Consider the following 143661-nt stretch of genomic DNA (forward strand, 5'->3'; position numbering starts at 1 on the left):
TGAGATAGAGGACCTCGAGTTTTTGGAAGCGACCGAAGAAATCGGGAATTGGTCCGGAGAAAGTGTTTCTGATGAGTCGAGGTATTTGAGGTTAGGAAGGGTGGCGGGGAGGGTGTTGGTGAGAAGGTTCTGGGAGAGGTCAAGATGCTCGAGATTTTGACAAGGGAAAAGTAAGGGAGGGAGGGTGGGGACGGGGGATTTGGGGAAGATGATTTGGGTTTTGCTTTTGCTTTATTATTATTATTTTAAAAAAAATTATAACTTTTCTTTAAATAATTATTTTTTTTGAATTTTTAATTTCCACGTGGATCATTTAATGACACATGACGTCTACTTATTGTCCAGCATAGGCGCCACATCATCAGTTAACAACAGAGTTAACAGTTTAACTAATAGATGTGTGAGACTGTCCCAAAATTAACACTTTAGGTATGACTCTAGGACGAAAAAAAACTCCATGTACCAAATGTTGAAAACCACGAAACTTGAGGGTAGTAAACTGATATTTACCCCTATATTTTTGTTCTACACTAGCAATTGGGCCTTTGGTAGCAATTGAACCTCTATTTTAGATTGAAGTAATTTGGTGAAAGGTATGCATGCATCTTATCTATCTAATGAAGGAGATATGAGCAAGTCAAGTTGGCAGGTCGATGACCCGATCGCCCTAAAAATGGGTCAGCAAGTCCCTTCCAGTTATGGAAAGCCTCTGGAGTCTTTCAGAAGCTGCACCTCCATTTATAGAACTGTGGTCAAATTACTAAAGTGCCCACCAACTTGAAAGGTCTACCAATTTACTTTCCATATTAGAGACACATTTGAATCGCATCAGAGTTTTGGGAGGCAGACATAGTAGAATTTTCATCAACATATCTTGTTCCATTTTGCTGCAACACCACTCACGCTCTCCATCTAACGATTTTTTTTCTTTTTTTGGACAAGAGGTAGCATTTCATTAAGGGTAGAGCCCAGAAGCCAAATAGCAATACAAGGAAGAAAGACAAAACAAGGCAGAATAAAAGTAAAGAAATACAAAACAAAGAAAGCCAAAAGAGGTTTCGCCCAAAGCTGAGCCTGTGATGAAGCCAGAGCACAACACAAAAGCGAGGCTGAGGTCCAATCTGCTATCCTTCCCAAACGCAGTTTCCAAAGTTTTATGGGGGCAAGAGAGACCATCTTTGGATAAAATGTGAACCAGAGAGGATGGGGGCCTTATGACCCAAACATCAGAGTGCATCCCTCTTTTACATTGCGAAGCAACCCAATCGATTGCACAATTCGCTTGACGAGGAAGCACCGCCAATTGATCAAATGAAAACGATTGGAGAGATTCCGAACCCTTGATGTTGCTGATGAGCTCCAGAGAGTCAGAGTTGAAGACCATATCCTGAAAATTGTTGTGGATCGCTAGTGGTGGATTATACATAAAACTGATTAAGCTTTTTAATTAAGATTTCTAAGAAGAAAAAAAAATCATATACAGGATGTTGGAAAAAAGTATGGAAAAACTGTTATATATTTTATTAAAACTATTAAATAACACACAATAGAATCTCTATAAATGCAAGAAAAACAAGGAATAGAAGAACCTTTAGAGATCGAGGCTAGAATTTGATTCTTTAGCCTTAAGACAAGATTTCCCCTCAGCGGTGCCTCAAGGTTTGCATTGGCAAATGTCTCCCAGTATACAACGATCTTTCTCTTTGCGGAAGTAGCACTCCAATCCACAAAGAACAGCGAACCAAAATTGTTTAAAACTCTCTTTCTTGAACACTAAACTACTCTAATTTCTATATGATTTCTGGATGCAAAACTATATCTAAAATGCTTAACTTGGTGGTCTATTTATAGGCATTGATATGCCCCATTTTCAAAGGATGCATCTCCTTGCAAAGGACAAAGGTTGCGTCTGCTTCCAAGTCAAGGGATGCAAACCTTTGTTGAATATTACATCTGTTTCCAAATGACAAAAAGCTGCAACCTTTGTTCAAACATGCATAACCCTTGCCGGTCAAATGTTTCCATGACCATTTTTCATAATAAAATAAAATTAAAAAGGAACAATTGCAGACTGCAATATATAGGCAGTCCAAGACTAACCCACTTTTCCATTTTAATTTTCATTCATTTGAATATTTAATATTTAAATATTAATAATACTAATATTTAAATTATTAAATTTCTAACACAGGAAACTGAGAACTTTGATTAATTTTCGGAAGCAAGGTTCAATTATACATGGTGATGTGTGTGTGTGTGTGTGTGTGTGTGTGTGTGTATCATCATCATCATAGAAACTGATTTAGATTAGTATGTAAAGATTTAATTAATTGTTGCAGAAATTACCAGAGATGAAAGAAACCCCCGCAGGAAGAGGAGTCGATGGAGGCCGTGCCGGCTGGCGTTCTGTTCTGCTTTATGACTGTGAAAGGTGCAATGCAACTGGGAGGGATTTGTTTCAAGTTCAACTCTTTAATTTATGGGAGTTTCTAATGCAAGGTCCCACTCAAAGTCTGCATCTTAGAAAACGTCTTAATTTTATAAAATGATGGACCAAGAGTGAGAGTTGCATTGTTCGGGCCTACAACCTCCAACCGTGATGGAACATCGTCTTAGGTTGGATGGATATGACCAAGTGTGAGATGTGTTATTCGATCCCACAACCTTACAGTTGGGCCGGCTCGATATTCTTCATTATTTGTTTGTGGGTCTCATGTTATTTGATTTTAGCTCAAGTTCATTTTATTTTGTCACATCATGTGCACATGACGAACGTGGATTAGACATGACTTCATTTTAGCCTGAGTCATATTGTGAAGATACGTTACTCGAAAAAGGTGGAATATTTACATTCTTTATGGAATATAACTGAATCATGTCCATTTTAGCGTATCGAGATGTGCATACATTGCATCTCTGTTTCTTTTTCTACATTTGGTGGAAGGTATATATGCATCTTATCAACCAGCTTTGTTTTTTAGTAAGAATTTAAGATTGTCGTATTACACGGTTACACCCATCCTATATCAGTAATATTAACGATATTATTTAAAGGATACTATTGTAAGACTAGCCTAGGCCCTAAGATATGGGAGAGGATCCTCTCCGGAGCTGGTTCCACCGGAGCCTCTGGATCCTCCTCCTTCATCTTATTTCTCTACACTTTTTCGCCCCTCAGAGTGGGAGTCGGCCGAGGTCGGAGTTGGTTGAAGTCAGCGTCATGGCCTCCCTGGAGCTAGTTATCGGTAACGTCGTAGTAATCGTCGCCAACTGTGTGGTTTTGAAGTTTTCCGATAATTAGCTTCAAAGAGGCTATGATGCCGACTTCGAGGGTCGAAAACCTGCAAAGAAAGAAGAGGAAGGAGGAGGATCCGGTTGAACCGGCTCCGAAGAGAATCCTCTTCCCTAAGATATAAATATTTAAATGACTTGCTTTAATCACATATGTTGTTTCCCCTCAATAGAAAGTTAGATAAAAGACCCAAAACCATTGACTAACATTTTCTTTATTCACATGTGTTGTTTCCCCTCAATAGAAAGTTAGATAAAAGATCCAAAACCATAAGCATTTGTTTAATATTTTATTTCTTCAATTTTAAACTCGTTGAGTACAATGCTACCCCGAATTTACTTTCCATTGATGAGTAAGCTAATTTTTAGGTTAGAGTATTTTTTTTCCTCATCTGTTTTTACCATTTGCAAGCAACGCATGGAAACCATGCAATATATATATATATTTTTCATATTTCATTTGTCATTATTGTATATATTATTTTGGTTTTGTATTGTTTGGTTTGAATTTTGAGTTTATTGTTTTTGTTGTTGTACCATATATGGAGGAATCGTATGTATTGAAATTTGGCATGGTGAGAACTTTAACTACTGTTGGAAATATTTGCGATACGTATGCTACTTCTCCTACAACAAACCACAAAATTAATAATAGTATATCATAATTTTATCAACACAATTTATTAAATAAAATAAACCAAATAAGATAACATATTTATCTTTTGTAGGTAGAGAACAACTCTTCGTCAATCCTCGATTTGAATAAGATTTTAGGTTGAGGTGTGCAATCATTGTCCTTAGAAATAGATTTTGCCGCTCTAAGACAATGTCTTAGTGTAATGGGTTATGGTGCCCTACCCCCAGGATATAACAACCTATGATCCTTCATTAGGCATATGAGAGGTGAAATTATAATAGCATTTGAGAGAATACAAGAAATCAAAAGAGGAGAGGAAGGTGAGATTCAACTAGGCGAGGTTTGTAGGAAAGAAAAATTTTCAAGTTCAATAGCAAAGGAGTAGTCTAGGTAAAGATCAACCATAATACTCACGGCTTGACGAGTTGTTTTGATATAGAACATGAGAAAAGTAAACATGATTAAGCATGGTCTAGAAACGTTAGACTATATAATTGCCCAATTTTTCTTCAAAAAATATAATTGCCCAATTAATGGGTTAATCAAGATGGCATATTCAAAGAGAAAATGTACTTAATTTATAGCCCCAATATTATAACCGCTTTAATGCTTCAGTTTTTGGTTTGCAAAAAAAAAAAAAAAAAAAAAAAAAAAAAATGAAATTGAGATTAGAAAAAATCATTAAGAATGATATTCACATGATCAATGAGGAGTTGTATTTTGAAATACCCAATAAAAAAATGCCAACAATTCCCCACATATTTCAAAATACAAATTGAATCACAAAAGGAATTTGAGTAAAACAAGTTTAAAGAGGACAACGAAATATGAAAGGAAAATAAGAATCCAACGCATGAACACTAGTGTTTTTTGGACTATGAACCAACCTCATGATGAGTTAGCAGTAACTCATAGAAATTTGGTAAAAATTGAATTTTCAATGAACCAATATTTCTTTGCCTAAATCATAGAACTAACCATCTACATTGAATCCTCGGATCCAGCATGTTCTAGCGGGTTGGCGCAAATAGGCCATGCGCCCACCTGGAAATTCATGAGTGGCGGCCCCACTCCCACACTCAAATAGGTGAATTCATGAAGTGTGCACTGTAGTCAAGCACACCACCCATATATAGGCTTTGGTATTCATTAAGAACATAAGTTCAACCTTAGACGTTGCAGTAGTTGCATTATCTATACCATAGAGATAGACTCTCAACAATAATAACATTAGATATAAATTGATAATGCACGCCCAATCAACAAGTGACTTATTCTTACCCATATGAACCTAGTTCATGGCATCTCCTTTCACATAGGTTGGGTTACCATCACTCTTGATCAATGTTATAGGCATACGTCTCATCCCTTTGATGTCATAAACATCACTAGCATTTAGCTTAGTGGATTTGTTAGATGATTAGCTAAATCCAATTCTGACGTCAAAACAATTATATCAAGTACATATGCATAAGTCATTTAGCTTAATGCCCTCATAGCTATGATATCACACACAATAAACCAACTGGTCTCTTCCCAAATAGTGAGATATCTCAAACCAAACAAAGTGGTCTCTTCCACAAATAATCGGATATCTCAATAATAGATATAGAAAGAAATCGTCTCTTGTCGTTCACATTGTCTTCTTTAAAAGATTACCAGCCGGTTGTTTCATAGCTAGTGAACCTGCTCATATATATTATCTGCAAACTCTTGTGCAATTGATCAAATAAATCAAGCTCTATTCATAATTTGCATATCAAGGATACGCACACTCATTCCATAATTCACATGAGTGTTAGACTCTGTGTATTGTTGGCACCAGATCATGACTGCAAACTAAAATACTTTAGGTATCTGCTCGGTTCTTAGTATAATACTTCTAGTATATATATGTGCATATATATATATATATATATCAATATACCTCCACCAAACAAAAAAAATTTCAATATCAAAAGGGTAATATATACACACTCATTTTCGTATAAAATAAGTGACTAAGAAATTATTTTCAAAATTGCATATATATTCACATAAGATGATCACGTTATAGATGAACTTACAGAAACATAGCAATACCTCCACATTTTCAAGTGTAAATGTCATCTAAACTCCTTGATGTTGGAATTTAAGATTATTTTATTGTTTGAATTTGGACTTAGCCCGTTAGTATTAGGGTTTCATTTTCTTGCTTATTAGGGTTAGGTTAGTTCTCTGTATATGTGATGCTTTATAGCTCGTAGAAGCAAGTCATTCATAATGTAGCCTTTAGGGTTTTGTAGCTGTTCAGCATTCTCGTTTGTTTAATAATATTCTTATTTTGTTAGTCTTGTTCATGGCTTTTTTATATATTTAACTTAGTATCAGAGCAGGTACAATCCTTCGGGATTTAATCTGCTCTTGTTTGATATCATTTTGTTGTCCTGTCTAGTTTAGGTTCGTGAATTTTTTTTTTTTTTTTTTTTTTTTTTGTTTTTTTTTTTGGTTTTCTGGTTTGGTTTTGGGATCTTGTTTTTGCCTTGATTGGTTTAGACTGTTTATTTGTGGGTAGTTTAAAAAAAAAAAAAAAAATGAAAGCAAAACTAGAGTCCCGGCGCCGCATGCTGCGTGGAGACCCATCCATCCATCTCACCGCCTTTGTGGAATCTGCATCAGAACCATAAGTCGCACCACCAGCCACGCCACACCACCCTGCTATCCGAACTCGGACCTGTACGATCCTATTATTGTTCGCATCTGACGCTGCAAATCAGCCCTGAACCTGTAAACCCGTCAGCCCACCACCGCACTGCTCGTTCTCATTCTCACCCAGACCCACGAACCCCATCTGCACGCTGCCGCTGCAACCAGAAACCCAGCACATCTGCCGTTCGAATCCACCCCGCCGCCAAGCCACCCAGTCACGCCTCCACCCCTGAAATATCGCAGCTGCCCATTGCTTCCTCGTCTGAAAAGATGCAACCACACCTCGGAGTCTGGATTCAGAATGTTCGTCTGCACATGTTTTGCGCCCATTTTGCTACCGGAACCGAAGAAAGAAGAAGGAAAAGAAAGGAAAAAAATAGAAAAAGAAAGCAGGAAAAAGGCAAAAAGAAAAAAGGTATGGAGCCCACAATCTGTTGGGCTATTATGATTTGTTTGAAGGCCTTTAGTTGGGCCTTGTTGATTGAAGCCTAGATTGTTCATTTGCTTGCTTGATTGCCCGTCCCCTTGTCTTGTCTTGTCCGCCTAATCAATAGAGGAGCCATGAATTATTTGGTGGGTGAGCTAAACTAAAATTATTACTAGGAGATCAAATGATTAAATTTTTTTTGTTACTTATGTAAAGTGACACAATGACAAACCTGAAAGCAATAATTTAAAGTAAGAAATTAAACTATGAATAAAACCAGTTTCAACTAGATTTAACAAAAAAAAAACATTTGAAGTTGCAACTTATAGTAGAAAGAGACATACATCATCAATCTTGTCATAACAACTTAACAAATAGAAGAAAAAGTACCTATTCAAGTTGTGCCCTTCGATCCTTAATGGAATTAAAATCTTTTGTTATTTCTTCTGAATCAATCTTTTCGGCAAGCTCTTTTTCCATGTACACAACCATTGAATATGCCATAAATTCACTCTCCATCTTGTTGCGACGTCTTGTTTTAGTAAGCCAGAAAAATCTTGCTACGTCTTGTTTTAATAAGCCAGAAAAACCAACAAGTTTTCTCACTTGTATTGTATGCTTGGTTTCTGTGAACTGCAGTGTAGAGACGAGAGGTCGAGATGGGACAAAGGCTTTTTTGAAGGTCAGAAAGCGAAAGAGGGTCACTGTGTTGTACCCCAAAAGTTGAAATAAAATAATAAACTAGTCTACTCCTAGGAAACCTAAATTAATAAAATATTAAATTTACTTTTTAAAACCGGATGAGATGATTACTCTACTCCTAAACTAATCACTATAGTACTCCCTAGAAACTAATCAAATAAAAAGACTTAATGGGACGTGTCTGCCAGTGTGTGTGTACGATTTGAAATATAATAATAATAAAATTTGATATTGATTAAAGTAAATAATTTATTTAATATTTTTTAACTATTACTTTTTCTAAAATTAGTCATATTGTTCAGAACTTTTACTTATTAGGTGGGCTATAACAATTAAAATTAATAAAATAATCTAAATTATTAGTATTTTTAACCTTAAACAACTAAAACTCTCTTTATGCTAGAGCCCACTCTAGCCCTGTTACTAACTTCGCCGTTGCACCTAACTAAGCTTGTCTTGTCTTGTCCGCCTAACGGAACTCGTCTTGTCGTGTCCGCCTAATGGAGCTTGTCTTGTCTTGTCCACCTAACGGAGTTTGCATCCGCATCTGTTTGTTGGCAAACTCACCGCCATGAGTTTGACCTGGGGGGGGGGGTGGTTGGAATTTAGGATTATTTTATTGTTAGAATTTGGGCTTAGCTCGTTAGTATTAGGGTTTCGTTTTCTTGCGTATTAGGGTTAGGTTAGTTCTCTATATATGTGATGCTTTGTAGTTCGTAGAACAAGCAAGTCATTCACAATGTAGCCTTTAGGATTTTGTAGCCGTTTCGGCATTCTCGTTTGTTTAATAATATTCTTATTTTGTTAGTCTTGTTCATGGCGCACTTTGATATTCAACTCTTGTAAATGTCATTAGCACACAGTTCGTGTCCTTTATCTCACTTATCAAAAGGGTCATTAAAAATTCTAACACCTTTTCCTTAATTTATAGTAGCTTTGATTTAAGCATCACAAACATACAAATTTAAAATTAATTTCAAGCATCAAAAGATACATGAAAATAATCTTTTGATTATATAAATACAGTACAGAGACATTCATATATCAATTAGTTGCACGCTTTAAACGAATTGAAAATCTCATTAATAGACAAAATTCGTCTCTCATGTATTTGGATGTAATTGGACGGGTTTTAAGCCACTTAGCCTCTACTCTTCAACATGCATGTCAAATTAGACTCTCTCCGATACATCACATTAAAATGTCATGGCAAATAAAGAGTTGCAATTAATATGCATTGCCATATGTAAAAAGTATAATGTAAAACTCACCAGACGTCAATTTCTAAGTAATAGTACTTCAAATATGTTTAGTATTCAAAATATGCCTCGGCAATGATCTTGTGTAACTTTTCTCTCAAGACATATGCGTCCTTCTCAATGAATTCATCGTTCATGGTGGACCGTCATTTTAATTTTCTATGTTCACTTCCATTGTATCATTCCACCACCAGAGAAGAAACACGTAATCACAATCAACCAGACATTATATTATCTTTTGAAGTAATATTTTGACGTAATATTTCTAACAATTTGTAACTTCACACATACCCCCACATAGGTATTGGAATCTCTTTAAAACATAATATCATGATATAACAATAATTTCTCAAATTAATTTGCATATTAAATGCTCAAGATTAATTCTTATTTAACACAAAATTCATAAGCGCGTTAACTCTCTATTATAAATATCAACATTAATCGGCATAAAACTCCGTAGACAAAAAAAATAATAATAGTAACTCAATCAATGAGAAACAAAAGGAAACCCACATTAAAGCTATTTAACCAGAATATTAATATGTGGAATCATTACTTTAATGCTCTATAAAACTCAATCATAAAATTCCATGATTTTGTTTTTCTCCATGCACTAAGTCTAAGTCGAAACCAAAGAAGAAAGTTGGGATTCCATCATAAAATCAAGGGTTATTTTGGTTCCAATTCCTAATCAACCTAATTGTTAGATTGAAACCTTGCTTGTTTAAATATTTTGATCGAGGTCTTTAGCCTCATTTAAGAGATTTAACTCATGCATTTATGCATTTAATGTCCTCCAAATTATGAAATTTAAATAATATTTTTAAACTATAATAAATACTTAAAAATCAATTTTAGAGTAATATTGTGACATCCCGTCCCGAAATTATCTAAAACGTGCATGTGAAATGACATTTTTACCCCTAGTTTGTTTTCGTCATGTTGTTTGGCTGTTTTAGGTTGTGTTGGCATGTGTTGGGCCACACACACACCCTCTCACTCTCACTGTCTCTCTGTCTTTCTCCCTGTCTCTCTCCCGTGCTCCCTTCCCTTTCCCTTTCCAAACACATACGTACGGACACACACACAACTCACTCAAATCATCACAGATCGAAGGAACCAATTACATTTTTGAACTCGTGAGGCTCGTGCAAGTGCAACCATACCATTTTCAGGTGAGAACCCTAACGTTTTCACATCGATTCGTGGAGCTCCGTTTGGGGTACTATTCATGCAAACGTGTTTTAGTTAGTTTTTTGGGATTTTGAAGCTCACAGCTAGCTTGGTGGAGTCCCCAGGAGCCTCGGAGTGCTTCGTTGGAAGAATTTGGACGTCGGAATCGCCTGGTTCGAAGTTGGTCGGTTTTGGACAGTTTGCACAGGTAAGATCGCGTGATTTTTATGTTGGAAATGTGCCCTAAAACCAATCATATGATGATACTTTACGGACATTTCACAAAGTTAAACTAATGTAGTTTAAATGTAAAGGGCAAAGATTATTGTTTGAGCCGTCTCATATAAATGTTATATGCTTAAACGATAAGTCCAAGGAATATGTGATTGGAAGAATGCGATCTAAAGAAGTTAGATTCATGAGACCATTCTTTCGTTGACACATCCTAAACGTTCCTGATCATAGGATTGTCAATTGGGCATTGACAGTCCGTTAAGATCAGTACGTGCTATGTCTTCTCTCAGGGAGAGTGACTAGTCTCGAGTCATTGGTGTGTGTGACATCAAGACAAGTACGTAGGTGCTCAATAGAGAATGAGTTCACTGAACACGATCAACGAAGAGTTCTCATATTCATGTCACATGAGAACTCATGGTTGGGATAATGCAAATTAGTTTTTTGACCTGAGGCATCACAATTGTCTTGTGGTTAGGTCCTTAATCTTTGATTATGTCAAAGTCACTCCATTAGGAGGGTATCCACGGCATCGTTGGGGTTAAGCCACTTAGCCATGGAGGCAAGTGAATGCGCAACAAGGGATCTCTAACCTTCAAACTGTTTGAGGGAGAATACTCTATGATATGATTAAGAATCTTTGGCCAAAGTATGAATGAGATTTAGGAATGTGTTCCAAATCACATTCAAGGTAATCATATAAGCACAAGACTCACATTGTATAGTAGACATGAAAGTAAGTTTCAATTCACAATCGATTTGAAAGAGTTTGAATCGCCCACTGCCTCGCTAAAAGGAACCTAATGGATCGTACACCGTGTAAGGTAGAGATTGAAGATTCAACGGAGATGAGTAAGAATAATTAAATGGTTTAATTATTTATGGCAAGGATTAATTAATATGATTATTAATCAAACGAATAAGTTCGTTAAAAGACCTCGGGATAGTTTTGGACCTTAAGGCCCAATGGGCTTCGAACGTCAAGTCCATTGACTTAAGTTGTGTGACAACTTAATGAATAATGATTCACAAAGGCCCAAATAGCCCAATAAATCCCATATGGCCGGCCATGTTAGAGAATGAGTGGTTTTGGACTTATTTACAAGTTTGCCACTCAAATGAATTAAGGAATAAGTATGACTTTATAGCCAAAATTCATATAGGGGTTTCTTTTGGAGAAAAAGATGAGAAGACAAACCTCTCTTTGCTCTCAAAGAGGCCGGCCACCCTAGAGGAAAATAGCTAGCAATCTTACTTCATCTAGGTCACTCATTTCTTCTACAATATGCCTTGGTGTGGAGACTTAGAGGTTCTCAATTTTGGGAACTTGGAGAAACCTTTTCATCCATCCAAATCCATGGATCTAAGATGCAAGGAATGAAGGCCCTCTCTTTGGGTGATTAGCCTTTGCTTATGCAAAGAGGAATCTACAAAGGTATTGATTTCTCAACTCACTTTGTTTTGAGTTGAGTCTTGGTTCACCTATCTACTAGGCTTTAAAGTTCATGGGTTAAGTTTTGTTTTTGAGTGCATATAAACATGATTCCGCCTTTTAATTGTTAATTGCATGTTGTTGATGTTGCTCAAATGAACTTGTTTTTTCACAAATCTTCCTTCAAGTGGTATCAAGAGCCTAAGTCTAGTAGTTGGTGAATCCTTTTAGGTTTTGTAGTTCATAGTTTGTGATTTGAATGTTGTAATTGTTACAAGCTTTATTCTTGCTTCTTTGAATGTAAATTTTGTTAGAAAATTTGCCATCTCAAATGTTGTAGATGTAGTTCATATGAGCATGAATTTTGGAGCTAAATTTTGGTGCCATGTTTTTGGGGAAATTCGGCCAAATCCAAAGGGTGGATTTTTGGGTTCTTGTTTGACTTGTTAAAAGTGTTTTAAAGTGACTTATGGAACCCCTATATACCCTAGTATGGTTGTATGTTATTTCCCTTAAGTTTGAGTGGTTTTGGGATGTTTTTGGGTGAAGAATGTTCATGGAGCTCTTATGGGTTTTTCATGAATGTTCTTCATTGTTCTTGATATGTTCTTGCCAAGAACAAAAGGTTTGGTATTTTGATTCAAAGTTTTGATTTATTTCATAAAGTTTTTGTTTTGAAATATTTCTTATGTTTAAATATATTAGATATTTATTTTGAAAAATTAAAGAAATTTTAGTGGGTACGTGTGTAATGATTTATTCCATTTCACACACCCCACTTACAAAAACTTTGAAATTTTTTTTATTACTTTGCTTCAAAACCGGCCACCCTACTCAATTAGGGTCCTTGTGGGGCTTTTATGCAATTACATAAAGTTTTGATACTTTTGTGTATTTGTACTTTGACCCAAAAGTTTACGTTTTTACGTAAAGGTCCAAAATCACTAAAAGGACAAATTGTTTTGCTCCTTTAATGAAGTTTTAGCTTTTGTGGAAATTTTTGGGTTCTAGTTGTAATTACATGAAGTAGTGGACTTTTGTGTTTTTACAAAGTGACCCCAAAAGTTTAAGTTTTTGCAAAATAGCCCAAAAGTTGAGGTTAATTGCACTATGGCCCAAACAAGTTGAGGTCATAGCATTTTGGCCCAAATTAGGTAGAGAACAAAATTGTTTTGTCTCTTTAAATGAGAATTGGATTTTCATTTCATTTAGCTCCATTTAAATCAATTCTATGGATACAAAAACCAAATGAAAATGTTGCATTCAAGTTTAATTAGTTAAAGCGTTAATTAATTAAAGAAAGGGTGATTATGAACCTAAGCCTACTATAATTGAGCTATGTGAAAGGCTGTTTCAAATTTGTTTGAACCATGGGAATGTGTAGATTAAATTTTGGTTGTAATTTGATATGATCAATTGTTGTAAAAGAGCATAAGCTCTTCTTTATTTTAAAGTAATTTGATTTGATCAATTCTTGTAAAAGAGCATAAGCTCTTATTTACTTTGAAGTACTTCTTTCTTGTTTTATTCGATATGCATGAAATTGGAGTAGTTGGGTCCAACGCCCAATAAGACAACACGCCTTAATGTGATTAAACGCGTAACTAAAATCAATCACCATCCCTAGACCGAGATTCAACACTAGGCTCGTGTTGAATCGAATCAAAGGTTCATAGTCATCCTAAGGCCCTAAGGCAACTATATAGTCCATCAATGAATGCAAATCTTATGTTAGTAGTACCATATAGTCTTGCTTTAAAAACCGTTTTAAAGGCATAGTGGGAGTATTATATACTACTAAATCAATCATATGGACCAATAGTTGTAATAGGACCAAAATGTTTTAATTGGATTAAAATGTATATTTATGTGATGAGACCTAAAACCCTCAACCAAACTATTATTAAGTTGATAAGCGAGAGATGCTTTGAACATTTCTTCGTAGGCCTTCCACCGTGGTGGGCTCCAATCGTTTGTGACTTGTACACCGGCTTCACCCTATAATGGGGAAGTTCAAAGTATGTGCTTACATCCAGGAGGAGTCCATAAACATATGATGAGGTGAGTGTAGACAACGAGTATGACCAACATGATATAATTCTGAGGTTATGCTTGAACCTCTACATAAACTAAGCATGGTGGGAATAACTTAACTAAGTGCAATGGTGCCAACATGATATAATTCTGAGGCATTCATTCTCTAGAGGCCAAACTAGATGGGTAATTACAAGAGTTGTAAATGACTAGAGTGTTATTCTCTCATCATTATTTTTGCTAACCAACATGATATAATTCTGAGGTGGGCTTGGTAATGGTGAGTCTCCCATACCCCGCTAAGAGTTCAACAAAACTCTCGAATTCCGATGAGGGATATGGAATTTGCCAAAAATAGTGGGTGGTGCTATTTGATTTAAAGACCCGAATCAAATGGCTTAAAATCAATCAATTTATATTCGTTATGTATTTGTTTACCAATATATTTGCAAACGCTATCAAAAACTTGACAAAGAAAAGCCGAATGCTTTAATTTCCGGACTTAGTTCTACAATCCCATAGATTGTCTTTAATGGCTTGTAGATGTAACTAAGTAGTCTCATCCTCACAATCTTCCTATTGATAATGTATCATTGGAAGAATATGTTAGATAAGTCTAACATGAGAAGGACAACACTTTTAATGTCATAATTCTTCAAATACAAATTGTTGTATGAAGAAATAAGAGTTGCTTTGAACAACCCTTAATCAACACAAACTTTAGTGCTTGCTTCTTTGTTACATAAACAAGGAACTTTTGAAGTAAGCACAAGGGCATGGACGCTTTATGTGCCATGATTCTTCACTTACAAATTGTTGTATGAAGAAATGAGAGTTGCCTTGAACAACTCTTGAAAGTTTGTAATTATGTTTAGAACATAATGGTTGGTTGACAAAAATAGTCCATCAACATGGACTTATGATGATTTTGAATCATTGAGTGTTGAAGTGTTAAACCACTTAACGAGACAAAAATTAGGCAAGGACTTCACCTTTGTGTCCCTATCCTAATGGTTCACTAAGTTTATTGTAAACTATATAGTGAACAATAACCACACACTCTCCAAATTGTTTGATGTGTATAACACAATTGAAATAAGTTTCAAGAGAGATAGTGGGAGTTTAGGGACCATGACTATTGTAGTCAAAGGAGAAGTCAAATGAAGAAGGCAAAATAACTCCAAGGGAACAAACTTTCTTTATGAAATGATGGACATTGGAAGGGGTATTTGCAAGAAATGTCTTGCAAGTGTCAAGAACACACCTTTCGAAGGTGTTGTAATATGTTCTTGAAATAGTTCAAAACAGTTGGTTCTTCTACTTGAATGCTTGATTCCGTATTAGTAACTATGTTTTACAATTGTTGTAAAAGTGTGCTAATAAAAAGTAGAAGATTAATGAGAGAAGAGAAAGTACTTCACATTCGGAAAGTGAATAAAATATAGATCTCTGCGAAAGCGGATTGTACTTACTTCCTCATATGAACTACCAAAGAAATTGGAAAATACTAAAGATTGTCTTTACATTCCAATTTTAAGGAACTTAAATCCGTCACTATAGTAGAGATGGATAAATGTTTTGTTTGACAAAACATTGTTCTTTATTAATCAATAATTAGATTATTGTAATTTAATTGGTTGTCTCTATAGTAGAGATGATGTGGTAGTTTAACTGTTTAGAATACGATGATGCTTAAAACCCAAAAGGTTGCAAGGTAGTGACTAATCCCAACTGAGTTGTGATACCTCTAAAACATAAGTTACGAGTTGGTCATAGATGGATGCTTTGGATCGTTAGATCCGGATCCAATACCTTCTTGTTAAAATTGTATAGAGGCGAAATGTTCGAATCTTTATTCTTTTGGAAAGAAGAAAGAATCACAAAGTTGTTGAGGTTAATTCACTTAGATGTTAGTGGCACTTGTCCACAACATAATACTGCTCATGTTGTATGACATTCACCGAAGATCACTCTCGGTTGGACTATAGTTTATTTTGAATAAACACAAGTCCGAATACTTTGCAAAAGGTTTCAAAGAATTCAATAAATGTAAGTAGATGAGTAAGACGTCTAAAGTATTTACCTCCTTAGATTTGATCCAAGGAAAAAGTAACACTTTAGATTAATTTCCTTGAAAAATATCAAGGAAAGTAGCATCGTAAGATAATGAATTTCTCCATTAGGAGAAGAATGAACATGAATAAGATTTAGTTCGTTGGACATTATCAATTACCCATATATATATGATATATACTTCTAAAGACAACCTAGTTCCTATACCACAAGCTCCAAGGTAGTCCAGAAGGATTTATAAACCGTCTCAGTTGAATGGTTTGAACTTTATGACTATGTCATAGAGTTGCACCTCTTAATTCGAAAGAAATAAGAATGAAAATCCTTATGACTACATTGAGTGTATATACGATATATACTCAAGGAAATGGTAAAGTACCATTTGACCCGAAATAATGAAACCTTCACAGCTAATTGGTAGCTTAAGGTGACTACACTCAAAGAGAATGGTTGACTTTGAAGAAACCATTTTTGACGTAGTTTTGGTTTCAATTAATTCGAAGATTGCTAGCTACAACTAAATGGTGATTTAATGTTTGGACATAATATGGGTTTCCGAAACCATTATTAAGATAGTCTTGATAATATATGTCTAAAACTATAAATCACAAGACAGGTTAGTTGTAGAGATCCATCCATCATGGATCTTAGCAAGCTAGTGGGAGCTATAAGCGTCTTATGAGAAAAGATCAATTGTTTGATTTCTCATAAAGATGTAAATGAATCTTTTGTTTACTAGGTTTACAAAAGATTAGTGGGAGTTAATCGTATTCCTAAATTTAAAATATATATGTGATATATTAATTTTTGGAAATGAAAAGAGTACTTCTTCATTAAAGTTATTCTATAACGATAGAATGTATATGGGAGATATAGTCTATATAATGGAATGGAAATCTATAATGATATATTTCAAGATATAATTGGATTATATCAATCCCTAAAATAGACAAGAGATGCTAGGAAGTTTCTCATTTGATGATAAACTTAAATTAGAATGACAATTCTAGTAAGACTAGGAACTTGTTCTTCTCAAAGGGAATGTACCTTTTGACTCCCAAAGAAATAATGCGTAAATAGAATCCTTTATGCATAAGCAGAAAGGTGATTTATGTATTTCATATTGTATGAAAAACATTGATATAAGACGTACCTAGAAAGGTACAAGACAATATCAGTGCAAGCCCAGGATCAGAACCATGGCAACTGTCAAGTGAGTCCTTAAGTATTTGAGAAATACTAAAGGATATATTACTCAATAATTGAGAAAGAATTAGAGTAACGTAATGGAAGCGTAAATGTATTAGATTATGAATCTAATCCATCATTGGATATTTCTTCATTATGAATGAAGAGATAAACAGATATCTCTTTATTATGACTAAAAGGATATTTGGATGGAAACATTAAAGTAATGACTTTAGTGTGTTCTATTATGATTGCAAAATATATTGCCATATAGAAGTTTACAACAATGTTGTTTGGATAAGAGAGTTCATTTATGAACTCTCTATTCGGTTCCAACCAGAAAGTGTATGACACTAATGGGGCGATAGCTCAAGCCAGGGAATCAAGGTCTCATCAAGGTCCGAACTCAAATGAGAAACTGAACCACATGATTAGGAATCATGAATAATGGTGACGTCGTTATTCTCAAGGTTGCTTCTATGGATAACATATAGATATCCATCTTGTTTAGGCCTACTACTCAGCCATTTATGAAATGAATTACAGAAGAGGTATCATCACTGATAACCAAGCTGATTGGCTCTAGTGCAAGTGGGAGATTGTTGGAAATGTGCCCTAAAACCAATCATATGATGTTACTTTACGGACATTTCACAAAGTTAAACTAATGTAGTTTAAATGTAAGGGGCAAGGATTATTGTTTGAGCCGTCTCATATAAATGTGATATGCTTAAACGATAAGTCCAAGGAATATGTGATTGGAAGAATGCGATCTAAAGAAGTTAGATTCATGAGACCATTCTTTCGTTGACACATCCTAAACGTTCCTGATCATAGGATTGTCAATTGGGCATTGACAGTCCGTTAAGATCAGTACGTGCTATGTCTTCTCTCAGGGAGAGTGACTAGTCTCGAGTCATTGGTGTGTGTGACATCAAGACAAGTACGTAGGTGCTCAATAGAGAATGAGTTCACTGAACACGATCAACGAAGAGTTCTCATATTCATGTCACATGAGAACTCATGGTTGGGATAATGCAAATTAGTCTTTTGACCTGAGGCATCACAGCTGTCTTGTGGTTAGGTCCTTAATCTTTGATTATGTCAAAGTCACTCCATTAGGAGGGTATCCACGGCATCGTTGGGGTTAAGCCACTTAGCCATGGAGGCAAGTGAATGCGCAACAAGGGATCTCTAACCTTCAAACTGTTTGAGGGAGAATACTCTATGATATGATTAAGAATCTTTGGCCAAAGTATGAATGAGATTTAGGAATGTGTTCCAAATCACATTCAAGGTAATCATATAAGCACAAGACTCACATTGGATAGTAGACATGAATAAACTATCAAACCAAACAATGTGGTCAAGAGTATTGTATTAGAGAAAGACCGTATTGCATTTGTAATCCTAAAACCGAATAGGTTCTCCACCTCTTCTGATTAGCTTGGGTAACCATGACATGCTGCTAGGCGTCAACCATGGTTTGTGGAAGCCCTAAAAGTGTATTATCACTAACGGGAGAATTGAAAGTAAGTTTCAATTCACAATCGATTTGAAAGAGTTTGAATCGCCCACTGCCTCGCTAAAAGGAACCTAATGGATCGTACACCGTGTAAGGTAGAGATTGAAGATTCAACGGAGATGAGTAAGAATAATTAAATGGTTTAATTATTTATGGCAAGGATTAATTAATATGATTATTAATCAAACGAATAAGTTCGTTAAAAGACCTCGGGATAGTTTTGGACCTTAAGGCCCAATGGGCTTCGAACGTCAAGTCCATTGACTTAAGTTGTGTGACAACTTAATGAATAATGATTCACAAAGGCCCAAATAGCCCAATAAATCCCATATGGCCGGCCATGTTAGAGAATGAGTGGTTTTGGACTTATTTACAAGTTTGCCACTCAAATGAATTAAGGAATAAGTATGACTTTATAGCCAAAATTCATATAGGGGTTTCTTTTGGAGAAAAAGATGAGAAGACAAACCTCTCTTTGCTCTCAAAGAGGCCGGCCACCCTAGAGGAAAATAGCTAGCAATCTTACTTCATCTAGGTCACTCATTTCTTCTACAATATGCCTTGGTGTGGAGACTTAGAGGTTCTCAATTTTGGGAACTTGGAGAAACCTTTTCATCCATCCAAATCCATGGATCTAAGATGCAAGGAATGAAGGCCCTCTCTTTGGGTGATTAGCCTTTGCTTATGCAAAGAGGAATCTACAAAGGTATTGATTTCTCAACTCACTTTGTTTTGAGTTGAGTCTTGGTTCACCTATCTACTAGGCATTAAAGTTCATGGGTTAAGTTTTGTTTTTGAGTGCATATAAACATGATTCCGCCTTTTAATTGTTAATTGCATGTTGTTGATGTTGCTCAAATGAACTTGTTTTTTCACAAATCTTCCTTCATTTTAGCCCTTGAAACTTGTATATTGTTGTTCTCCTAGTTCTAGGCTTCAATTTGGTGTTAAAATCATGGAAAATGGTTGAAAAATGAGAGAGAAAACGAAGTTTGAAGATTTTTCCAGTTTCCGGTGCCGGCGACGTCGCTGGAGGTTCGCCAGAGAAGGAGACGGAATCTGTCAAAACTGACGGAATATTCCTAACGGCGTCAGTTGACGCCGTCAGCGTGCCAGGCACGTGCCTGCGCGTGGCCGGCGCGTGTGGCCGTGCCTTGGCCGGCGCGTGGGGGCACGTGTGGCGGTGGAAAATTTTTCTAAAAATATGGGGATGTTCCTGAGGTTGAGTAGGTCACGTTGGTATATTCATTTGTCCAATTTGAGCAATGTATGAGAAGTTATTACGAGAAGTTGGTTATGTGCTTTAAAATTAACGTTTTTATAGTTATTTCGCATATAGGTGATACGTATTCCGAGGATGAGCGTGGTCACTCGAGGCAGGGGGGCTACGACCCTTCCACATACCAGTGAGTGGGCTTTTGGTTTTCCGTATATACCTATATACATTTATTTTCCCAGAAATTGTTTGAAAAAGGGTTAATTGTTTAGGCCATGCACCATATTATTATCGTTTATGTTGGAAATGTGCCCTAAAACCAATCATATGATGATACTTTACGGACATTTCAAACTAATGTAGTTTAAATGTAAAGGGCAAAGATTATTGTTTGAGCCGTTTCATATAAATGTTATATGCTTAAACGATAAGTCCAAGGAATATGTGATTGGAAGAATGCGATCTAAAGAAGTTAGATTCATGAGACCATTCTTTCGTTGACACATCCTAAACGTTCCTGATCATAGGATTGTTAATTGGGCATTGACAGTCCGTTAAGATCAGTACGTGCTATGTCTTCTCTCAGGGAGAGTGACTAGTCTCGAGTCATTGGTGTGTGTGACATCAAGACAAGTACGTAGGTGCTCAATAGAGAATGAGTTCACTGAACACGATCAACGAAGAGTTCTCATATTCATGTCACATGAGAACTCATGGTTGGGATAATGCAAATTAGTCTTTTGACCTGAGGCATCACAGTTGTCTTGTGGTTAGGTCCTTAATCTTTGATTATGTCAAAGTCACTCCATCAGGAGGGTGTCCACGGCATCGTTGGGGTTAAGCCACTTAGCCATGGAGGCAAGTGAATGCGCAACAAGGGATCTCTAACCTTCAAACTGTTTGAGGGAGAATACTCTATGATATGATTTAGAATCTCTGGCCAGAGTATGAATGAGATGTTGGAATGCGTTCCAGATCACATTCAAGGTAATCATATAAGCACAAGACTCACATTGGATAGTAGACATGAATAAACTATCAAACCAAACAATGTGGTCAAGAGTATTGTATTAGAGAAAGACCGTATTGCATTTGTAATCCTAAAACTGAATAGGTTCTCCACCTTTTCTGATTAGCTTGGGTAACCATGACATGCTGCTAGGCGTCAACCATGGTTTGTGGAAGCCCTAAAAGTGTATTATCACTAACGGGAGAATTGAAAGTAAGTTCCAATTCACAATCGATTTGAAAGAGTTTGAATCGCCCACTGCCTCGCTAAAAGGAACCTAATGGATCGTACACCGTGTAAGGTAGAGATTGAAGATTCAACGGAGATGAGTAAGAATAATTAAATGGTTTAATTATTTATGGCAAGGATTAATTAATATGATTATTAATCAAACGAATAAGTTCGTTAAAAGACCTCGGGATAGTTTTGGACCTTAAGGCCCAATGGGCTTCGAACGTCAAGTCCATTGACTTAAGTTGTGTGACAACTTAATGAATAATGATTCACAAAGGCCCAAATAGCCCAATAAATCCCATGTTAAAGAAGGAGTGGTTTTGGACTTATTTACAAGTTTGCCACTCAAATGAATTAAGGAATAAGTATGACTTAATAGCCAAAATTCATTAAGGGTAATTTTTGGGGAAAGGATGAGAACACAAGCTCTCCTTTCTCTCTAAAATTTCAGCCACCTTGGAGGGATCATCTAGCAATCAAACTCCTCCAAGGTCACTCATTTCTTCTACAATATGCCTTGGTGTGGAGACTTAGAGGTTTTCAATTTTGGGAACTTGGAGAAACCTTTTCATCCATCCAAATTCATGGATCTAAGATGCAAGGAATGAAGGCCCTCTCTTTGGGTGATTAGCCTTTGCTTATGCAAAGAGGAATCTACAAAGGTATTGATTTCTCAACTCACTTTGTTTTGAGTTGAGTCTTGGTTCACCTATCTACTAGGCTTTGAAGTTCATGAGTTAAGTTTTGTTTTTGAGTGCATAAAAACATGATTCCGCCTTTTAATTGTTAATTGCATGTTGTTGATGTTGCTCAAATGAACTTGTTTTTCACAAATTTTCATTGTGAAGTGGTATCAAGAGCCTAAGTCTAGTAGTTGGTGAATCCTTTTGGGTTTTGTAGTTCATAGTTTGTGATTTGAATGTTGTAATTGTTACAAGCTTTATTCTTGCTTTTTTGAATGTAAATTTTGTTAGAAAATTTGCCATCTCAAATGTTGTAGATGTAGTTCATATGAGCATGAATTTTGGAGCTAAAATTTGGTGCCATGGTTTTGGGGAAATTCGGCCAAATCCAAAGGGTGGATTTTTGGGTTCTTGTTTGACTTGTTAAAAGTGTTTTAAAGTGACTTTTGGAACCCCTATGTACCCTAGTATGGTTGTATGTTATTTCCCTTAAGTTTGAGTGGTTTTGGTATGTTTTTGGGTGAAGAATGTTCATGGAGCTCTTATGGGTTTTCATGGATGTTCTTCATTGTTCTTGATATGTTCTTGCCAAGAACAAAAGGTTTGGTGTTTTGATTCAAAGTTTTGATTTATTTCATAAAGTTTTTGTTTTGAAATATTTCTTATGTTTAAATATATTAGATATTTATTTTGAAAAGTTAAAGAAATTTTAGTGGGTAGGTGTGTAATGATTTATTCCATTTCACCCACCCCACTTACAAAAACTTTGAAATTTTTTTTTATTACTTTGCTTCAAAACCGGCCACCCTACTCAATTAGGGTCCTTGTGGGGCTTTTATGCAATTACATAAAGTTTTGATACTTTTGTGTATTTGTACTTTGACCCAAAAGTTTACGTTTTTACGTAAAGGTCCAAAATCACTAAAAGGACAAATTGTTTTGCTCCTTTAATGAAGTTTTAGCTTTTGTGGAAATTTTTGGGTTCTAGTTGTAATTACATGAAGTAGTGGACTTTTGTGTTTTTACAAAGTGACCCCAAAAGTTTAAGTTTTGCAAAATGGCCCAAAAGTTGAGGTCATAGCATTTTGGCCGAAATTAGGTAGAGAACAAAATTGTTTTGTCTCTTTAAATGAGAATTGGATTTTCATTTCATTTAGCTCCATTTAAATCAATTCTATGGATACAAAAACCAAATGAAAATGTTGCATTCAAGTTTAATTAGTTAAAGTGTTAATTAATTAAGGAAAGGGTGATTATGAACCTAAGCCTACTATAATTGAGCTATGTGAAAAGCCGTTTCAAATTTGTTTGAACCATGGGAATGTGTAGATTAAATTTTGGTTGTAATTTGATATGATCAATTGTTGTAAAAGAGCATAAGCTCTTCTTTACTTTAAAGTAATTTGATTTGATCAATTGTTGTAAAAAAGCATAAGCTCTTATTTACTTTGAAGTACTCCTTTCTTGTTTTATTCGATATGCATGAAATTGGAGTAGTTGTGTCCAACGCCCAATAAGACAACACGCCTTAATGTGATTAAACGCGTAACTAAAATCAATCACCATCCCTAGACCGAGATTCAACACTAGGCTCGTGTTGAATCGAATCAAAGGTTCATAGTCATCCTAAGGCCCTAAGGCAACTATATAGTCCATCAATGAATGCAAATCTTATGTTAGTAGTACCATATAGTCTTGCTTTAAAAACCATTTTAAAAGCATAGTGGGAGTATTATATACTACTAAATCAATCATATGGACCAATAGTTGTAATAGGACCAAAATGTTTTAATTGGATTAAAATGTATGTTTATATGTGATGAGACCTAAAACCCTCAACAAACCATTATTAAGTTGATAAGCGAGAGATGCTTTGAATATCTCTTCGTGGCCTTCCACCGTGGTAGGCTCCAATCGTTTGTGACTCATGCACCGGCTTCACCCTATAATGGGGAAGTACAAAGTATGTGCTTACATCCAGGAGGAGTCCATAAACATATGATGAGGTGAGTGTAGACAACGAGTATGACCAACATGATATAATTCTGAGGTTGTGCTTGAACCTCTACATAAACTAAGCATGGTGGGAATAACTTAACTAAGTGCAATGGTGCCAACATGATATAATTCTGAGGCATTCATTCTCTAGAGGCCAAACTAGATGGGTAATTACAAGAGTTGTAAATGACTAAAGTGTTATTCTCTCATCATTATTTTTGCTAACCAACATGATATAATTCTGAGGTGGGCTTGGTAATGGTGAGTCTCCCATACCCCGCTAAGAGTTCAACAAAACTCTCGAATTCCGATGAGGGATATGGAATATGCCAAAAATAGTGGGTGGTGCTATTTTGATTTAAAGACCCGGATCAAATAGCTTAAAATCAATCAATTTATATTCGTTATGTATTTGTTTACCAATATATTTGCAAACGCTATCCAAAACTTGACAAAGAAAAACCGAACGCTTTAGTTTCCGAACTTGGTACCACAATCCCATAGATTGTCTTGAATGGATTGTAAAAATGCCTAAGTAGTCTCATCCTCACAATCTTCCTATTGATAATGTATCAAAGGAAGGATATGTTAGATAAGTCTACCATGAAGAGGACAATGCAACCTCTAGTGCTTGTCTCTTTGTTACACGAACAAGGAACTTGAGAAGTAAGCACAAGGGCATGGACACTTTATGTGCCATGATTCTTCACTTACAAATTGTTGTATGAAGAAATGAGAGTTGCCTTGAACAACTCTTGAAAGTTTGTAATTATGTTGAGAACATAATGGTTGGTTGACAAAAATAGTCCATCAACATGGACTTATGATGATTTTGAATCATTGAATGTTGAAGTGTCAAAACACTTAACAAGACGGAAACTAGGCAAGGACTTCACCTTTGTGTCCCTATCCTAATGGTTCACTAAGTTTATTGTAAACTATATAGTAAACAATAACCGCACGCTCTCCAAATCGTTTGATGTGTATAACACATTTGAAATAAGTTTCAAGAGAGATAGTGGGAGTTTAGGGACCATGACTATTGTAGTCAAAAGGGAAGTCAAATGAAGAAGGCAAAATAACTCCAAGGGAACAAACTTTCTTTATGAAAAGATGGACATTGGAAGGGGTATTTGCAAGAAATGTCTTGCAAGTGTCAAGAACACACCTTTCGAAGGTGTTGTAAAATGTTCTTGAATAATTCAAAACAGTTGGTTCTTCTACTTGAATACATGATTCTATATTAGCAACTATGTTTTACAATTGTTGTAAAAGTGTGCTAATAAAAAGTAGAAGATTAATGAGAGAAGAGAAAGTACTTCACATTCGGAAAGTGAATAAAATATAGATATCTGCGAAAGCGGATTATGCTTACTTCCTCATATGAACTACCAAAGAAATTGGAAAATACTAAAGATTGTCTTTACATTCCAATTTTAAGGAACTTAAATCCGTCACTATAGTAGAGATGGATAAATGTTTTGTTTGACAAAACATTGTTCTTTATTAATCAATAATTAGATTATTGTAATTTAATTGGTTGTCTCTATAGTAGAGATGATGTGGTAGTTTAACTGTTTAGAATACGATGATGCTTAAAACCCAAAAGGTTGCAAGGTAGTGACTAATCCCAACTGAGTTGTGATACCTCTAAAACATAAATTACGAGTTGGTAATAGATGGATGCATTGGATCGTTAGACCCGGATCCAATACCTTCTTGTTATATTGTATAGAGGCGAAATGTTCGAATCTTTATTCTTTTGGAAAGAAGAAAGAATCACAAAGTTGTTAAGGATAATTCACTTAGATGTTAGTGGCACTTGTCCACAACATAATACTACTCATGTTGTATGACATTCACCGAAGATCACTCTCGGTTGGACTATAGTTTATTTTGAATAAACACAAGTCCGAATACTTTGCAAAAGGTTTCAAAGAATTCAAGAAATATAAGTTGATGAGTAAGACGTCTAAAGTATTTACCTCCTTGGATTTGATCCAAGGAAAGATAACACTTTAGATGAGTTTCCTTGAAAGATATCAAGGAAAATAGCATCATAAGATAATGAATTTCTCCATTAGGAGAAGAACGAACTTGAATAAAATTTAGTTCGTTGGATGTTATCTATTACCCATATATAGGATATATATACTTCTAAAACAATATGATTGTCAATTAGAAGATCTTCCAAAAATTTTCATAACTCCATAAGATGTAGTTGGAAAGAAAGACAAATCTTAAACATGTTAAGATTTGGGGTTGTGTGCTAATAAGCAATATTTGTTTGATATGATCAACAAATATAACAACCTAGTTCCTACACCACAAGCTCCAAGGTAGTCGAGAAAGATTTATAAATCGTCTCAGTTGAATGGTTTGAACTTTATGACTATGTCATAGAGTTACACCTCTTCATTCGAAAGAAATAAGAATGAAAATCCTTATGACTACACTTAGTGGGAGCTATAAGCATCTTATGAGAAAAAGGATCAAATCGTTTGATTTCTCATAAAGATGTAAATGAATCTTTTGTTTACTAGGTTTACAAAAGATTAGTGGGAGTTAATCATATTCCTAAATTTGAATATATATATATATATATATACATGATATATATTAATTTTGAAAATGAAAGGAATTCTTCATCGTTAAAGTTATGACTTTAAACATTCTATAATGATAGAATGTATATGGGAGACATAGTCTACATACATGGGATGGAAATCTATAATGATAGATTTCAAGATATAATTGGATTATATCAATCCCTAAAATAGACAAGAGATGCTAGGAAGTTTCTCGTATGATGATAAACTTCAATTAGAATGACAATTCTAGTAAGACTAGGAAGTTGTTCTTCTCAAAGGGAATGTACCCTTTGACTCCCAAAGAAATAAATAGAATCCCTTATGCATACGCAGAAAGGTGATTTATGTATTTCATATTGTATGAAAACATTGATATAAGTTGTACCTAGAACGGTACAAGATGATATCAGTGTAAGCCCAGGATCAGAACCATGGCACCTGTCAAGTGAATCCTTAGGTATTTAAGAAATACTAAGGATGGATTCCTCAAGAATGAGGAAGAATTAGAGTAACGTAATGGAAGCGTAAATGTATTAGATTATGAATCTAATCCATCATAGAATATCTCTTCATTATGAATGAAGTGATAATGAGATATCTCTTTATTATGACTAAAGAGATATTTGGGTGGAAACGTTAAAAGTAATGACTTTAATGTGTTCCATCATGTATGCAAAATATATTGCCATATAGAAGCTTACAACATTGTTGTTTGGATGGGAAAGTTCATTTATGAACTCTCCATTCGGTTCCAACCAGAAAGTGTATGACACTAATGGGGCGATAGCTCAAGCCAAGGAATCAAGGTCTCATCAAGGTCCGAACTCAAATGAGAGACTGAACCACATGATTGAGAATCATGTATAATGATGACGTCGTTATTCTCAAGGTTGCTTCTATGGATAACATATAGATATCCATTGTTTAGGCCTACTACTCAGCCATTTATGAAATGAATTACAGAAGAGGTATCATCACTGATGACTAAGCTGATTGGCTCTAGTGCAAGTGGGAGATTGTTGGAAATGTGCCCTAAAACCAATCATATGATGATACTTTACGGACATTTCAAACTAATGTAGTTTAAATGTAAAGGGCAAAGATTATTGTTTGAGCCATTTCATATAAATGTTATATGCTTAAACGATAAGTCCAAGGAATATGTGATTGGAAGAATGCGATCTAAAGAAGTTAGATTCATGAGACCATTCTTTCGTTGACACATCCTAAACGTTCCTGATCATAGGATTGTCAATTGGGCATTGACAGTCCGTTAAGATCAGTACGTGCTATGTCTTCTCTCAGGGAGAGTGACTAGTCTCGAGTCATTGGTGTGTGTGACATCAAGACAAGTACGTAGGTGCTCAATAGAGAATGAGTTCACTGAACACGATCAACGAAGAGTTCTCATATTCATGTCACATGAGAACTCATGGTTGGGATAATGCAAATTAGTCTTTTGACCTAAGGCATCACAGTTGTCTTATGGTTAGGTCCTTAATCTTTGATTATGTCAAAGTCACTCCATCAGGAGGGTGTCCACGGCATCGTTGGGGTTAAGCCACTTAGCCATGGAGGCAAGTGAATGCGCAACAAGGGATCTCTAACCTTCAAACTGTTTGAGGGAGAATACTCTATGATATGATTTAGAATCTCTAGCCAGAGTATGAATGAGATGTTGGAATGCGTTCCAGATCACATTCAAGGTAATCATATAAGCACAAGACTCACATTGGATAGTAGACATGAATAAACTATCAAACCAAACAATGTGGTCAAGAGTATTGTATTAGAGAAAGACCGTATTGCATTTGTAATCCTAAAACTGAATAGGTTCTCCACCTTTTCTGATTAGCTTGGGTAACCATGACATGCTGCTAGGCGTCAACCATGGTTTGTGGAAGCCCTAAAAGTGTATTATCACTAACGGGAGAATTGAAAGTAAGTTCCAATTCACAATCGATTTGAAAGAGTTTGAATCGCCCACTGCCTCGCTAAAAGGAACCTAATGGATCGTACACCGTGTAAGGTAGAGATTGAAGATTCAACGGAGATGAGTAAGAATAATTAAATGGTTTAATTATTTATGGCAAGGATTAATTAATATGATTATTAATCAAACGAATAAGTTCGTTAAAAGACCTCGGGATAGTTTTGGACCTTAAGGCCCAATGGGCTTCGAACGTCAAGTCCATTGACTTAAGTTGTGTGACAACTTAATGAATAATGATTCACAAAGGCCCAAATAGCCCAATAAATCCCATGTTAAAGAAGGAGTGGTTTTGGACTTATTTACAAGTTTGCCACTCAAATGAATTAAGGAATAAGTATGACTTAATAGCCAAAATTCATTAAGGGTAATTTTTGGGGAAAGGATGAGAACACAAGCTCTCCTTTCTCTCTAAAATTTCAGCCACCTTGGAGGGATCATCTAGCAATCAAACTCCTCCAAGGTCACTCATTTCTTCTACAATATGCCTTGGTGTGGAGACTTAGAGGTTTTCAATTTTGGGAACTTGGAGAAACCTTTTCATCCATCCAAATCCATGGATCTAAGATGCAAGGAATGAAGGCCCTCTCTTTGGGTGATTAGCCTTTGCTTATGCAAAGAGGAATCTACAAAGGTATTGATTTCTCAACTCACTTTGTTTTGAGTTGAGTCTTGGTTCACCTATCTACTAGGCTTTGAAGTTCATGAATTAAGTTTTGTTTTTGAGTGCATAAAAACATGATTCCGCCTTTTAATTGTTAATTGCATGTTGTTGATGTTGCTCAAATGAACTTGTTTTTCACAAATTTTCCTTCAATTTATGCATCATTGCATACATTAGTAATGGTATACATATTCATATGCATATTTGGTGCTGTGGACGCACAGGTAAGTGCCAAGTAAGTGGTATTCATGTTTATTTTCAGTAGTGGTTTGAGATGCTTAGAGAGCTCATAACCTGTACCCCCGGTGTTAGTGCTCCCGCCCAGAGTAGGGCACAGTCCTTCACGTGATGTTCACCTCCCGCACCACACGCTCAGCTTGGATCCAAGTTAGGTGCACAGTCCTGTCGTACAGACCACTTTAGGTGGTTCCGACTCGTAGGTGACCCGCGATTATTCGCACAGCCTTCACGTGATCGTAGCACTAGAGCGTATATATATATATGTTACACCCAGGCCTGTCGTACAGACCACTTTAGGTGGTTCCGACTCGTGGGCAGGTTCAGTTATTGAGTTTGAGATTTGAGCTCTAGATGCAGCCGTACAGGTCACGTTAAATAACTCCGGCTGCCAGATTACATGATATTGATATGATTATACCTGAGCACTTGCATATCATTATAAGGTTTCGACATGGCATATTATTGAGCATGTTTAGCATATATACTATACGTATATTTATTTTCTGGGAAGTATACAGGTTTTACGGCGAGGGGTTAGAAAGTATTTTTATAAATGGTTTTCGAAAGCTTTGTTTTTGCCCACTCACGCTTTTGTTTTGCGCCCCTCCAGGTTCTAGTGGTCTAGCTAGTTCGGTGGTTTCCCAGGGGGCGTCCCGGCATTTCTGACAGACACTCACCATTGTAGGGTCACCTTCGGGTGTACTGTTGTCGCATCTTTGTCTTTTGGACTGTGGTAGACTTATTGCTCTGAACTTAGCGTCTCACTTACGCTAGCACTGTTCGTAGTACCTTGTATGCTAGCTTTTAATTATTCGTACTTTTATATTACTATTTTATTAGGTTCCGCACGTGCACATGGTTACGTCACCTCTGTGTGATGGCCAGCACGCCCTGATCTCGGTCAGGGTGTGTCAGTTTGGTATCAGAGCCTAGGTTTGGCAGTCCTGTGTCTGTGTGAGTATTCTAATGGTTTTGGTGTCTTCTTTCAGAATTATGCCGCCTCATCGGGAACCACGTCGCTCTTCTGAGTCTAGCTTCCCCGATGTTGCTCAGTTGGGGGAAGTTTTTGCTACAACCCTTCAGTCAGTATTGCGCCCTCCCCAGAGGACTCCTCTGGAGACTATGTATAATCTGAAATTGGATAAGTTTGAAGGTAATGAGGGTCACGAGAGAGCAGAACGATGGTTAGAACACATTGAGAAGACTTTCCGTGTGTTGCACAATCAGGGGAACCTTCCTGTTGAAAGGTGGGTCGAGACGACCTCATGGTTTCTAGGTACGGAGTCTGCAGCCTGGTGGGAATAGGAGCTTCGTCGTTTGACTCTAGCCGAGAAGACTGATTGGGACGTTTTCAAGGATTTGTTCAAGAGAAGATTTGTGCCCCCTGAGTACATTGACCGTAAGAAGCAGGAGTTCACCGAACTCAGACAGCGGAAGATGACAGCTAATGAGTACTATCGCAGGTTTACTGATCTGTCTCGCTACCATCCTGACGTTGCTGGTAATCCGGCGGAGATGCTTCGTCGTTTCCGCCTAGGTACTAAAAAGAAGTGGTGTTCGATGGCGACCACTACCCACTGTGAGACCTACCAGGATTTTTATGAGATATTGTTGAGGATTGAGGATTCTGAGAACATGTCGAGCGAAAATGAGGAAGAAGAAAAAGATGGTGATCAGAGGAAGGATGACAAGGGTAAAGGTCAAGCGTCGCTCGGGCCTTGTAGGACTCAGAACTTCAAGAGGGGTGGAGCTAGTTCGAGTTCTTCTAGTGGTGGTTTCAGTGCCACTAGTCAGGGAAGAGGAGGTAGATTTTCTGGTGGCGCTCGAGGCCAGAGACAGGGTGATGGTGGTCGAGGCAGAGCTCCTGTTTGCCACAGATGTAACAACCGGCATTTCGGCGAGTGCAGGCGTGGCAGCAGTGGTTGCTTCACGTGTGGGCAGATGGGACATCGGGCTGCGAATTGTCCCCAGAGTCAGCAGCAGAAGCCGCAGCAGACTTTCATGCCACCACCTGCACCGATCCAGCAGATTCAGGGTCCGAGTAGTTATGGCCAGGCATGTCGAGGATGTGCCTACCACTACCAGGGTGATGTTGTTCCTTATGCCCCGGGACAGTATCAGTATCCCCAGGACCCGTATTCCCAGGATGGTTATCCTCCATATTCTGGCGGCTATATGCCGTATCCTCCAGCGCCGGTAGGCGGTTCTCAGTGGTATCAGGGAGGACAGTTCCAGCAGGGAGAGATTGCCACTAGTAGTGCAGGGTCTTCGAGGCAGTCGGGTCAGCCCAGTCAGGGGCGTGGTACTCAAGGACGCGGTGTTCAGGCGAGCAGAGGTCGCGGAGGACGACAGCAGGGCCAGGGGCGTCTTCACAATATTTCTCTGCAGGACGCTCAGAACAACTCGGACTTGATTATGGGTACGTTAAATATTCTTGGTTATTTTGCTAGAGTGTTAATTGATTGCGGAGCTACGCATTCTGTGATTTCTCATACATTTGCTCAAGTGACGCAACCTCGCCCCACACCTCTAGGGTACGATTTAGAGTTCGCTATGCCGAGAGGAGAGAGATGTATTGTAGATTGTGTGTACCTAGGATGTCCAGTGATAGTTGAGGGTGTTGTTTTGTCAGCTGATCTTATCCCGTTAGATATTGTTGACTTTGATGTGATTCTGGGCACAGACTGGTTGCATTTCTATCGTGCCAATATTGATTGTTACGGGAAAATAGTTACGTTTCACCGTCCTGGACTACCTGTGGTTACTTTTGTTGGTGAGCAGAGTGGGGTGAGACATGGCGTTATTTCGGCTTTGCGAGCGAAAAAGTTGTTGTCTAAAGGTTGCCAGGGGTATCTAGCTCATGTGATGTTAGATGAGGCAGCTCCTGGTAGAGTTGAGGATGTGAGAGTGGTCAGACACTTTCCTGATATTTTCCCCGAGAATTTACCTAGTTTACCCCCAGATCGAGACGTGGAGTTCACTATTGAGTTGCTTCCAGGTACTAATCCTATTTCTTTGACTCCTTATCGTATGGCTCCCGCGGAGTTAAGGGAATTGAAAGTTCAGTTGCAGGAATTAGTGGATAAGGGGTTCATTCAGCCTAGTACTTCGCCTTGGGGCGCTCCGGTATTGTTTGTGAGAAAGAAAGACAGAACTTTGAGGCTGTGTATCGATTATAAGCAATTGAACCGGGTGACGATTAAAAACCGTTATCCGTTGCCACGTATTGATGACTTGTTTGACCAGCTTCGAGGTGCTTGTGTGTTCTCCAAGATTGACTTGAGGTCTGGGTATTATTAGCTGAAGATTAGTAGGGATGACGTTCCTAAGACGGCGTTCAGGACTCGTTACGGTCATTACGAGTTTCTGGTGATGCCATTTGGGTTGACGAATGCACCAGCTGCTTTTATGGATTTAATGAACCGGGTATTCCAGCCATACTTGGATAGATTTGTTATTGTCTTCATCGACAATATTCTGGTGTATTCTAAGTCGAAGGCGGAGCATGTTCGACATCTTACTTTAGTGTTGAAGAGGTTGAGGGAACACCAATTGTATGCTAAGTTTAGCAAGTGCCAGTTTTGGTTAGACCAAGTGGCGTTTTTGGGGCACATCATTTCAGCTCAAGGTATTTTGGTGGACCCTCAAAAGGTTGCAGCTGTGGAGAGTTGGGAGCAACCGCGAACCGTCACTGAGGTGAGAAGTTTCCTTGGTTTGGCGGAGTATTATCGGAGATTCGTTAAGGATTTTTCGGTGATCGCCTTGCCACTGACGAGGTTAACGAGGAAGGATGTTAAATTTGAGTGGGATGATAAGTGTGAACAGAGTTTCCAGCAGTTGAAGCATTGTCTCACTCATGCACTTATTTTGGCACTCCCGGACGATAGTGGTGATTTCGAGGTTTACATCGATGCTTCCTTGAACGGTCTGGGATGTGTGTTGATGCAGTATGGTAAGGTGATTGCTTATGCTTCACGGCAGTTGAAACCCCGTGAGTTGAATTACCCTACGCATGATTTGGAGTTGGCTGCCATATCTTTGCGTTGAAGTTGTGGAGACACTATCTTTATGGAGAGAAATGTAAGATCTTTACAGATCACAAGAGTCTTCAGTATCTTTTTACTCAGAAGGAACTTAATCTTCGTCAACGGAGGTGGATGGAGTTGCTCAGCGATTACGACTGCACGATTGATTATCACCCTGGTCGTGCAAACGTAGTGGCTGATGCACTTAGCAGGAAGTCTCAGGGCCGTATCAATGCGTTGTACGCTAGTCGTATTTCAAGAAGATTAAAATTAAAAATAAAAATAAAAAAAAAAAAACCTGGTGTTAGATTGATTATTGATTTTAGACCCTTAATGTGTACTTAATTCAAATTCATATTATATTTTTGTTTTTATGTTTAATAGAATTTTTTTTCATCAAAGTTTTTATATTTAATAGATAACTTATTTAATGTTATTACATTAAATTTTAAATTTATTATTATACAATTTTATTTAACTTTCTCCAATTAATGTACCTAAACATCCATATCATAATATATTTTACTAAATTAGTGTACCGAAATCCCCGTATCTAAATATATTATAGTGAATTAGTGACAAATAAGAAAATATGTAAAAACATAAGTGTACCAAAATTCCTTACCTAATTATATGATATTAAACTAGTGTACCGAAATGTCGGTACCTAAATATATTATACTAGACTAGTGTACCAAAATATCCATACCTAAACATATTATATTAACCCATTGAACCGAAATGTTCGTACCTAAATATATTTTTATGAATAGTGGTAGATAAGAAAATATGCAAAAACATAAGTGTACCGAAAAATCTCTACGAAAATATTTTCTTATATAAGATGCCTACCATAATGAGAATTAAAATTTATAATATTTTCATAAAATTTAAATTCATAAAATTATAAATAAAAAAAGAAACGTTGAATACATATGTTGGCATTAAATAGAGTCTAGGAACTAAAATTAATTTTTAATCTTGTATAAAACATTTTTCTAAACTTCATCTTATTTAGGGATTAAAATCTAGTTTTCTATTTCAAATTTCTCACAGCATGTCTACAGTTTCTTTTGCCTATAATTTGAAAACTTGATAGTGATATGTAACAAGTTATATACTGAATTGCAGACTTGTATTGATTTTCATTATAGTGGGAGTAGGAATGTTAATTAAGTTTTTCACAATTTCGCATCTGTTTCAATCGTTTCATTTTAACCCCTCCACCCCCACCGCATAGGTACTATAACGAGATAACAAGATAACAAGCGAACTTTTGGAGACACGATTAGAAGAGAGGAATACCTTAACGAGATAACAAGCGAACTTTTGTTTGTGAAAAAGAAGAAGAAGATATCAACTAGTTTGTTCAGCACTTAAAAAACAAGACAGTGAAAAGTCAAGTTTATGAATTTGAACGTCTGTCCTGAAGTAGTATTAATTAACCCTTTCCTTGAATTTGATGTAGTACATTCCTGAATCATCCTTCAGACTTTAGTGTCTTTTTACTCTCTCTCTCTCTCTCTCTCTCTCTCTCTCTCTGTGTAGTTATAATGGTTAAACCCTTTCTCAATAATACATGTACAATCTCGATTATGCGGATGCATGACTGCATGGAAGACCGACCAGTGACTAATTAGACCCTTGAATATTTTCAAAGCTCGCTGAGGCAGCTAAAGTTAAACAAGATATATAGGTTTGGTGCTAATGAAGAAATGTACTCGAGGAGCAACATATATCTGATTTCATTAAATACTTATTATTTACATTCCTGTACACAGTGATCGGTCATAATTATGACAGTATAAGTAGGTACATAGTGAAAAGAGATTTTTCAGTGATGGCAACACAGGGTGATACATTATATGTCACTATATAAATGGTGGGATATGTATGTTAAAAAGTTAATAACTTAAAAAATAAAAAATTTCACTACTTATATAAAAACATGTGGTATACCACTCGTGTTCTGGTCACAAAAAAAAAAATTTCTCCGTAGTGACATCGATCGACCAATCATGCAACTCAGCAAGTAGCAATAGTAGTTTGTAAGTTCTAATGAGAGCTGAACACTTATCATCTTTAGTTTAGAGACATGAGGATATAAGAGATTGGGATTAACTAAGGTTGTAAGCTGATAAGGAATTTGTATAACAAGGGTTTTAGCTAAAACAATCACTATAGTGTTGAAACACTTAGAATGGATGTGAATGATAGATTTTCTCAGTGATAAGTTTAGATTGATTAGGATTGTATAATGGGAAGAGTCCTTATCAACCATCATCGTATGCAGCAGAAAACAAGGGGTCCTTGCGCTCTCTCAATCATGCAAACTAAAGAATAATTAGATCTCAGTCATTGAGCAATTGCATCCAGTTGAGGAGAGCTGCAGAAGATCTCTAGTTTCCAAGAGATTTCTTCTTTAGGTTAGTGGTTACTTTTGGTACTGTAGTTATTCTATTCCGCTGACTTTATTTATATTGATCTTACATTAGGTATCAGAGCTTTCACATACCAATTAACCCTAAGAAGAAAGCATCAAGAATTGTTTTGTGTTTCAAATCAAAGAACTGATATATATATATATATATATATATATATAGTACAGAGAAGGATGTATGTGAACAAATGACAGCTAAAGTTGTCTGTGTTGACAAAAGTGTAATCAATACCAATATATATACATCAGTAATGGCACTAGGATTCGAAACATAGACATTGATCATCTAAAGAAGTTCAGTTGTTCATGTCTTGGATTCGAAGTGGCATAACACTTCATATATCAACGTGTGAATCAAGTCAGTTGAAAAATCATAAGGGTTTCTATTCATAACTACATAAAACTCATTTGTTGGATATGAAGGTGGTATGATTAAGAGAATTACTCGCATAATCCTCAATCTAAAATTGTTGAGTCTGTGAAGTAAAGATGGGGATTAAAGATTAATATTTTCATTCCATATCAATACAGCCATGAACCCAAGTTCCATGAACCTCTCAAGGTGTCAACTATAAGAAGTGGAAACATGATTTGGAGATAGTTTTGGGTGTCCTGGATATGGTTTGGTGTTAAGAACTGAAGAACCACCAATGCCAAATGAAGGCTGCACTTTGAGATGAAAAATGGGAGAAATCGAACAAAATATCCCTCATGATAATCAAAAGGTCCATGATTGTTCTTGGAGGCTTCTCAAAGGCAACTAATGCAAAGAAGTTCATGAAATAGATCAAAGAGAAGTGCAAAGAGTCTTTTCAGACAAAAACCGGGAACTTTATGAACTCACTGACAACCATTAGATACGATGGTGAAGGGAGTGTCCGTGAATACATTCTCAAGGATATCAACATTGTTGGGAGCTTAGAACACTTGAGGTACCCATTTCTGAAACATTTTTGGTCCATGTCATCATGAATTCCTTGCCTAATACTTATACTTAGTTAAAAGTATCCTATGATGCACTGCAAGCAAAGTGGGATGTCAATGAATTAATATCTATATGTGTGGGTGAGGAAGTGAGGATTAAGAAGGAAAGGGTTGAAAAGGAGAAGGGTGAGTCGGTGAATTTTGTTCAGGGTTATGCAAAGAATGCCAATAACTACAATTCGGATACTGTCAAAAGGAATTCTGCCAGAAACATTCCTCCCTCTAAAAAGACCTTCAAGGTTAATAACTCATCAATTTGTAAGTGTTATTTTTGTAAAAAGACAGGTGATATGAAGAGAAACTGTCCTAAATACAAGTCATAGCTTGTCAAACAAGAGGCAAAGAAAGGTAAAAATAAAATTTCAAATGTTTTTGCTTGTTTTAAGTCAAATTTGATTGATATACCTAGCAATGCTTGGTGGCTCCAGTTCTTCTATTCACGTTACTAATTCATTGCAAGACTTCATAACAAAGAGAACACTAAATAAGGATGAAGTCAAGGTTTCAGTTGGCAATGGAAGAACAGTTGAAGTCAAGACACTAGGGACTGTTAGATTAAAATTAGATTTTGGTTTTTGCTTGGAGCTAGAAAATGTTGTCTATGTACCTTCCATGAGAAGGAATTGGTTTCCGTTTCTAAGTTAATACTATTGGGATTTTATTTTACTTTAAATAATATTGGCTTCAATGTTTTTTTTTATAAATCTTCTCGTATGGGCACTAGATTTCTATGTGATGGGATGTTTAAATTCAAAACCAATTTGATTGAAAGTATCTTTAATGTTGGAAAAGAAGTCAAAAATTCGAAAAATTCTTCAAATCTTTGGCGTAGGAGACTCGGCCACATATCAAAATGAAGAGTGGAACTTTTGGTTAAAAATGACATCTTGCCTCCATTGAATTTCAATGATTTTGATTTTTGCATTGAATGTGTTAAGGGGAATTTGGTTAATAAACGTAAAGAGGGTTCAACTAGGAGTAAGCAACTCCTAGAAATAATACATATAGACATTTGTGGTCCATTTCCTACATAAACAATTGAAGAAAATAAATATTTTATTACTTTCCTTGACGATTATTCTAGAGATTGCTACATATATTTGATCCCAGATAAATCAAAAGCCTTGGAAATGCTTAAAATTTATAAAACTGAAGTTGAAAATCAATTGGAAAAGAAAATTAAAATCATAAGGTCTAATAGAGATGGAGAATATTATGGTAGATATACACAAAATGGCAGGCATCCAGGACCATTTGCCTTGTTTTTACAAGACAATGGAATAGTGGCTCAATACACCAACCCGAGCAAAATGGGGTGACAGAGAGAAGGAATAGAACCCTAATGGATATGGTAAGAAGCATGATTTGTAGGGTTTTCTTGCCTAAATATTTATGGGGAGATGCAGTAAAAACTGCAAATTATTTGTTGAATATAGTTCCTTCAAAAGCAGTAGAAAACACTCCATTTGAATTATGGACCGGAAAGAGACCGAGCTTGAATCATTTTCACGTATGGAGATGTAAAGCAGAAGCCAAATTTTACAACCCCAGTAGTATTAAACTTGATCCCAAGACAATTAGTTGTTGCTTCATTGGTTATGCCGAGAGATCAAAAGGGTTTAAATTCGACCCTTCTAGCAATCAAGGTCCTAAATTGTTGAGACAGAGAAAACAATATTTATGGAGCACAGTCTAGCCGATGAGTCTGGAACAAATGATAATGATTTTGTGTTTGAAGATGAAATAGACACTAGCACGACTATAGAACATGCAAAGATTTCTTCTCTCAAGGCATCAATAGTGGCAACTGAATTTCCAAGGTACATGCATGATGACACAGAGGCAATTGAATTTCCAAGGCACATGCATAATGATACAAATGAAGTTGAAGGGAACGTGAATTCTGAGCAAGGAAATAAATTGGGAGCCAAATCACCGATTGATAATGATGTCAATATGAACCATGTCAATGAGCTTATGGACACCGAAGCATTACACATGCAAACACAGCAAGGGCGAGAGGGTGGCATAGTTGAAAATCAACCAATGGTCCTGAGGAAATCAACTAGGTTAAGGAGATTAACCGCCTTAGAAAATTTTGTGTACATGACTGAAGCAGCAGCCAACAACATTGATTTGTCAGAATTCGATGATCCCAAAACTTTTAAAGAAGTAGTATCAAGTATAAATGCTACCAATGGATAGAGCAATGGAAAGTGAACTGGGATCAATGAAAAATAACAAAGTCTAGGAGCTTGTAGAGAAAAAAGAAAACATGAAGCCAATAGGCTGCAAATAGGTATTCAAGACCAAAAGAGATTCGAAGGGAAACATAGAGAGGCACAAAGCGAGACTTGTAGCAAAAGGGCTTACTCAAAGAAGGGGAGTGGATTATAAAGAGACCTTCAGTCCTTTTTAAACAAAAGATGCATTTAGAGTTATTATGGACATCTTTGCACATTTAGATCCAGTCTTGCAGCAAATGGACGTCAAGACGGCATTCTTAAATGGTGACTTTGAAGAATGCATCTACATGAAGTAACCAGAGGGATTCATAGAAGAATGAAATCAAAACTCAGTTTGTAGATTGAAAAACCCAATATATGTTTAAAACAAGCATCAAGACAATGGTATCTCAAGCTTCATAGAGTTGTTAAAGAGAATGGCTTTGTTGAGAATCCTTCTGATAACTGCAGATACTTGAGGATCAGTGGGAGTAGCTTCATAATATTGGTCCTTTATGTGGATGACATACAACTTGCAACGAACACAGGTAGCTTATTGGAAGAAACCAAGAAATTGCTGCAAGAAAACTTTGAAATGAAAGACCTTGGAGAAGCTTCGTATGTTCTTGGTATTGAAATTAAAAGAGATAGGAATAATGGATTGCTGGGGTTATCATAAAAGGGTTACATGGACAAGGTTTTAAAAAGATTTAACATGGCTTCTTGTGGCATTATTGAAATGCCAATTTCAATGGATAACAAATAAAGCAAAGAGCAGTGTCCCAAGAGTGAGTTGAAAAGATGAAACATGGAAGACAAACCATGTACCTCTCTTGTTGAAAGCTTGATGTATGCACAAGTGTGCACAAGACTTGATATCAGTGTTCTTGGGAGGTTTCAATCTGACACAGGGGAGGCTCACTGGAATGGAGCCAAGAGGGTATTGAGGTACCTTCAAAGAACCAAGGAACATATACTTATTTACAGGAAAACTGATAAGCTTGTGTTAGAAGAGTATAGTGATTCATATTTTGCTGGATGTCCAGATGACCTTAATTCTACTTCGGGTTATATTTTCACTATGGCATGTGGTGCAGGTTCGTGGAGAAGTGTGAAGCAGGCAACAGTGGCTCTACCATGGTGGCTGAATATCTATCATGTTGTGAAACTGTCAATCAAGCTATATGGTTGAAAATTTTCATTGCAGGACTTAGTGTAGTGGATTCTATTTCGAGACCAATTCAAATTTATTGCGATAACAATGCAGCTATTTTCTTCAGCAAGAACAACAAAAATCATCCGCAACAAGTAATTTAGATATCAAATATTTGATTGATCGAGAGAAAGTGACGGCAAGTTTGGTGAAGATTGATTACTTAGAGACCGGTTCTATGGTTGCAGATCCTTCAAACAAAGCAGTTCCAGTTGTGGTTTTCAAGAAGCATTTTGCGAAGATGGGTCTGTTAACTAGTTTTCATTATGTTAATTAGTGGGAGCAAGTAAATCCTGGAACGTGTTTTGTTATCAGTTACTAGTTCATATGATTGGTATTTATGAATAAGTATTAATAAAGTTTTCTTCATTGATAAGGTTTCCACACTAACGAAGTCTTAAAAGTTGTGTGGTTGTTTCGAAGTTTTCCCTTTAGATGCACAGCTTTAGTTATGACAGTACATGTATATTTTATTATGCATAATGGTTTTGACAATATTATGATTGGTCAGTAGGACAAACAACCAAGAGTTTCAATATGAAACATTAAGATAAATTGATCTATCGATTCTTAAGGGGACCAAGTGCAGGATGTGAGAAACTATACATCTAGAGACACATTTTACACAAAATCTTGTGGGAGTTCAATGTGTTCGTCAGTTTTGTGAATGTCATTATGGGGATTTTGTTCGACGAATTGAACAGGTTACCCCTTAGTTCTTCATGAATACTAATTAATTACCCGAACTTGTATCCGTGATTCAAGTTGGTGCTGATCTCGTGAATCAAGTGTTAGCTCTAATGGGATAATGTAAGTTCTAATGAGAGCTGAACACTTGATCATCTTTAGTTTGGAGACGTGAGGATATAAGATATTGGAATTAACTAAGGTTGTAAGCTGATAAGGAATTTGTATATTCAGCTAAAACAGTCACGATAGTGTTGAAACACTTATAATGGATGTGAATGATAGATTATTGATTAGGTTATTGATTAGGATTGTATAATTGGAAGAGTCCTTATCAATCATCATCGTATGTAGTATAAAACAAGGGGTCCCTGCGCTCTCTCAATCACTCAAAATAAATAATACTCAAATCCCATTCATTGAGCGATTGCATCCAGTTGAGGAGAGCTGCAGAAGATCCCTAGTTTCCAAGAGATGTCTTCTTCAGTTTAATGGTTACTTTTGGTACTGTGATTATTGTATTCCTCTTACTTTATTTATATTGATCTTACAGTTGTTACCATAGCTTTATGTGGGCTATACTTGGTACAGTTTCCGGGAGTTTGTCGTCAAACTTGCAACTGGTTGTTTCGCCTGGATCACAGTCAATTCTGTTATTGCCAGATTCATCATAGCAGAGGGCGACTTGGGCCAAATATATTAATTTCTTGCTCTGCTTCTGCATTTGTTGATAGCATCTGATATTGACGGAATGTCCGCCAGTTTCGGACTCAATGGCCTTTGTTATCTGATCGATGGAGTACAATTTGTATAACGACATCTTTGGCTGAAGTGGTTGGGGTACAATATTAGCCTTCTGCAGGATTTGAGCTATATCAAAATCATGGTACGTCGCTAGGGTCTTCCGGAAGTACTCGGTCTTCGGGAACACGTTGTCGGAGCACTTTCCGTGCTTATCATACTCTCTTTGCCAGAATTCGACATGGTCCCCTTTTCTCCAATCCCACCACGAACTGAGTAGCTCCTTTTTCAGTGCATCATCCATCTACATATATTATTTAATTAAAACATAAGAAGAAAACTAGTTAAGAATACACGTACATACACGGAAACACACGTACATATACGGTACACATGTAGGGAGATATATAATGATACATATATACACATATACATATATACATACATACACATACGTAGGGACACACATGAATATTAACTATTGAGAGTTAATTTGTGAATAATTACCCCATTCACATTAAAGGCATCCCCCATGCAGGTAAGGGATGAAGAGGATGATTTATTCGCAGGCCAGAGACCATGAATAGTGAACTGAAGATGAGATGGTTGCATGATGTGGCATTTATTCACCCCCCCTATAGCTTGGCATTCAGCAGCTGGCCAGAACTGAACATGCATAAAGTATTGGAATGGTGTGTAAGCGGATGAAACTGTGACAAACAAGAAGAAAAATATGACTTGCACTAACTTTGACTCCATTTCTATTTCTACCTGATGTTTTGAAGACGAAGTTGCATGTATTTATAGTACCTATGGGGTGGAGGTGGAGGTGGAGGTGGTGAAGGGGTTAAAAGGAAACGATTGAAACAGATGCGAAATTGCGAAAAACTTAATTAAGTAACATTCCTACTCCCACTACAAATGAAAATCAATACAAGTCTGCAATTCAGTATATAACTTGTTACATATCACTATCAAGTTTTCAATTTATAGGCAAAAGAAACTGCATGCATGTGTGGACATGCTGTGAGAAATTTGTATCCAACACAGATTATTGTTTTGTTTCCATTTCAAGAATTCACCAACAAATTACACATATACATTTTCAAGTACTCCATCACGACCATTACACATGCCACCTTCCCCATCTAAAGAATAAGTTAATTTCTAATCAAGCCAAGGTTGCTCACGAGAGGAACCTTCATTCGACCTGAATGTCATGAATATCAATCAATAAGAAACCCACTTAGTTTTATGGCTTTTCTTCCCTTTATGGTAAATATGGAATTAAATTGAAAAATTCTTAATTATATACAAATCATTTACCTATGATATTGATGTTTCAAACACTATCTTTTCTTCCTTTTTTTTTTTCCTTTTTTTTTTTTTTTTTTTTTTTTTTTGGTTGAATTGTAGAGGCTATTTCTATGAAAAATATTTACTTAACTTCTTCATTTAATTACCTATAAGATAGCTAGGTAGCCATCGATCTATCTTCAATGAAGATACCAAGACAATTATATACCTAAAGCAAAGATATAAACACGATTTTGAGTTATCACCATAACAAGTTCTAAAACATGTAGAAGCAAAAAGAATATATACTACATGTAGTTAAGGTTCTCACCATGCCAAATTTCAATACAAATGATTCCTCCATATATGGTACAATAACAAAAACAACAAACTCAAAATTCAAAATTCAAACCAAACAATACAAAACCAAAATAATATGTACAATAATGACAAATAAAATATGAAAAAAAATGGTATTAATATTGCGTGGTTTACATGCGTTGCTCACAAAATGGGAAAAATAGATGTAAAAAAAATGAATGACTCAACCTAAAAATTAGCTTACTCATCAATCTAAATATGGAAAGTAAATTGGGGGTAGCAATGTAGTCAATGGGTTTAAATTGAAGAAATAAAATTTAGAAAAAAATGTTTATCGTTTTTAAATCCTAGGCCTAGGCTAATCTTATAATAGTATACTTTAAATAGTATCCTTAATAATAATGGTAGAGGAAGGGTGTAACCGTGTAATAAGATAATCTTACATTCTTAATAGAAAGTAGGGTTGGCAGATAAGATGCATAAATACTTTTTACCAAATTTAAAATAAGAAATATAGATACAATGAATGCATATCTCAATACACTAAAATGGATATTATTCATATCTATTCCATATGGAATGCAAATATTCTACATTAATTTCTCAAATAACGTATCTTCACAGTATGATTTGAGCTACCACATTCGCCATGTGGGTATCACGTGACGGAATAAAATGAACTTGGGCTAAAATCAAATAACACGACACCCACAAACAAATAATGAATTATATTGAGCCGACCTAGCTGTAAGGTTATTGGGTCGAATAACACGTCTCACACTTGGTCGTATCCATCCAACCTAAGACGACATTCCATTAGAGTTGAATGGATACGCTATTATAGTATGTGATCATCATATGGACCAGACTTGTAACACTTGTGAATAATAGGATAATACTTGTGATTAAGGCAGCTGATATTAATGATTTAAATCCTAGGCTAAATCTTATGATGGTGTAATTTAATTAATATCCATAATACTAATGGTTTAGGATGGGTGTAACTGTGTAATAAGACCATCTTAATTTTGTAATAGAAAGAGTGGCAGATAAGATGCATGCATACCTTCACCAAAATAGAACAAGAAATAGACTACGTATGCATATCTGATAACACTAAAATGGACATGATCGTAAACATTCTACCTTCCCCGAATAACGTATAATTACAGTATAATTCAAACTAAATTCAAAGCCTAATCTACATTCGCCACGTGAACATGACGTGACGGAATAAAATGAACTTAGGCTCAAATCAAATAACATAAGAGGCCCACAAACAAATAATGAATGTTATTGAGTTGGCCCAAATTTTGAGGTTGTAGGTTCGAACAATGCAACTCTCACACCTATCATTCTATAAAATTAAGGCGTTTTATAAGGTGCGGACTTTGCGGACCTTGCATTAGAAACAAATCCCTCCCAGTTGCTTTGCACCCACTCGCAGTCATAGAGCAGAGCAGAACAGAATGTCGGCCGGCGCGGCCTCCATCGATTCCTTCTCCTGCGGGGGTCTCTTTCATCTCTGATAATTTCTGCAACAATTAATTAAATCTTTACTTACTAATCTAAATCAGTTTCTATGATGATGATGATGATATATATATACACACACACGCACATCAGCATGTATATAATTGAACCTTGCTTCCGAAAATTAATCAAAGTTTCGATCTATCAGTTTCCTGTATATGATTTGCCCCTAGGATGACATCGTTGCTAAAGTTGATCGGGAGGTTTTCCAATAACTAGCTCCAGAGAGGCTGCGACGCCGACACGGGGGCCGAAAAATCTACAGAGAAAGAACAGGAAGGAGGAGGATCCGGAGGCTCCGGTGGAACCGGCTCCGTAGAGGATCTTCTTCCCTAAGATATAAATCATTAAATCACTTGCTTTAATCACATATGTTGTTTACCCTCAATAGAAAGTTAGATAAAAGACTTAAAATCATTGACTAACATTTGAATTTCACTACCGTTTCCTTTGCATGTTCCTATTTGTTCCATACCATTGTCCTTTTTTGTCACATTTGTCTCAAAGGGTAATATCATGGTAGGGTGAACAAGGGCATCAATAAGACCTTCCCAGGCAACCTGCAAAATTGGAGTACATAACAATCTTAGCTTAAGACATGGAATCTGAAAGTCTGGATATTCCGAGACTAGATTAAGTTTTAACGCTGACAAGGATTAGGGACTTGGATCTAGCTTCCAAGGAGCATAACATAAATGAAATCATTAAGAAAAACACATCATCTATTCTTTGGAATTATACTTACTTGTTAAGCAATTTGAACTTGTGAGTCATGATCTGAAAATGTCTGCTCAGGAACTTGTGAGTCATGATCTGAAAATATCCCCATGCTTGAATAGTTTGAACGTTCAAGCCACTGGTTAGCATGTGGTGCATCCCAGTAAGCAACCTTGGCTTCAAATCTTTGACAACTGCCTGTTTATGGAAGAAAATGAAGAAAAAGGAAATGTACATGTCAATATAAATTACAGAATAACCAGCAAGACAGGATCATGGAAAGCCACCTCATGGTTCTATGTGAGACCCGTGAAGCCAATGGAAGGGATGCTATATAATCATATGGTTAATTTTTCCATGACACGGCATGAGCTACCCATACTAGAAGTCATATTTCAAGAAAATGACATGAGCAAGTGAGTACCTAGGAAAGATTTAGCAGGGGGGGTAATATTGTAGACCTAGGGTTCAATAAACACCTCTCTGACATATCCCTCTCCCTCTTATCAGAGCTAAGGAGTCTTCTATATACTGAAGGAGCCCATATATGCGATAACAGCCTGTCACAATAACATAAGGCATATTCAGAAGAATTAGTATGAAAACAACACTATTTAAAACGCATGATACTTGCGATGTATTACCTGAATAGCCTCAAAAGTAGTCGACAAAGAACTGATAGGATTGTCAATGGCATGAACAATTGCAAGCAAAAGAGAATGGAAAGGGGCAGCTAAAAGTGGTGTTCTCAATTGTTGGATAGATATGCACCACACCCCTAAATTGCAAACAGACTGCAGTTATGAAATCAGCAGGTTACTATTCGGACACACGAAAAAACAAAAACTAAAAACACAAAAAGATCATCGCTTGTAGTAATAAATTCCCGTCAATATAAAGAAATAACCTTCATTTTTTGTGGTTGTAATGAGCTTTGCCAGTGAATCTAAAACAAATTTGACATCATCCGCTGCGAAACAAAGAAATTGGTGACAGAAATTTGGTTATCAGTTTAAGCTCAGCTGCATAAAAAGTTCAAAATTTTAATTTCAAACGAATCAGAATTTTGAGTGGCTACATGTACCTGCGATTTCGGCGACGATGGACGGATGATATATCATGAAGCCCAAGCATTCCAATGCCTGAGTTGCACTGCACATTTTTTAAATAAAAAAGAAAAATCCAAGACGTATTCAGTTAAACCACACCATTAAAATAAATGAAAAACCCAGAAAAATGAGATTTCGAATCGGAAGAACTCACATTTCTTCGTCATTGTTCCGAACATCGGCGACGGTCGGACGGATGAGGCTCCGGCAGCCCCGCGCAAGCATTTGAATTGAATCGTGGCAGTCGGAGGATTGCTGCTGGAGGTGTAAGAGGGTGGAGTAGGCGAATGACTTGTTTGCTTTGGTGGCGGCTGAAGAAATCAGATCCCTGATTTCTTCGAGCTGGTCTGAAAATCCGGAAATCGTTGCGGTGGGGGAGAGGAAGCAGCAGTGACCAGACTACCGGTAGCATGTGAGGTGAAACCCTAATATCGCACTGGATTTTTGGAATTGGGAGTCTTTTCGCGCCATAGCACGGAAAAGGGTGACGGGTTTAGCAACCTGGGGCCTGTTGGGCTTTAGGCCTAAATAAATGGTAAGAAATACTTAAAATGTTTTTAGAACTAAAAAATATTCCTTTAAAAGCGTTTTTAATCACTAGTACTTGTTAAACGAGTCCTAAGTCCCATGTATTTCTGTGAGAGGATTTTTTGAAGTTCCACGACTTTTGGAAGGATTTATACGAAAGAGTTTGTGATAAGGTTTCAGGTTTGCTTGTAGCACACGTAAACGATAGTTGAGTTTGTAATAAGTTCAATTTCTTCATTATGCGTGAATTTCTCCATATATATATATATATATATATATATTTGTGTGTGTGTGTGTGTGCATATTACGTACTTATGTGTGTATTATAGTTATGTAGGTGAGACATTTGTACTAAAACTTATGTACTAATGTATTCGTACCTCAATTTTATGTACATATACATTTGTCGCAATACTTTGTACCCATGAGTTTTTTTCATATAAATTTTTTATGTATCGTTGTTGACTCTTTTTAATTATAAGAATTTAAATTTTGGATAAATTTTTATCTATTAGTGTGATTGGAGCATAAAAATATACATGACTTAAGAATAGGTTTATAAATGTTATAACACTTAAATATGGTAAGTTTTAATAATAAATACTTGAATTAGATTTAGAAAACGATTCAAGTTAAAATATAAAAATATCTTATTTAAGTCATAAAATCTAAAAACTCCATTTTTTTCAAAACTAGTAAAGGAAAAAGTGACGATGAAACATCGCCAACAACAATTGGAGTCATGGCCCTCAAAAACGTGCGCCCGTCGAAACGTCTCTTCCTCATTAATAAATTAAAACCGCCGCCGCATGCAATCGTGCGTCCCAAATCCCTAAAAATCTCGATCCTATCTTTGAAGATTCCCAAGATATCCGAAATGATTGGTCATTTCCCGGTTAATTTTCCCTCAAATTCAAAATCCTAGCGCCTCCGAATACCAAACGTTTGATCTTCCCTCTGAAATGCCTATAAATACCCAGATTTCTTTCATTTGCATCCCATGCCTTCAAAAACTTTGAAATCTCTCTTGCCATTCCTGCTTGCTCCAACCACAAAACCTCAAGCTCATCTCTTATAAACCCCCTTTTTAGCCTACGCAAACCTTTGACTCCATACCAATGGCCTCCTTCATCTTAAAGCTTTCTGACGAGTGCAACAAATGCAAAGATTTCATCGACCGGAAAGCTATCAAAACGCTACGCTTCGAAAACGACCTAGCCACCAACCACCAAATTCTGGGCCCACTATTCAAAGATGCAGTGCTATCGTGCATCACCAACCTCCTCAAGGAACAGTGCCTAACACCCGTGCTACAAGGGTTTGACTGGTCGAAATGGTGTTTGGCACGGCCCCAAGGAGCTTGGCCCTCGACCACTACAGCTTGGGTCGTCTGGGTCGATCGAATGGGAACATTCTTCGACAAAGAATGGGACGCTCTCGGCATTCATGACGCCATCAAGCTCTCGACCATAGAGATCACCATGGATAAAGAGCTGTTCATGGCGGCCCTGAGTTTATGGTGTTCGGCTACCAACACCATGATCTTTCCTTTCGGCCCTATCAGCCCCACCGTCCTTGATATCTCAGTTATCCTTGGGACTTCCCCATCTAGTCTCCCAATAGATGCTGCCCTTGCTGGGTGCCCGTCGAACCTCGACCTAAAAGCGCTGTTCGACAAACGGGCCGTCGAGACACTCAACCGAGGAGATCGAGAGCCTTCGAAAGAAGAGGTTCAAAAGCTACACAAGAACTTCTTCAACTACAACACTCTCATTCTCCACTTCACCGGCCGAGGCGAGGAGAGCCTTAGGAAAGGAGAACATAAAGCCTTCCTATTCTACTGGTACAACAAATTCATCTGTTGTACCCCTTGGGTCAAATTTCATGTCTTGTGGAACAAGTATGGCCATATAAGCGGAGTCACTCGGATTTCATCAATTGTCTCGGATCAAGGTGATGGTAGCATCGCTACTCCGTTAGGTCAAACTCTTCACAGAGTTATGGAGTCATAACCAGACTTTTAAGGTAACGTTATTCCGATCAGCCTTTCTCCAGCTTTAGAATACGTATTGTTTGGTCTTCTATCTTTGTATATGATCCAATTTCGTACAATGTAGCAGAGACATTTCAGACTCAGTGGTGCAATCTTGAATGTCATGCAAAAAAATTTGTAATGATGATGAATACTGTTTATTTCCTAATCGATGAATAGAGTTTAATCTGTCAATCTATTCGAAGTAAGAAGTGTTGAGGAAAAACACAGGTAAGCTTATGGGCCCGGGGCAGAGTTCAAAAGCCATCTTTGGTGACGTTGTTTTGGGAAAACATCACCTCCAAATTTAGTATTTGTAAAGATTTCCACCGCGATATCCGGAATACCACCTTACTCCGGTACTAGGTATTAAATATTAAGCTAATGGAAAACCTTTTGCCCTAGACTCACGGTAATGCATTGACCAGATTAAGGTTGAGGAAGTGTCGGATCATACCCGGAATGACCTCCAAATTTAAATGTTAGTCTAACATGTTTGAGTTGTCTTTGTTTTTTGATTTCGTTTGTTCTTTCACCTTGCCCCCATTCCAAGTTAGAGGATTTCAATAGTGCAACATGTCACCAAGAAGGGGCTTCCTTCTCAGTCCGAATTGTGTGTCCATCTTTAGTGATTCTTAAACGAAAGTTTGTTAGGAATTTGGTCGGCTGCATGTGGGTCAAAAATATTTTTTAAATCCTTTTGTCAAATCCTATGCGTTGGACTCATGGACTTTGAATGTCGTTTTCGGTTTCTCTGAATGTGTCACACATATTGCATGTGGTGATGACCGGTTGTTGTTTGGATGGGATATTTTGCATGCGTGCAATATCCCTTTTGTGCACCTCGTTGCGTTATGGTCTTGGTAGTTACTATATTTTACTTGGTCATCAGGCATTGTTGGTTTATAGTAATGTCCGTGTAATCACTTACCACTCCACTCTCTCTTATTTACCCACCATCACTTCTCTCTTCATTTCTCACCGAATCTTTCTCTCTCTCTCTCTCTCTCTCTCTCTCTCTCTCTTCTCTCTCTTGTATTTTGTGTATAATGCTAGCAGAAAAAGTGATAGTGGAGGTTATCCAGAGAAATATATTGGCGCTAATACTAGATGATATTCATGCGGAGGTTGAGATAGAAGGACCTCAATTTTGGTAGATTTTAGATGTTGTTATCTTGTAAAATGTTAGACAACTTCATTCACTTAGTATATATTACCTAGTTAAACTCATTTGAATTTCTCTTCAGATATTGTTTCTAATCTTAGTACCTCACCCAATTCATGAATTTGAGTTAAGGTCTTTTTTTTTTCTTTTTCTTTTCTTCTTTTCAAATTTCTTCTCAACTGATGCAGTTTAAGGTTTATTAATTATAGATCGATATAATTAGTATGTGAGTGGGCAAGAATCCGGATGTAATTCATGTGAAAAGAAAAAAAAAATTCAATTCTTTTTAAATAAATTTGGTATAGGGCATGATTACACAGAAGTGCCCAATCAGTTGAAAAAGGGCTATCAGACCTATCAGAATAAAGGCACAAATTATATATATACTAAACGCCTAACTTTCTGTTTAATTCCCTCTGTGTCCTTTTTACTGTTCCTTCGCCAGTGTTCTTCCGTTTTTGCCCCTCAGCTGCTCTTCAAGTCTTGCTTTTTTCGTGTTTTCCACAGTAAAATGACGGTTTTGGCCATGGTTTCCGCATGGTTTCCAGTAGAAATCTCTCGACTTCTGCCGAAAACACTTGAAACACAGAATTATCAGCTGCTCTGCAACGGGTTGGCGGTTTCGATCATGCGTCCTACACTCCGCCTTGCGATCTCTTCCATCTCTGCTTCCTGTTCCTTTCCATCTCTCCTTCGTGATCCCTTCGATCTCTGCTTCCTCATCTTTTTGGTCTCTGCTTTGCGATCTCCTTGCCGCCTAATCGTGCACCCAATTTCTCTAGCCTTCAACAGGTAATTAAATCTCACTTCTTCTTAACTACCTAGGAGCCAAATATTTGATTTTTCGATGTGGTTTGTTATTTTACCGAATTTGGTTGTTGATATTTCGTATTTTTTATCGTTCATTTGTGTTCTATTGGGATTGTATTTTGCTAGAATTTCATTTGGCTGCGTAACTGATTGGCTTAAAATTTTGTGAGATTAAATATTTCTTGAATTTGATCATTAGATTTCCCTTTTTTTTTTTTTTTTTTCTTTTTTTTTTTTTTTTTTTTTCTTCGGAAGTTGACGTGCTTTCCCATTCATCGCCAAAACAAACCCGTGCTTCCTCCCTCTTCGTCTTCTCCTCCAGCAATTTGCGCCCTTAGTTCTCAATATGATTCACAGTAAAAACCCAGAAACTTAGAGGTACGAAAAGTTCAATTTTTTTTTTGTGTTTTTGATTTATTTTCAGTGTTAATTTCTGATTAAATTATTATTTGTGATAAACCCACTTAGAATCTGATATGGGTTTTTCTTGGATTCCAGAGTAAAAACGTTGAAACTTAAAGGTATGAAATTTTTTATAATTTTCTGGTGCACCTGTGATTAAATAGAACCTAATTTGATTTTACCCACAAGTGCAGATCTTACCCCGCAGTGCTCAATCTAGAGAATTGGTACTCATAATCTATAAGATTCATACGGCTTATTGGTATCAATTTTGGTTGCAGCAATGCTATTCTTGCTGAAGACCTGCCATGTAAGTGATTTAGTTTTTGCTTTTCGAATTTCTACTTTTCATGCATAATTATGAATATGTGGATGATTTGTGGGTAATATTTTCTACTTAATCTCCAATTCAAAGAAAAGGATATTGAATTGTATTATCATTTTAGTTAAAATGTGTTACCTATTTAGTTAAATATATCCCTAATTGATCTGACTAACCACGAAAAAAGGATTATCATACAAAATGTCTGCAAATAGATCGAATACTATTAATGAAAATTAATCCTTAATGCTTCCATCTGACTACATGATAGTATTTTGTGGCTAAACATAGTTTTTACTCGATCAAATATTTGCCAACTTACATTGACAAATTCATTCTCCGTCATTTGAACATCAAAAGCCAAATCACACATGAATCCCTAAACTTTAGCTTTACCATTACTAATCCTCTTGCTTGGGAATTTAAAAAAAAAATCATAAGCAAACATGAATCTTATTATATAAGGACCTTCCAAATTTTATCAAGTGTTACATAAAGTAATATATTTTGTGTGCAGAAATTCAAAGCGCGCAGAGATCTCGAGTCAAAAACAGAGGTACCCATCCCTTTTTGTTCGATTTTTGCTTTGTTTCATCTCTGTTTTCATTTTTGGGTAGGATTTTGTGCTTTATAATTGGGTTTAATGTGAAATTTTTGAAGGAGCTAAATCTCATTCAGTTCTGTTTGATTGATTGTTTATCTATGATTTGTTCTGTTATGCTTGGTAGGTTTAAATTGAATTGGATTTATATTTGATTTCGAGTTGATTAATTTTATTTTTTAGTTGTAAATCATATTAGTTGCAGATCATGAAACAATTTCATCTTTGGTTTAAGAGAATAGGCTTGATTCAATGAGATTTGGATTCATGAGTTATAGCCATCTGAGATAGGCAAGAGTGTTTGCATTATTTAGAAAAAATTTAGGAGCTACAAAACTATGCTTTAAATTTGAGTTTTGTGATTACTATTTTTGTTCTTTATCTTACTAAGATTTTGGTAAATTTTCAGCAACTCTTGCACAGCGAAATGACTCCCACCACCCAACAAACGCAACTGCTGCAATTTCAATTGCAGTTCTTGAAGAAAGGTAAGCCTATGTTCTGTACAAAGTCTTGGATTTTTTTATATGGGGTTTTATTTTTTTGTGCTTTTTTTTTTCTCTTGAGAATATTAATATTGTTGAGTTATTAAATTCAACTATTGCATAGGTTAAATTTTGCTTCAAATTGTAGTAATTGTCATACAACTTTATATTTTTGTATAGAATTGCAGACGGTTTGAATTTTGGATGAGAGTTTAGAATATTTGTAAGTTGGTTCTGTTGTGGGATCTCCATGTAGCAAATTTATCCTACTTTGTATTTCTAAAATCGTAGGTTAGTTTGTCTACTGTAGCTATATAATTCTTCCATGTTTTTAAGATCATGGAGTGAGTTTCTCATGCTGAGATTGTAACCCAATCAATAAGTAAGTGAAACACAGAAGTTCTATATCTCATGTTAGTTTTGATCCATTTCTAAAAATCCTATGCATGGTACAAGAAAAACATTTCTTTGCTGCAAAGAAGAGTGAAGTACTGAACAACAATGTTAAAAGGTGGGACCTAGAAAACAAGATATTTGCAAAAAAAAAAAAAAAAAAAAAAAAAAAAAAAAAAAAAAGGGGAAATCTAATGATCAAATTCAAGAAATATTTAATCTCACAAAATTTTAAGCCAATCAGTTACGCAGCCAAATCAAATTCTATGAAATTCTAGCAAAATACAACCCCAATAGAATACAAATGAACGATAAAAAATACGAAATATCAACAACCAAATTTGCTAAAATAACAAACCGCAGCGAAAAATCAAATATTTGGCAACGAATAAGATAATTTTTAACTGTGTATTATACTACATGGATGTAAATAAGATAATTTTTTCATATCAATTGTTCTTTATAGAACATAGGGATGTAAATAGATTTTGATATGGAACTGGAAAGAAGAATACCAAATGAAGCACTGATTTGTTGAGATATTTATTTTTGCTTGGAAAAAAATTGAGATATTGTGGATTATTACTGACATATATAAAACTATAAGCTTTTGATATTGGGAGACAAAACCCACAAATTCAAATCAGACAAAAAATAAATAAAAAATTTAACAGACTTAAAGATCAAACTCCAAAAGGGTATTAAAAACAAGGCTTATTTGATCCATTGAGTGTGAAAGTTTTGAGCTTTGAAGAAGCAGAGGAGGAGAGTTGCCAGTCCATCTTCCAGTAAGCTTGGCAGCCACAGATCAGGATGTGGAGAGGATGGAGAAAATTATCCTGCTGATTAAGAAGAGTCACAACAGTAGTAGAATCCACCTCCACCTCAACAGATCTAAAACCTCTCATCCAAGCCAAGCGAAATCCAAAAAAAAAAAGGCAATGCATGGATTTCGCGGAGCTAGAGAAAGATACTGCCTCTAGAGATGAGTGGTTACTGATGTGTAGAAAGCAAAATGTTTTCTCGCAGATGATATTAATCAAAGATGACATACATTATGGTCAAATAAACTCAGGTTGGTTGAATAAATCACTCATGGAGTTTGTTTTGCAAAAACTGTATTAATTTTGATTTCACTGCATATTTAATAGTTCTCTTCAAATACAGTTTTATCAAATTCGATTTTTCTCATTTTCAGATTTTCTGCAGACCACATTTTTTCCCTTTGCAACATTTTTTGTCTTTGAAAAAGGTATGTTATGTTTTTAACGTTTTGGGTTTTACACGTTACATCGACTTTTATTGTCTGTCTCCTTCAGCATTACTTACATTCATTTTCCAGTATTGGCTGATAAAAATTTATAAAATAGTTAAGACTTTAACTAGAAAGTTAAAAGTTTTAGTCATATGTTCTGTGTCATTCCAATTCAAAGATTGGAAAATGACTGAAATAATATTTTCTTCCTTCTGTTTTTTCAAATTTCCTTTTGGTCCAATTTTATATTTCATTTCTTTGTGACTTCTTGCAGAACTTGGAATCAGCTTTTCACATAACATGGATGATGAATGTAAGAAACTCATACACAGAATAACTCCACCAAGGTATATGCAAATTAAAATCATAACTTGCGTCAATATAGAAATATAAATTATTTTTTATCGCACAACTTTGACATAATAATTTGTCTCATAATTTAAAATATTGTACAGATTTTAGCTACTTGGCAATCGACGACTAATATCACTTCCAAGAAGGCAAGATCAACATATGGCATGTCACAACAGTATCTTTTTCACAAACAGATGGTAAAATTGTACACATCACATTAGGCAAGTTTCAATCTTTTTTACTTCCATTTTAACACATTTCTAATGAACATTTTGTTCTAAATTTTGATTAAACTTCATTTAAATGTTTGATTTGAGAATTTCACAAGTCAAATTACCACCTCTCTCTCTCTCTCTCTCTCTCTCCACGCTCCCAAACTCAATTTTGATTTTTTTTTTTAATCATTGCCTAATTGTCTTTGTTACGTTTTGCAGTTGTATTCACAACTATCCAAGACACTCTGGAATTTATTACAACAAAAGGTCAAATTTTCCTTCCTTGGAAACTCCTCAAGCTAGGAACAAGTCTGGTATCCAAGCTTTACATTCAACTTTATTTAGCATGTAGCAAGCTTTGTTTGACTGGTATACTCTCAATACTGCATTTGTAAGTTATGCAGTTATCATTAGTCCAACTTTTTGAATGAACAATTATCTTCTTCTTTGCACTTTGAAGGAATAGATTTTTCTCTTGGTATCCGTTCATGATAATACATATAAATTGCATTGCCATTCGTAGTTCTCTGTTTTCACTCAACATTATTTATGAAAATTGAAGCTATAAAATATCTCATATAATTTTAAATCCCGCAGCACCGCGCGGGTACAAATTTCTAGTTAGGCTCTATAATGCTTTGCCTTAATAACACAAACAACTATATTGTGCCCTTTGGCCAAAGGACACACTCATAAAGGGCACACATAAAATTATTGTTGCTACATTGTTGCTATTTGTCTACAAGCACATATGTTGGTGCTCTTTGGCCTCAAAGGGCACAAAGAATTTGATGCGTGCAGTGCCCATATTTTTTGTAGTGTGCCAAGTGCTATGCATATACATGCAACCGGAGAGCTTGTCTAACGACCGATTTCAGCAATCTTGGTCCAAGATTTCAGAGATCTGTCATCGTAGTCTATTTCATACAATGCAAAGTGAGTTATGGGGAAGGTCAAGCTAGTAATGCTCTCGTCGAGAATATTAACCATTTCTCCAGCTTTTTTCCTTTCTTCTTCCGTCAACTTCCCGTAGAGGAGACTCAAATATGGCATAGAACCTGCATCAAATATTGCAGACACGCAGATTACATACGTACATTCCCGTCAACACTTTAAGAAATTAAGTCACTGTAAACAACAACTTACTGTTGTAGAAACCGAAATGGTAGCTCCAACTTTGGGCATTTTCAAACAACTAAGAAAAGAAGGTGTAATGATAAGTGAGTCTATTCAAGCTCAAACCAAAACGAGAAAGATGAAAAGGAAACAAAACAGAACAAAACAAAACATCAAGAAAATCAATATGTATTAACAAGTGATCGAGAAAATATATACCTCTCGATCCATCAATAATGAAACACACTGGTGATAGTAATTCTTAGTAACCACCCGATCAACTTTAGCAACGATGTCATCCATAGGAGCAAATCTAAACTTGTTAAGGGCATCCTCACGACTCATCATCTGGATGGATCCCAGGATGGGGATGTGAGGTTCGATCTCCGGCCCACCAAACTCTGCCTGGAGGCCCTCCATCACCTTCTTGATTCTATGGGAAACATCAGCCGGTGGAATGGCCCAAACCGAATACGAGTACAACCTCCGGCAACTTTCCCTCTTCCCGTCTACCACCACCATCGCATCTTCATCTTTATCTGAGCAAGTATTCTCTATGCTCTTAAGCTTGTGGCTGCGTCCCATGACCGAAACTATGCTATTCACATAAACAATAATACTATCTTCATCTTCTGTTTCAATGGGAATATGCTTAAGCTTTTTGGTACAAAGATTAAAGAAAACTACGTGTCCATCACTGTCAACCATAAGCCACTCATCGCCCCACAACGCCACAGGACCAGACCTACGTATCTGATCATCTGTGCCCTCAATGGTCAAGTGTTTTGTCCAAGCACCCTTAAAGTCATCATCCATCACCCACATTTCATAAGGTTCAGGATATCGACGATGGTCCACACTAAGGGCAAAAAAAGCAACTGATTCATTCCAAACAGTAAGCTTCAAATAGAGGTGATTCGACCGGACAAACTGTTGGAGCTCAGATGGTAAGGGTATACCGTGAAATACCTCACGACTTGTATCGAAGGAAATGATCAATTTCCCATTAGCATGGAATCGATGCTCAACTGCGTCAAATGGAAATAATTCCTTATCTTGCTCAATTCCCAGCCAATAACACATTCCCTTGAAGGACATCTGGAAATCCTTAGGCCAAAACAAAGTAGTTTCGGTTTCTAAAGAATCTGTGTTGATCTCTTCCCAAAAATCACAACCCATGGTGTATACTACTGCTCTGTGCCGACTAAGAAATCTCCGGCGGTTTTCATATCCCTCTTGAAAATAAGTAGTAAAGGTCACAACTTTGTACTCGTTAGACATGGGATCATAGCCAAATCCAGTATGAAAACCAGTTTCGAGATGGTCTTGCCCATCGTAATCATCCGGCTGGTGCAAGGGCCACATTGGAAGGCATGGCTCATCAGGAATACGATTGAATTCTCCAATTCCGGGATTGCATAAAACTAGGCCACTCTCACTAGATAGTAAAACAATGCCATTGCAGTGGCCGTGGATACGAAATTGTTGTTCCGGCACTCCGATATTTTGAATCAAAGATTGAGGAATAATGATGTCCTGGACACCAACAAGAGAGCAGCTATTGCTATGCTCGTCATCAGTATTATCATCGTCTCTGCAAAACTCAAGAATTGATAATACTTCTTCAGTCTCCCCCTTCTTAGTGGTGCTGTTACACTTGGGGTTCTCCTCCTCCTCCTCCTCATGCTGCCGCTGCACTACTAATCGCGCCAAAAAGACGTGGAGAGTGGTGAGATTGTTGTTCGCGGAGTTGGAGAGGTGATTTGACACGAAACCCGGATTGTTGATGAGAGCAGACCACCATTTAGAGACACATTTGAATCGCATCAGAGTTTTGGGAGGCAGAGTTAGTAGGATTTTCACCAACATATCTTGTCCCATTTTCATTTTGCCTCCTCGCGCTCTCCCTCTAACGATAAACAACAAATTATGAAGACTTTTTAATTAAGATTTCTAAGAAGAAAAAATCACAAACAGTAAACTGATTCAGATTTTAGATCAAATCTTTGATTAATTCTCGGAAGCAAGGTCCAATTACATACGTCCTGATCTGCGTGTGTGCATATCATCACCAGAGAAACTGATTAGGATTAGTAAGTAAAGATTTTAATTAATTGTTGCAGAAATTACCGGAGACGAAAGAGACGCCCGCCGGAGAAGGAGTCGATGGAGGCCGCACTGTTGGTTTTGTGTTCTGCTCTACAACCGTGATGATAGACCGAGTGTGAGAGATGCGTTTCTTGAACCCTCTAACTCAAAAGTTGGGCCCACCTAATATCATCCATTGCTTTCTTTGTGGGCCTCATGGAACATGTTATTTGATTTTAGCCGAGTTCAGTTCTTCTGTCACATCGTGTCAACATGGCATAATGTGGATTATGCCTTGATTTTAGCCTGCATTATACTGTAAAGATACATTATTTGAAAAAAAAAATGTATAATATTTGCATTTCTTAGAGTAGATCTGAATCATGTCAATTTTAATGTATTGAGATATGCATTCATTGTATCTATATTTTGGGTAAATATCAGTTTACTACCCTCAAGTTTTATGGTTTTCAACATTTGGTACATAAAGATTTTTTCGTTCCAGAGTCATACCTAAAGTGTTAATTTTAGAACAGTCTCATACATCCTTTAATGGAACCCCTAACTGGAGTTAATTACAAAAAGTGGAAGCAAGATTTGGAGATAGTGCTTGGTGTGATGGACTGGGATCTAGCACTAAGAACTGAGGAACTATCGGTGCCCACTGAATGAAGCAGAGCAAGCCAGATATCCAAGCATGAGAAATGGGAAAGGTGCAACAGGATTTGCTTGATGATTATTAAGAGATCAATGATCGAAGTGGTGCGTGGTAGTTTTCCAAAGACATCAAATGCATATGACTTCTTGAAATCCATTGAAGAAAGGTACAATGAGTCAGACAAGAGTGAAACTAGGAACCTTATGAATTTATTGACAACCATGAGGTATGATGGTGTTGAGAGTGTGTATGAGTATATTCTGAAAATGATTGATGTTGCTGGAAAACTGAAAACACTAGAGGTACCCATATTTGAAACTTTCCTTGTGCACGTTATTATGAATTCACTCCCTGATACATATACTAAACTCAAAGTGTCTTACAAAAGGATGAAATGGTTAATTTTGTTCAAAGCAGCAATAGAGATGTCAAGGCATCAAACTCGGATGCCATCAGGAAAGATCATACTAGAAATGTTCACTCGTCTTCCAAAAGGGTTTTTAAACCTAACAGACTTTTGGTTTTCAAATGTTACTTTTGTAAAAAGGTCGGCCATATGAAAAGGAGTTGTCCTAAATATAAAGCATGGCTTGCTAAACAAAAAGCTAAAAAGGGTAAAAAGGTTTTTGCTTGTTTTGAAAGTAATTTGATTGATATACCTAGTAGTGCTTGGTGGCTTGACTCTAGCTCTTCCATTCATGTTACAAACTTATTACAGGACTTCATAACAATGAGAATTCCAAATAAAGATGAAGTCAAGGTATTCATTGGCAATGGGAGAAGGGTCGAAGTCAAGGCTCTAGGCACAGTTAGGCTAAATTTGGATTTTGGTTTTCAATTAGATTTGGAAAACGTCGTTTATGTACCTTCGATGAGAAGGAAACTTGTTTCAGTTTCAAGATTAGTTTTGTTAGGGTTTTATTTTACAATGAATAAGTTTGGCTTCAATATTTTTTATAAATTCTTCCCATATTGGTACCGGATTTTTGGTTGATGGCATGTTTCAATGTTCACTTAAGTATAATCAAGTTATCTTAAATACTGAGAGCAAAGAAACAAAATCACTTTAGTCGTCGAACTTATTGCATAAAAGGCTTTGTCATATTTCAAAACCAAGGATGGAACTCTTGGTGAAAGATGAAATCTTGCCTCCATTAAATTTTAATGATTTTGATATTTGTGTGGAGTGCATCAAAGGAAAATTCGCTAAGTCTAGGAAGGAAGGTTCCACATGAAGCAAACAACTTTTGGAACTCATTCATAGGGACATTTGTGGTCCTTTTCCAACACAAATTATTGAAGGAAATAAATATTTTATCACTTTAATTGATGATTTTTCAAGATTTTGTTATGTTTATTTAAATCTGAAAAATCTAAAACCCTAGAAGTTTTTGAAATTTACAAAAAGGAAGTTGAAAACCAATTGGGAAGAAAGATTAAGGTTGTAAGGTCTGATAGGGGAGGTGAGTACTATAGAAAGTATGATCAAACAGGTAGACATCCAGGTCCTTTTGCTTCTTTCTTGCAAAATCTTGGTATTGTTGCTTAACATGTAGAAATGATATATTTTCACTATTAATCTTGTAATAACACTCAGATGTTTTATATACATCTTACACACACACACATGCAATAAACTAAAGATACATGCTTGCTGCCCATGCTGCTGTCGGGAATATAACTAAAGACACATGCTTGCTGCCCATGCTGCTGTCAGGAATATTGCAGCCACGTGCCCATGATGCAACACATCAGAGCACATGAGGTCTGCTGTCCAGGTTGTCTCCTAATTGTGCAGTTGGTGGAGCAGCAGTTGATGGAGCAGATTCGGCAGTTGGTGGAGCAGCAGATTCCTTAACATGACTAGGTCTAACATCCCCCCGCAAGCTGAGAGGACGGGACACAACTGGAAGCTTGGAAACCAGAGTCTTGAACCTTGATGACGACAAACCTTTGGTGAATAAATCAGCCACTTGATCTTGTGAACAAATAAAGTTGACAATAAGCTCACCACGCACCACTTTTTCACGTACGAAATGATAGTCAACCTCGAGGTGTTTCGTGCGGGAATGGAAAACAGGATTGGATGCCAAAGCTATCGATGAAATGTTATCACACCATAGTTGTGGACGAAGAAAAGGCAACTGTAAATCACGAAACAAAGAGCGTAGCCAAGAAATCTCTGCTGTTGTATAGGCCAGTTGCCTATACTCAGCCTCGGTGCTGGATCGGGAGACCGTCTTTTGTTTCTTGGAACTCCAGGAGATGAGGTTCGAACCCAAATATATACCATAACCTCCCGTAGAATGGCGCGTATCAGGATCTCCTGCGTAGTCTGCATCTGAGAACGCACTGAGCTGCATACTGCCAGGTTTGTACAACAAACCTTGTGCGTACGTAGATTTAACGTACCGTAAAATGCGTTTCACAGCCGTCCAGTGGGTTGTAGTAGGAGCATGCATGAACTGACACACTTGATTAACGGCATATGAAAGATCAGGACGTGTGATCGTAAGGTACTGTAAGGCCCCCACGACACTTCTGTAAGTGTAAGGATCAGGATATGGATCACCCTCATGTAGACTGAGTTTCTGACCTGCACAGACGGGCGTTGAGATAGGCTTGGCATCAAGAAAATTGGTCCGCTTCAAAAGATCCAATGCATACTTTGCTTGACTAAAATGCATCAGATTATGCGAATAGGAGACTTCCACACCCAGAAAATAGTGGAGAGGCCCCAAGTCTTTCATTGAAAATAATGTGCGTAGCTGCTGGATTAAACGATGCATTTGCCGTGGATGATTGCCTGTAAGTAATATATCATCGACATAAATCAACAGAAGTAAATAAACACCTTGTTGCTTGAAGACAAACAACGAATAATCACACTTAGATTCCTGAAAACCCAACTGAAGCAGGAAGTCCGAGAAACGTTGAAACCAAGCTCTCGGTGCTTGTTTCAAACCGTACAAGCTCCGTTGTAACTTGCATACATGATGTGGGTATTGGGAATCAACAAACCCAACAGGCTGCCTCATATACACCTCCTCCGCTAGATACCCGTGTAAAAAGGCATTCTGAACGTCAAGTTGACGAACTGGCCATCGATTTGAGACTGCAAGACTAAGTACTAATCGAATGGTACTGTGCTTGACCACTGGACTGAACGTTTCGCCATAATCCACGCCGTGCTGCTGATGAAACCCATTGGCAACTAGCCGTGCCTTATATCGGTCGATGGAGCCGTTTGCATGTCGTTTAATCTTATAAACCCACTTGTTTGGGAGCAAATTCATATGAGGTTTGTAGGGAACAAGATTCCACGTCCCAGAACGCTGTAAGGCATTAAATTCTGTGACCATAGCATTTCGCCATTCCTGTTGTTTCACGGCTTGACTAAAGGACGTAGGTTCAACAGGTGTAACAGTGGTGACGACATGCAAAGCATATTTGGGATTAGGTTTCTGGATGCCAGCTTTGGAGCGTGTTTGCATGTGATGTACGGGATTAGGTGCACAACCAAGGTCCGATTGCTGTTCAGGTTCACTGATAATTTCTTGCTCATTTGGCATTTCTAAAGGTACAATATCAGGGTTGAGAACAGGAGGAGTGTTAGGGATTGCAGGCACACTAGGGTTTGCTATGGAATCCACAGAAGAAGTTATATTTGTTGGGGGAGGGTCATGGGAAAGAAGTTGGGCAGTGCTAGGAGAGGCGATGACTGGGGAGTGTGATGGAGATAAGGAAGGGAAAACAAATAAGAGATCAGATGAAGGAGAAATACCTGTGGCATGGACGCTTTCCTTTCGAAGTGTGATATCCTTGAATGGAAAAGAGTCCTCATCAAAGAGGACATGGCGAGACAAGTAAACTCGTCCTGTAGATACATCCAAACATTTGTACCCCTGATGGTCTAGCGAATAACCTAAGAAAACACAGGATTTGGACTTAGCCTCAAGTTTGTGTTGTGTGTAGGGTCTCAGCCACGGGAAACACCTACACCCAAAGACTTTAAAAAAATCATATTTTGGTGTTCTTGTAAACAATTTTTCATAAGGTGACTTATTCGACAGAACACGAGTAGGCAACCTATTGATGATATAGGTGGCTGTTTGACACGCATCAGGCCAAAAGTTTGAGGGAACACCAGCATGAGACAACATGACTATGGCAGTTTCGACAATATGACGATGTTTCCTTTCTGCAAGACCATTTTGTTCTGGGTGTTTGGGACAAGAAAACCTTTGTGAGATGCCATGTTTATCTAAAAAATCTCGAAAAACATTACTCTTATACTCTCCTCCTTCATCACATTGGAGAAGCTTGATAGAACGCTGAAACATGTTTTCAACCTTGGTTTTGAATTTAAGAAATATTTGGAACACCTCAGACTTATTTTTCATAGGAAAAATCCAAGAATATTTGGAAAAATCATCAACAAACAATAAGTAATAACGATATCCTTCATTTGAAATAACGGGTGAACACCAAACATCCGAATGTAAAAGATCTAAAGGGAATTGCGAAACAGATTCTGAAACTTGAAACGGCAATTTGGTACTCTTACCTAATGGACACGAATGACAGAAACGTACAGCAGAGGTGCCACTAATTGGCACTTGATTATTGGAAATTAAAATTTTGATTATTTTAGACGCAGAATGGCCCAAACGATCATGCCATTTCTGTGCAGACACTCGGACTCCTAAACACGCTAGAACGGGATGATTGGATGATCCACCGCCATTAGGAAATGGGTATAACCCATTCTCACACTTCCCTCGGAAAAGCGTCCTCCGGGTCTTGAGGTCCTTAACAAGAAAGAAATGTGGAAAGATTAGTATATAACAGCTATTGTCAAGTGTAAAACGATGGGCAGAAATTATACTGGTGGAGGCCGAAGGACAATGTAATATGTTGTTAAGTTTAAATGAGCAAGAGTCAGTCATGATTTGATTTGAACCAGAATGTGCAATAGACAGACCAGTATCATTACCTACTCCACCAATGTTTTCATTACCATTATACTCCTTGGGATTGACAAGGTTCTGTAGCTCAGGAGTAATATGGGCGTTTGCCCCAGTATCAAGTAACCAGGAGCCATTTTGCTGACGATTCAGTGTGGTTGGAGATGAAGCCATAGCTGTTAGACGGTTGGTTGGAATACGACCTTCGTAGGCTGCATTCATGCGATGATAGCAATCAAGGGCGGGATGCCCTTCTCTTCCACAGATTTGACAGGTTATACGACCACCATAGGAAACAGACCTTGCAGCGGATTGTTGTCTGTGGGCATTGTTGTTGCGAGAAACAAACCCTCTCTGATTTACAGAGGAACCACGGTTGGACGGTCCAGCGCCTCGTCCAGTACCTCGAAGACGTCCACCACGTCCTCTTGCAGCCACATACACATTAACGGGAGCAGTGTCTGTCACCTGAACAGTTTGCTCCGCCATCCTTCTCTCAGTGGTGAGAAGGAGAGACTCCAGAGTGGGATACGTGATAGGAGAATCACGTGCTTGTGCGGCATTCACGGTCATTTCAAAAGCAGGTCCAAGATTATTGAGAATAATCTGAACAAGCTCATCCTCTTCAACTGGTTTGCCAGCTAGGGCTAGGTTGTCAGAAATAGAATTCATCTTGTCAAGAAAATCAGCAATTGAAAGGTCACCTTTTTTGGTTTGCAACAGTTCGTTGCGCAGAAACAGAATTCGATTCTGAGAGGATGATGCATAGCGCTGCTCCAAAGCTTCCCAAGTTGCTCGAGACGTGCGCTTGCTTGCCACAGTTGACAACACAGAAGCTGTGAGCGAGCCATTGATCCAACTGAGGATCATTTGATCATGTTGCGTCCAGGTAGTGTACGACGGATTGACTGCAGTATTTCCAGGAAGATTCATAGGAGGACAAACACAGGAGCCATCTACGTACCCCATTAGATCACGACTCCTCAAGATAGGAAGAATCTGGGCTAACCACAATGGGTAGTTAGTTCGATCGAGTTTGATGTTGACGATGGTGGTCATGGCGGAGGAAAACGGGATGGTTGGATTGATGGTAGTGGTGGTGGTGTTGTTGCTGCTAGTGTCAGACGACATAATGAAAGGTAGTGGGCGGAAAAAAAAAAAAAAAAAATTGGATCGATGTCGTTGGACTTAGAGAGCTCTGTGTACCATGTAGAAATGATATATTTTCACTATTAATCTTGTAATAACACTCAGATGTTTTATATACATCTTACACACACACACATGCAATAAACTAAAGATACATGCTTGCTGCCCATGCTGCTGTCGGGAATATAACTAAAGACACATGCTTGCTGCCCATGCTGCTGTCAGGAATATTGCAGCCACGTGCCCATGATGCAACACATCAGAGCACATGAGGTCTGCTGTCCAGGTTGTCTCCTAATTGTGCAGTTGGTGGAGCAGCAGTTGATGGAGCAGATTCGGCAGTTGGTGGAGCAGCAGATTCCTTAACATGACTAGGTCTAACATAACATACCACTCCAGGAACTCCCGAGCAAAACAGGGTGGCGGAAAGAAGAAATAGAACACTTTTGACATGGTTCGAAGCATGATAAGCAAGGTAAAACTCCCAGATTTTTTGTGGGGTAAGGCACTGAAGACAACGAGTTACATTCTTAATAGGGTTCCTAGCAAAGCTGTGGAAGAGACTTCTTTCGAGTTATGGGCTGGGAGAAAGCTTTAGTTTAAAACACATTCATGTCTGGGGTTGCCAAGCAAAGGCAAAGATCTACAATCCTAATGGTAAGAAATTAGATTCCAAGGCCATCAGCTGTTACTTCGTGTGTTATGCAGACAGATCCAAGGGTCATAGATTTTATTTCCCTAATTACAGCATGAAATTCGTTGAAACTGCAAGGGCAATCTTCTTGGAACACACTCAAGGTAATGATGACTTTACTTCCAATCCAAACAAGTTCATGTTCGAGGAAGGAAAAGATGTGGTTATCAAGAATCGGGCAGAGATTGAAGATCATAATAAAATGATTATCGTGGTTGATATTCTTGGGCAAATGACTGATAGTAATGTTGATGACAACCATGAAGATCAACCACACAATAATTATGAATAAGGTGAAAATGTAGAGGTTCAAAATGAGATTGAAGTGCATGCAGATGTCACCAATGAAGCACAATCAATCATGCAGCATGCACAACCAATCATACAACAAGCACAAACATTAATGCAACAACCTACTATTCCATTGAGAAAATCAACTAGGTAAGAAAGTCTAGCACTCTAGAAGATTTTGTTTATTTTGCCGAAAGTGAATCACACTTGTCAAAATTCGAAGACCCTAATGTTGAGAATCAATGTCAATTGTAGGTGAAGTAGGTGGATGTTGTAGGTGAAGTAAGTGTGTGAGGTTGGTGAAGTAAGTGTGTGAGGTTGGTGAAGTAAGTGGAGGTTGTAGGTGAAGTAGGTGGATGTTGTAGGTGAAGTAAGTGTGTGGTGTAGCTTTCATTTGGTTTGCTATAAATACCCAAGTCCTCAAGCATTGTATATCATCCAAGGAAAAACAAAGCCTAGAGCTAAATAAGAAAAGTTTTGCTAATTAGTTTGTTTTGTGAGCTTTCTTTAAGAGTGTGCTCTATTTTCTTCTTCTTGGGATCATTAGAGTTATCTTGTATACTCTTCTTATTCAACAATTGGTATCAGAGCCAAGTCGGTCAGGGATCGTTCTTGGTAGAGCATTGGTTGTAAAGTCTCTTGAAATTCCGAGTATGCTCTGTGGTTGCAGTTTTGACTGATCTTCCACATCAGAAAAAATTTCTTGAGATTATTGCTGGGGTTATCACAAACCTTGAGAGGGAGCTTCTTTGTGTCGAGAGTAGTGTATTACTCTGCACGGTAGTCACTCAAGCTTGTTCGGTGTAGTCAAAGTCTTGCCGATACGATGGGTGATCTTCAAGTTGTTGGAGGAATCAAGAAGCTCAACAACCAAAACTATAACACGTGGGCAACGTGTATAGAGTCTTACCTTCAAGGTCAAGACTTGTGGGAGGTTGTCGGTGGTAGTGAAGTTACACAACCGGCAGCGGAAGATGTTAACGGCGTCTTGCGGAAGTGGAAAATTAAAGCAGGCAAATCAATGTTTGCCTTAAAGACCACAATAGAAGAAGAAATGTTGGAGCACATTCGGGATGCTAAAACGCCAAAGGAAGCATGAGACACTTTTGTTACACTCTTTTCGAAGAGGAACGATACAAAATTGCAACTTCTCGAGAATGAGCTGCTATTGATGGTACAACGCGACATGACGATTGCCCAGTACTTTCACAAGGTGAAGTCGATATGCCGCGAAATTTCAGAATTAGATCCAACAGCTCCTATTGGGGAAACCAGGATGAAGAGAATAATTATCCATGGTTTGAGACCCGAATATCGAGGGTTCATTGCCGCTATACAAGGATGGCCGACACAACCATCGCTTGTTGAGTTTGAGAATTTGCTTGCCGATCAAGAAGCTTTGGCAAAGCAGATGGGAGGGGTCTCGTTAAAAGGTGAGGAGGAAGCGCTCTACACCAAAAGTAAAGGCAGCTTTAAGCAGCGTGCTGGTGGTGGATCTAAAAGAAATGGTGACAAGGAAAAAGGTCATCAAGGAGGAGGGAGTTCTCGGCCAGGGGGAGCTCCGAAGTATCACGGCAACCGTGGTCAGTCCCAGAATAATAAAAGATTTGAGGGCAAATGTTACAATTGTGGAAAGAATGGTCACATGGCGAAGGATTGCTGGTTCAAAAGGCCTGCAGAGAGTAACGTCGCCAACTTAGAGAAGAAAAATGAAGATGATTGGGACGCCGTAGCATATCTAGCTATGGATGAAGAATGGGATGCTGAAGCATCTTCTTGGTGGTGCTCAGAAAATGAAGTGTTGCCTGATTCAAGAGAGATAGAAGATAAGTTGCAGCAAAAGATGGGGGAGCAAATTGTTCGAATCCAGTCGAGACCTGATGAGTCTGAAGATTCGCTTGATGGTGATGATGTTGAGCAAGCAGTGCCCCAAAACCCTTGCCAAGCTGACATATATCAACAACCAAAAGAAGATAGACCTAGTGAAGTGGAAGTATTAACTCCACAATCACAACTAAGGAGGTCAACAAGAATCAGGAAGCAAAATCCTAAATACGCCAATGCAGCCATAATTGAAGAAACAACTGCAACAGAACCTGAGACGTTCGAAGAAGCATCGCAGAGTTCTGAGTGGATGACAACTATGAAAGAAGAGCTTGATGCACTTCAGCAAAATCAGACTTGGGATCTCGTGCCAAAGTCAAGAGATGTGAAACCCATATCCTGCAAGTGGGTTTACAAGATAAAGCGTCGTCCAGATGGGTCAATCGAGAGGTACAAGGCACGATTGGTAGCTCGTGGTTTCTCTCAACAGTATGGACTAGACTATGATGAAACGTTTAGTCCAATGGCGAAGCTTACAACAGTACGAGTCTTACTTGCACTTGCAGCCAACAAAGATTGGAATCTGTGGCAGATGGATGTGAAGAATGCTTTTCTTCATGGAGAGCTGGATCGGGAGATCTACATGATCCAACCAATGGGATTTCAGAACCAAGATCATCCTGAATATGTGTGTAAACTACGGAAAGCACTCTATGGATTGAAACAAGCACCCAGGGCGTGGTATGGTAAGATTGCTGAATTTCTAACACAAAGTGGTTATTCAGTAACACCTGCAGATTCCAGCTTGTTTGTCAAAGCCAATGAAGGAAAGCTAGCTATTGTGCTAGTGTATGTGGATGACTTAATCATAACCGGTGATGATGAGGCAGAAATTCTTCAGACGAAGGAGAATTTATCAGTCCGTTTCCAGATGAAGGAACTTGGTCAACTCAAGCATTTCCTTGGTCTAGAGGTTGATCGCACACAAGAAGGAATATTTCTCTGTCAACAGAAGTATTCCAAAGATTTATTGAAGAGGTTCGGAATGCTCGAATGCAAGCTAATCTCTACGCCGATGGAGCCAAATGTCAAAATGAGTGCACATGAAGGAAAAGATTTGGAAGATGCGACGATGTATCGACAATTGGTAGGTAGTCTGATCTACTTAACCTTGACTCGACCTGACATTTCTTATGCAGTTGGTGTGATGAGTCGGTACATGCAAAATCCAAAGAAGCCTCACTTGGAAGCAGTTCGACGAATACTAAGATATGTGAAGAGTACAATTGACTATGGTCTTTTGTACAAGAAAGGTGAAGACTGCAAGTTAGTTGGTTACTGTGATGCTGACTATGCGGGAGATCATGACACCAGGAGATCAACAACTGGGTATGTGTTTAAGCTTGGTTCTGGAACCATCTCTTGGTGTAGCAAGAGACAGCCAACGGTATCTTTGTCAACCACGGAAGCAGAGTATAGAGCAACAGCAATGGCAGCTCAAGAGAATGCATGGCTGGTACAGTTGATGAGTGATCTACATCAACCAGTAGATTATCCAGTACCATTGTACTGTGATAACCAATCGGCAATTCGCTTGGCGGAAAATCCAGTCTTTCATGCAAGAACTAAACATGTGGAAGTGCACTACCACTTTATCAGAGAAAAGGTTCTACAAGAAGAGATTGAGATGAGACAGGTCAAGACGAATGATCAAGTTGCGGACTTGTTCACAAAAAGTTTAAGTACAGGCAAGCTCGAAAATTTTCGTTGTCTGCTCAGCATAGTGCAAAGAATGAGAGCTGACATTGAGGGGGAGTGTTGAGAATCAATGTCAATTGTAGGTGAAGTAGGTGGATGTTGTAGGTGAAGTAAGTGTGTGAGGTTGGTGAAGTAAGTGTGTGAGGTTGGTGAAGTAAGTGGAGGTTGTAGGTGAAGTAGGTGGATGTTGTAGGTGAAGTAAGTGTGTGGTGTAGCTTTCATTTGGTTTGCTATAAATACCCAAGTCCTCAAGCATTGTATATCATCCAAGGAAAAACAAAGCCTAGAGCTAAATAAGAAAAGTTTTGCTAATTAGTTTGTTTTGTGAGCTTTCTTTAAGAGTGTGCTCTATTTTCTTCTTCTTGGGATCATTAGAGTTATCTTGTATACTCTTCTTATTCAACACCTAATTCATTCAAGGAAGCCATGACTAGTGGCAACTCCGACAAGTGGATTGATGCAATGAAAAATGAGTTGAGTTCCATGGAAAACAACAATGTTTGGGAATTAGTAGAACCATTTCAGGGCATCAAACCGATAGAGTGTAAATGGGTGTTTAAGACAAAAAGAGATTTGAAATGAAGCATCGAAAGGCATAAGGCGAGGCTAGTTGCGAAGTGATTTACTCAAAGAGAAGGGGTTGATTATAAAGACACATTCAGTTCAGTATCGATGAAGGATGTATTCAGAGTTATTATGAAAATGGTGGTGCATTTTGACTTGCTTTTACATCAAATGGACGTAAAAACAGCCTTATTGAATGGTGTTTAGAAGAAGACATTATGGAGGAAGGGAAAGGACACTTAGTTTGTAAATTGAAGAAATCCATTTATGGATTAAAGCAAATGTCGAGGCAGTGGTACTTAAAATTCCATCGAGTAATAAGAAAGCATGGTTTTTTTGAGAATCCCTTTGATGCATGCATTTACTTGAAAATTAATAGGATCAACTCTATTATTTTGGTGGTCTACGTAGATGACATTTTATTGGCCGCGAGCAGAATGAGTCTCTTAAATGACACCAAGTCTTTCATGCAAAACCATTTTGAAATGAATGATTTGGGTGAGGCTGCATATGTTTTCGGTATCGAGATTAAAAGGGACAGGAAATGAGGGTTACTAGGGTTGTCGCATAAGGGATATATAGAAAAAGTGTTGAAGAGATATAATATGTCAATGTGTGGAACTACAGAAATGCCGATATCCACGGGAGACAAATTGAGTAAAGAACAGTGTCCTACAAATAACTTAGAGAAAGAAGCCATGCAAGACAAGCCATATGCATCACTAGTTGGGAGCGTAATGTATGCACAAGGCTTGATCTTGCTTTTACAATTAGTGTTTTGGGGAGGTTTCAGTCCAACGCTGATGAGGCACATTGGAATGTAGGTAAGAGAGTATTGAGGTACCTTCAGAGGACTAAATCACACATGTTAGTCTACAAAAGAACTGCTGATCAACTGGTTGTAGAAGGATATAGTGATGCAGATGTTGCAGGTTGTCCCGATGATTTGAAGTCAACTTCTGGTTATGTATTCATGATGGGTGATGGAGCTATCTCTTGGAGGAGTGTTAAACAAGATATAGTGGCATCGTCAACAATAATGGCTGAGTACTTGTCCTGTTGTGAAGCAATTAATCAAGGAGCCTGGTTGAAGAATTTTATCACAGGTCTCAGAATAGTCGACTTGATCTCAAGGCCAATACAACTTTATTGTGACAACAATGCAGCCATATTCTTTACCAAAAATAACAAAAGGTCCAATGCTACAAGAAATTTGGATATTAAGTTCCTTGTTGCTCGTGAGAAGGTGGTAGAGGGCTTGGTTAAAATAGATTACACGAAAACATCTTCCATGATTGCTGATCCATTAACCAAGCCAGTTCCAGTGGTGGTCTTTAAGAAACACATACAGAAGATGAGGGTTTTAGAGAGCCTTGATATCGTCGACTAGTGGGAGCCTATGGTTTGATTACATTATGTTCTTGTTTTCAACCTAAGTTATTTGATAAATGCATTAAAGTTTACAGTTTATCTTAGCTAATAAAGTAATAAACTGCTGGTTGCAGAAGTTTCCCATGTTTGCAGTTTATAGTTATGATACAATACTTTTTTTTTAATGTGTTATTTCGAAAACAATTTATATTTAATTGTTATTACAGAAGGCAACTTATAGGTCTCAATGTGAGACAATGAAGAAGACTAGTTTACTAGTTTTATTAAAGGTGGATTATAATACGAGGTGCATTACAGAAACATTCGAGCATGCATGTTGTATTAATTTTTCATGTCTTGTTGGAGTTTCATGTGTATGATAGTTTCATGATAGTGATTCAGGGGATAGTGTTTATGTTTTAAAGACATGACTCCCTTTAGTTCTTCATGAATGCTGGCATATGACAGAAACTTGTTACTGGGATTTTGTTGTTCCTATTCTCATGGACGCTGAAGTATGATTTCTTATATGGTGGCATGTGTGAACACAAGTGTTGGCTGTAGTGGGAGAATGTAATCTAATTAGAGCTACACACTTAGTTTATCACGTGCTTAAATGATTGAAGTCATAAGAGATTGGGATAGACTAGACTTGTAAAGCTATCAGGGAATGTTTTTTTTATCTAATATAAAGTTGAAAGTAATCCTGGTATGAATAGGTTTAACTATTCTGATATGATAACTTTGGTTTGTGGTGATAAGGATATTGGTTTATACAAATTGATTAGGATTACATGATGGGAAGTAACCTAATCAAATACCACCACTAAGGATATATAATAGAGGTCCCTGCATTCACATTGATTACGCAAAACAGAGAGAACAAGCCCCATTGTTTGTTAATTGCATACAATAGTGTTGAGTGTAGAAGAGCTCTCATTTTTCTGCTGCAATGGCTACACAAGGTTAGTGGTTAATTGTATTTGTGATTTGCTTATTTCCGCTATTAACTACATTACATGGATTGGTGGGGTTATCTTAAAAGGGTTACATCGACAAGGTTTTAAAAAGAGTCAACATGGCTTCTTGTGGCATTACTGAAATGCCAATTTCAAAGGGTGACAAACTAAGCAAAGAGCAGTGTCCCAAGAGTGAGTTGGAAAGAAGAAACATGGAAGGCAAACCATATGCCTCTCTTGTTGGAAGCTTGATGTATGCACAAGTGTGCACAAGACCTGATCTTGCTTTCAGTATTAGTGTTCTTGGAAGGTTTCAATCTGACGCAGGGGTGGCTCACATGAATGTAGCCAAGAGGGTATTGAGGTACCTTCAAAGAACCAAGGATCATATGCTTATTTACAGGAAAACTGATGAGCTTGCGTTAAAAGGGTATAGTGATTCATGTTTTGCTGGATGTCCAGATGACCTTAAGTCTACATCAGGTTATATTTCACTATGGCATGTGGTGTAGTTTCGTGAAGAAGTGTGAAGCAGGCAACAATGGCAGCCTCTACCATGGTGGCTGAATATCTCTCATGTTGTGAAACTGTCAATCAAGCTATATGGTTGAAAATTTTCATTGCAGGACTTAGTGTAGTGGATTCTATTTCGAGACCAATTCAAATTTATTGAGATAATAATGCAGCTATTTTCTTCAGCAAGAACAACAAAAGATTATCTGCAACATGCAATTTAGATATCAAATATTTGATTGCTCGAGAGAAGGTTTGGTGAAGATTGATTACTTGGAGACCGGTTTTATGGTTGCAGAGCCTTTAAACAAAGTAGTTCCGGTTGTGGTTTTGAAGAAGCATGTTGCAAAGATGGGTCTGTTAGCTAGTTTTGATGAAGTTAATTAGGGGGAACAAGTAAATCCTCTAACGTGGTTTGTTATCAGTCACTAGTTCACCTGACTGGTATTTATGAATAAGTATTAATAAAGTTTTCTTCATTGATAAGGTTTCCCCACTAATGAAGTCTTAAAAGCTGTGTGGTTGTTTCGAAGCTTTCCCTCTAGATGCACAACTTTAGTTATCACAGTATGCGTATATTTTATTATGCATATTGGTTTTGACAATATTATGATTGTCAGTAGGACAAACAACCAAGAGTTTCAATATGAAACATTAAGATGAATTGATGTATCGATTCTTAAGGGGACCAAGCGCAGGATGTGAGAAACTATACATCTACAGACACATTTTACACAAAAATTTTGCATCTTGTATGTGTTAGTTTTGTACATGGAATTCTGGGGATATTGTTCAACAAATTGAACATGTTACCCTTTAGTTCTTCATGAATACTAATTAATGACCTGAACTTGTATTCGTGATTCAAGTTGGTGCTGATCTCGTGGCCATTTAAGAATAACTTCACATAAGGCCAGCTACTGTTGAATCAAGCGTTAACTCTAGTGGGAGAATGTAAGTTCTAATGAGAGCTGAACACTTGATCATCTTTAGTTTGGAGACATGAAGATATAAGAGATTGGAATTAACTAAGGCTGTAAGTTGATAAGGAATTTGTATAATAGTGGTTTCAGCTAAAACAGTCACGATAGTGTTGAAACACTTACAATGGATGTGAATGATAGGTTTTCTCGGTGATAAGGTTAGATTGATTAGGATTGTATAATGGGAAGAGCCCTTATCAATCATTATCGTGTGCAGTATAAAAAAGGAGTCCATGCGCTCTCTCAATCACGCAAACTAAAGAATACTCAGATCCCATTCATTGAGCGTGAGGAGAGCTGCAGAAGATCCCTAGTTTCCAAGAGATGTCTTCTTCAGGTTAGTGGTTACTTTTGGTACTGTGATTATTCTATTCCGCTGACTTTATTTATATTGATCTTACAGTTGTTACCAGAGCTTTATGTGGGCTATACTTGGTACAGTTTTCGGTTCTGCTTTCGCAAAGTTGCAGCTGGTTGTTTCGTCTGGATCACAGTTAGTTCTGTTATTGCCAGATCTATCATAGCAGAGGGCGACTTGGGCCAAATATATTAATGTTTTACTTTCATTCTTGCTCTTCTTCTGGTCTTGTTGATAGCATCTGATATTGACGGAATGTCTGCCGGTTTCGGACTCAATGGCCTTTGTTATCTGATCGATGGAGTACAATTTGTACAAAGACATCTTGGGCTGAAGTGGTTGGGGTACAATATTAGCCTTCTGCAGGATTTGAGCTATATCAAAATCATGGTACATCGCTAGGGTCTTCCGGAAGTACTCGGTCTTCGGGAACACATTGTCGGAGCACTTTCCGTGCTTATCATACTCTCGTTGCCAGAATTCGACATGCTTCCCTTTTTTCCAATCCCACCACGAACTGAGTAGCTCCTTTTTCAGTGCATCATCCATCTACATATATTATTTAATTAAAACATAAGAAGAAAACTAGTTAAGAATACACGTACATACACGGTACACATGCAGGGAGATATATAATGATACATATATATACATACATACACACACGTAGGGACACACATGCATATTAATTATTGAGAGTTAATTTGTGAATAATTACCCCATTCACATTAAAGGCATCCCCCTTGCAGTTAAGGGATGAAGAGGATGGTATCTTCGCAGGCCAGAGACCATGAATAGTGAACTGAAGATGAGATGGCTGCATGATGTGGCATTTATTCACCCCCCCTATAGCTTGGCATTCAGCAGCTGGCCAGAACTGAACATGCATAAAGTATTGGAATGGTGTGTACGCGGATGAAACTGTGAGAAACAAGAAGAAAAATATGACTTGCACTAACTTTGACTCCATTTCTAATTCTACCTGATGTTTTGAAGACAAAGTTGTTTTGAAGACAAGGTTGCATGTATTTATAGTACCTATGGGGTGGAGGTGGAGGTGGTGGAGGGGTTAAAATGAAACGATCGAAACATATGCGAAATTGTGAAAAACTTAATTAACATTCCTACTCCCACTACAAATGAAAATCAATACAAATCTGAAATTCAGTATATAACTTGTTACATATCACTATCAAGTTTTCAATTTATAGGCAAAAGAAACTGCATGCATGTGTAGACATGCTGTTAGAAATTTGAAACCAACACATGCTGTGAGAAATTTGAAACCAACACATGCTGTGAGAAATTTGAAACTAACATAGATTATTGTTTTGTTTCCATTTAAAGAAGTCACCAACAAATCACATATATACATTTTCAAGTACTCCATCACGACCATTACACATGCAACCTTCCCCCATCTAAATAATAAATTAATTTCCAATCAAGCCAAGGCTGCTGAGGAACCTTCATTCGACTTGAATGTCATGAATACCAATCAATCAGAAACCCACTTAGTATTATGACTATTTTTCCCTTTATGGTAAATATGAAATTAAATTGAAGAATTCCTAATTATTTACCTATGATATTGATGTTTCAAACACTTTTTTTTTTTGGTTGAATTGTATAGTCTATATCTATGAAAAATATTTACTTAACATCTTCATCTAATTACCTATAAGATAGATAGCTATGGATAAAGATACCAAGACAATTATATACCTAAAGCAAAGATATATAAACACGATTATGAGTTATCACCATAACAAGTTCTAAGACATGTAGAAGCAAAAAGAAAATATACTACATGTAGTTGTTGGCATTTTTGATTGGGTATTTCAATATACAACCCCTCATTGATCATGTTAATATCATTCTTAATGATTTCTTCTAATCTCAATTTCAATTTTGTTTGCAAACCAAAAACTAATGCATTGAAGCGGTTATAATATTGGGGCTATAAATTAGACTTTCTCTTTAAATATGCCATCTTGATTAACCCATTAATTGGGCAATTATATTGGCTAACGTTTTTAGACCATGCTTAATCATGTATACTTTTCTCATAGTCTATGTAATACCAACTCTTCAAGCCGTGAGGATTATGGTTGATCTTTTTACCTAGACTACTCCTAAATTTGGTGGGCCGGAGATCGAACCTCACATCCCCATCTTGGGATCTATCCAGATGATGGGTCGTGAGGATGCAACAAATTTGAAATCGCGTCCGCTATATGGTGGTGAAATGTAAATTATTTGAAATTTGCATGCTGTAAAATAATAATGTGTAAATAAATATACACATGCACTGAAACCATCAACTGAAAATATGACTTTACCCCTTGAAATTCAATTTTCTTTAACTAAAGCTCATCATAGTTTATTTTCCTAACAAAAACTCAATGACTTTACATATATATTTTTTTGCTTCTCCTGTTTATATTGTTAGAAAGCTCTTATTAACTCTTTCCCATTTCCCATTGAAGTTATCTGCTCATATATTTGCATTGTTGTGCATAATCTGCCCTCCTTGTGCATGCTAACATTCAACATTCAACATTCAAATTTTCTAGCAAATTCGTGAAGCACCACTACAGTATCAGACATATGATTTGTTGTTGAACAAGGCATATGTGACGACCCATCTCAAATTAAAATATATTTTATCCTTGAACGCGTGGAAATGACGATGTTGCCCTTGAAATGTTGTAGTACGATTGTGTAATCAGGCTAAAGCAATTGACCAACCGCCATATCTCCCACAAATTTGGACCCGATTAGAATTTGGGTTTGTTTTAGTTGATTTTCTTTTGTCCTAAACCTCAATGCCCAATTAGGGCCTTGGCTCTTTTTATTTTGGCCTATTCCGTTGGACACATATGCATACACGTACAACCTTCTTCCCTTTTCTCTCTTTTTCTTGAAAATTATTTCCGTCCGTACAACAGAGTCTTCAACCTTCAAACACCATCAAAACACCACAAATCGAACTTCTAAGGACCACCTTTGGATTCCTTGCAAGCCTACGAACCTAATTATACCAGTTGTTCAAAGAAAGGATGTCGGGAACTTGAGAACTCGCAAGCTCCGGCGAGGTACTCTATTACTCCAACGTGATTGTGGATCTTTCACGATGTTTTAAAGCTCAAAGAGGGTCCTAAACGTTTCTACTAGGATCCTAGGCTAGTTTTGGAGTGGTTAGAACGTCGAAACGCTTGGGTCTGTCGAGTTTCAGGTTTGGCCGGTTGTGTCGAGCTATTTTCCGACCACTTTTTATCGGTTTTAGGACCTCTAAGAGGTAAGATCGTGTTCTTCTAGTTCAGGGCTTCCATTTGATATAAAATTCGTGAAATTTGGTGTTGAAACGATGGAGATATCAAGATTCAAAGTTTTTTCCAGAAACTGGCGAGTGCAGCGGTGGCCGGCGACGGAATCTAGCAAAACCACCGAAGAAGACAGAGCATATTCCGTCAACCTTGAAGGAATATTCTTAATGGCGTCAGGTATATTTAATGGAATATTCCCTAACGGCATTAGGGTTACCATCAGCATGCCAGTCACGTGCCTGCACGTGGGATGTTGAAATTTTTTTCTAAAAATATGGGGACGCTCGTGGTGTTAAGTAGGCCACGATGGTATATTCAAACACCCAATTGAGCAACGTATGAGAAGTTATTTCATAGTGATGGTTATGTGCTTAAAAGTAACGTTAAAATAGTTGTTTCACATATAGGTGAGACGTTTCCAGAGGACGAGCGCAGCCAGGCGAGACTTGGGGGTTACGACCTGGCTACATACCAATGAGTGAGCTTTTTTGGTTTTACGTATATACATATATATGCCTTATGTTTCCCAAAAACTGTTTAAATGGTTTTTACGTTTTAAATACCACGTCGTATGCATTACATATTGGTATAGGCTATAATATAGTTGTGCATATTATTGCTCGACGCGGTGGACGCTCAGGTAAGCTTCAGGTGAGTATATAGTGATGATTGTGATGGTAGTGTGTATGATTATGATGAGTTGCTTTTAGTGATTTATATCTTGCACCCCGGTGTTAGTGCTCCGCCCAAGGGTGGGGCCTAGCCTTTACATGATCGTTCACCTCCTGCACCACACACTCACCTTGGATCCAAGGCAAGTGTCAGCCTGTTGTACAGACCACATTAGGTGGTTCCGACTCGTAGGTGACTTGCAATACTTCGCACAGCCTTTACGTGATCGTAGCACTTGAGCGTACTGATTTACACCTAGCTTGTCGTACATACCACATAGGTGGTTCCGACTCGTGTGTAGGATTTGATTTGATTTGATTGTTGAGTTATTGATTCAACCGTTCAGGTCACGTTAGGTGACTCTGGCTGATATGTCACTTTATATTAGTGCAATTCACCTGGCTTACTTATTCATGCTTGAGATGATTGTCATGGCATACACATGGTTTGGTTATTCTCGAGTATAGTTTTCATATATGTTTATAACATTATTTTTTGGGAAACTTATACGGGTTTTACAGTGAGGGGTTATTACATTTGAAAAGATAAATGGTTTTGAAAGTTTGTTTTGGCCCAATCACATTTTCTGTTTTGCGCCCCTCCAGGTTCTAGATAGAAGTTTGTGTTGGTGGTTCACGAGGGCTTCACGGCAGTTCTGATAAACATCCACCAATGTTGGGTTTCTTTTATGATCCATATAATTATTACTTAGTCTTCGGGACTGCACTTTGATACCTATGCTCTGTTTGTGTGTGTCTTTACTCTAATCACTTTCACTCGTACTTATAAGCCAGTCTAAGGTAAGATGACTATTGGTTTTAGTTATTTGCATTCTCATATCGTTACCACTTTCACACAACGTGCATGGTTACGTCACCCTCACGTGATGACCAGCATGCCTCGATCGAGGTCGAGGTGTGTCAGCATAGATTTCAAAATTTCAATTTTACTCTGCCAGACAGTTGCATTGCGTTGATTTACGATACAGGTATGTATGTACTTCTCGAAAATTTCTATCCAATATTTGTTGTTATAGTCGTTTCTTTTTACCCTGCCTGACCAAGAAACAAAAGTGTTAGTTTTACATTCTAGTGCCTGCTGGAAATTGTATTTCAATCTCCAGCTTAACAATTTTATTGATTAGGTTTTGACTTCACACAATTTTGTATTTTTAGATGCCTAAAATACCCCTAATAACTTATGTCAGATTAAAAATAAAATTTAATATCATGATTTCATTGCATATTAATAATAAAGGTATATGATTCTAGGGTTTTCATTTATTTTATTTTTTTTCCTTTTTAAATTCCTTAGTTGCTTTTCAAATTTGCATAAATTAGGATTTTTTTTTTTTTTTTTTTTTTGTGGTTTAGTTTTTCCGTTTTCAAAATATGTGAGCATTAGTTACCATAAAAAATATATATATAAGAATGTTTTTTTTTTCAAAATTATTTAATTATATTCTATATAAATATGGGTAAATTATTTTACTACACATATATAATAACAATAAAATGTGCTTAATGTATGTAATAATACATGGAAAATAATTTTACCTACAACATAAAGGATGTGATTTGGTTCAAGATTTATTTTACCTATATTTCACATATAGGTACGAGGAAATTATTTTATGTAGATTAAAGTACCTACTTAAGGATAAAGAATGTGATTTGGTTCAAGATTTAATTTACAGTTATTTCAAATATATAGATATAAGTAAGGGGAGTTTTGATCTAGATACAACATCCCTAGCATTTAGACTTTTTATTAAACTATTTTCTACAATTTTGGTGCCATATTTTCTAAAATGTCCTCTTTTCGAAATTCAAATTACATGAAGTGCCATTGATCTACTAATTTATTCAAAAAGTAGCTCCGAAATCTAGCCTTCTTTAAACCAAATTTATTATTTTTATTAATCCAAAACAAAGAGACATATTATTAAGTTATCAACCAATGATATGTACCAAAAATTAAAATTAAACAAACCAATACTAAAATCAAACGTACCATAAACTAGAATTAAACGTACCAACACTAAAACTAAACGTACCATTCAACGATATATACAAAATAATTCTCTCAATAAAATGTAGAAATAATAATTTAAAAAATATAAACATCAACCATTTTCATTATCTTGAAGGTAAAATTATATTTTAATATTAGGAGAAAAAAATATTTTTGACGAAGAAATTATAACAAAGAGATAATTTGAGAAATATTTTGAATGAAGAAATTATAACAAAGAGATAATTTGATAAGCATCAGGGGGAACTTTGTAGCAAGGCTTCATATCGTTACGAGTTTGAGCTAAGTGATGCTTAAGCCTTAAGGTATGAGTCATAGAGGAAAACTAACAAAGATCAACACAAAACTCAAACAAAAGATAAAGATAGAGAAAAAAATTGATAAGTTTTCTGGCTGGGCTCAAAACTGTCATAAACAGTGGGTGATGCCTGATGGAGGAAGGAGGCTTGAAATTTGAAACGAACCATGAGGACTGCTGAAAAAAAAAAAAAAAAAAAAAAAAAAAAAAAAAAAACTAGAGGAGGTGTGAGGTCTACGGTAATGGGATGAGGATGAACAAAAAAAACAATAAAACAAAAATATAAACAAATAAAAAAACTGTAAAAACCCCGATATATCATGTTGCTTATCATATTGTGTAAGCTTCACAATGAGCTTGCAATAATGTGGTTCAAATTCGCCTGTGGCAAGAACCAAACCTGACCTCTCACTTACAAGTGAAGATAAATACTATTAGACCGTAGTATTAAGTGACAATACAACTTATATTTAAACTGGACAAAAATATATGATTATTAATGTTGTGTTGGGGTGCTTCTTTGGTTTAGGCATTAGAGCACTGAGCACGAGACTTAGAAAAGCTACCAACAAAGAGGAGCATTACAGCCGTAGTCTTTGACTTCAGAAGGCAACGGAAATTATAATTTCAATTGCCTTAGAAATTGGAAGTCTTCAGGGTGAGATAAAAAAGCTTTTCGACAAGAAAGATGGAGTGCAAGGATTGGTAGATGCTGGCATGCGGCCCAAAGGAACGGTGAAAGTATCAAACCTGATGTTCAGAGTTGGCCAAAGAATGTGAACGACATGATCCAGAAAGTGTTTCATTTTGAGGATGAAATTAACAAGAAAAGGCAATGTATGAATCGATGGAGTTTGAGTCGGAAAGCCTATAAGATTACACAACATGTTATTCAGCTCCAAAACGACGGCGCATTTGAAAATGTGGCCCATCCTGCACCTCCACGAGAGATATGGTCAACATTAAAGAAAGGTTTTTAAGGATTTTAAGTCCAGAATGGCATACATGAATGAGGTGATAGAGGGTTTGAAGAGGGAAGAAGTACGAATGATCGGGATTTGTGGAATGGGGGGTGTAGGTAAAACCACAATGGTGAAAGAAATCATCGTAAGATTGGCAAAACTAGACTTGTTTGATAAAATTGTAATGGCAACTGTGTCTCAAAGTCCAAGTACTAGGATGATCCAGTCGGAAATTGCAAACAAAATAGGTTTGAAATTTGAGGAGGAATCCGAGCCCGGAAGAGCACTAAAGCGACATGGGAGACTCATGGAAATAAGGAGGATCCTGATTGTATTAGATGATGTCTGGACATAGCCTGATTTTGAGGCTATAGGACTCCCTTCTGGAGATGTTCATAAGGGGTGCAAAGTTTTGTTGACATCACGAGATTGGGAAGTCTGCAACAGGATGGGAAGTCAACAAATTATTGCAGTCCCGACTTTAATAACAGAAGAATCACAGGAACTCTTTCGAGAAATGGTAGGTGAATCCTTCAATGATCCTGATTTACGTTCCACCGCAAAAGATGTCGTGAAGGAATGTGGAGGTTTACCTATTGCAATTGTAACTGTTGGAAAAGCCCTAGAAAAGAAAACGAAGCATGAATGGGATGATGCCCTCAATCAACTGCGAAATTCTAACCCAGTGGACAGCAAAGTTTATTCTAGCACAAAATGGAGTCATGATAGATTGGAGAGTGATGAAGCCAAGTCATGTCTTGTACGTTGTTGTTTATTTCCAGAAGATTATGATATTCCCATTAAGTATTTGGTTCGATATAGGTGGGGTCGAGGATATTTTAGCAACAACTTTACTTTGGAAGATACAAGAAATAGAGTGCATTCGTTGGTTGACCAACTACAAAGAAGGTTTTTGTTGATAGATGGTATCACGGATGAGACTAAGAAAATGCATGACATAGTTCGCGATGTTGCTATATTGATTGCTTCAAGAGATCCACATGGATTTCTGATAAGAAGTCATGCTGGGTGGCCAAATTTACCTACATATGACCATTACACTAGATTCTCACTTGTTGGCGAATTGGAGATTCAAGATGGTTTGAAATGCCCAAAACTTGAGCTTCTACAGATGATGGAAGGATGTTTTTCAGATGGTAGCATGGACATCACTTGTAAGGCGATGAAAGATACAAGTGATGAAAGAAGTGAAGGTTTTAGCTTTGGTGGAAATGGAAGACCTAGGCTCATTAGGATCACTAGGATTACTGAAGAACCTGCGGACCTTGTGCCTAGATGGGTCTGCATTTGATGGCATGTCTACTGATGTTATTGGGAGTTTGAAGAATTTAGAAATCCTCGGCTTTCGGGATTGTTATCCATGCGTGAGTTGCCGAGGGAAATTGGACAACTTAAACAGTTAAGGTTGTTAGATACGACAAATTGCCTTACTCTGGTGATTCCACATGGTATCTTCTCCAGCTTATGTAGACTTGAAGAGTAGTATATGTACAAAAGCTTTACAAAATGAGAAATTGGAACAGGAAGAGAAGATAAGTTGATGGCAAGCATTTCTGAGGTGATGTCAATGTCATCCACTTGTCGCCGAAAGACGTAGTCTTGAAATAAAATTCCATATATACTTTGGAACTGGGGCAATGGATTTTTGGGAGGTGATTGATGGAGGTGGTGAAAGTCATAGGAAGTTGATGACGACAACGTATGCGTTCGAAAATTGTTTGGTGATTGATGAAGGTGGTGCAAGGGAGTTGATGGAGAGTCAAGCAGTTAAGAATTTTGTTGAAAAAGTCTAAAAAATTGATTTTGCACAATGTTAAGAATTTCTTTATCCTCACTGATTTAGACCAAGAGGGATTTCAAGATTTGTATCTTTTGAATTTTCCAAATACCGAGTATCTTGCAAATGGAACAAGTGTCAGTTAGTCAACTTTTGGAGGGATTTTTGACCAACCTAAGATTCCTTCATTTGCAATATTGTCACGTCTTAAAATATGTCTTTTCATTATCAACAGTGAGAAACTTGGTACAACTCCATGAATTAAATATTTTTTCATGTGATCAAATGTAAGAAATTGTGTCGAAGCAGGGGAGGGAACATGAGGAGGAAGCCAATATGATATCTTTCGATAAATTAACCAATTTGAGTCTCTAAGTCTACGGAGTTTGGTTGGTTTCTTTCAAGCCAACAAGCTATACTCCAACCAACAGGTATGTCCCACTCTCCAATCTCTATGATATGAGGAGGCAGCCGATGTGTGGAAATTTGAAATTGTTACGAAATGCTTAAGTTGGTGAATAATTTTTCTTTAACTGATCATGATTTTTCTTTTTCAGGAAACAACGCCAAGGGTTGAGCATCAATCTGCAGGAATGTTTGAAAAAGCAATATTTCCATCCAGTGCATTTCATGGTTACCAAGTTTAGAAGAGGAACAATTGAAGTTTATGAAGTTTGAAGACGTGCTATTTGATCTGAAAATCCATATAGTTGCGGATGGGCAGATAGCTCCAACATTTCCCCAGTTACGTAAGTTGAAGATATTATATTGTACGCTTACAAGAACATAGAATACAATATACAATAAAGTGTAGTAGATTTGTGGATTGTTTCAAGAACCCAAGTGTGGGTGCTTCAGGACTACGAAAGATAGTCAATGATTCAGAGAAACTAAATAACTTATTGAATCGTTAATGCCAAAAAGTGAGCTTGAGGCCAATAATTTTAGATTAATTGTCAGATTAGTGGACTGTTGGTCACTTTAATTAATTCAATAGATTGAGACCATTTGGGGTCGATCATAGAAGCAAAAATAATTATAACATATGGGTTAAAATTATTTAAAATGCCAAAAATTAGCATTGGATCGAAAAATGATAGCCCAAAAAAATTTGGGCTTGGGTTCGGCTGCAAACGGGCAGCCCACTGGTGGCTGCAGGCCACGGGCCGAGAGAACTGGGTAAGCCCAGCAGCCAAGGCTGCTGCCATTGGGCCAAAAGGGTGCGCAGGGACAAGCCCAGCCGAAGCTGGCTTATGGGTTATCACACGGAAGACCCAGCCGAAGCTGGAGCCTGGTCTTTGGGTCGGGGGAAGAAGCCCAACCATTTGTGCTGGCTGTGGTTGCGAGCCGGGCAAGATCAAAGCCCAGCAAGCTGCGAGCTGAGCTGAAATAGGCTTGAGTGGGCCAGGGCTTCAGGCCCATGTCAGGGGACAAGCCCAACATGCTTCTGGTGTGCGGGTTTGGGCTGGATTAGTCCAGGGCTTCAGGATCGTATAGCATACAACCCAAGCGGAAGCTTGGTAGAGTCCGAAGGATGCAGCAAGCCCAGAGGGCTGCGTACAAGGTCTGAGACACTAAAACGGTGTCGTCCCACGATTTGTCGCCACACGGTGGTGCTGTGGTGATGCAACGGTGGTGCTGCAATTTTCCCTTTTTCTTCTTTTTTTTCTTCGAATATCTAGGGTTAAAACACTAATTACTTCTAAATTAATTTTGATTCTTTGACTCACAATTCCACATAGCATATATGTGTAATGCATGAACAATTATATATATTCACAAAATATATAAACATATATACGACATATAATTGGAAGGAAAATATAAATATAAGCGGTTCATGCATCAAGGTTTTTTCCAAATATCTTAATTTATTTTAGAAGAACCTAATTGGTAGAAAACGATTGAAATCCCTTGAATTTGTAGAAGACAGCCTCCTTCTACGATCCTTCTGTCCCTTAGCTTTTGGCAAAAACGTGATGATAACGTATTGTATGCCTATTTAACTGAGCTATCTAAGGCATAGAAAGAGGGGGCCGGCGGCAACAAGAGAGAGAGAGAGAGTTAATTATAAGATGTGTGTTGTATCACCTCCCCCCCTTATGATTTTATTTATAGTGGTAGGATGGGTAGAATCCTTACCTTTTTAGTATTAGATCTTTTAATAGGTGATCAACTCCTAATGGTAACTACAAGATACTCTTAGATATACTAGGATTTACACAATCATATTCCTAATCTAATAGGACTACAACAAATATGAAAAAAAAATGGTATTACTATTGCGTGGTTTCCATGCTTTCTCACAAATGGGAAAAATAGGTGTAAAAAAAAATAAAAAAAAAATTACTCTAACCTAAAAGTTAGCTTACTCATCAATCTAATACAGAAAGTAAATTGGGGTAGCAATGTACTCAATAGGTTTAAAATTGAAGAAATAAAATATTAAACGAATGCTTATGGTTTTGGATATGGATGACAACGGTTTAGTTTGGGAACGAAAATGTTATATTCATCCCCATAACCACTAAAATTAACCATATCCATACCCGCAAATTAACCATCGGGTATTATCCATAACCATACCCATCGGATAACGAATTTCCCATCGGTTAACGGTTATATCTATCTTCTTTAATACAAAAAATATATTCATCCAATTGACACATGATAATTTAGTAAATATTATTTTCGTCATTAAATATTAGATGTATAAAATGATTTAATAAATGGATCTTGTGGAGCATAAAATTAAAATGAAGTCCAAAATATACCCGAATTTTCATACCCAAATTCAATCCATTCAGGCAGTTATCCACGGTTATCGAGTTTAACAGTTAGAATTGCCATCCCTAGTTTGGATCTTTTATCTAACTTTCTATTGAGGGAAACAACACATGTGAATAAAACACATGTTAGTCAATGGTTTTGGGTCTTTTTTCTAACTTTATATTGAGGGAAACAACATATGTGATTAAGGCAAGTGATTTAATGATTTATATCTTATGGACTAGGCTAGTCTTACCATAGTATACTTTAAATAATAACGTTAATAATACTAGAATAGTAAGAGTGTAATCGTGTAATAAGACAATCTTAAATTCTTAATAGAAAGCATAGCTGACAGATAAGATGCATATATACCTTCCACCAAGTGCAGAAAATGAAATAGAGATACAATGTATTTATATCTCGATACACTAAAATGGACATGATTCATATCTATTCCATAAAGAATGCAAATATTCCACATTTTTCGAATAACGTATATTCACAATATGACTCGGGCTAAAATGAAGTCCTGTCTAATTCACATTCGTCATGTGGACATGACGTGACAAAATAAAATGAACTTAGGCTAAAATCAAATAACATGACGCCCACAAACAAATAATGAATGATATCGAGCCAGCCCAACTGTAAGGTTGTGGGGTCAAATAACACAAGTCTCACACTTGGTCACATCCATCCAACCTAAGATAATTTTCCATCATGGTTGGAGGTTGTGGGTTTGAACAATTCAACTCTCACACTTTGGTCTATAATTTTACAAAACTAAGGCGTTTTATAAGATGCAAACTTTGCGTGCGACCTTGCATTAGAAACGCCCATAAATTTGAAGTTGAACTTAAAACAAATCCCTCCCAGTTGCATTGCACCATTCACAGTCATAAAGCAGAACAGAACGCCGGCCGGCACGGCCTCCATTGAATTCTTCTCCTGCGGGGGTCTCTTTCATCCCTGGTAATTTCTACAACAATTAATTAAATCTTTAATTACTAATCTAAATCAGTTTCTATGATGATTATATATATACACACACACACGCACAACCCCATGTATAATTGAACCTTGCTTCCAAAAATTAATCGAAGTTTTGATCTAAAATCTTAATCGGTTTCCTGTATATGATTTTTTTCTTCTTAGAAATCTTAATTAAAAAGTTTTATAATTTGTCGTTTAAGGGAGAGCGCGAGTAGTGTTACAGCAGCAAAATGAAAATGGGACAATATATGTTGGTGAAAATCCTACCATCTCTGCCTCCCAAAACTCTGATGTGATTCAAATGTGTCTCTAAAATGTAAAGTAAATTGGTAGACCTTTTGTGATATTCTATCCCGAAATTTAGTATTTATTTTATTTTTTAGAGTATTTCAGAGATTGAATTGAAGTTAGTTCGTTAAATTCTCCGTTTTTTTAGAAAAGAACAAAGTTAGGGGTATTTTGGTCATTTCAAATTAGTCGACCTTTTCGGTCAACTCTTGAGTTGGTTAGATAGAGCTCGATCTAAGAACACGTAGGCACAAATGGATTCCAATTCCGAGTAAGAATGAAGAAGTTTGAAGAGTTTTAAGTTGGCGGGCATTTTAGTAATTTGATCAAAGTTCTATAAATGGAGGTGCAGCTTCTGAAAGATTCCAAAAGCTTTCCATAATGGGAAGGGACCTGCTGACCCGTTTTGAGGGTGATCGGGTTGTCGACCCGCCAACTTGACCCGCTCATATCTCCTTCATTAGATAGATAAGATGCATGCATACCTTTCACCAAATTACTTTAGTCTAAAATGGAGGTTCAATTGCTACCAAATGCTCAATTGCTAGTGTAGAACAAAAAAATAGATACAATGAATGCATATCTCAATATACTAAAATTTACATGATTCGTATCTATTCCAAGGAATGCAAATATTATACACTTTTTCTGAATAATATATCTTCATAGTATAATGCAGACTGAAATCAAGGTATAATCCAAATTCGTCATGTGGACACGATGTGAAAGAAGAAATGAACCCGGGCTAAAATCAAATAACATGTACCATGAGACCCACAAAGAAACCAATGAATGATATTGGGTGGGCCCAACTTTTGAGGTTGTGGTTCAAGAAACGCAACTCTCACACTCGGTCTATCATTTTAGAAAATTAAAGAGTTGAAATTAAAACAAAACCCTCCCAGTGGCGTTGCACCCACTCGAAGAGCAGAACACAAAGCCAGCTCCTTCTCCGGCGGTAATTTCTGCAACAATTAATTAAAATCTTTACTCACTAATCCTAATCAGTTTCTATGGTGATGATATACACACACGCAGATCAGCATGTATGCAATTGAACCTTGCTTCCGAGAATTAATCAAAGATTTGATCTAAAATCTGAATCAGTTTACTGTTTGTGATTTTTCTTCTTAGAAATCTTAATTAAAAAGTTTTCATAATTTGTTGTTTATCGTTCGAGGGAGAGCTCGAGTGGTGTTGCAGCAGCAAAATGAAAATGGGACAAGATATGTTGGTGAAAATCCTGCTAACTCTGCCTCCCAAAACTCTGATGCGATTCAAATGTGTCTCTAAATGGTGGTTTGCTCTCATCAACAATCCGGGTTTCGTGTCAAAGCACCTCTCCAACTCCGCAAACAACAATCTCACCACTCTCCACGTCTTTTTGGCGCGATTAGTAGTGCAGCGGCAGCATGAGGAGGAGGAGAACCCCAAGTGTAACAGCACCACTAAGAAGGAGGAGACTGAAGAAGTATTATCAATTCTTGAGTTTTTCAGAGACGACGATAATACTGATGACGAGCATAGCAATAGCTGCTCTCTTGTTGGTGTCCAGGACATCATTATTCCTCAATCTTTCATTCAAAATATCGGAGTCCCGGAACAACCATTTGGTATCCAAGGCCACTGCAATGGCATCGTTTTACTATCTAGTGAGGATAGCCTAGTTTTATGCAATCCCGGAATTGGGGAATTCAATCGTATTCCCGACGAGCCATACCTTCCAATGTGGCCCTTGGACCAGCCGGATGATCACGATGGGCAAGAACATATGGAAACTGGTTTTCATACTGGATTTGGCTATGATCCCGTGTCTAATGAGTACAAAGTTGTGACCTTTACTACTTATTTTCAAGAGGTAGATGAAGACTGCCGGACATTTCTTAGTCGGCACAAAGCAGTAGTATACACCATGGGTTGTGATTTTTGGGAAGAGATCAACACAGATTCTTTAGAAACCGAAACTACTTTGTTTTGGCCTAAGTATTTCCAGATGTCCTTCAAGGGAATGTGTTATTGGCTGGGAATTGAGCAAGATAAGGAATTATTTCCATTTGACGCAGTTGGGCATCGATTCCATGCGAATGGGACATTGATCATTTCGTTCGATACAAGTCGTGAGGTATTTCACGGTATACCCTTACCATCTGAGCTCCAACAGTTTGTCCGGTCGGATCACCTTTATTTGAAGCTTACTGTTTGGAATGAATCAGTTGCTTTTTTTGCCCTTGCTGTGAACGATCGTCGATATCCTGAACCTTATGAAATGTGGGTGATGGATGATGACTTTAAGGGTGCTTGGACAAAACACTTTACTATTGAGGGCACAGATGATCAGATACGTAGGTCTAAACCCTTGGCGTTGTGGGGCGATGAGTGTCTTATGGTTGACAGTCATGAGCACGTAGTTTTCTTTAATCTTTGTACCAAAAAGCTTAAGCACCTTCCCATTGAAACAGAACTTAAACATTATATTGTTGTTTATGTGAATAGCATAGTTTCGGTCATGGGACGCAGCCACAAGCTTAAGAGCATAGAGAATACTTGCTCAGATAAAGATGAAGATGCGATGGTGGTGGTAGACGGGAAGAGGGAAAGCTGCCGGAGGTGGTACTCGTATTCGGTTTGGGCCATTCCACCGGCTGATGTTTCCCATAGAATCAAGAAGGTGATGGAGGGCCTCCAGGCAGAGTTTGGTGGGCCGGAGATCGAACCTCACATCCCCATCTTGGGATCTATCCAGATGATGAGTCGTGAGGATGCCCTTAACAAGTTTAAATTTGCTCCTATGGATGACATCGTTGTTAAAGTTGATCGGGTGGTAACTAAGAATTACTATCATCAGTGTGTTTCACTATTGATGGATCGAAAGGTATATATTTTCTCGATCCCTTGTTAATACATACTCATTTTCTTGATGTTTTGTTTTGTTCTGTTTTGTCTCCTTTTCATCTTTCTCGTTTTGTTTTGAGCTTGAATAGACTCACTTATCATTACACCTTCTTTTCTTAGTTATTTGAAAATGCCCAAAGTTGGAGCTACCATTTCGGTTTCTACAACAGTAAGTTGTTGTTTACAGTAACTTAATTTCTTAAAGTGTTGACGGGAATGTACGTATGTAATCTACGTGTGTGCAATATTTGATGCAGGTTCTATGCCATATTTGAGTCTCCTCTACGGGAAGTTGACGGAAGAAGAAAGGAAAAAAGCTGGAGAAATTGTTAATATTCTCGACGAGAGCATTACTAGCTTGACCTTCCGCATAACTCACTTTGCATTGTATGAAATTGACAACGATGACAGATCTCTGAAATCTTGGACCAAGATTGCTGAAATCGGTCGTTAGACAAGTTCTCCGGTTGCATATATATGCATAGCACATTAGCACTTGGCACTACAAAAAATATGGGCACTATGCACTAAATTATTTGTGCCCTTTAAGGCCGAAGAGCACCAACATATGTGCTCATAGAATAACAGCAACAGTGCAGCAACAATAATTCTATGCGTTCCCTTTATGAGTGTGTCCTTTGGTTGAAGGGCACAATATAGTTGTTTGTGTTATTAAGGCAAAGCACAATAGAGCCTTATTTGTGCCTTCATTCTGACAGGTCTGACTGCCCTTTTCAAATGATTGGGCACTTTTGTGTAATTGTGCCCTATACCAAATTTATTTAAAAAGAATTGATTTTTTTTCACATGAATTACATCCAAGTTCCTGCCCACTCACATACTAATTATATCGATCTATAAATAAAAAAATCTTAAACTGCATCAATTGAGAAGAAAATTGAAAAAAGGAAAGGAAAAAAAAACCTTAAACTCAAATTCACGAATTGGGTGAGGTATTAAGATTATAAACAATATCTGAAGAGAATAGAATGAGTTTAACTAGGTAATATTAAGCGAATGAAGTTGTCTAACATTTTACAAGATAACAGCATTCTAAATCTACCAAAATTGAGGTCCTCCTATCTCAACCTCCACATGAATATCATGCAATATTAGCACCAATATATTTCTCTGGACAACCTCCACTGCCATTTTTTCTGCTAGCATTATACGCATTATTGGAAGAAGTATGTCAACTAGGGTTAGGTTGTATATCCACTGTACAAGTTGTTAACCTAGTCTTAGGGTGATGTTTTGATGTACCGTGTAGAGTGGTTGTTTTCTACCATCTTCTGCATTGGTATCACCAATAGTTAGTCTCTTGTTGTCATACCCCTTAATTCAAGGGATGTGTATCTTGTTGATTTTTAGCTTGTTTGTTAGCTTTAGGCGTAAATCAAGGAAGGATATGAAGTCTTGTTCCTACTCTTCACGCATATATATTGGTTAGGTCTCTTGTACTTCTCTTTAATTCTAAGATATGTGTTGTATCACCCCCTTATGCATTTATTTATAATGGTAGGATGGGTAGAATCCTTAACTTTTTAGTTTTCCATCTCTTAATAGGTGATCAACTCCTAATGGTAACTATAAGATACTCCTAGATATATTAAGATTTAGACAATCACATTCCTAATTTGATAGGACTGCAACAAATATGAAAAAAAAAATGGTATTAATATTGCGTGGTTTCCATGCATTCCTCACAAATGGGAAAAATAGATGTTAAAAAAAAAAAGAAAAAAAAGGAAAATCTCTAACCTAAAATGTTAGCTTACTCATCAATCTAATATGGAAAGTAAATTGGGGGTAGCATTGTACTCAATAGGTTTAAAATTGAAGAAATAAAATATTAAACAAATGCTTATGGTTTTGGATCTTTTATCTAACTTTCTATTGAGGGGAAACAACACATGTGAATAAAGCAAATGTTAGTCAATGGTTTTGGGTCTTTTTTCTAACTTTCTATTGAGGGAAACAACATATGTGATTAAAGCAAGTGATTTAATGATTTATATCTTAGGGACTAGGCTAGTCTTACCATAGTATACTTTAAATAATATCGTTAATAATACTAGTATAGTGTGACTGTAATTGTGTAATAAGACAATCTTAAATTCTTAATAGAAAACATAGCTGACAGATAAGATGCATATATACCTTCCACCAAATGCAAAAAAAAGAAATAGAGATACAATGTATTCATATCTTGATACACTAAAATGGACATAATTCATATCTATTCCATAAAGAATGCAAATATTCCACATTTTTCGAATAACGTATATTCACAATATGACTTGGGCTAAAATGAAGTCCTATCTAATATTTGCCGTGTAGACATGACGTGACAAAATAAAATGAACCTAAGCTAAAATCAAATAACTTGACGCCCACAAACAAATAACGAATGATATCGAGCCAGCCCAACTGTAAGGTTGTGGGTTGAATAACACAAGTCTCACACTTGGTCATATCCATCCAACCTAAGACGATGTTCCATCACGATTGGAGGTTTTGGGTTTGAACAATGCAACTCTCACACTTGTCTATAATTTTACAAAATTAAGGCGTTTTCTAAGGTGCAAACTTTGCGTGCAACCTCGCATTAGAAACGCCCATAAAATTGAAGTTGAACTTGAAACAAATCCCTCCCAGTTGCATTGCACCAATCACAGTCATAAAGCAGAACAAAACGCCGGCCGGCACGGCCTCCATCGAATCCTTCTCCTGCGGGGGTCTCTTTCATCTCTGGTAATTTCTGCAACAATTAATTAAATTTTTAATTACTAATCTAAATCAGTTTCTACGATGATTATATATATATATATATATATAGAAAGCCATGTATAATTGAACCTTGCTTCCAAAAATTAATCAAAGTTCTGATCTAAAATCTTAATCGGTTTACTGTATATGATTTTTTTCCTCTTAGAAATCTTAATTAAAAAGTTTTATAATTTGTCGTTTAAGGGAGAGCGCGAGTAGTGTTGCAGCAGCAAAATGAAAATGGGACAAGATATGTTGGTGAAAATCCTGCTAACTCTGCCTCCCAAAACTTTGATGCGATTCAAATGTGTCTCTAAATGGTGGTTTGCTCTCATCAACAATCCGGGTTTCGTGTCAAAGCACCTCTCCAACTCCGCAAACAACAATCTCACCACTCTCCACGTCTTTTTGGCGCGATTAGTAGTGCAGCGGCAGCATGAGGAGGAGGAGAACCCCAAGTGTAACAGCACCACTAAGAAGGAGGAGACTGCAGAAGTATTATCAATTCTTGAGTTTTGCAAAGACGATGATAATACTGATGACGAGCATAGCAATAGCTGCTCTCTTGTTGGTGTCCAGGACATCATTATTCCTCAATCTTTTATTCAAAAGATCGGAGTCCCGGAACAACCATTTGGTGCCAAGGCCACTGCAATGGCATCGTTTTACTATCTAGTGAGAGTAGCCTAGTTTTATGCAATCCCGGAATTGGGGAATTCAATCCTATTCCCGATGAGCCATGCCTTCCAATGTGGCCTTTGGACCAGCCGGATGATCACGATGGGCAAGAACATATGGAAACTGGTTTTCATACTGGATTTGGCTATGATCCCGTGTCTAATGAGTACAAAGTTGTGACCTTTACTACTTATTTTCAAGAGCTAGATGAAGACTGCTGGAGATTTCTTAGTCTGCACAAAGCAATAGTATACACCATGGGTTGTGATTTTTGGGAAGAGCTCAACACAGATTCTTTAGAAACCGAAACTACTTTGTTTTGGCCTAAGTATTTCCAGATGTCCTTCAAGGGAATGTGTTATTGGCTGGGAATTGAGCAAGATAAGGAATTATTTCCATTTGCCATTGTTGGGCATCGATTCCATGCGAATGGGACATTGGTCATTTCGGTCGATACAAGTCGTGAGGTATTTCACGGTATACCCTTACCATCTGAGCTCCAACAGTTTGTCCGGTCGGATCACCTTTATTTGACGCTTACTGTTTGGAATGAATCAGTTGCTTTTTTTGCCCTTGCTGTGAACGATCGTCGATATCCTGAATCTTATGAAATGTGGGTGATGGATGATGACTTTAAGGGTGCTTGGACAAAACACTTTACTATTGAGGGCACAGATGATCAGATACGTAGGTCTAGACCTGTGGCGTTGTGGGGCGATGAGTGTCTTATGGTTGACAGTGATGGACACGTAGTTTTCTTTAATCTTTGTACAAAAAGCTTAAGCATATTCCCATTGAAACAGAACATAAAGATAATATTGTTGTTTATGTGAATAGCATAGTTTCGGTCATGGGACGCAGCCACAAGCTTAAGAGGATAGAGAATACTTGCTCAGATAAAGATGAAGATGCGATGGTGGTGGTAGACGGGAAGAGAAAAAGCTGTTGGAGGTTGTACTCATATTCGGTTTGGGCCATTCCACCGGATGATGTTTCCCATAGAATCAAGAAGGTGATGGAGGGCCTCCAGGTGATGAATCGTGAGGAAGACATCTTTGCTAGAGTTGATCAGGTGGTTACTAAGAATTATTATCACCAGTGTGTTTCACTCTTAATGGATCGAAAGGTATATATTTTCTCGATCCCTTGTTAATACATATTCATTTTCTTGATGTTTTGTTTTGTTTCCTTTTCATCTTTCTCGTTTTGGTTTCTTGAGCTTGATTAGACTCACTAGTCATTACACCTTTTCTTAGTTATTTGAAAATGCCGAACAATGGAGCTACCATTTCGGCTTCTACAACAGTAAGTTGTTGTTTACAGTAACTTAATTTCTTCTCGTGTTGACGGGATTGTACATATGTAATCTGCGTGTCTGCAATATTTGATGCAGGTTCTATGCCGTATTTGAGTCTCCTCTGTGGGAAGTTGACGGAAGAAGAAAGGAAAAAAGCTGGAGAAATTGTTAATATTCTCGACGAGAGTATTACTAGCTTAACCTTCCCCATAACTCACTTTGCATTGTATGAAATTGACAACGATGACAGATCTCTGAAATCTTGGACCAAGATTGCTGAAATCGGTCGTTAGTCAAGTTCTCTGGTTGCATATGTATGCAAAGCACATTAGCAGCACTTGGCACTACAAAAAATACGGGCACTACGCACTAAATTATTTGTGCCCTTTGAGGCCAAAGAGCTCCAACATATGTGCTCATAGACAAACAGCAACAGTGCAACAACAATAATTCTATGCGTGTCCTTTATGAGTATGTCCTTTGGTCGAAGGACACAATATAGTTGTTTGTGTTATTAAGGCAAAGCACAATAGAGCCTTATTTGTGCCTTCATTCTGACAAGTCTAACTGTCTTTCTCAATTGATTAGGCACTTCTGTGTAATCGCGCCCTATACGAAATTTGTTTAAAAAGAAATGAATTTTTTTTTCACTTGAATTACATCCGGGTTCCTGCCCACTCACATACTAATTATGTCGATCTATAATTAAATAAACCTTAAAAATGCATCAGTTGAGAAGAAAATTGAAAAAAAAAGGAAAGAAAGAAACCTTAACTCAAATTCATGGATTGGGTGAGGTATTAAGATTAGAAACAATATATGAAGAGAAAAGAGAATGAGTTTAACTAGGTAATATTAAGCGAATGAAGTTGTCTAACATTTTACAAGATAACAGCATCAAAAATCTACCAAAATTGAGGTCCTCCTATCTCAACCTCCACATGAAGATCATGCAGTATTAGCGCCAATATATTTCTTTGACAACCTCCACTACCATTTTTTTCTGCTAGCATTATACACATTATTGAAAGAAGTATGTCAACTAGGGTTAGGTTGTATATCCATGTACAAGTTGTTAACCTAGTCTTAGGGTGATGTTTTGATGTACCGTGTAGAGTGGCTATTTTCTGCCATCTTCTGCATTGGTATCACCAATAGTTAGTCTCTTGTTGTCATTCCCCCTAATTCAAGGGATGAGTATCTTGTTGATTTTTACTTTGTTTCTTAGCTTTAGGTATAAATCAAAGAGGGGTAGGAGGTATTGTTCCTACTCTTCACACATATATATTGGTTAGGTCTGTTGTACTTCTCTTTATGATGAATTACAACTTACAAAATACAATATGGTATCAGAGCAATGACCCTAACTGGCCTGTCTCTGTATATTTTCTTCAGAGTTTTGTGAGCTTCTTCTTGTTCTTCAAATATGGCTTAAGAGAGCTCAATGAATTTAGAAGGAGACAGCTCCTCGTGCTGCTACATCATCACCTCGTTCAAATGTTGATATCAACCCAAATCAACGTTTTAGTTCTGTCTTACTAAATGAATTGGAAAAAGCATGTCAACTAGGGTTAGGTTATATATCCACTGTACAAGTTGTTAACCGAGTCTTAGGGTGATGTTTTGATATACCATGTAGAGTGGCTGTTTTCTGCCATCTTCTGGATTGGTATCACCAATAGTTAGTCTCTTGTTGTCGTTCCCCTTAATTCAAAGGATGTGTATCTTGTTGATTTTTACTTTGTTTGTTAGCTTTAGGTGTAAATCAATGAGGGATAAGAGGTCTTGTTCCTACTCTTCACACATATATATTGGTTAGGTCTCTTGTACTTCTCTTTATGATGAATATACACCTTACAAAATACAATACACATAATACAAGAGAGAGTGGAGAGAGAGAGAGAGAGAAAGAGAGAGAGAGAGAGAGAGAAAGAGAGATTTGGTGAGAAATGAAGAGAGAAGTGATGGTGGGTAAATAAGAAAGAGTGGGGTGATAAGTGATTACCCGAACATTACTATAAACTAATAGTGCCTGATAACCAAGTAAAATATAGGCCAAATCGGATAAATGATCCATGTGGTCATAAGGTATTCGAAAGATAGCCATGTGCTAAAAAAATTCGGATTTAAACCCCTGTGGTGTACTCCGTTAGCAAATTTAGTCCAAAAGTGATTTTTTTTCGTTAATTATCTGTTAATACATGGGTAAAATTATATTTTGACGTGTACACCTTCTTCTTCTTGCATCTCCCCTACACAACCCCCAAACTCACTTCGCGCAAGAGAAAAAGGAGAGACCATTTTCAGTTTTCCACAGAGCTACCACTGCAACCATGGCGGCCACCGTGTCTCCATGGGCCAATGGAAAATTGTAATAGTTGATTTTTCTCATTTCCGTTAGGATTTTCTCAGGAAACAAATTGACGCTTACGTTTCTAAGATTTTATTGCAATGTTTAATAAATTCGAATTTAAATTTCAAAATTCATTGCACCGTTTGCAGGCTAAGAGTTTCAAAACAGCATTCTCCAACTCGACCTCCATCACCAACAATAAATTCAGGTTTCACTTCTCATTCCTTCATCATAATTTCCCTTTTCAATTTCTCCAAACCGAAACGTATTTTTTTCAGATTAATTTTTGTTTCATCAGCAGGGAGATGACGTCGTCGAGCGAGCTGTGCCTGGACTCGAACGAAATGTCATCGTTGACGCCGGCATTGTATCACCAGCGGAGATGAATCATTGGCGGTGTATCACCGATGGAGATGAATTCTCGACGGCGAGGGCCTAGGCATCGGGTTTGGCCCCCGGAGACACAGTGACCGCCATGGTTGCGGTGGTAGCTTTGTGGAAAACTGAAAATGGTCTCTCCTTTTTTCTCTTGTGCGAGGTGAGTTTGGGGGTTGCGTAGGGTAGATGCAGGAAAAAGAAGGTGCACACATCAAAGTATAATTTTACCTATGTATTAACATATAGTTAACTGAAAAATCGCTTTAGGACTAAATTTGCTAATGGAGTACACCACAGGGGTTTAAATTCGAGTTTTTTTAATACAGGGGCTATCTTCAAAATACCTTATGACCACAAGGATCATTTATCCGATTTGACCTAAAATATGATAACTACCAAGACCATAACGCAGAGGGGTGCACACAAGGGATATCGCACGCATGCAAAATATCCCATCCAAACAACAACCGATCATTACCACATGCAATATGTGTGACACATTCGGAGAAACCGAAAACGACATTCAAATGCGAAATTGTGTAAGCGGATGAAACTGTGACAAACAAGAAGAAAATTATGACTTGCACTAACTTAGACTCCATTTCTAATTCAACCTGATGTTTTGAAGACGAAGTTGCATGTATTTATAGTACCTATGGGGTGGAGGTTGACGTCGAGGTGGTGGAGGGGTTAAAATAAAACGATCGAAACAGATGCGAAATTGTGAAAAACTTAATTAACATTCCTACTCCCACTATAAATAAAAATCAATACAAGTCTGCAATTCAGAATATAACTTGTTACATATCACCGTCAAGTTTTCAATTTATAGGCAAAAGAAACTGCATGCATGTGTATTGTGTCGACAATGGCTTTAAATTGAAGCCTTTTTATGCTTATGGTTTTGGATCTTTTATCTAACTATCTATTGAGGGGAAGCGACACACGTGATCAAGCAAATGCTAGTCAATGGTTTTAGGCTTTTTATCCAACTTTCTATTGAGGGAAACAACACATGTGATTAAAGCAATTGATATTAATGATTTAAACCCTAGGGTCAAGGCTAATCTTATAGTAGTATACTTTAAATGATATCTTTAATATTAATGGTATAGGGTCGATGTAACCGTGTAATAAGACAAATCTTAAATTCTTAATAGAAAGCAGAATTGACAGATAAGATGCACATATACCTTCCACCAAACGTAAAATAAGAAATAGAGATACAATGTATTCATATCTCAATACACTAAAATGGACATGATTCATATCTATTTCATAAAGAATGTGAATATTCCACCTTTTTTCGAATAACGTATCTTCACAGTATGACTCAAGCTAAAATGAAATCTTGCCTAATCCATATTCGCCATGTGAACATGATGTGACAAAATAAAATGAACTTCGGCTAAAATCAAATAACATGAGGCTCACAAACAAATAATGAATGATATCGAGCCGGCCCAACTGTAAGGTTGTGGGGTCGAATAACACAAGTCTCACACTTGGTCGTATCCATCCAACCTAAGATGATATTCCATCACGATTGAATGGATACGCTATTATAGTATGTGATCATATGAACCAGACGTGTAACACTTGTGAATAATAGGATAATACTTGTGATTAAAGCAACCGATATCAATGATTTAAATCCTAGGGCCTAGGCTAATCTTATGATAGTATATACTTTAAATAATATCTTTGATATTAATGGTATAGGGTGGGTGTAATCGTGTAATAAGACAATCTTAAATTCTTAATAGAAAGTGGGGCTGGCAGAGAAGATGCATATAACATATGAGACCCGCAAACAAATAATGAATGATATTAAGTTGACCTAAATTTGAGGTTGTGGGTTCGAACAATGCAACTCTCACACTTGGTCTATCATTTTATAAAATTAAGTCGACCCAAATTTGAGGTTGTGAGAAGATGCATGTAACATCAGCATTTATATAATTGAAACTGGTTTTCATACTGGATTTGGCTATGATCCCAAATGTAATGAGTACAAAGTTGTGACCTTTACTACTTATTTTCAAGAGACAGATGAAAACTGCTGGAGATTTCTTAGTCGGTGATTTTTGGAAAGAGATCAACACTGATTCTTTAGAAACTGAAACTAGTTTGTTTTGGCCAGAGTATTTCCAGATGTCCCCCAAGGGAATGTGTTATTGGCTGGCAATTGAGCAAGATAAGGAATTATTTCCATTTGACCTAATTGGGAGTCGATTCCAAGCGAATGGGACATTGATCATTTCGTTCGATACACGTCGTGAGGTATTTCACCTTTGTTTGAAGCTTACTGTGTGGAATGAATCAGTTGCTTTTCTTGCCCGTGTTGTGAACAGTCCTCATGACAACAGATATCCAGAACCTTATGAAATGTGGGTGATGGATGATGACTTTAAGGGTGCCTATTGAGCGTACAGATCAGATGCTAGGGTCTAACCCTGTGGCATTGTGGGGCGATGAGTTTTCTTTTATCTTTGTACCAAAAAGCTGAAGCACATTCCCATTGAAGCAGAAGATAATGGTTATGTTGTTGTTTATGTGAATAGCATAGTTTCTGTTATGGGACGCAGCCACAAGCTTGAGAACATAGAGAATACTTGCTCAGATAAAGATGAAGATGCGATGGTGGTGGTAGACGGGAAGAGGGAAAGCTGCAGGAGGTTGTCCTAATATTCCACCGGCTGATGTTTGCCATAGAATCGAGAAGGTGATGGAGGGCCGGAGATCGAACCTCACATCCCCATCTTGGGATCCATCCAGATTCCAGATGATGAGTCGTGAAGATGCCCTTAGAAAAGTTCTCTGAATGCGGGATCTGGTGCTGAGCTTGCAAATTATAATTAATTGTAAATATTCCTGGTTTGCACTCTTCGTGTCAGTGTCTCGATTCTCATTTAATTTGTTCGATTAAACAGAGTTCATAAATCATTTCCCTATATCAAACTTACTTACTCGACGACGACAAATAATGAAGTGGTGACGCTGACAACCCCAATTTGGCGATGAGCCAAAAATACACAGCTTAGTTTTTCTTATATGTAAGGGTCCTTCTTCCTTAATTTCCAATGACCAAGAGAGACGTACCAAAATCCCATTAAATCTATAAATTATAAAGTTTTTGCACACACGTCGAAATCCAATTTGTGTGCGAGGAAGAACAGCCTTACATGTAAGGAACCAAGTATTTTCCGAGCAAAATTGAACCCTCTGCAATCGAAACTGGAAGAGGCTAGTCTCCTGTAAACAAAGCATATATAATGCCCATCCATATCCCAAACTCCATTTAAATCATCATAAATTTTAAGACTACCATAAATTAAGGCTAAATATTCACGTCCAACCACTCAACCTCTTAAAAATAGTACAAAAGATAAACTCCTACTGGTTGAAATAAACTAGGTTAAATGATACAAACACCTACCATCATACATCTTCCCGGCGGCCAACTTCCCATCCATCCGCGTGTCGGTGGAAGAGACCTACCATCTAATATTCCATTCTGACAAGTGCTGTGGACGCGTCTGCTGATCCATACCGCATCCAGTCCTTGGCACATATGAGGGCTTCAACCGTCTCTGGTCGTAGGGAACTCCTGTACTGATCCATCTCCTTGACCGTGGTATCAAAGACGGAGTCGGAAGGAACTGTAGATACCGGAATTGACAAAATGTCTCGAGCCATCTTTGAGAGAGTCGGGTACTTCATCTTGTTCAGTTTCCACCAGCCTAACACGTCAAAATCATTAACTCGGGGCAGCAGAGATTCATCCAAATACTGATCCAGCTCCGACTTCATCTGTTGGCTGGTAGTCTCCATGATGTACATGTCAAAGTCTGTGAGTCCGTTGTCTGTTAGGATAGCTCCGCCTTGGGAATCCTCTATCTTAATGTTGTTATTCCCTTCGTCTGCATAAGTTGGTGTGAGAGGCAAAGGCAGTGTCAGATATTCATGAAAGAGCTCATGAATTCCGTCATCAACAACCTTGATATCTATTGGAGCTTCTTCGCCATAAATTTTGTTGAAACTGAACTCAACAAGCTTCATCTTGAACCTGGGATCCATAACTACCGCTGTTGCCAAAGCCAGGCTACAATTCTTCCAGTATTTTTCAATTCTTTCTTGCATTGTCTTAGTTAGGCTGCTAATGAAGGGATCCTCACTTTCGACCATCTTAGTCAGATCAGTCTGAATCCTCCACACTTCATGGAAGAAAGTAACTGCAGTTGGGTTAGTCGTAGTGGTAAGGATGTTGGCCGCATCGAAGATAAGTTTCAAATATGTGCAGATAGTCTCAACTTGCTTCCAGTCTTCCATTGACGGGGTTTGTTTGTAATCAGGATCAGATGTATCCAAGCAAGTAAAAACTTCCCTTAATTCAGAACAGGCCACCAGCATTTGATATGTTGTGTTCCATTTAGTTTGGTCGTCAATTGATAGGCTCCTTTCACTTGGGACTTGGAGCTGACTCTTAAGCTCCAGAAACTTTTCTTCATGGGACTCTGATGTCTTCACATACTTTACACTATCCCGGACTTTTTTTACCACATCACTTCCTGCTGCTAACACTTCTTTTGCAATGCTGCTCAAAGTACGGGCCATGCAATGCCCAACCAATAGTTGACCATTGAGGATAAGTGGGTTCTTGTTTGAAAGAAGAGGCCTTAAATTTTCAAGAGCAGTCTCGCTCAGTGGCTCATCGTAAGTGACTGAAAATAACTTGTTTTCCAAACTCCAATCATGAAGGCAAACAGCAACAGCATGACTAAGCGCAGAATCAGAGTCCGGATATGGTTCCATCACTACATTGAGCAGCCGCCTGTGCAACTTCCAGTCAGCATCAATGAAGTGCCCAGTAATAAACACATAACCCACACTCTGAGAGGAACTCCACATGTCCAAAGTAAGGCAGACACGTCCAGGTATGCCCTCAATAAACTTGGTGACACTTTGCTTTTCCGTTAGGTAAGTTGCAACACAATCTCCTTGAACAGTATTGAAGCTCACCATGTTGAACTGTGGGTTAAGATTCTGTGCAAAAGCTACAAACCCAGGATGCTCAACCATATGCAGGGGGTAGTCATGCATGATGATCATCCTTGCAATCTCATGGCGACAACGGTCTGGATCAAATATAATTTGGGGTGTGTTAGCAGTCCGGTAACGCCTTTTTGGTGGATTGGAAGAGCTGCCACCCCTTGAAGCTGGGGTATATGGGGAAGACTGATTGTTGTTCTGGTTACGAAGAAGCGCTGGGCAGGTCCCCTTCGCAATGTGGCGTTTGAGGTGGCTGGTACCTGCTACTTTTGAACCCGTACTGTAAGCAAAACTTTGCTTGCACTGCTTGCAGCATGCCCTCCTACATCCAGGACCCACGTTTTCTATGGTGAAATACTCCCAGACAATTGACTTCTTTTTCCTGCGCTTGTTAGGCTGTGTTTCTGTATTTTCCACCTCATTGTTTTCATAGGGAGTTGCAGTCTTATCTTCAAATGGGGTCAGCATTAGCATCTTTTCTTCATCAGGTGTTTCCATCATGTCTTCATCAGGGGTGGCACTCTTGTGATTAATAGGAGCGGTCATTGGCTCTTCAAAGTGGTTGGTCATCGGATCTTCAAAGTGGGCAGCCATAGCCTCTTCATAGTGGGTAGACATCGGCTCTTCAACAGGGGCAGCCATCGGCTCTTCAACGGGGGCAGCCATCGGCTCTTCAACGGGAGCAGCCATCGGCTCTTCAACGGGAGCAGCCATCGGCTCTTCAACGGGAGCAGCCATCGGCTCTTCAACGGGGGCGGCCATCGGCTCTTCAGCGTGCACAGCCATCGGCTCTTCAGCGGGGGGCACCATCAGCTCTTCAGCTGGGGCGGATATCATCTCTTTGGCTGGGGCGGATGTCGGCTCTTCGGCTGGGGCAGATATCGGCTCTTCAACAGGGGCGGACCATGGCTCTTCAACAAGGGAGCCCGTTGGCTCTTCAATGGGGGAGGCCATTTTGTCTTGAATAGGAGCGGCAATTGTCTCTTCAGTAGGGGTTGCCATGTTGTCCTTGGGAAGTAAAATCCTGCATTCAGCAAACAGCCACCGCCTTTAAGAAAACGGAAAGTAGATGCTGAAACTAAGAGCATAGTGATAATGGAACACATCGTTAAAGACTTCGCCACAGAATCTGAGCATGAACCAAAAATCATATAAATAAACAGAAGCAACATAACTACAGTTTCTTGGATTCAGAGAAACATGGAATGAATAAACGGAGGAACAAACCCATATTTCAACGTTATGAGACTACTTCAGAACAGTAAACATACAATATAGCAAACTGTCAAGTACCACGAAGGATAGAAAAAAAAGGATCTCATTCTTTCAATTGTATTTACTTACAGAAAGGTCTAATGATGTCGTTGATGCATCCCTTCACCACTGTAATGGTAACGACCACAATCTGTCATAATATCATACGCATCCCATCATACAGAACCAGCTAAATATTAAGTCAAGAAGTTTCTACGTTTTGTGCATGGCAGGAACAAATTTCATGGTCCAAACACCCTACTATCCCAACAATGAAAAACACAAACTAGCGAAATGCACCAATTATAAATTTATTTTTGGACCGGAAGGAGAAATTCGATTCTCATTAGGCAAAACTAAACTAACTAAGAAACTGAAAAACGAAAACTTGTCATACCAAAACATGAAAAGCGAAAAAATAATGAGCAATAATCCAAGATTTAATATCTAAGCATGCATGTTATGTAGATTTAATATCTACATAAAGCACCCCGTCTCGCAAGGCCAAGCTTATTCAATCACAACTGTTTGTTGGGATTTTTTTTTTACTTTTTTCTATTTTTATTTCTTGTGGGAATCGCTTCAAACATTTTAAATAAATACATCCTAGCATCTTAATATTCCTACAAAACTGGGCCCAACCAGACCCATATGGGCCGATACAAAAACATGAACTTAGGTCAACCCAAACAGATTGACCTGCCCAGCCTCTAATACAGTCCCTCGGATTAAAGTCCATCGGATTAAATATCCATCTTTCATCTTCCAACAAGAAGATGAGCTCTCACCTACAATGGATCCCAGATGGGTCAGGAATTATTGAAGTCCACCGGATTGTAAACTCGGAGAATAAAAACAAACCCAGAAACGGGCTAAAATTAAAAACCAGCACTAAATTTTCAAAAACAAACCCAGATATCTACAATATTCCGTCGTCTGATCGAGTTTTAGACTTTACGTTTTTAGAAACAGCAGCCCAGATCGGAAAAACCCAGCAATCACACCTATTTAACAGATCGAACTCAAAAATTAAAGAACGAAAAGAAAAGGTGCGGAATTTACTCAAACCCACAAAATTAAAATTAATTACAGCATAATCAGGCTACAGATTCAAAATTCACAACGTAAAAACCCAAATTAAACGTAAAAATCAGAATTCACAACGCAACAACCCGAATTAAACACAAAATCAAAGGTCCTTTCAGAAACATAAGCTTAAGAAGGCGGAAATCTGAAACCTTTCGAAAGCGCAGAAAGAGAGAAAAAAGAATTGGGGGAAAAGTTGGGAAATTTACCAGAGGGGTTTAGGTGGAGGCGCCGAGAGGAGGCGATCGGCAAGGCAGATTGAAGCTCGACGGGCCGAGCTTCGACTCTCCGGCAGTAGCGAGATCTAGGGTTTTTCCACAGAGAGAGGGAAACCTAGATTGGGCTTTTGGAACCCGAGAAGCTAACTGGACCTAAAAGAGGACTTTGGGACTCGTTAAGGGTTAAGGGGATAAGATATTTTTGGTTTGGGGGGTCAGATTGAAAAAATAGGGCAATTATTTTTGGGTATAATTTTTTTTTGGGCACTTGGACTTTCAGATGGTCCAATAATTTTTTTATTTTTTATTTTTTTATTTTCTTTTATCTCCTTTGCTTTGTATTTCAAAAATTTAACTATACAGCCAGCCAGCCCACAGAATATATTGGACTATTTATCCTGGGTGGGGGCCCACACGTAAAATTTTTCTTTGTTTTTTTTTTTTTTCAGTTTTTGGCTTCTTTTGGTTAGAGAGTGAAATTCTGTAGCCCAATGATGTGTCCATGACTCCATTGCCATTTTGGGGGATGCTTGGTTTTGAACAGTGGAGTGTGATAGGACTGAGTCTTTGAGCCAACCTTTGGGTTAGGGTTTGTGGGGAAGGGTTTTGTTTCTCTTAATCTCTCATGGCCTTTTGGGTGGGCATTTGGGCATGCAATTTGGGTGACCATGTTACAATCCATGTTGTTAGAGGGTTCATGGGCACGCTGCTAGAAAAATGAAGAACTAGAACTATACATGTCTTTTGTTGTGTTATCTGTCACCAAATAATTGTGTAGATTTCTCAGGAGGATAAATAAGAATGGTAACTTTCACGCTTATATGTTCTCTTCTTATGCATTTCATCCGCCACTTTTTCTAACCTTTAAATCGAATATATATACAATAAAGGAGAATCAAGGATATCATCCCACCATGTTAGTTTGGACATTAGTTGAAAGTGGGAGACCAAATTCGGATTCCAAGTTGAAATGACACTCTTGGGTAGATTTCATAACAATATGAAAGACTATATGTGGTAGAGATATGTCAATTGAAGGTCACATCTATATATAGGAACAAGAGTTGTCAACTTTTGATTGCGTTACATTTACAGAGAACAAAGAACTTGCACGAATTAACAATATTGCTAAAAGAAAATTATGGCTCAAAGTTTCCTCAAAATACTTGACATTTGTATACAAATTAAAGAGAAAATAGGATAGAAGAACTTATTGCAGGAAAATAAATAAGTTCGGATTCTCAATGTTGAATGTATAAAATAGAGTACTTCAAACCCTAGAGCTGCTAAAACCCAAAAACATCATTACGGTTCATTGTTTTCGATCGTAGGGAATTGGAGTCTTGTCTTCATGTTGGGATAGGGTTAGGGTTAGGGCTGCCATCAAACAAGAACAACTTTTGAGAAAACAAACTTCGGGCGTATAAAATGTGAGGATGAATCAAAAAGAGTAGGATGCTCTTCCTCTTATTTTTATCTCCTTCCCTCCTCCTCTCCTCTCACACTTTGTTTTTTGTCATATTGCCTCTAAAAAATATCAATCCAAGATGTCGTCCTTGCTTAAAATATTGTAACCGTTCCAATAAGAGAGGGAGAGAAAGAAAGAGAGATTAAGAAGGAATCCTCTTCGGAACGCAAAGCAGGTAAATGAACTGAAACAACATTAAATGTATCTTTTGAATGTGACTGAATATAATGGACTGGGCTTGGTTGTGAATAACTAAGGAATCCTATTAAAATGGATTGGGACTCGTGGGGATAAGACATTGGGGGTCAGCCAACCCAGCCACTCAACCGGCCGGACATAGGTCTCATTTGTATACCTTGCGAGTTCCTTCAATGAATTCACCGGCTATAGAAGTTGCAGTTACCCTTAGATGACAACCCTAGGCTCTTTACAAAAAACATAAAATAATAATTTACAACCCTAAGATTCCTTCAACGTTTTGGTTCCTCTTTTTTCTAAACTAGAACTTATTTGAAAGTATTTTTAAAATGGTTGAAAGTGTTTTTAGTGAAAATATTTTTGGAATCAATTCTTAGTAAAATGCAAGTGAATCCTAAAAAAGTACATGAAGTGATTCCTACAACAAGCACATAAAACCAATTGTACCTTTAGATGGAGATGTTAACTTGGAGGAAGAAAAGAAAAGGCGGAGTTGCTTGGGTTCAGGGTTCGAATTGAAGCAAGTTAAGGTTTCAGTCCATAAAACCAATTAGCAAAATATAGGGAATAGTCCAACTTACTTATAAGCTCATGCAAGGTCCTTCCTCCATCAATGTCAGATTCATTCTCAACATACCCTCTCACCTATAGCAAATTTAACAACACAAACATGGTGACATGGACCACATGCGACCATTGGATTTCACACACAAGACAACCTTTAATACAATGAATCAAGTTGAGGTTCCACAATAAAACTAATTGAAGATATAAAAAGTAGTTCAACTTACTTATAAGTTCATGTACGATCTCTTGTCATATCAATGTAGGATTCATTCATTAGAAACTCTGTAATGTAAGCCCAAAAAACCAAAGTAAAGATGAAGTTTAATAACCATATGTGAAAATTAGACTCTATCTAGACATTGGCAACTCCTGGTCTGTGGCCCAATAACATCCACCACCCCCCCCCCCCCCCCCCCCAAACAAAAAACAACACCAAGTGCAGATCCTAGGATTCAAAAGTCTTTAGAAGTGATCAAATGGTGGTGTGTTAGGTGTTTAGCCCTTGAGGCATCTAGCTAGGGTTCGGCGTAGGGCTAATCCTTAATTGACCTAAATAGGCTTTGGCTAGTATGAGAAGTCAATGGAAGACTTATTTTAATAATCAAAGTTAGGACTTAGGATCGTAATTGTTAGGGTTAAACTAACTAGTTGAAAGCTCTAACACTTCACAATTTAGAAAATGTTAGGAAGATAATATGTTTGGATCATATTTTGTACATCATATGATGTGACGGTTAATGATTAAATTATTTATTCAGTGATTGTAAAAATGAGTTTAAATCATTAAACGTCACATCATATCATTTACAAAATATGATTCAAGTTACTAGTATCACGGTAAAAATTTCTAGCTAGATGTGCTCCCTTTTGTTTGCTGAAAAGTAAAAGAAAACACACTTTTTAAACCAGATGAATATCTTGACTGTCATGTCTAACAGCAACAACACGATTAATGATACGATCCCTAATTTGCCCACTTGACTTTCTCCGTTTTCTTAACTTAACTTTAGATTTCGTCTTCTTCCTCTGGTTCAGTCCACAATACATTTTCTTGGTTTTTTATTTCCAAGTTAAAATTATAGAACACAATCGAATGAAATGCTCATCTCCATTACTTAATTTGCTCAGTTATATAGTATAATTTAACCTAGCTACGTACCTAATTGATACAGGACTGTCAGATAACATATATTGAATTATGGTACGTCGTACGTACTTCTGTTTTGATCTATATTTTGCTTTTTCTTTTTCTTTTTTTTTGGAGAAACTTCTTTATTTTGCTTTTGTGTTGGAACTTGAAAGAGTTTGGAATTTTTGAATTCATGGTGACTGTGTCTTTTCAACAAATAATTAAGATGCACCAGCGCGTCCTTCCCATATTCACTACCATTGTAAAATTTCATTATCTTTAAAATCACACAAAGATGTTCTTAGAACAATTAAAAACGCTTATATATACATAAATTGGCCTTGACTAAAGAAGATATTTAATGTAATAATTTTCATAAAACAACTCTCACATCAAATAAAACTAATATGAAATCAGACGAGATTACTGAAATAGTATAATGATGGGATGGGGGGACCACGCTCAACTTTTTATTTTTTAAAGTGGGCGTAACATATCAAAAAGTTGAAAAAAAATGTAACTAAGCTTATATATAGTGTATGTATTGGTTGGTGCTACACCTATTTAAAATTTCAAACACATGTACACTAAGGCCACTTCTCCGTCCCTGACGACATATACTTTTATACTAATTACAACCACAAAAAAATGAACATTTTATTTGATAAATAAGAACCAAATTCATCAAGTTTTAATTAAAAGTTTGAAAAAAAAAAGGAATATATTATATATATATATATATATTCATAACAAATTGAAAAAAGAAAGGAAAAAAACATGAGGAAAGAGCCAAAGAGATGGTGGAGGTGGCTGCCTAAGTGCTAATTGGGAAGAGAAAAGACAAAGTCGTGGGTTAAATCAACTCGACAAACCCCTTCAATCGTGTTGGGCATGTGTGTTTGGTAGATGGTGTCAGTGATATACTGACAAATGAACGCATGTATTTCCATGCAATTGTCGTCGGCCTTCTACACGTGCACAACACAAAACCTGACTGCCTTTTAATCTGGTTCCTTAACACCTTCACCATTTTCACATTCTGCTCAACGTACTAGCTAGGGTGAAACACCAAGTTTCCCTATGTTCTAAAAATTCAGGTTTTTAACTTTACCAAATATTATGCATTATTCCCAACATATGTGCAAAAACAAGGACCAACCATGCATAACTCGTCAACGTCTTTTAGTAAATTGCTTCAAGTTAAATAAAAGCATGCAAGAAATATTAGTAAACTAGTGTTAATGAAGGAAGTTGAGGTTTCATTCTATAGCTAATTGACAATAATGGACCAGGTTAACTTCTTGTAAAACTTTACAAGGTTTCATAACTTTATGATGCATGTGGAACAACACCCTATAACCTCACACACCTCCTCACGTGTAGACAAGACATATGTAAAACACATATTAGGTAACGTAGACGATGACGTGAAACATATATATATATATGGTCATCGGGTTTTCAAGTCAATATGCTTTGATATTGTAAATGAATTTTCATGCTAAAACAAATTAGTAATATGAGGAGTGACACTACTTGTTACAATCATACGCGTCGTGAGGTTTTATTTACTTATTTATTTGAATACAAGAGGTATCTCACCATATATTAGTAACAAACCACTCCCCCTCCTCATGCAACCCCGATATCATATGAGATGACAATGTACTCTTAATTTCTAAGTCAAACTATGCGTCAAAACATAGCCGATGACCCTAAATGAGAGTTCCGAACTTTTGCACTTTTCACTAGACAATCCCTTGGAGTTGCGGGCAATGAAAAGCCTAATAAAAAGTAAATATTTTTCCCTACAGATACTAAAAAGCAAAGATTTTCCCCTTATGATAAGCCTAATTGATAAATTATGGATTTTGGTTCAAATTTATTGTTTAGGTTGACAATCGTCAGATTTCCTCTGGTAAGATAATGTTACTCCACAACACTATGCTATATATCCCATGTTAACTATACACAACATGACACATATTCGTGATAGATATCGTATTAAACGAAAAAATAAAAACAATAAAATGGTTGGACAAAAGAAATACAAATTAATTTAATTTTTACTTATCTTAATCAATCCCAATCCCCAATTGCTCGAAAACTCCGCAGAGTGGTGAATGATGCAGCAAAAGTGGATCAAATTGCGGAGAGAAGGGAGAGGTGGTTGATGAGTCTCAAATCAAAAGAAATGACAAGTGATGAATATTGATGAAAAAGCATAGATTAATTTCGGTGAAAAGATGATTAAGAAAGGATTAATCAGTGAGTGCCAGATGCTTATAACTTTAAACGTTTTCTTTTTCTTTATCAATTGCTTAGTATTTGTGTTTTTAACTCTAAAAAGGGTTTAAAATACTTAAACATGCACGTTGGAGGACCCCACTAGCATAATCACATAACATAGCACCCTTGGATCACTGATCACACATCACAAATCCAATGTGAAAGAGGAAAAAGATAAAGATTTTTATGATACAACGACATAGTAAACTTATATTTTTATAGCGATTAAGACGATGATAGTGTATCTGTGTCATATAAAAAAGAGGTATTCATCAATTTACCCTCTGAACTTGTAAGGATTGGCCAATTTCTCTCATCAACTTTAATTTTGGTCAATTTCCCCCCTCAACTCTCATAATTTGTCAATTTCCCCCCTCAACTTTAATTTTAGTCAATTTTCCCCTTTAACTCTCATAATTAGTTAATTTGCACCCTGCTGTTAATTTTTTTTAATTTTTCATCTATTCTTCCATTAAGTAGGTATCCGCATGAATGCCTTTAAAGGGCAAAAAAGTCATTTTCCCTACACCTTCTATCTTCTTCCTTTTCTTTGAACTTTCTCTTCTTCTTCCTTTTCTCCAAGCCGAGCCCGTGACTGCTGCAAACGCCTCCCTCCTTCGTTGTTTGCAGCCCAGTCCATTTGATATGCTACTTTTGTAGTTTGCAGCTGCCCACACCCCGTCGCCTCTTGCCTCGGTCTCGTCTATCTTTGGTAAGGTGTAGGGAAACCTACTTAACGAAAAATGACAGTAGGGTGCAAATTGAAAAAATGACAATAGAGTGCAAATTGACTTTTTTGCCCTTCAAAGGTAGTCATGCGGATACCTACTTAACGGAAGAATAGATGGAAAATTAAAAAAGTTAACAGTATGGTGCAAATTGACTAATTATGAGAGTTGATGGTGGAAATTGGCCAAAATTAAAATTGAGGAAGGAAATTAACCAATGGTCACAAGTTCAGAAAGTAAATTGATGGATACCTGTATAAAAAAAATCCCATGACAAGGGGTTGGTGTATAGTGCCTGAATATGCGCACCAACCATTGTTAAGGTTTAGGAGCTTCCCCAGAGTGGAGTTTGGGATCGACGCATCGTGTTCCGCCAATACAACCCGACAAAGCGACCTCCGTTCCGGGAAATTCGGGAGTGTACTACTGTCACATACCCTTTCACACACCCTCCCACTGGTGGGGTCGCCCCCACATGCCGTCATGTGACTGCTCCCAATTTTTATTTCTTCCCACTTCTTTTAAGTTTAAATTCGACTGCAATTTCATTTCCACTATAATTTAGATATTTATTTTGTTCTGTTGATTTGAATTTTTAACAGAATATCACTTGATGGTTTACTTGTGTGCATAATTTAGATTGTTTAAGCAAAAGAAGGTATACATGTTGGACCACAGTCACATTGGAACAGTTGTACTGCGATGTAGGTGTCAGTTGTTTAAATATTCAAATTAGATCAAGAGGCTCCCCAATAGTTTGAGATTTTGAGAATTATTGTTATTGTTTTGTGTTTTTTTTTTTTTTTCAAGATAGTTTTGTTTTTAAGAATTACCACAGGGTTCACATTTCCGTTTTATACAAGCGATATTAACAGCGGAATGAACCGAACTCAGCATTTTGGACTGAAAAGTTAATTTTTTTTTTTTAACTAACTTTGTGTTGCTCTCCACTCCTCGAGACCATGGATAGAGTCAAGCCATAATTTCAGGATACGCGATCCGATTCATTTTCATTATGTTACATATATACCTGAATCCGCCACCTTATGAGCCAAAGTCAAATGGAGATACAAACCCCTTATTTAGTAAATTTAATCTTGAGAAAAGGTTGCTCACTTGTTAGGAAAATAAGCAAGAAAGTGATACTCTCCGACAAATTTGGATTTGATTTTCCTGTTTCATGAAAACACAATTACGCTTTCTAATTTCCAATTTTAAGAAAAGGTTTGGTTACATATCTTGAAAGATATAATTAGAAAATTAAGCAGAATTTGTTTCCAATTTGCACACAAATCAAACATGAAAAAGGAAAGAAAACGTCATTTACAGCTTAATTACTTTCCTAGCATTATCCAAACACAAGAAATCTAGCTACCTTCCACTTTACTTTCCCAAATATATATTAAAATAAACCTAGATACTAATATTCCAACAGTTAGTTTCTCATCAATACCTTTTCACAAACATATCATGGGCGAAAATCTTCTTATACAAGCGATATAAAGGCAGAACAAACCGAACTCGGCATTTTGGATTGAAAAGTTAACGTTTTTAGCTAACTTTGTGTTGCTCTCCACACTTCAAGTCCATGGATATAGAGTCAGCCGTTATTCCAGGATTCGTAAATTATTTTACATACAATCCTCCACCGTACCTCATGAGCCAAAGTCAAACGAAGATACAAACCCCTTATTTAGCAAAATTTAATATTGAGAAAAGTTTTCTCACCTGTTAGGAAAATAAGCAAGAAAGTGATACTCTCGACAAGTTTGTTTTTAATTTTCCTTTTCATGAAAACACAATTACGCTTTGTAATTACCAATGTTGAGAAAAGGTTTGATTACGTATCTTGAAAGATATAATTAGAAAATTTAGCAAAATTTGTTTCCAATCCACACACAAATCAAATATGAAAAAAAGAAAGAAAACGCCATCTACATCTTACTTTCTTAGCATTATCTAAACACGAGAAATCTACCTTCCACTTTACTTTTTCAAATATTAAAACAAACCTAAATACTAATATTCCAACCGTTAGTTTCCCATCAATACCTTTTCACAAACGAAAAAAGGGCGAAATTAAGGGAATAAAAAAACAAACAGGAAGAATGAAAAAAACCGTGGGAGTTTATTTTGATTAGGGTTTAGGGTAAAAACTTGCTAAGTGCAACCCACATGCTTTACAGCTAGTCAGGCAAACAAAACCTTTAGACCGATAAATAACAGAGACAGATCTGGAAAGGGGTCCCGATAGCCTGCCCCCACTAGGGCAACCAGCCACCGTCAGATCCGGGAAGTTGCATCCTAGCCGCACTTATATTTATTAAGAACGGTTTTTCACTTAATTAGCGATTAAATAATTACGTTCTTTATCATTAGGGCCTCTATTAAAATGCGCATCGGAACGTAGTCAGCGTTTAATAGGGTTTGAAAAAAAATGGTGGAGGTCCAGCAGTATAATCTGTGACTGTAAAATCTCAGGCCCAATATTCTTCTCGGGATTGATGGTAAAAAATATAAAAATACAAGTAAAAAAATAAATACAAAAAAGGAGAAACCTTCAAGTTTTTATTATAAATACCAACATATCCTTCTCCTAAACCTACACCTCCACCACCCCCTCCTCTTCCTCCTCTGCCTAATAAGCATCTGCATCTGCATCTCCCCTTTTGGGGTTTACTCTTTTTGTCGTTCTCTGATTGGCTGAAGCTTCTTAGCCATCTTATCTTTCTCTCTCTAGATATATATGGCCTTGGCGTCTCTCTATTTCTCTCTAATAGATAGAAGATGATGATCCTCTTTGTATTCTTCCACAGCTTTCTTGAACTGCATCCATGTATGACGAGATCGACCGATCTTTGGAGTGAATCGACTCAGTCTCTCTATTCCTCTTAACTTGGTCTGCGGTTCAATAAAGCTGTGGGAAGATACAGATAGGCTCAATAAATTCACTCACATATCGGATCTCCATTGTCCCTCATATCTTGGTATATTTTCTTAATCGTACGTCTCTCTTCTCTTAAATATTATATGAACCCTAAACATCTATACCTAAATTTATAATTTTATGTAAGGACTCTAAATCATACAAATTTTGTGTAATTTTGCACAATTGTTTGACTCACTGATAAGTGAGTGATTTTTTCATCATGATTTCAAGTCAATTTATTGCTCAAATCCCTGAAAAATTCAGTCTTTCACGATTTTACTCCAACATGATTTTTGTGCCATCCACGCATACGTCATTGATTGTTTTGACATGATTATTGGTTGATTTATTGCTCGATTCCCATAAAAAGAACCAGTCTTTGATGATTTGAAGTAGGCAGTGGTTTTGTAAACGATGCTACAATGGAAAATGATTTCAACCCTAATTTTCGTTCGAGGTTTTAGAGTTTTTCATGTATGATTACCTGGGGATGTGATAAATTTCTCTCCTTATCTGTATGTGATCTATGTAAAAATATTTTCATAAATTAAATCTAACACAAAGTTTGCCTGTACAAATATCCAAAATTGTTATTACCCAGTGATTGATTGATCTCCTCTGTGAGTTGTTTCGGTGGTGACAAATTACAACGCAGTTCTGTTGAAGGGGAATCTTCTGTAAACTCCGTTCCTCTCTCTTGGATTGAGACTTCAGAGAACATTCTTGATAAGTAGTTCGATCTCTGATCCATTTGTACTTTAACATTCAATGAACACTGTTTAATGATTGATATATTTTATATTAACTCCTGCAAGAAAAGATTAGATTCTTGTCTTTTAATTATATTGTTTAATTATCAGTGGACTTGATTTAACTATTTAGTTAATCATGCTTTACATTGTTTACACATATCTTGGTTGAGTTGGTTCCATGTATTGCAGGCAGCATATCGCCTTTGAAAACGATTAAGTGCTCGTCAGTTAATGTTTTTAAAATGATTGAAAGTGAATTTAGAGAATTTTAAAAGCATTTGAAGTGCTTCTTTAGGATTCACTTGCATTTTTACTAAGAGTTGGGTTAAAAATATTTTTTCCAAAAACGTGTTTAGCTAGTTTAAGAGCACTTCTAAACAAGCTCTAAAATGCTAATTAAGAAGCTATAATTTCAAACATTTAACATGCTACATTATCCTCCATGCCTATGGCTATGTAACTCTACACCGTACTGTCGGTTGATAAAGTTGTAGAGAGATAGTTCAGATAGAGTGCAGCCATTTTATATACAAACATGTACATGAGATTCTCAGATGTCATGGGGGTCAACATCTATCTTAGCTCATGCTCATAATTCGTATACATGACCACGATTAATTCTTTAAAAATGATGTTCACGCACTCCTTTGCTTACCTTGTACGTCCTTAGTATGCAGGACAAGAAAACAAAGTGTGAATCATTTTCCGGCTCCGTCATTACTTTGCATCGGTTTCTCATCTGCCTTGCCGGCCCTTGCTACATGCAATTATTTCAATTATTTGTGCGTGTAATTAAAGTACGCGGACCTTGATGATTTAGCTAAATAGCTGGCAAGTCCTTCTTTTATGGGTTTGCTTATCGCAAAGATAACTTATTTTAGGGATTAGTAAAAAATCATGCGCAAAGGACTAAGTACTACTCAAATTTGTTCTAGGACAACAATTTCAGTTGGTTTATTGAATGTTCACTGGACCACAAAAGGTCTGTATTGCCTTTTTCATCTTTTCGACTCGTGCTCTTTTGATTACTGTCAAGCTTGTTTAATCAAGCTAGCTTTGGAGCAATTAATTAGAGTGGAAAAGATTCCGACTCACCCATTTTCTCACTTTGTACATTTAAATAGTTGCGTGAAGAACGAAAAAAGATGTGTGTGGAAATCATTCCTTTATTTGATTGTTTAATGGCTAGGAGGAGAAATTAGTGAAAGTCCATGAAACCGAAACCTTGCTTAAGAAAATTAGGGTTATGTTTTGCCAACTATGGTAAAGTAAATGAAGTGTGTAAAAAAGGTCATCCTTATTTTTCACTGGCAATGGACAAGTTTGTGCTGGTCTTATTAGGCTCTCTAGTCTTTTCTCTTGGATTATTATTTATTAGAGACAACTAAAGCTTTTTTTCTGTGTACAAACAATCTTGCATGGTCCTTACTAAGAACCACACCAAGAATATTTTTGACTGTCATCTATGCAAGAACTGGTTAGATTTACAGATGGATGCGCCCACGGGGATTTGGATACATCCAATTTATAGACCAACCATTCTGCCACCATAAATTTAAACAGTGACTAAAGGCGTTGCACAGGTCATATGATTCAACTACTTTTCATGTCTTAATGTCGCCCACTATTCTAGCATGTATTAGAATTGCTCACCTTTCATTTGCTGCAAAACGTTTTTATATATAATTACTTTATGCTCAATCTAGAGTGGAGTTTTCCTTTTCATTTGGTTTTACAGTGAGTTATATAAGTGCGTTTGCAAATCTAAATTTAGTTAAGTTTGTTAGAACTATGTTTAACCCTCTATGTCCGAGTTTGATTTTTCTTTAATTTCTATGGTTTAGAAAAGGTCAATATAGAATAATGCTTATATAAAAAGAGTATATAAATATTTGTGTGTGTTTATGAATTATTACCTTTAGACCATCTTCAACCCTTAAAATAAAGCTTAAAAATTTAAGACAAAATTTTAAGCCATAACCCAGAAACTATTTTTCTCCTCCAACCCTTATGGCTTAAAATTTTAGCCGAGATTATTAAAGAATGTTTTTAGCCTAATTTTTTTGTTTCCGTAACTTTTTTGAAAATAAAATTGATGTAGATTATCCTAATTTATTTTTATGAACATTTATAAAGTTAAATTTGATTTAAATTATTTTTTAAATTAGTTTAGACGTTAGATTTAATTTTGGACCGTTAATTTTTTTTTTTTTTGTACCCTTAAATTTGATCTCATTTGATCATGGCCGTTAGATTATAAGTACACAACAAAATAAGGTTTGCAATATGACAGTTTGGTGGGTCTAGAATAATTTAAGTCAGACTTCAATCCTGAGGAATCTAGCCCAGAGGTATATGTTCTTCCAAAGCTTATTTTAGCCCAATGGTTGGAGATGGTTTGGGGGATTTTAAAAATTATATTTTAAGCTTTATTCCATGGGTTGGAGATGGTCTTAGTGTCTATATATCCATACTACTTTAGATGCCATCATGGTATAGTTGTTGGTGAACCTCTAGTATATATGATGAGATCGATCATCATGAGAAGGTACGATCTACCTTAAGTAGTACCTATAATGGTCAAGAAAGTTGCCATTTATCGCGGTTGCTAATCACTTTCAATTGATAATATCGCTTGATTGGTCGATCAAAAAGTTATTTCAATGTTTCTCCCAACACATGGTGGCAAAAGATTGCTTCTCTATGCCATATCTCTTTCCGTTGGTCGTCATGGTTCCAAATACGTTTCAATCATCGTTTCTTCACACAAGCTTTTCCTTCATTACTTGTTCTGAAGAGATTAATTAGCCGTTGCAATTTTTTATCTGGATTGTTTTGGCACTCAACACTAAGTAGAAACAGCTCTGCACAAGATTTTCATTTCACTACATATTCTTCCATTGCTTGTTAATGCTAGTGGATCGACATATTCACTATTTATACACTGTATATATAACCCTATATATCAGTCTTGAGAGGCTTTAGATGGTCTTCTTTCACTCGAAGAGAGGAGGTCATGACTGGTGCAACTTTTAGAAACGTCAATCCATGTTCTTCTTTTGGATTCTAACATTTTGTCTTGTGTTTGCTTTAGCAGATGCCTTGTGTGTACATCTTAGTGGCAATTTGGATTATACGGTATAAACTTGCTAATCTATAATGATCCTTAATCTATTGTGATAACTGGCTGCAAATGTACGTATTTTTTATTGTGTGAGAGAACTTACACGTTCACTCAATGTAAAGATATAGGACTTTTTTTATTCTCAATGTATATGACTTACTGCAGTGCTTTATCTGGTCCGAAAAAATTTGAAAGATAAGTCAGAAGACCAGTAAAAAAGTGATAACTGGCTTTATATCTTAAGTTGATTGAGTAAATTTGGACTTTTATCTCAACCGCATCCGGGTCAGTTTCCCAAGCATTTACTAATTTAATTCCTTCCGAGTTCTAAGTTTTAATTTGTATTTTGAGCAACTCGGTTATTTTCATAAACGAGCTATATGGTGATCAACTAGTTCTTAGTCTAGGGTTACAGTTCTTTTTACGTTGGAAGCGTTTCCAACAAAGTTCGAATTCCCCCTAATTATTTGTCTAGGGTTAGGTTTCTTCTTAAGTCGGAAGAGGTTTCGATAAAGTTCGAATCCTCCCACCCTATTGATGGAAGAAATGGTCTCTATGGTGCCCCAGTTCCTGATAACTAGATACAGAAATTAGTGCGGCCTAGTTAATTTAATTGTACTCAGAATAGCCAATCCGCTCTTAATTTTTCTGGCCTATTCTGAACGGATTTGCGTGGACCTGGCCCTAGCTAGTTAGCAAGAGGTTGTTAAAGAAAATATTTGTTTACTTATAGCTGTCGCTTAATTCCTCTAAAGAGTAATCCTCCTTTTTTGTTAAACAATATTCGTTACAGTTCCATTTTACTCTGCACTACTTTGGTTGATATTTAATAATTTTGTTCTTACTTTAGAAATTAAAGGACATCTTATTTTCTATCTGTAATCCATCGATCCGAATTCTTCGGTTTTCAAATTCTCTTTCAAGGATTATCAATGCTAAATTAAATGTGTGACAGTAACAATATTTGAAGTTGTAATGAAGTAGTTAAAGCATGGTGCTCGTCAACACTGCACAGACAGCTAACTTTATTGCGATTCATCATTCTGCTGTTACAAATTGCTCAATATATGCTAGTAGTATATGTTGCATCCATCATTACCATCGATTTCAATTTGCCAAAGATCATATAGTTGCTGAATTGGTCGTATTCAACTTGTAATTGAAGATGTAACCAAGCTTAGCCAATGAAAATATATTTTGCTGAAACTGTACATATGAAGCAATGTGACAGAAAAAAGGAACAAAGGTTTTTTACCAAATATAGTGTAATGCGTTGATGACAAAAGTTAAAGCCAGCTAACTAGTTGATCAACTTACTAAAATATTTTGAACTATTGAAACGAAAAGTGTACTATGCTTCGGTGTATGCATGACAATTGGCAAACAAAATTGAATAGGGTGTTAGATGCGCAACCAAGGATCCTGCAATCATGGGCGTCGGTGGATGTTATACACCAGTGTATATTAGAAAATCCCCTATTCATGTATGATGTACCAGATAGATAAAATAAACTCATTGAAAAAAAATATGAGTACTTTACTGAAGTGATATACAGATATAAAGTAGGGCCTAAACAACCATTCCAATCACTGTTAGTTTCAAGACTGCCAAATTTGTTTTGGTTCTTCTAGCTTGCCAGCGTAGCGTGGATAATCACTGGAGACCGAAAAAGCTCATGTATAATTGCAGAAACGTTTGTAAAATTTTCGAAAGCTTCATGCAGTGCGGCTGGTTACAATGAAGAGAAAAAATTACAGTTTCACACTGGTTTTTTCATCGAAACTTTATTTACGGTTTAATTTGAGTCTTGGATCAAGGGAAGCATAATTGTGTAGGTGTAATGCCAATGACAACCCTATTCTTCTGTACAAACATAAATTCATAAAAGTGAGTGTGAGAAAGAGACAGAGAGAGAGACAGAGAAAATAGGGGGGGGGGAGAGAGAGGGAGAGAGAGGGAGAGAGAGAAATAAAACTGATTACTGATGTAAGAATGAGATGATGTGGTTAAAAAACTATGTCAGACAGGGACAAAGTTTAACCCTTTTCACAGAAATGTAGGAGAAGATGTGGAAGGAAAATCAAAAGGCTAACTGCAGGAAGGGAGGGAAGTGTCATCATTATTGATAAAAAGGAAAGGGTATGGGAATCTTCTCTGAAGCACAAACTCATTTTTTTCACCATATTGATTAAATGAATCAGCAGGGGAATATTTTTTTAAATTAAATTGAAATTTCACCTAAATGTACAAGACAACAAGAAAAAGATACATTTTAAAATTACCGTTCTGCATGGCTCAAACGTGCGCTAGTAGATATAACAAAGTTTTAGGTTAAAAAAAAAATAAATAAATACTGGCACAAAAATCACAGAATTTCATCTTCATCATTTCATCTGTACTACTACAGCAGCATACCTCATGGGGTTTGTCTACTGCGGCAGCAAGTACCCTCTTACCAAATACACAATTCTAACTCAAACCTTACGGAGGAGGGAATTTAAATTATAGGGCTTTCCTACAGTACACTGGTGTATAAGATGCACGGGTGCTTGAGCAGTAAGATTGAAAATGTCAAAATCTAGTCATCTGTTATATCGGTGCATCTCATATACATGTGCATTGTAATTTTTTTGTAAAATGTAACCCACATTGTAACTCAGCAGTATCAAAATTCATTTATTAGATAATTTTTTTCAGACAAAATGCAAATACAGTTTCATTAGAGGGGTCCCATGTGTATATTTACTTATTAAAGAACAATATTTGATACAAATATATTCAAATTATAAGAAGAAACTAATACGGTCTCATATAATTATGAAAGAATTCTGAAAGAAAATATTTTGACGAAATGCGTTCGAATTACGAAATAGAAGTGAGAGAATTACCAGGATCTATGGTGAAAAAGACAAAATCATTTTTCATGTTGTCTGCAGCGAACGTTGTAGGGAAATTGAAATGGTTAAGTCCAGAATTGCCATGGTCTCCCACAGCTTTCTTGAGCTTCCATGGTGCTAGTCCTGAAAGAGATTTAGACAGCAGAGAATTGAAGTTCAAGAAAGCTGTGGAAAAGCATGGCAAGGACTTGTAATTACAGTCTCTTCAGATCTTACAACATCCCTTCTTGTGCGCCTTTGTAGTTTTCAGCTAGCCAGTGTATAGTAATATGAGAGAGAGAGAGAGAGAGAGAGAGAGAGAGAGAGAGAGAAAGAGGTTGGAAAAAAAAAGGCCATACCCCTTCTTACAAAGGTCTCTCAAGGACCACTGGCACTCTACAACAAATAATCTGTCTATCAGCTTTATAGAGAGGGAGGGTGGAAAAGAGTGGGTTGAGTAGGGTTAGTCATAAGACATTTTACCCACAAAATGCCTTTCTTTCCTACTGAGTGCGTTGTGGGGTACTATAATAATATTTCTATATAATACGGTAAAAAAAAAAAAAATTGAAAATTATTTACATATATAAAAGAAATGAAGAAACAATTACTGGAAATTAAATATATATATATATGTGCATATATAGTTGTGGAAAAAGAAAGAGCTAGAGAATGAATATTACAAAGCCATTCCCATCCTCATCATCACATGCCTCCATGTGACCAAGATATCTTTTTATTTTATTGGGATTTAAAGGTATGGGTTGTTTATGGTCCCCCAATCCTTATGTTTTCTTTTCTATGTGAAAATGAGTGTTGTCATTGTACCACAGCATAAATTTGAATCATGTTGATTATCTAATCTAACAAATCTATCGTTTGATAAAAAAGATTATTAAAGGTAAATAATACATGTAATCATCGCTCATGATAATGTAATCTTCCATATTTTTTATTTAGTATATGTAATTGAATTGTTCATGAGGTCATTGTAGACGTGCTAATATATAATTGTAACAATATTTATATGGTTCTCGATCGACTTCTATTTTCATATCTAAATTTATTAGATTTAAATTCAGAACCTCCTTTAAAAAGTCGAGAAAGAATAAATTTGTGCGGCACTATGTCAACTTTTGAATAGCATTACTTTTTTTTTTTTTTTTGTCGATGAATAGCATTACTTAATTTCATGCACTCTATTAGCTTTACTTATGGCTTAGAAGTTTTTACCAGTGTTTTTATTTGGTTGATTAAATGTCCAATAAAGGAAACTTACAATAGAATACTCTGCAGCGTCCCCCATTAAGAGACATCAACAAGAGGCATAAACTTGGTAAAAAATGAAACTGGAAATAACCTGGACTAAGAGAACATGACAAACTCAAGTTAATCAGTTGAGTCACAAAAACTTAGCTTGTTTATTTCCATTCAATTCATGCCTAAGATATACAAAATAAATGGTGATCCATATTAGTAAAAGAATTATATATTCATATGGATATTATTTGCATTCTCCCTTCAAGGGATGAGCTCATTCCCCTCATGCAAATCATGTATAATTTGCCGTACAAATTTTATAATTAGAACCGTTCAATTTCTTAATCTTCTTGAAGAGTAGCCTTACAAAAAATCATTTGAATCAGAGATCAATTGGTCATTCAAATGTATAGAACAAATCAAATATGTAGGTACCAAGTACTGTATTAATTCATGATAACCGCTTATTTATTTGATATTTTTGGATGATTAAACAATTTTTAATTCGAATGATTTTTCATAGAAGTGATCTTCAAATGATGATTAAGGAATTGAACGATTCTGATCGTTGAGTTATATGATTGTTAATGCTCAAAATTCGGAGGACAACAAAGACTAGTATGGTCAACCCTTGATGGACTAGGGATAAAGACTTTTAAGTAATTAAAACAAGGGTTAAGTGGTTCACCCTCAAAACTGGGTTACATACAATGTAGTACTCTGTATATATATTTGGTTTGGATTACAAGAAGTGCTCGGTAATGATGTAATTTTTTCTTTCTTTTTCTCTTGGTTCGACCCCATATAAGAGGTATTCATCCCTCTTATATAGAGCTCTATGAGGCCCCAAAAGTTCTTGGCCCTCAAGTACTTCACCGCTTTAGCATTAAATGAATTAGATGCGTAGCCTTGCCTTGTTGGCTACTCCTACCTTATTCAGTTGACATGTGGAAACGAAGTGAGTTCTGCTCAAAGCCATCTAGAAAGTTTTCTAGGCCAATGCACATCGAGCACCTTGCTCGGTGCTGAGGGGTTGAGAAAACACTGACCCGAGCGCCTGGCCTCACAACCTTTATGTCCTTTCAGAGGTTGTTGCCATCGCTGTTAATTAACCAGTATGTGGCCTACAGTTGATGTCTAAGTAAGCCTGTCTCTAAGGCTTCGTGCTATAAAATTGGCACTATGCCAACTTGGATTGAGCGGTCGGAAAGCACTTTCTGAATCGGTGTTTATCGTTCTTGTCGATAACAACCCTCGACCGGTGGGCATCGTCTGTAGCGGTTGGGATTCCTTCTTATTGGGCTAGCTCAAACGCCCAATACTTTAATCTTCTTTTCCTCTTGCAACTTGATGGGTCCAAATTACACTATATATTATTTTAAGGATCTAAAAGACCTTATATTAACAATGCTCAATATACGTTGTTCGCAAAAAAAGAATATGTATCCCCTCATAAAATATAATTAGCTTTTGTTTTTGAGTACTTTTGTTTCCACTGTTGCAAAGGGGCCTTGAGATCGCCCTCACTCATCACATTGAACAAAACAGAGAGAGAAACGAAAATAAGGAAAAATTACTATCCTAAATCCTTTAACAACATTAGGAAACATAAAATCACATGGTAAAGAAAACCTAAAACTAGTCCATTTCGCAGCAGAATTCTTGAGCATGAGCATCACACATGCCATTCAAATACAATCATGTATGTAAAGTGTAAATCGTAAAGGAACTAACCTAATCCTTATTTTGTCCTCCTACACATGTATCTCATTTGGGCCTGCTTCACTAATACTAGTATAAATAGAATGAGGACAGTTCTTTTTCTTTTTCTACAAATATCATAAAGTTAAAGAGTCGCTTCAACGTTCATTTCTGAATGATGTTTTGTTGGCGATGGATGATGGGATAAGAAGAAAGAGAAGGTGCACCATAACATAACAGACAATACGGTGGATGTAGAGGATATAATAAAATGATCACAATTCACATGATACTTGCGGTCAGGTAGCTGCTTGCTCAGTCAGCCGGGGATGATGTTAAAACGGTTAAAGTGGTGGTGGTGCAGCTGGTGCTCATGAACCCTAAATTATTATTATTAATTTACAAAATAATCAGACCCCTCTAGCCCTCACCCACCGTTACATCAGTTTGATATTCCAGTTTGTTTTCTTTTGTTGGTGTACCGTGCAAGTGGGGGTGGGGGTTTTCGTATACGATTCCACCCAACTCCCAGTGGTGGTTTATCTCCCTCAATACCTACCCTCGGATAGTGGGATTCAAAACTAGGGTTTGACAGTGGGCATGTTATCTACGATTCCACCCAACTCCCAGTGGTGGTTTATCCCCCTCAATACCTACCCTCCGATAGTGGGATTCAAAACTAGGGTTTGACAGTGGGCATGTTATCTAACAACATCGTACGGTGCAGATTTCTTCGAAATTTATAGTAATTTTGAACAAGAAGAAAAGCACACAGAGGACACATCTTTTTACCTTAACATTAATGATGTAAATACTATCACATTACATTATAGTACAGGTGATCATCTTACAATAATTGAGATGGTAATAAAAAACATAAGTTTTTTTATATATTTATTTTGAGTTCAAATAGTATTCCTTATTTAATATCGTGCTGAACTACATTGTATGATCATCACATGACAATGTTTTATTACAGCACAATAATATTTATGAAACACGCCGTATTTCACATTTAATGGAAGAAGCCAAAATGCTTCTTGGCAATTTCTTGGAGTCACATCTTTCACATCATAGATTTATAATGTCCACAACATATCGTTAGCTAGAAATTAAAGAAAAGTCTTCAATTCGAGACTTTGAATTCGAGTCTCTGTCCATGGGCTATCACCCTAAGGAGTGCAAGAATGACCCCACACGACTACTTGGGCCTAAGTTCAAATTCCAGTCTTAGTTTACCATCCAAACTTACTATCAGAAGTTCCATATAGACAATTGGTTTTGTGTTGGACAAAAGGAAAATGGAAAATTTTGAAGTGTTAGTTTTCAGCAGATTGCATGATTTGCATTTGCGCATGGCCTGTAAGATGGTGACCGCGAATGGGACTTTAAACGCAGCTCTAAGTCTAACTACTATGACACTGCTCGTGATAAGGCCAATTCTCAGAAAGGTGGTGGGACTCTAGCCTCTAACGCGTTGTTGTGTCTGGGCTGCCAGCGATCTCAGCCACATATGGATAGTTTAATGTGCGTTGCAAAAATATAAATATGCACATGATGATAAAGTTGAAATGTTCAAATTTTGATTCTGCAGCTTGCATTACTAGGTAAACAGTAGAAGGTGGAGCTTAGGTCTCTTTCTAATATACTATTAACCGCTGCCATTTGGTCATTGAGTTGTGGCAGTCATCCATCTGTTTCTCTGGTACACAATGGGGCCAAAACATAAACACATAAAGGCTGATGTCTGTGCCACTTTGAATTACAGATTCCGTCTGTGCCACCGTAGCATATATAATGAGAACAATTTTCACGACCCACTTCCTCATCTGTGTAAATTCAAATCCAGAACATTTGAGTTCATGGTTGTGATTCTTTCTCCTTTTCATTCAATCATGTATAAGATATGTAAAATTGTAACAAATTGTGCATGTCCATAAGAAAAATAACCTACCAAAACTTCAGATGCCACGATAATTAATTAAAGTATGAAAGTGTAATTATTGCAAACATGACTTACTAGATGCCTGTTAAGATCTTAACTGAGACTCATGCCATGTTCATGTGTGTTTTACCTTCTTCACATGACAATGCTTCGATTAACTTGAAATACCGTACTTGTGGGATCTTATGTAAGTTTGGTATACTTGTAGTAATGGCCAGCACAAAGCAAGCATGTAGCCAAGGCAGCTGAGTAGTGGGATCGATCCATCCAGCCAAGCGTGTGTGCAGAGTGCAGCACGGAGGTGAGAGGACAAGGAAGGGCAGAGGGAATGATAAGATGGTTCTGCTATCATTGTAAGATTGTGATAATTGAAGGGACCTACATGAACTAGGCTCCAAATCATCATGAATTTTTGCAATGTCACTTATACCGTCATATAATGCATGGCAAGTTGGGTACACGAGAGAGTATCCGAGAGCATCCATTCCTCATCACCCTCAGCAGAGCCCGATCTGATTCATTACAAATTTGCAATTTACATGCAGTGATAGTATGGATGGATCTATGTTCAACCGTATCAGTCTGTTACTCCTCTTTTCTTTCTTTGTTAATTAACTTTTAACTTTCTCCCACTTCAAACCTTTTTTTTTTTTTTTGTTCTTGTTACTAGTTAAATTCTAGTACCTACCAATTATCATTAGAGTCTCTTGTATCATGAATGCAAGATCACTTACTTTTGTTTCGTAAAATCAAAACTTGACTTTTAGCTTTCATGCTAATTATGTTGAAGCTTCATCCTAATTATGGTAAACTCAAAGCATACTGATAAATAAGATCAGACTAATAGGACGTTATTATGTACAACTATATATATATGAACTATATTATGAAATTAAATCTTGTATAACACTAGCATTCTACACTCTTAATAGAGTGAACGAATTATTTGTGAACATGTCTTGCACTCAAAGATGCTTAAATTTCCTTGTAGCGTAAGAAAAATTTTAACTTTTGTAATTATGTTAAAGCCTAAACACTATAAAAGTTCGGCTCTCGTTTTGTCATCGTATGGGTGCTGACTGGGCCTGGTAAATGGTAGTTGAAAACGTACAATTATTAATATTAGGAGATGGGGTTAAGTTAAAAGAAAAGTAGATCACTGCAGGGTATTACGGTATCAGCCAATGGATGAAGGGTAAGGTTTTTAGGTGGGGCTGGGTGGGGGCTGGGCTCAATGGGTATCTTGCAATAGCAGTTGGACATGTAAGTAGGCGCATGTGATTGTGGCTTAGAAGGGAACAAAGTGTACGTAGGAACGGGACGGGATTGCAGCAGGAAGGGAGGAGGGGTATGCTTGTCTCTATGCATTGCTTGGAATAGGATTCTGTCGTCACTGTCGTATGGGTCACTAAACAGCCTGTTCACTACCACCACACTTCCCTTAACATTAAAAATTCACATTATTATATAACCTTAATGTTTATATACGTTGTTATTAATCATATTAACCATAATTCCCAATGTGGACATGGCAGTGATATTGTTGATATCGTTGAAATTGCAAACTTCTTTTTTTTTTTTGTTGAAAGAGACGATAGCTTCATTCTAAATCAAGGGAAACAGTACAAATAAACTTCCAGTAAAGGAAGGGACTAGCTCAAACAATCCTCTAGCAAGAGGTCGGCAATGAGATCCGGTGGATCCTCAAGCCATGTACAAGAAATATCACAGTGAGCACCAAGCCATGTACAAGAGCTATCACAGTGAAGAGCAAAATGCGCTAGATGGTGGGCGATACCATTTGCTTGTCGGTGTATGTGGGTAGAGTGACCTCCAGTGAATTAGTGATTGTGGACAACATAAAATTGGATTCTTCAACAATAGGTTTAACCAAAGACATATTGAGAGAGCCGTCCAAACGAACAGTTACAATCTGGAAGGAATTGCTTTCCAAAGAATTTTGAATACCCCTTGAAGTCACCAAAATCAAGTCATCACGAATAAAAACTTAAAGTTGTTAATATGTAGTTAATATGGTTGTCAGTTGTCAAAATGTCTTTATATTTTGTTCGCAAGTGCAGTTAATTTCAACAAAGAATAGTTGCATAACTTTACATGATTAACTAATCGCCAATTGTCATTTCCCATTTGGCAACTAGTCGGCCGTTGGATCTGTGATTCTCTGTTGTATGGGAGCCCGGAGGAGAGATGAACCCACTTTACAACAACAGTCTTATATACAAATGGGACCCAAACGTCCTCAATTATATATGATCCATCACATACATGCATGTAGGGTTTTCTCCCGTTAATTTGTTCGTTTGTTAACCAAATCGAAAATTAGATCTGCATGCATACATAGGATATAATAATAGATTTTCTTGTTGGCCTGAATGATTGGGTGAAAATCGTAATAGTATTACTGCAGTACTACTGCTTACCTCTATACGAATCTGCGCTTTTTAATTAGAGCGTGAGACACTGAGTAGGAAAGAGTAAGCAAGGCTGCTGTGCCTGTGGCTCATGTTGCCCGTACTCGTGTACAAATTTGTTTTCCATTGTTTTTCACTGCACGTAAAAATGTGTATTATCAGTAAAATTGATGCAGTGTGATATAATAACTGGAAATCGATAAAAATATTCTAAGTTAGAATATAGAAATTTGAAATTCATTAGGAACTGAAAAAACCCTAGAAGTTTAGTGATTGAATACTAAGAAAGATTGCAAAATATATCTCCATAAGTTGGGTTAAACAGAAAACATAAAACCCTAAGTTGCAGGAAATCCTAAATGTTTCATAATATTCCTAATTACATATTAACCAAGAAAAGTATCATAACCCAAAAGGAAAACAGGTAAGAAATATCTACAATACTAAAGAAATACTTGCTAAACTACTCTCACCAGACTATGCATGAGTGCTCAAACGATAAATAATTAGTAACTTGATACAACGTTAACCATACAAAATAAATGCCAACAGAGAAGAAAAAGGTATCACAAATAAACCATTTACAATGGTTTTGTTATAGCAGCAGAAAGAGTCATGCAGTGAAGTATGTGAGCAACAACATGTGCATATTTTCATAAAAATCCACAATATGTGTGACAAGGCCTAAAAGAATTTTGCAGAGATGGGGCTCATAAGGGAAAAAATCTTTATCTGCAGGCCCATCTGTAGCCCTGCTAATAGCTCGACTTGTCTAGTCCTCTTCCTTGGAGCATTATGTATATCATCCAGCTAGGTTTTCATTGGCTAACTGCATTTGGGATGGATCAGCTGCTGACAGCTGTTGGGACCACAACAATCAATCGTCTTATATTTATTTTCTTTGGTCTCAGCCAACCAAACTGTGCGTATAAGGTAAAATAAACAACCAAATATTTTGTCCTTGAATTTCATTTTAAATAGGGTTCCTCGCAAGAGTTTGAAACGTTCAATGTTTCAAACTTATACGGGCCTCTCTGGATGTTTAATTTTGTATCGATTGGTTTCGTCCAACTTGACCTATTTGAGTTTGTACGGAGAGTCTGTGGCCCTTGCAGTTAACAAGATATGCTGAAGGCCCAAAGCTATTGGAATTTGGAAGGAAACCTATATTTTGCAGGTGTCATGAGTTTATCAGTTGTTTCTTTCTGAATAAAGTGTAGTCACAATAAGTAGTATCGAACGCATTGCCAATATATATATATATATAGTCCTCACATTCGTATGAATAAAAGTCACCATACAATCAAGTGAAGACTGACTGCACTAGACCGTATGTGTGAATAAAGAATCTATTGATTATTTTTACCCAACTCATCTTGAAATTGATGCAGTGAGAATCAGATTCCGGTGGATATGCTTTCCTTGAAATAGTCATATATGATCGTGAAAAATGGTGTGCACACAAGCAAAGTAAGGTATATATGCTATATGTAAACAAATTAAAGCAAGGGTTTGCAACATCTTTCACGGCACTTCGGTGTGCAGAACATGCATGTTAATCAATTCCAAATGACCAAAATGAAGAGAATATTGCATATTTCTTAGTTGCGTGTAACGTCTTTTTTGTTAAGTACATATATTGGTATAAGCTAATTTGCAGAGTAATTAATAGTATTTATCTTTGCACCCGAAATTTTAAGTTCAACTCATTCTTTCTATTATCGAATGTGTTAAAGAAAAAGAAAAAAAAAAGATCGGAGACCAAATATAGTGTTCCAAAAATTAAATAATCCCCACTTCTTTAGGCCAAGGGTCTTTGTGCCTTCTAGAAGAATAAACAGAAAAAATTCTACATTCCATAGATATAAGATATGAATGGTATTGATTCAGTTGGATCAATTTTTTTTCACCTGTCAGTGCCTGCGACACAACACAAATGATGTTTTGCGATGGTGTGGAGGTGGGGGCAACGTTGGTGCGGTAGTTAGTGTTGCAACATAAAAAGATATGGATCATTTTGCTCCTTCCACACGGACACATTTGAAGTACGATTCCGACGAACTAGCTAATGCCATTTATCTATCTAATTACGTTTGCAAATTACAATTAAAAGCATTGTTTAAGCAAACAGCTGATTAACTAAGGGAATAATGATGGCAATTAGTTTTAATTAACAATTATAATTGAGAGGTTGTATATTCATTCAAATGTGATCTACTTCCCAAGAGACCAAGGCCAAGATCAAAAACCCTTTTCTGTTGACCGGCGGAGGTACTAATTGTTCAACATCTCAAAAGCCAAAAATAGTACTACTACCCTCAAAGTCTGCCCATGTACAACGACAATGATAGTGACCGACGCCGTTTGCTGATTTTTTCAGTGGCTGCAAACGGAACAAAATTCTAAGGCTACCCTGGAACTCAAACAAAACAAAGATAAGACTCATTCAAATGCTAGGTTAAACCATTCATGTGTATTGGTTGTTTATCAGTACTACTCATGTGACGAAAAACACACTTAATATTACTTTTGTGGTTAACACTATTATTAATCTGACATGTTATCACTACCTACAAATTACTCTCAAAATACGACCTTGTGTTTAAGTAGCTCTAATTAGGCACAAATTGTTCTATACTTAGGCGGACCACGTTGCCATGCGGGCATACTCATACACATAGAGTTGTCCTATATTTATTATTTAGTCTCACGCGTTCAAAATTGGTCTCACCTCATTGTCTCAGATGTTGTATGCAGATAGTCGAACAAAGAACTCCCTCTAAATTAGGGCACTTACCCAAGTACATGTGGAAGTCAACTTTGCAAGTATTGTTAGCAAAAGTAAACTACATAAACAATTAATAAGTAATCACATGAAGCTAAGAAATTTTTTTAAAATGTGTCTAGAATATAATGTGGTAACACCATATGTTATTATACAAGTGAAGATAATTTTATTTTCATGTGTCTTTTTATTTGTATAACGACATATAATGTAAGTGTTAATATTTCAAGACCAATAAAAAGTATCTCCATCAAGCTCATTAATAAGAAAACAAATGTATTTAAGTGTTGCATTGGTTTATGTTGAGATCACGCGGTTTGTGGGACAATGGAATGGAAAAGCACACCAAAAACCGCGTATTGCCCAAAGCTTTAATTTGGAAGAATTCACCAAAGACTTTGATAAGACGACAAAGTAAGTTGTTCTCCTTGCTCTTTGCCTTCTCTTCTTCTTCCTCCTCCCAATCTTTTTCTTCTTCTTCTTAGTTGCAGAAAAAGAAAAAAAAACAGAAAAAATGGTGTTAAGCACCGTACTTTTATTAGCAGTTTTATTCATCGCTGGCCTCGTTAATATTTTCTTTCTTTTTCCCACCCCCAAGCTCCTTGCTTGGTTTCAATCTTTGTCCATACCCTACTCCACTCCTACTACCACTCCAAGCAAGGACAAAAATAATCTTGTTATGAATAGTATTAATCCGCAGCCAAAAGTAGAAGATCGAGCGGCGGAGCTGAAGCAAGTGTTTGCCACCTTCGACAAGAACAGTGATGGGTTCATCACAACGGAGGAGCTCAAGGAGTCACTGAAGAACATAAGAATTTTTATGAGTGATGCGGAGGTGGAAGAAATGGTGAAGAAGGTGGATGCTAATGGAGATGGGTTGATTGATTTTGATGAGTTTTGCATGCTGTGCAGGACCATGCGCCGTCGGGAAGATGGGGGAGGAGCGGAGGAGGAGGAGGAGGAGGAGGAGGAGTTGAAGGCGGCTTTTGGTGTGTTTGATAAGGATAAAGATGGGTTGATATCGGTGGAGGAGTTGGCAGTGGTGTTGTGTTCCTTGGGATTGAGGGAAGGGAATAAGGTGGAGGATTGTAAGGAGATGGTGAGGAAAGTTGATAGGGATGGAGATGGTATGGTTAATTTTGATGAGTTCAAGAGGATGATGAAGGGTGGAGGACTTCTAGTAGCCCATTAATTAGGTATTGATCTCTAATTAAGCTCCTACTTCCAAATATCTAGTAAGTTCTAATGCCCTCCGTCAACTTCTTATCACGTTAGGTACGCATAATTAACTTAAAATATAATTTCAAGCACTCTTACTTTCAAAGATTTAGTAAGTTTCGTCACCCTACAACAACTTATTAAAAGAACGTTAAATATAGTATACGCGACAACGTTTGATTAGCTTGAGATACCTTATCTCAAGTTTAGGTAGGTTTCTTTCTTTTCCAAACACGCATACACCTAGTTGTATAGGAAGCAAGAAAAACACGATATTTAATTAATTTCCAGCCTTCATCTTCAAACAACCACCTGCAAAAATTATTAGGTATGTACTGGCATAGGATGCCATTCGTCTCTAACCACTCTCTCTCTCTCTCTCTCAAGTAGTTTGTTTTGAACTTTTCATGGCGGACAGACTATGGTATTTAATTAGAAATGTACCTTTTTTCTTCCCCTCTTGCTGTATGATATTATTATCTGTAATAATTCTCTCCAACCTTGATGAATTCAACAGTATGATTAAATCGAATGATGCTTTGCAATTCTTTTCTGTACAAGTGATACTGGGAGGATGAAATTGAACTCGAGATCTCAAGTCAAAAGAAGAATGATCTTAACCGACAGGGCTAAAAAAAAACTTAGCCAAGTGAGCTAAAGAGGCATACGACATTTAATTTGTGTAAATAGTTTCGCACAACTGTTGTCAGTTTGAGGCCAAAAAGAAAAACAAATGCTGTCACCATTTTGAAAGCCTACGAAGTTTCCAAAAACTCATCTATAGGCCATGTTTGTAGTTTTCTATGTATATACATGTGCCCAATTGTAAATTTCATGGCTTGGCCGAAAGCATATTGTAAATAAATAAATAAAGCTCAGCATCTTCGGCATTTGCATTGGAAAATAAAAAGAAGAAAAGAAAAGCTAAAAAATCACTATATGTGTTTATGATATTTTTCTTTCATACTACGTAACATGGAAGGATACAGAGAAATAATAGTTAGGAGTGAATATAGAAATAGCTATAATAAAATATAGTTAAATATAACGGCTACAACACTTATATAGCATTAAATGATGTGTAACAAGAAGCAAGAGAGATCCCTGCTTGCACAAAACGGCAAATTCATATTCCCACCCTTTCATATACACGCATCCTAGTGATATTGGGGGTAAGGAAATTTTGGGCACAGCACCTTTAGTCAAGTGTAGCGATAAACGCTTTTAATTACTTAAACTACAAATCTCTTGCAGGGTCGCAGTTTAGGAAAGCAAACTTGAGGTAAAGATGCCATTCGTAGACAATAACGAAGATCAAATTTTGGATCTGCAAGTTGGTGAAAACAAGAAATTGTAAAGGATGCATGGAATGTTACAAGAATTCGGAAATTCGACTGAATGACATGGTTTAAAGCATACATTATCTTTTACTGAAGTGTAAAGAAAAAATTAAATCACTAAATGTTTCTGTCCTATAAAACCTAGACAACATTATGCGCATCAAAGTAATTCCGAATTAAATACATGGGCCGAATGGCAATCGGAACATATCACCCTGACCGAGTTTGAACGAAACTCCGTCGTCATCGTACAGAGGAAAGACGCTGCATGGACGCTTCCCAATCAACACAGCATAATCCACATTGAAGTGCCTTCATGTCATTAAAACTACCACAAGAAGGCACATAATCCATCCACAAAGCCGAAGAAACATTTATCCTTATACAAATTCTTTAGAAAACATCCGGATGAAAACGACCTGGAATGGAGCTACTTTGCTGTGCCTGCTTTAGGTGCATTGTAAGTGCATAGTTGTTCACCTGATTAGGTATAAAAGAGAGAATCAAACACTAGTAATCAGCACACGGTGAATTTAGGAAACTTAAGCAAGCAATGACCACGGCAAAGAAAAAATCAACGTAAAAAGGCACAGTAACAGACTAGCAAGGAGATCATGTAATGCGCTGTATAAAGCAAACAACGCTATGCTCTCCCAAACTTCCTTCCAAATATAAGGTTGTATAAAGTTATTAGGTTCCTGAGCTCAACCTCGAGGGTTCTCAACTGTTCCTGGTACTGGGCCACCAGTTGCTTCAGATGCTGCAATTCCTGGCCTCTATCTTCAAACTCCTTCTGCCGTTCATGCTGAGTGGATACAGCTCGCTTTAAAATTGTATTTTCCTGAATAATAGCTTCCAATTGTTCCTTCAGCATCATATTTTCCTAGAACAAGGAAAAACATAAGTACAGCTAAGCCATTAAAAAACCCCGGAACTAACAGATGTTGCATTCTCAAACATTTCCCCATTTCTCTACTAACTGCCAAGCGAAGAAAAAACAAGTAACTAGGCAAAGAGAAACATATATTGGACATGCAATGTAAGTAGTTAAGAGGTCATACCTGGCGAAAGCTTTGGGCTACCTCTGCGGTTGCACGCTCACTAATAGACTTCTCCAAAGCCTCAAGCACTCTTGAGGCGCGAGCTTTAGCATCATCCATGTTAGAGGCACTCATCATCTCTCTGACAACGAGCTCCACCCACTCTGCTCCATCCGTGGGAAGGTTATTTTGCACTGATGGATCATCAGTAACTGCAACCTCTCCATTTGTTGCTACCGCACCTGAAACAAAATATTGATCCACTCCCATTAATGCCTACACTTGTAGCAAGATTACCAAAAACTTATAGATTCACTTCTTCAAAGAATGTCACAGTCGTATTCCCGTGCAAGGTGAGAAAACGATAACTTTCTAGGTAAGGCAAGAAAATATCTACTCATACCCTGTGATTGGAGTTGCACATTTGCTTCTGAAGCCATATCAGATTTTCCTGCAGCAGAACCTAAACGTAGCTCATTCAAACTTCTGATAGCCGTATCCAAATCATCACCACATTCTTCAAGTGCTCTCTCCAGAAGCTACAATAGTAATTTCAGAATGCTTAGTAACCTGTCATCTTAATTAAGTAGATATAATGCACATCGTCCAAAATTGAAGAATATTAAGAACCTGTGACAAAAAAGGAAAAGGAAAAAAAGAAAGAAAAAAAAAAAAAAAAAAAGGGAAAAATAACACATATATACATGCGGGTTTTCAAATACAGGAGGTCACGAATCGCATTGGGTTGTTGATTGCGTTACACAACCAAGTCAATGAGACCAACCAGATTGAAGGGGCAGCGTGCATCCGTGCCGTACAGGGACCTGTACAGTGCATACACGCACACATACGTATGCAAACATACACTTGATGGCAGTCAGAAAATCAGGAAACATGTAATGCATGCTAATTAAACGGCCAGATATGCCACGAAATGATCAACAAGACTGAAACCCCAATTATCATAAAAACACCCCGAAAAAACGAAATTCCAACAGGGATTCCATTTGTAATTTGACTTATTGAGCTAAGCAATTCGAGATAATCAAGGGCAACCCGAAAGACATTCCCTTTAGTATTGGGCACGTAAATAAGATTCGCTAATCCGACCCAATCCAGTCATATCCAATCCAATGCAATCCAATCCAACCCAAGCAATCGAATTTATGGCTTCAAATTATGCATAGAACAATAAAAATCAACAATTCCAACTTAATCATACGGAAATTATTTAATTAATGAAAACAAATCAGAAGAGATCAATGAAATGTGAACCTGGTTGTCCATGCCCGGGAAAACGGCCCTGAGGTGTTCGATCAAATGCGATGCAGAAAACGACGTCGTGGAGGGAGGAGAGAAGCGAACCGGGGAGGAAGAAGAGGAGCAGCGGATTCTCTTGGAAGCGGAGGAGACGGGAGGGGAAGTCGACGGCAGCGAGTTGTCTCCGAAAATCGATGATCTCTTCCCACACACGATGGCAGACATGTTTTGCCTTCTCTCACACTCTCTCTTCTTCCTCCGCCCTCTCCCCCACTGTCGTCTTCCTTCTCATGCAGCGCACCGTTTCGATCTGGAACGGAACCCCCTTCACTAGCAACCCCTAATTTCCCCAAATTTGGGAACAATTTCAATTTCTAGGTTTTATGGGGAGAAAAATAGAATTTGGGGAAAACATTTAATCGGAAATTGAATCTTTGGTGCTTTTGCTTTGCTCTCTCCCATGGTGCTTTTGGCTTTTGGGGTTTGCCTCGGGATCGGGTCACCCTACAGAAGATTGGTTCCGGAGAGCGACGAATTAGATGACGCCACGCAAGAGAAGGATGGAAGTTAAATTCGTTCGTTGGGTACGTGGGTGGATCCTATTGGACTGTGCTTGAGAGTGTTTGGAAAGTAGGAGGTTGGGTGTATGATGATATCATGTGGTAAGGTTTCGTGTTATCTTTGCTTTGTTTGACGTTGTTGTCTCAGTTGGTTCAACGAACTGGGGAGAGATTATTTCTCTCTCATCAAAGGCACCAAGTTCACTTATTCAAGTTCTTAAAATTTAATTTAAAGGCTAAAATTATTATAACTTTTTAAGGGGCCTCTATTTGTAGCTGTTTGATCAAATTTTAAAGACACGAATGAATGGACTTGGTGACTTTAATGGGAGAGATCCGAAGAGTATCTCTTCCCCAAGGAACTGGCGCCGCCTTGGCTTTTGTGGACCATATGGTTGAAACTGCATGTAAGGTAACAAGCACTCGCATATCATTTTACTGATGGTAGTATATTATCAGACAGTCAATCTGAATTATTGATATGCACAATTGTATTTTTGTCTGAACCCAAAATATTGGGCTTGGGCTAAATGTAGTGGGCTTGACACATAGTAAAGATCTTTGACTAAGGTCACATTTCTAAGACGAAGTCTAGCCCAAGGTAGGATGGTTGAATCCTAATAGGAGGACTCCTAGGGAGTTGTTTTAGATCTGGCTTAATCCTAATGTGAGTAACATTGTTTAAGAATTAGGATGAACATTGATAAGATTCGTAATATTCCAAGAATCAAGGTTCATGGCTAAACAAGATTATAAGTGAATTAAATACGAAAAAGGGATTAGGTTCAGAGTCCTAAGTTTGATAGGAGTAGCTGAGCTAGAAATCAGGATTGAATCAGGGAATGCCGAAGAAATATAATCCCGATGGACTCTACTTTGGCATAACGAGATCAACATGAAAATCACTCCTACAAATGGAAGAGGTTCTGCAACATTCAAGGGAACTTCAACACAACCCACAAATCTGCCTTGCACAATTTCTCAATCTATGCGAAACTCTCTCATCTTTGAGAAAAACGCTAACCTTTCTAACTTCGTTAAACACATCTTTAGTTTGGATTAACAACATTGGGGTCATTTAGTTAGGCGATCGAGGAGCACCTTCAGTTTAGATTAATAGCACTGTTTCGAGTTTGGTTGACTATTTATCCAAGTTTAAGCCGATAAGGAGTTTTCGGTCTTCCTATCGAAGGAGGTCATTTCATTATTCTTCTTGGAGAAGTGTAGTGTTCCTAGTTACAATGTTCAGCACATTGAAAGCTGAACTTTATTTGGACTTCATAATGACTAGTAGCCTTATCTTCAGGTTTTAGAACCCAAAGGTTGAGACGAGTTTTTTTCTCGGCCATGATCGCCCAAATACAGAAGTCAGTAGTACATTCACCACCGCCACCACATCCATTTTACTCATCGACCAAACTCGATCGTCGAGTTGGCACGCTCGCATTTAATCGAAGAACGTAGGTAGCTCAATAGTTATCTGAACAATGCGCCACGTAAGCTTTGTAATGTTTAGATTCAACAATTTGAATGTGTGATTTGGAATGCTAGATTCTATGGTGAGAGTGGATTATTAATTGACTCACCCCTTCACAATCCGACCTGTTTTGAATCCTTCAATGATCTAGGGTTTCTATCCCATGGTTTTTTTCCCTGAGTTCTGGAGGCAAGATTAGCTTCATTGGAACCAAAAAAGTGCTCCAACAATAAAATCTAAAAAAAATTAAAAAAAAAAAGGTGTAAATTAAGACCGGAGGGTGAGGCCCAAAAGATGCCAACCACCAACCTCCACTTTGTTGAAGGTGATGATGGAATGGGGCTTTTGTGTTCTGCTGCAATCACAGCCAAGTTGTTTTTTTTCCTTTTCTTTTCAGATGGAGGAGTGAAAAATAGTAAAACAACTAAACAAGCATATAAACCCTAGCATCAAATCACACTCTTAAGATTATTAATTTATTATCTTCAAACCCTAGCATGATACCATGTTGGTGCATGATATTCTTGAAGTTCGGTGTTGTTAGTCCTGATCATTCATACTTGTGTAACTTATAAACAGGAACAGTCATAATTTAATATAAACATAGTCCTGATTTTAGCACTTCTCTAACAATTTTATTCATATCAGATTTGAGAGCTCGATCATATGCGTAATCTGAGTTGGGAATTGTTCGTCCTAATAATTCATGTTTACTAGACTCACAAAATAAGAATGATCAGAATTAGCCTACCGTTTTTAGGATTGATCTTAACACTAGGCTTGATCATATGCATGATCTGATTTGGGGTCCTACATGTTGGCCAACATATAGCTACATAGTTACCAAGTAAGTCCAATTTGAAAAGGGTTTTGGTATTTGCAATGCAGGGCATATTTGGATTTCAAAATTAATTCAATACACCTCCTCCATCTTTCTCCTCCCATTGTCCAGCACCAAGTTCACCAACACCAATTATATCATATGCATGGCCTGCTAACTTTATGCTTGCTGCAATAGGATATCTTCCCTTTGTATGCCCATATGATATGATGACCTTAAGTGGGATACACTAGTCAGCACTGTCAGTGTTACTTCTCTCTCTTTGTGTGGTGAGTCCTACACTAGGTGGGACCCCACACACTTAGTGGGGGCAAGCAATAGGCATAAACTCCTTTCCAACAAAGCCTTTTTGTCAAGTTGCAAAACAGTGTCTAGTGTTGTATGTAGAAGGAAAAATATATTAGAAAATGCTAGAGATTAAAATTTTAGATTTTCTTTTTGCAGATTACAACATATATAGCAATTTATAGTTGAATTCATTTTTTAATATTAATAATTTAAAAAAAGATGTCCATCAACCGTCATATTATATAATTCATATAAAACGGTTTAATTTTTTTTTATCTCACTAGTATCACTCAAAAGAATATCATCTCATCACAAAATTGCTTTTATTCACCCCAAAAAGCATCATAGAATACAATTTTGTTTCATGGTTGGTTGAAGAAATGACCACTCACCAAGCACTCTTTCTTTTTTTTCCCCTTTAGAAGGGGCCCCTCTAGAAATTAAAATAATAAATAATAAATAACCAACATATGATAAGCCATTTAATTCCCACCCAAAAATCATATAGGAATATATTTACAATGCCATTTGAAAGAGGGAGAGAGAGTGTGATGGGATTGCACTCAAATATGCTCTTGACTGCCTTCCTATTAGCTTTGACCCAACAATATCACAATTAGCAAGAATTCATTCGAACATTAATAGAAATAACGTATAATGCATATTACTTACATAAAACACATTACTTTCCTGAATATCGAAATTTTTCAATGTGATTCTCACGTCATCATGTGTTACTACTAATGCATTGATCTCTCAAGCGACACATCTATTACGTTTCTTTTTATTCTTGCAGACATTTTCTAATGATTGATGCATCTGAATTCCATACACCTTGTTTATTAACCTAAAAAAGTTTCTAAACTTTCATATGGTTCATTACTTGCATTTAGGGATTACCTACGCTTATTTTTAGATTCAAATTAATAAGCTCGTACCTTATCTTGATCAACTGACTTAACTCTTGTATTTCTACTAAAGCAATTCTTACCCTTAGTTAAAAATTTTAGGTAATCTATAGTGAGAGAGAAAGGTAGAGAGAGGCGTTCCCATCGGACCCATCCCCCACACAAAAGGTGGTGGCAAAAAAGTTCTTTTTGTACACACTGCGATGATGGCGATGATGATGCCTGCAATCTCCAACAGCAGCAGAAACACCACCACCACCATCACAAAATTCCTCTCTCTCCTCCTCTCTTCTTCTCCACACTCCTTCTCTCTTTCTCTCTCTCCTCTGTTTTTTACACTCAAGCATAAAAGCATGGTAAATCTCTCTCTGTTATTCCCTCACATCCCATGCAATTATGCTGACAACCCATAAAAGCTAACACCTCTAAGCATCCATGGACAACCAGTGCGGTTGCTGGGCTGTCCTTAAACGCGGCGTTAGCGGTACCTGCAAATCCTCTGCTTCCAAAGACTCTGCCAACACTATCCCTCGTACTAGTCTTGTTTATGATGCAGGTATATATATACATCTTCTTCTTACAAGATAACCAGCTTATGTTTTACTTTTGAAATTTCAATTACCAGATGGGTTTTTCTTAAAATCAATGAATCTTAAAAGATTAATGAAGTTACCCTTTTTTTTTCCTTACAAAAATTTAAATTTTATTGTTGTATGAAGAAATCAAGGTGTGTATGTGATTTGTAGTCCAGATCTCAAACTTGGGTTGTGCTGATTTCTCTCCCAGATCAATATCCTGAGCTCTAGCCACCAAAAATGCAGTCTTTTTCTTTTTCTTTCACTCTAATTCAATGTGACGAGCAAGTCGCTTGTATCTCAGTTGGTTAAAAGCAAATCATCCCTGCATCCGAGGTCTCGAGTTCATATAGCGCTACTTCTTGCCTTGATGCATTAATTATGTTCCTTGGTTGATGATCTTTGTGAATTGGACAAAGACTTTCATGTCACCTTTTTTTTTTTTTTTTGGTCAATATCTTTCCTGTCAATTGATGTCTTATTAATTTCACAAATATCCGCAAAATTTGAGTTTTCGGGCTTTCTGCCCGGGATTGATTTTCACACTCCCATTTTCTTTCCATGCACGAATGAATCAACGGAGAATCAAACGTTTTAGTTTCTGTAGAAAATGTATGTTCATATTCTGTGGCTAATAGTCCTTCTGTCACTACAACTTACAGCTACAGAGACCAGATATCTTAATGCCAGCAATAGAGACCTCTTGCCTCCAAATGAAGCCCAACTATCCTCTGATGCTCCCAATCCACCGCCATCAGATGAGAAGCCGGTTCGCCAGTTGCTCCAGTTTACTTTTCAGGAGCTAAAATCAGCAACCGGGAACTTCAGGCCGGATAGCATTCTTGGGGAAGGCGGATTTGGATACGTGTTCAAAGGGTGGATAGAGGAAAATGGGACAGGGCCAGCGAAACCCGGGTCAGGGATTACAGTGGCAGTTAAAAGCTTAAAGCCAGATGGTCTCCAAGGCCATAGAGAATGGGTGGTTAGTAAAACTATATCTGCCTTGGGTTAGTAAATTATTGTTGATAAAAAAGGATTGTTCTTGGAGCACTTAAATGTTGGAAATTGACAAGTGAATTATTTTTTCGATGCAGGCTGAGGTTGACTTTCTCGGGCAGCTCCACCACTCTAATCTTGTAAAGCTTATCGGATACTGCATCGAAGATGATCAGAGGTTACTTGTTTACGAATTTATGACCCGCGGGAGTCTTGAAAATCATCTTTTCAGGAGTGAGTGAATGTGAATGTTTTGTTGCCTGTTCATCCTTGTCATCTTTGTTAAATCTCTTCAAATGGGATGCATTTTGGATGGTTAAATTCATATCTTTAATCCGACCTTTCTCCATAATGATCTGCAAATACTATTGTATGATATGGTTGCTGATGGTTCAAAATTTTTTGAAGGGACTATACCTCTACCGTGGTTGAATAGGATTAAGATTGCACTTGGTGCAGCAAAAGGGTTGGCATTTCTCCACAACGGTCCAGAACCCGTCATTTATAGAGATTTTAAGACATCAAACATTTTGCTCGATTCGGTATGTTATGTACCTCATATTTTGCTGGTTAAAAATGCTGATTCTTTTGCTTAAAGGATTCAACAAGTTGGGTTTTCTTTATAGGAATACAATGCAAAGCTTTCAGATTTTGGTTTGGCGAAAGCTGGGCCTCAGGGAGACAAGACACATGTTTCTACTAGGGTTGTTGGAACATATGGCTATGCTGCTCCAGAGTATGTGATGACAGGTAAGAAAGTCATAACAGATGGTTCAAATTTTTTCGAGATATTCGGAATTTTAGATACAGTACCTTATGTAATGATTAGAAGTTTAAGAAGACCGATAGCTGAAGATCATGTATGTTGTATATGTTTTACATTCAAAGAAAAGAGAGTCGAACCTTAAGAGCAGAGCACTCAGAAAATTATGAATGTCCAAATGAGTTTAGCTATGTGAACTTCTTTTCTTATTGAATCCTATTGATCCAGAAATAATTAACTCAAATCTCTATATTGAGTTTCTTGTTTCATAAGAAATCGGAGGTCTAACTAGTACAATTTGTGTTCCCTTCGTTTTCGCAGGACACTTGACATCTAAAAGTGATGTGTACAGCTTTGGTGTAGTTTTACTTGAGATTTTAACAGGAAGAAGATCCATGGATAAGAAACGCCCTAGTGGAGAACAAAACCTTGTGGCATGGGCTCGGCCACATTTAGCTGACAAGCGAAAGCTTTCCCTTCTAGTGGATCCACGCTTGGAATTGAACTACTCCATTAAAGGGGTCCAGAAGGTCTCACAATTGGCTTACAGCTGCCTCAGTAGGGACCCAAAATCCCGCCCTACAATGGATGAAGTCGTGAGGGTTCTTATTCCGTTGCAGGATCTCAATGACCTCGCCATCTTAACTCATC

At 37.2% G+C, this 143661-nt stretch overlaps 12 protein-coding genes, 3 long non-coding RNA genes and 1 pseudogene across 27 annotated transcripts in view; 9 read left to right on the top strand and 7 right to left on the bottom strand.

Annotated features, from left to right (window-relative positions):
* Positions 1–39773: 39773 nt before the first annotated feature.
* Positions 39774–40157, top strand: LOC137741179 (secreted RxLR effector protein 161-like). The gene has a single exon (XM_068481004.1). It carries the CDS (start codon positions 39774–39776, stop codon positions 40155–40157), a length of 384 nt encoding a protein of 127 aa, XP_068337105.1.
* A 1118-nt stretch (positions 40158–41275) lies between these two features.
* Positions 41276–42365, bottom strand: LOC137730956 (ribonuclease S-7-like). Its single transcript, XM_068469979.1, has 2 exons — positions 42114–42365; positions 41276–41910 (listed from the first exon to the last, which is right to left on the bottom strand). Exons 1-2 carry the CDS (start codon positions 42363–42365, stop codon positions 41422–41424), a joined length of 741 nt encoding a protein of 246 aa, XP_068326080.1. The 3' UTR covers positions 41276–41421.
* Positions 42366–44379: 2014 nt separating this feature from the next.
* On the bottom strand, positions 44380–46375 carry LOC137718162 (uncharacterized). 2 transcript variants are annotated; one of them, XR_011065852.1, is made up of 4 exons: positions 46118–46375; positions 45898–46033; positions 45183–45316; positions 44380–45088 (listed from the first exon to the last, which is right to left on the bottom strand). It is a non-coding gene; the product is annotated as an uncharacterized lncRNA (long non-coding RNA). The 2 variants fall into 2 exon arrangements; XR_011065851.1 differs by having other exon boundaries at positions 44380–45316.
* Positions 46376–46386: 11 nt separating this feature from the next.
* On the bottom strand, positions 46387–47061 carry LOC137718169 (uncharacterized). The gene is made up of 3 exons (XR_011065853.1): positions 46737–47061; positions 46558–46625; positions 46387–46443 (listed from the first exon to the last, which is right to left on the bottom strand). It is a non-coding gene; the product is annotated as an uncharacterized lncRNA (long non-coding RNA).
* Positions 47062–50870: 3809 nt separating this feature from the next.
* LOC137736791 (uncharacterized) lies at positions 50871–55596 on the top strand. 11 transcript variants are annotated; one of them, XM_068476087.1, is made up of 11 exons: positions 50871–51099; positions 51373–51495; positions 51616–51638; positions 51714–51829; positions 52359–52397; positions 52852–52930; positions 53264–54395; positions 54519–54572; positions 54850–54922; positions 55038–55150; positions 55364–55596. In XM_068476087.1, the coding sequence occupies exons 7-10, from the start codon at positions 54266–54268 to the stop codon at positions 55057–55059; spliced, it is 279 nt and encodes a 92-aa protein (XP_068332188.1). In that variant the 5' UTR covers positions 50871–51099; positions 51373–51495; positions 51616–51638; positions 51714–51829; positions 52359–52397; positions 52852–52930; positions 53264–54265; the 3' UTR covers positions 55060–55150; positions 55364–55596. The 11 variants fall into 11 exon arrangements, 7 of the variants coding, with proteins under 7 accessions (XP_068332188.1, XP_068332196.1, XP_068332180.1 ...); XR_011068800.1 differs by lacking the exon at positions 54519–54572 and having other exon boundaries at positions 55031–55150; XR_011068802.1 differs by lacking the exon at positions 54519–54572.
* Positions 55597–55740: 144 nt separating this feature from the next.
* LOC137736783 (F-box/kelch-repeat protein At3g06240-like) lies at positions 55741–58587 on the bottom strand. The gene is made up of 4 exons (XM_068476052.1): positions 58391–58587; positions 56480–58169; positions 56291–56339; positions 55741–56202 (listed from the first exon to the last, which is right to left on the bottom strand). Exons 2-4 carry the CDS (start codon positions 58145–58147, stop codon positions 56006–56008), a joined length of 1914 nt encoding a protein of 637 aa, XP_068332153.1. The 5' UTR covers positions 58148–58169; positions 58391–58587; the 3' UTR covers positions 55741–56005.
* Positions 58588–72702: 14115 nt separating this feature from the next.
* On the top strand, positions 72703–73483 carry LOC137741516 (secreted RxLR effector protein 161-like). Its single transcript, XM_068481245.1, has 2 exons — positions 72703–73066; positions 73395–73483. Exons 1-2 carry the CDS (start codon positions 72703–72705, stop codon positions 73481–73483), a joined length of 453 nt encoding a protein of 150 aa, XP_068337346.1.
* A 1002-nt stretch (positions 73484–74485) lies between these two features.
* LOC137731980 (ribonuclease S-7-like) lies at positions 74486–75455 on the bottom strand. Its single transcript, XM_068471257.1, has 2 exons — positions 75156–75455; positions 74486–74986 (listed from the first exon to the last, which is right to left on the bottom strand). The coding sequence occupies exons 1-2, from the start codon at positions 75405–75407 to the stop codon at positions 74486–74488; spliced, it is 753 nt and encodes a 250-aa protein (XP_068327358.1). The 5' UTR covers positions 75408–75455.
* A 2352-nt stretch (positions 75456–77807) lies between these two features.
* LOC137741619 (probable disease resistance protein At4g27220) lies at positions 77808–84913 on the top strand (annotated as a pseudogene).
* A 3596-nt stretch (positions 84914–88509) lies between these two features.
* LOC137718143 (F-box protein CPR1-like) lies at positions 88510–91235 on the top strand. The gene is made up of 3 exons (XM_068457649.1): positions 88510–90455; positions 90596–90644; positions 90733–91235. The coding sequence occupies exons 1-3, from the start codon at positions 88794–88796 to the stop codon at positions 90927–90929; spliced, it is 1908 nt and encodes a 635-aa protein (XP_068313750.1). The 5' UTR covers positions 88510–88793; the 3' UTR covers positions 90930–91235.
* Positions 91236–100002: 8767 nt separating this feature from the next.
* Positions 100003–100638, top strand: LOC137741712 (uncharacterized). The gene is made up of 2 exons (XM_068481456.1): positions 100003–100344; positions 100456–100638. Exons 1-2 carry the CDS (start codon positions 100003–100005, stop codon positions 100636–100638), a joined length of 525 nt encoding a protein of 174 aa, XP_068337557.1.
* Positions 100639–101236: 598 nt separating this feature from the next.
* LOC137737665 (zinc finger BED domain-containing protein DAYSLEEPER-like) lies at positions 101237–105753 on the bottom strand. Its single transcript, XM_068477211.1, has 2 exons — positions 105552–105753; positions 101237–104026 (listed from the first exon to the last, which is right to left on the bottom strand). The coding sequence occupies exon 2, from the start codon at positions 104002–104004 to the stop codon at positions 101455–101457; it is 2550 nt and encodes an 849-aa protein (XP_068333312.1). The 5' UTR covers positions 104005–104026; positions 105552–105753; the 3' UTR covers positions 101237–101454.
* Positions 105754–114555: 8802 nt separating this feature from the next.
* LOC137715146 (uncharacterized) lies at positions 114556–116621 on the top strand. The gene is made up of 2 exons (XR_011065535.1): positions 114556–114926; positions 115470–116621. It is a non-coding gene; the product is annotated as an uncharacterized lncRNA (long non-coding RNA).
* A 15384-nt stretch (positions 116622–132005) lies between these two features.
* LOC137744716 (calmodulin-like protein 7) lies at positions 132006–133718 on the top strand. 2 transcript variants are annotated; one of them, XM_068484514.1, is made up of 2 exons: positions 132006–132940; positions 133480–133718. In XM_068484514.1, the coding sequence occupies exon 1, from the start codon at positions 132259–132261 to the stop codon at positions 132934–132936; it is 678 nt and encodes a 225-aa protein (XP_068340615.1). In that variant the 5' UTR covers positions 132006–132258; the 3' UTR covers positions 132937–132940; positions 133480–133718. The 2 variants fall into 2 exon arrangements, with proteins under 2 accessions (XP_068340615.1, XP_068340606.1); XM_068484505.1 differs by having other exon boundaries at positions 132007–132940; positions 133524–133718.
* A 521-nt stretch (positions 133719–134239) lies between these two features.
* LOC137744706 (uncharacterized) lies at positions 134240–137076 on the bottom strand. Its single transcript, XM_068484495.1, has 5 exons — positions 136618–137076; positions 135746–135881; positions 135364–135584; positions 135012–135185; positions 134240–134782 (listed from the first exon to the last, which is right to left on the bottom strand). The coding sequence occupies exons 1-5, from the start codon at positions 136825–136827 to the stop codon at positions 134696–134698; spliced, it is 828 nt and encodes a 275-aa protein (XP_068340596.1). The 5' UTR covers positions 136828–137076; the 3' UTR covers positions 134240–134695.
* A 3795-nt stretch (positions 137077–140871) lies between these two features.
* The window catches only part of LOC137738162 (serine/threonine-protein kinase PBL34-like), a 3248-nt gene continuing 458 nt past the window's right edge, over positions 140872–143661 (top strand). The window contains exons 1-6 of the mRNA XM_068477791.1: positions 140872–141232; positions 141914–142233; positions 142346–142481; positions 142656–142789; positions 142874–142997; positions 143332–143661. The exon at positions 143332–143661 is cut by the window's right edge and continues 458 nt beyond it. Coding sequence (XP_068333892.1) covers positions 141112–141232; positions 141914–142233; positions 142346–142481; positions 142656–142789; positions 142874–142997; positions 143332–143661 — 1165 coding nt within the window. The 5' untranslated portion in view covers positions 140872–141111. The remainder of the gene's footprint in view (positions 141233–141913; positions 142234–142345; positions 142482–142655; positions 142790–142873; positions 142998–143331) is intronic.

Source organism: Pyrus communis, chromosome 1, assembly GCF_963583255.1.
Source record: "Pyrus communis chromosome 1, drPyrComm1.1, whole genome shotgun sequence".
Classification (NCBI taxonomy): domain Eukaryota; kingdom Viridiplantae; phylum Streptophyta; class Magnoliopsida; order Rosales; family Rosaceae; genus Pyrus; species Pyrus communis.

Coding starts and splice junctions, on each gene's coding strand:
- LOC137731980 (XM_068471257.1), bottom strand. CDS start 75,407: ATGGAGTCAAAGTTAGTGCAAGTCATATTTTTCTTCTTGTTTCTCACA. Junction 74,987..75,155: donor ATGCCTTTAATGTGAATGGG/GTAATTATTCAC, acceptor TAATATATGTAG/ATGGATGATGCACTGAAAAA.
- LOC137737665 (XM_068477211.1), bottom strand. CDS start 104,004: ATGGCAACCCCTACTGAAGAGACAATTGCCGCTCCTATTCAAGACAAA.
- LOC137744706 (XM_068484495.1), bottom strand. CDS start 136,827: ATGTCTGCCATCGTGTGTGGGAAGAGATCATCGATTTTCGGAGACAAC. Junction 135,882..136,617: donor TCCCGGGCATGGACAACCAG/GTTCACATTTCA, acceptor TTACTATTGTAG/CTTCTGGAGAGAGCACTTGA. Junction 135,585..135,745: donor TGTGCAACTCCAATCACAGG/GTATGAGTAGAT, acceptor ATTTTGTTTCAG/GTGCGGTAGCAACAAATGGA.
- LOC137741516 (XM_068481245.1), top strand. CDS start 72,703: ATGGCTTCTTGTGGCATTACTGAAATGCCAATTTCAAAGGGTGACAAA. Junction 73,067..73,394: donor TGACCTTAAGTCTACATCAG/GTTATATTTCAC, acceptor TTATGGTTGCAG/AGCCTTTAAACAAAGTAGTT.
- LOC137718143 (XM_068457649.1), top strand. CDS start 88,794: ATGAAAATGGGACAAGATATGTTGGTGAAAATCCTGCTAACTCTGCCT. Junction 90,456..90,595: donor CACTATTGATGGATCGAAAG/GTATATATTTTC, acceptor TTCTTTTCTTAG/TTATTTGAAAATGCCCAAAG. Junction 90,645..90,732: donor CCATTTCGGTTTCTACAACA/GTAAGTTGTTGT, acceptor TATTTGATGCAG/GTTCTATGCCATATTTGAGT.
- LOC137744716 (XM_068484514.1), top strand. CDS start 132,259: ATGGTGTTAAGCACCGTACTTTTATTAGCAGTTTTATTCATCGCTGGC.
- LOC137730956 (XM_068469979.1), bottom strand. CDS start 42,365: ATGGAGTCAAAGTTAGTGCAAGTCATATTTTTCTTCTTGTTTGTCACA. Junction 41,911..42,113: donor ATGCCTTTAATGTGAATGGG/GTAATTATTCAC, acceptor TAATATATGTAG/ATGGATGATGCACTGAAAAA.
- LOC137741179 (XM_068481004.1), top strand. CDS start 39,774: ATGGAAGACAAACCATGTACCTCTCTTGTTGAAAGCTTGATGTATGCA.
- LOC137736791 (XM_068476064.1), top strand. CDS start 51,803: ATGCTATTCTTGCTGAAGACCTGCCAT. Junction 52,398..52,851: donor ATCTCGAGTCAAAAACAGAG/GTACCCATCCCT, acceptor GTAAATTTTCAG/CAACTCTTGCACAGCGAAAT. Junction 52,931..55,363: donor ATTGCAGTTCTTGAAGAAAG/GTAAGCCTATGT, acceptor TACGTTTTGCAG/TTGTATTCACAACTATCCAA.
- LOC137741712 (XM_068481456.1), top strand. CDS start 100,003: ATGAAAACTGCTGGAGATTTCTTAGTCGGTGATTTTTGGAAAGAGATC. Junction 100,345..100,455: donor CAGAACCTTATGAAATGTGG/GTGATGGATGAT, acceptor TGTACCAAAAAG/CTGAAGCACATTCCCATTGA.
- LOC137736783 (XM_068476052.1), bottom strand. CDS start 58,147: ATGAAAATGGGACAAGATATGTTGGTGAAAATCCTACTAACTCTGCCT. Junction 56,340..56,479: donor CATTATTGATGGATCGAGAG/GTATATATTTTC, acceptor TTCTTTTCTTAG/TTGTTTGAAAATGCCCAAAG. Junction 56,203..56,290: donor CCATTTCGGTTTCTACAACA/GTAAGTTGTTGT, acceptor TATTTGATGCAG/GTTCTATGCCATATTTGAGT.